The following is a 144179-nucleotide window of genomic DNA, read 5'->3' on the forward strand; positions in this document are numbered from 1 at the left end:
TACACAGAGATCTGAAAGAGGCAATTCTAACTGGATCATTCATTTGGAAGAGCCTTTTAGAAGTCCCTCTGATATAGGAGACACTATATTATTAGTATAAGACTAATTTATAACCCCTGCTAATTTATTGGAGACTTTATGCAGGCCACTATCCCTCTCTGGTCCTCAGTTTGCCCATTTGTACATCAAGTATTTGGACTAGATGGTGTCTGAGGACACTGCTGGTTCTTAAAGATTCTGATTTAAGCACAGAGAGAAGAGGGGAAAATATTCTATGTGCCGACTGTTAGACTCATACATTTGTTCAACAAACTAACTCAGAATCAAATGTGTGCTGGGCTTGTGGTTGACACTAAAGCTAACAAGGTTAGGGAGCTTATTCTACCTTCAAGGTGCTCACAGTGGAATAAGGGAGATGGACAAGGATTTTCTTTGTGACTTGGAGTCTTTGCTTGCACTTTTTTGCTTCTGGCTGGGAAGTGAGTGCTCCCTGCCCTCCACACTTCACAGCCATACTGCACCGTCGTCCTGGAGAGGCACAGAGCCCAAAGCTATCAATCACGAGAGGCTGTCCGAAGAGGGCTGGGCATCACGGCATCCCCACGGCCCAGGCTCTCCCTTCAGGAGAAATGTGCCCTAGATGGGGGAGCTGTCTCCATGGAGGGGGATGATGATGGATGGCCCAAGGAAAGCATTTTTCATCTCTAAGCGGACCATGTGTGCATTCTCGCTCTGGGGCCAGGTTCTGACTGGGATGCCTGCTGTTCTCTATTTTCTTAGCTGTTGTCACCTTTTCCCCTTTACTGACAAATGGACCCATTTCACAGCCTGGGTGACTCATGACTGCTTTAGGAAGCCTAGATTAAGTCAATTATTTTTAACTCGACATCTTAAGCCTCCATCTTCATCTTAGCATGCCCTTGCTGAAAAACCTATAATGGTTCTGTCTTGTCTGTGGGATACTATCCAACATCCATTTCCATCTGGCTCAAACATCAGTTTCAACCTTCTCTCCCACTACTAAACAATGCATGCAGAACTCTCCCTCAAACATGTCATAGATTTTCCTACACCCACACCATATTAACATTCATATCCCTCCCAACCCCTTGTTCAACTGTGTGGAACTCTGTGAAGCTGTCCCTGATTGACCTAGACCACTGCAATGTCTTGTCCTTTGAATAGTCATTCAGCACCAGCTGCACAAAGCCAGGGGTGGTGAGTGCTTTTGTTTACAGACGATAAGCCTAAAATTCCCTGTGACTTCTGGGTCAGGGGCACCTTGCCCTAGCCACTCCCACCTCTCTAAAAGCACCAGGCCGAGTGTCCAGCACATGGAAGTTGTTGTAAAAAATCTATTTAGCAGATTGATTCTTTTCAGTGACTAGGGTGCTCTAATTCCATCAACAAGTGGGCAGGGGACCAAGATGCACAGCTTAAGACTTGATCAGCCTAAACTGAGGCTAGGTTTTACCAGCCCAGGAATACAGACACATGAACAGCTGTGTCTGGACTCCTAGGCCAATGTTGACCAATGACTACAAGAATTAGGCATTTCTGATTCAGAGAGAGCAAGTTTCTGAACAAAAAGCATTCAAATTACCGGCTTAGTCAGCAATTCAATTTTGCTTGTATAGATCTGCCGTAAATAATGGATGGGTTTCTCTCATCTCTGGAACCCTTCAAGCTTTGTAAAATAATTGTACTTATAATGTAACTACACCGTTAAAAGGTTTTTAAGTAAAAGAACCTTCAATGTCTCCCTTCACCAAGGGTTCCTGAACTCTCAGGTAAATCAGAATCACTTGGATGGCCTGTTAAAGCACAGGTGTCGGGCTTCACCCCTAGAGTTTCTACTCAGTAGGCCTGAGATGGGGCCCGAGAATTTGTGTTTCTAATGATTCCCCAGGTGATACATATGCTACTGGTCATACTTTGTGGTTATGGCCTATTCTAACACTCCCTAATTTTTGCTTATTCTTCCCAAACCTTTGTCTACATAATGCCATCTTTTTATATGGCTATTTCCTAGTTTATATGAAATTTATGCATTTTCTTCTTTTTCTGAGTTATAAAGGGTCTATTCCCTGCCCATGATATGAACTTACAGGTTAGCATAACTCTAAGATAAAATTTCACCAAATAAAAGGACCTGTTGGGGTCTGGGATGAGAAGCTACCCTAAGAATCGTGGTAAGAATTATTTAAGTCTTGTATCAGAATGAAGGGTTATTAAGGAGACATTCAGCCCAAAGAGACCCAATCAGGAAATTGAATTGATTTGACATTCAACTTTTTGTCTGTTTTGTTCATTTCTGTTTCTTCATCTCCTGAAACAGTCGTTGGCACTAGAAGTCATTAATTAAATATTTGTGGAATGAATTTAACAAATAAATATTTCCTTCACGTACTTTGGGTACTTTAGAGGTCTCTAGATCAGGTGTAAGTGTAGGCAATTGGGGAAAGTTCCTGCACTTGAATATTTTGCCTCAAAATGAGCCACTTATCAAAGAAGAATCATTAACAAGCTGCAGTTGGTTTTCAGGCACGGGAAGGGATTTCTACCTGTATGTGCAGGCGTTGATGTGGAGGAGACATACATGCCCAACTACCTCCTTTGGATAGCTGTGCAAAGAACCCTGCATACACAGATATACATGGGTCCCCCCTAACACTGTTATACAAGGTTTTCTCTTTTAGATTAGAAACCCTTCTGTGCAGAGATTAGTTCAGAATCAGAAATTAAATGCAGCACGGGAAGCCTCGTGAGGGACCCCGCTTCCCACTGTGGGTTACATGAAAATACTAAAGCCTTTTTTAAAATGTCATTCCAATTAAAGCAAATAAGCTAAGCAACATGGTTGGCTATGCCAGTGCCCTTTTACAAAACAAAATCGAGCTCTCTATGCACGTGGTTTTTAACATTTAATCAATAAACCAAAATGATTTGAGGGTCTGGCTGTCTTACTAAGGGGATTGTGAAACCACAGGGCAGTAAATTAGATTTAAGAAATTTTCGAAAATGAGGGAAAATTACATTATAAAGGTGACATTAACATTCCACAGCACTAAAACCTCAGGACTGTGGAGCCCCTAAGCCAAGAGGGGCTCACTGCAGAGCAAATATTCAGATGGCTCTTGTGACGTGGAAGGTAAAATCTGTCAAGAATAGCAGCTTCATCCCAAAGCTGCAGGAGACCTTTCTCTTCTTGACCACTGGGCAGCGGCTTTGACTAACAGCTTTGACAGATTCTGAAAGCATTCCACCCCCGCCATCCCTTGGCAAAGAGCAGATGAATGCTAATGGAGTGTTTTCTCAAACATTCTTGTTAATGACCCAACTGTGAAACTGCTTGCTGGGCCACTTCTCTAGCTTGGTCTTTACACTATTTCATTTTTCTTGCTTAATTTCAGGCAGTGCTTCCTCCGTACATAAATATATCAAGCTCTATAAAAACCAGAACTTTTATCTGCATAGAGGGGCTTAGAGAGTTCGTTTCTCTTGCTCTGTTGGACAAGAAAAATCATTGTTTCCCCCTCTGATTTATGCAGGTTTACCTTACAAGCTTCTGTTTCAGTTGTGCTAATTCTCAGGTTTGTGTCATTTGCTTGGATTTACTGACCTGAGTTTAATTCTTGATTTATAATCGGTAGGCTTCAGATGAAGAATGAATTTTGATTTACGGTAACATATTCTATACGGCTTATATTTTCTCTTCAGCGTCAACTATTAGTTGGTTTTAGCACAACTGAATTATGGCTCTTCCTAGAAGGCCCTTTTTGATGAAATTAAGATGGATTGAAAACCAAATATTTCCCATATAACTACATGAAATACAGTTTCCTTTCTACCAGTCTGACTGTCGTGATGTGGGTCTTCCAGAAAGGAGTATTAGGGCTTCTCCCCAGTTCAGCCGATGGGCAGTTGGGTCCTGGAGACTTCTGGTCCTTCCATCATGATCATGGATTTGTTTCCTCATTCATCCATTTTGAAAGATATTTCCAAAGATATTTCACAGTGTGTCACATCACAAGATAAGCATACTCTTATTCCAGAGTTTCTATGCCTTTCACTACCTAGACGAAAACCCAATGTTCTGAATCATCCAAAACAAACAAGTCAAAAAAAGGCATCACATGCTAGTCTTAATGTCATATAATTTAATGAGTTCTTCTATTTTGGTCTTTGGGATCCTCATTTTAAAAGCAGGGCAGCTCTCAGTATCCAATTAATGAAAGTGATCCCATTGCACTGGAGTAACAGACAATGGTTTTCAAAATGTTAGAACAAATGCACTGCGTGGGTAAAGGGCACATAAGACCTCTCTGCACTATCTCTTATAACTGCACTTGAACCTACAATTACTGAAAAATAAAAAAGTTTAAATTAAAAAATGTACTTCTTTCAACTTGACTGTCCATTAAGCAAAAATGGACATAAAGCAAACTAGCATCCTGGTGGAAAGTATCTTACTAGTTTGCAGTAATGGGATAAATGGAACAATTACAGGCTTCCCTCCTTCACTTTGAAAAAGATTCAATGATGGAACCTCAGAATGACTCATCCACTTTGAATATTCTGCAGGTTGATTAGAAATTTTTGAAAGTATGATGCTTGGGAAAACATGGAAGACATTTTACAAATCTTGTCTTGTCTTCATAAAAGCTATGAGACAGTAAATATCCTACTGAATTAATAGTGGCAATAAGATTTGCTAAGGATGAGCGCCTGCCCATCCATTGGGGGAGAGGGTACAGAGCGGGACACGGCCCCCAGGTGAGGGGCACAGGTGGCAGCGGAGGAAGGTGATGGTTACAGCAGAGAGGGTGGGAGGTTGAGGGAAGAAAAAAGAAAAGATTTTCTAATATTTGTCAGGGATTACCACCCCTTAGGGATCATATTTGCTTTACCAAAATAAGTAAAAAAAAAAATAAAAAAAAGGAAATATTATTTCTAACCAAATTTCCTTCTTTTCTTCACCTCTCACCACCACTCCCGCTCTTAATTCTGCCTGGTCCTCACCAGAATCCTCCCACTGGCAATAGACTTTAAGAAAGAATACTTAAAACGGAATATTTGTTTATTAGCATTCACGCACTCTTTCATTTATTGACAGTCTCTCATTCTATAGAGACACAGATTTTAGAGCATCTTCAGTTACCAGGCTCCAAGAGGCACTGCAGATAGAGAATTGAGATCAAACATTGAAAGCAACAAGACTGCTTCTGTCTTCTCATGGCTTGAAAGATTGTTCATTATACTTCCTTCTGCATTCTGGTAGAGCAGACTTGAGTTCTCAACTTTGGCAACACCAACACATTATCTTCACTGTGAGCTGTCCTGTGCATTGTAGGATGTTTAGCAGCATCCCTGGCCCCTACCCCTTAGATGAATAGCAACTTTCCAGTCATGATAATCAAAATGTCTCTAGACATTGCAAATGTGCTCTGGGAGGCAAGATCAACCCCTGGTAAAAACTACTGTGATAGAGGAAACACTTCAGGCCCAAGTGTGCCGTGCAGCTCTGGCTCCTGGACTCATGACTTCTGGCACAGTTTGCATGGTGAAGCTTACTAAGAGCATTGCAGATCAGGAGGGAGACTTTCCTTCGGGCAGAGTTGAGAGCTTGGTGTAGGCTGGGGGAGGACTGGCTTGTTGCACTGGTAATGGAGAGCAGAAACATCAAATCATTCATAAGCATGGAGACTGGTGCTTCCTGAGTCCTATGATATACACATACATTGAAAATGTGGTGGAATATTATATTCACAAATGTACCTAGTCTTGAAACATCCTCTGTGCTACTGCTCAATGTTGTTTAAAACAGTCAGAGAGGGGGGCCAGCCCCAAGCATTTTTTTTTATGTATCTTAGTTTGCTTTTCTTTTTTGCATTTTCTTGAATTGATCTTTCCTCACTCTGCCAAGGGTATCCGTTCACCTCAGAGAGATATATACAGTATATATATTAGAGAAAAAATGGGAAGTGAAAGGAAGAGTTAACTTTTGACTTTATATCAAAACTAGGATTTAATAGTAAGAAATCTCTTTATCTCCATCTTCAAGTTATCAAGCACTAATGCTGGATGGAGTGATAAGCAGACATTTTTAGCTAGTGGTTAGTGGGGAGAAAAGAGAGAAAGAGGGAGAGCAAAGTGGCTATGCACTGAGTGTCCTGGAGAAGGAATGAGGACATTTGGAGAAGGTCAGTGCAACACAAGGGCCCGGAGTCAGAGCTTGGACCATAGAGTCGGGCAGTTGAGAGTTCAGGCAGACACTCTGGCCTCTAGACTTCAGCAGAGGGTCAGTATCATACTTCATGGATGTCATGCCCACACAGGCATCAACACAAGATCACAAAAGCTATAGCCCTCACCATAACCCAGCTGCCAGCTTGGAGGGAAACAGAGGAAGACAGGAGACATCCGAAAGCTGAGAATTTAATTGGATAATTTAGCCGAGACAGAGCTTCTGAAGAGACATTTTAACTTATGGGAATGGACTGAATTACCAGGTAGAAGCATGTAAAAGAGATCAAATTGGTTATTAAGAATAATGAAGATATATTTTCTTTGCACATTCAATTAGAACTGTATTTGTGCTCGTTATGATAACTGAAGTCACTAAACTCCTGGTATATACAATAGTCCCCTCTTATTCGTGGCTTCACTTTCTGCAGTTTCAGTTATCAATGGTCAACCCTGGTGCAAAAATATTAAATGAAAAATTCAGGAAATAAACAGTTCATAAGTTTTAAACTGTGCACCATTCTGAGTAGCTTGGTGACATCTCCTGCTATCCCACTCCATCCCACCCGAAATGCTACATCGCATTGCCTACGTCATTCACTTCACTTCATCTCATCACGTAGGCATTGCATCATTTCATGATGAAGAAGACTGAGTATAGCACAACAAGATATTTTGAGAGAGACCACATTCTCTCTCAGAAGAATTACAATATATTGTTCTAATTGTTCTATTTTATTATTAGTTATTGTTAATCTTTTACTGTGCCTAATTTGTAAATTAGACTTTATCATAGCTATATGCGTATAGGAAAAAACGTAGTATAAATGGGGTTTAGTGCTATCCATGATTTCAGGCATCCACTGGGGGTACTGGAGCGTATACCCTATGGATGAGGGGTAACTACTATACAGATTGAAATGACTTACCAAACTTACCTAGGACTAGTAAGCTTACTGCAGACCCTCAGAAATACTTTGATATAGTGGTCTGTCTATTACTTGTAGTTACACTATTTAATTACTTGGTTTATTTTAATGTTCATTTTTATAATGACTGTATATTTATTGCAAGTGGTGCTAGTTTTCCATTTACAGAAGAGAGATAATTTTCCTCTTAAGATAAATTTAAGTTTAAAAAAGATGAACTGATTTAAAAAATATTAAACAAATAAGGGAACAAGCAGATAGCAAACAGAGCAGAAACTACAAAGTTGGAATCAGAATGTCTGCAGTTTGAGAAGCAATGTTCTATTGCAAATTACAGAGTTCTTCTCCACACAGCTGGCTCGAGCTTTGAACAAACATCTCAGATTACTTTCTTAGAATACTTTCTATCACCAGAAACATCAGCACAAGGCTGGACACGTTAAAAGAAGGCTGCTTGGGGCCGGCCGGGTGGCACAGCAGTTAAGTGTGCACCTTCCACTTCAGCGGCCCAGGTTCGCTGGTTCGGATCGTGGGTGTGGACATGACACTACTTAGCAAGCCATGCTGTGGTAGGCGTCCCACAGATGAAGTAGAGGAAGATGGGCACGGATGTTAGCTCAGGGCCAGCCTTCCTCAGCAAAAAGAGTAGGATTGGCGGCAGTTAGCTCAGGGCTAATCTTCCTCAAAATAAAATAAAAGAAGGCTGGTTGGTTAAGAAAATAGCTAACAGAATGAAGGAACTCACTTCTTGGGCCTTTACTAAGTGCTGGGTGCTTTGCATTCATTGTTCTGATTTAATCTTCACAGCAGCTTCCTGTGTTAGATGAGTAAACCAAAAAGTCTGAGAGTTAAGAAATTTACCCAGGTTCATGTAGCTAGTAAATAGAAGAGCTGAGATTTGAACCCAAGTCTGCCTTACTCCCTAAGAGGTGAGATAGGACTAAATCAGAGTCTGAAGTTTGTCACGGAGATTCATTAAAAACTGTCTGCCCTATGTCCATCACCTTTGAGATTTCTCAAACAGCAACTGGACGGTGCTGCCCTTTGAGATGAGAAGGAAGAAGAGATTCCCTGGGATGGTGAATGGAGGAGATGTCTCAGAGACACAGCAGCCCTCTGAGCCCATGCCAGGGATCCAGGGTCAGGTCACCAGGAAATGTCATAGCTTGTGGGTAAACAGCAGGTAAGGGTCGAATGTTCTGGTCATCCTGTGGCTGAACTGGAACACTGGCAAGAAGAGATTCAGCAAGAATGTCTTTCAGTTTATACTTCATTGGACTATTTCAGTTCCCATTTCCTGGGATAATCCAGGGGTATAGCCTGGATCTGAGTCTGTTACTGATTGCTCAGGTCGTTGGTTTCATGAGCAAATACTTCCTCCTAGTGGCACTTTCTAGTCATTGCATGTACCTCCTCTTAGGACTCACCCCTGGAAAATTCTAAGGAGACTGCAGTTTGGGATCTGCACAATTCTCCCCCATCCTCCCGCTCCCATTAATTAGGGAACCCAGGCACTGAAGTCAGAGAAATACTCTGTACAATTTTCATCCTTTAAAATTTATTTATATTTGCTTATGTTTCATATACTCTTAAAAAATGGATATTTCACTATTGTCGGTGTATTGTCCTATGAATATCAATAAAGACGAGATACTTGATGGTGTTCTTCAGGGCTTATAGAACCTTACTGATTTTCTGTCTACTTGCTCCACCAAGAGGTGGAACCTCGAACCTCTCCCAGCTGTGTCAGGTGTCTGTTCAGCTTACACAACCTGGCATCCCTCCTTTGTCCAGCCTCATGAAGTTTGACCCTATGTGTTCATGGCTTGGTATTTAGCAAAAGACCCAAGGGAACTCTGATGTATATTTCTGGATCTCTTCCTCTGCTTCCTCCTTTCCTGTACTCTGCCCTGCAAACTCCCACCACCTCCGCCTCCCAGATCTCAACAATCTGTCTCTTCATCTCAGTGACACTCCTGTGCTGGCTTGGACTCTCCTTCCATGAGCTGCTGCCCAGAAAGTACCTCCATGCAGAAAGGCAGGGTTCAGCAGGGCTTACCTTGTTTATATCCCAGTCCTGTTCTGCCAGTTGTCTAATGTGTGAAAGTAGTCGTTTCATATATTTACTCCAGTTGTCTGATTGGTTGCAGTGGGAGAGCAAGTCTGGAGCCACTTACTCCGTCATAACCAAAAGTTGAAGTTCCCAAATGCGTAATATTTGTATAGCCATACCAGATTTACTTAGGCTATTAGGTATCTGGAATATCTTTTCCTAACGGTTTGATGTAAACTCTCTGCTTATGTTTTAAGGTGTTTTTTTAAAACATAGACGCAATTTAAAAATAGAGGATGAAAGTCATTTTCTTTTAATTAAAATGAGTAAAGTCCATTTATATTTGTGGTAATTAATATTATAATTAGATTTATCTACTGTCTTGTTTTGTGCTATTTTGAGTTTTTTAGTTTTGTTTGGAAGAAGATTTTCCTCCTTGTTTTTGCCTTCTTTTGCATTGATTGAATTTCTCTTTTATTTTTTCCTTTTTCTCATTACATTCCCCCTTACTAATTTGGTAGTTACATTTTTGTAGCTATTTTTAGATCATTTAACATGAGTACTTAACAACATCTTAGGTTAATTGGTTTACCCACCTCCTGAGCAAAACTACTTTACTAATTCTTTCTTTAGGCGAGTCTAATATTCTGGCTTAATGCATCCATTGTGTTTTAAATTTCAATCATGTAATTTTTATTTCTAGAAGTTCTATTTGGCTGTTTTTTTCAAATGTGCTTTCATTCTCTCTTATTTCTGGCTTATGTTTTTTAAGTGTCTCTTTTATTTTCCAAAAAATATTCAATATACTTATTTTACATGGCATATCTGATATCCCAATTCAGTTTCAAAATCCCCTATCTGAAATTCTGACGTCAAAAAGCTCTGAAAACACGATTTTCTTTTGAGAAGAGGGTGAACAGCACTCATTCACAGCAACATCCAAACTGCATTGCCCTGAGACTATTCAGAGGTTCTGTTTCTACCACTTCCTGTATTTTCCTCTGGAAATTTTGATTATATAATGTTACTGCAGACTCCACTCAGGCTGTTACAGAATTGACCATAAATGGATTTTACTATACTTTTAAATAGCCAAAAAGTTCTGTATTCTGAACCGTATTTAGTTCCAAAGGTTTTCCTTGAACAATTGTGGACTGATTGAATTTTTGTGGAACCAATTCTATTATCTGTTGCTGCTGTTGATTCTTAGTCACAGTACATGATTTTCTCACATTCTTTCGCCTGTGAGTTCACATTCTTTACAACTTCATCTTTGGGAATTCTCAAGGCTTCTGTTGAAGTTGTGTTCCTCCGGAGAAAGTTTGTTTCTTTCACTTCCTTGAGAGCCCTATCAATGAAGGATTACTTTAATTTAAATTCTCTGCTTTTGAGAGCTTGTTTGTGATTATACATTCTCAAATAAAACATTTTTTTCCTTCAATGCCTGAACAGATTCCGCTGAAGTAAAAGCTATTTTACTCAGCTTCGCTTACCCAGCATTCACTTACCTCACTCTGTTTTGGGTTTCTAAGGAAGCCTTACCAACTCTTGCAAAATCAACAAGGGACTTAAAGAAAGTCTTTATTTTTAAATGTTTAATGGAGTTTTAAGCTTATTTTTCTAAGGAAGGCATTTTTGTGTATCTAGTACACGATATTGCAGGAAACAAAGCCTGTCTCTGTCCCTCTTTTTCTACTTCTGATACCAATCATCTAGTTGATTATCCGGAAACCACTGTGAGTCAAAAAGCTGCACACCAGAGGTTTATTGCTGATCACTTTCAGGGGATATACCTATGAAGTGAGGTAGGCAGACACGGGCAGAGAAAGAAGGTGCCCCATAATGCAGTTACAACTGAGGCCTTAGCTAGTCTTACAGGGAGCTCTGGAGCTGAGGTGACCTTTCAGAATTCTTCCCTTTTATCAGAAAATATCAGCTTCACTGGAAGACTTCTACTGACAATTCATTAGCCAGAATTGTGCAAGATGACCACCTTTGTTGCAAGAAAACTGAGAGGGCCAGCCCTGTGGCTGAGTGGTTAAGCTCTTGTGCTCTGCTTCAGTGGCCCAGGGTTTGCCAGTTCAGATCCTGGGCATGGACCTACACACTACTCATCAAGCCATGCTGTGACAGCATCCCACATAGAGGAACTAAAATGACTTACGACTAGAATATACAACTATGTAGTGGGCATTTGGGAAGAAAAAAAAAAAAGAGGAAGATTGTCTCAGGGCCAATCTTCCTCACCAAAAAAGCATACCTTAACAAAAAAAAAAGAAAACTGAGAAATGAACTGGACACATTGCCTTATGAATAGTGGGCTCTGTTACTAATGAAGAATGGTGAATGGATATGTAGGAGCCTGGAAACATATTCCAAACCCTGGAATCATCAGAATAATAGCAATTATAGACACATATTTTTTGTTACTCTGGGCCACACACAGTGACAAAATAGATATGATATAAAAGTATAGATAGATCAGAGTTTCTTGACCTTAGCACTGTTGAAATGTGGGGCCAGATAATTTTTTCTTGTGGTGAACAGTCCTGTGCATTGTAGGATTTTCAGCAGCATCGCTGGTCTCTAGAGCCACTAGGTGCAACTAGATAGCAGTAGCACCCTCTCTCCCAGGGACTATGACAACCAAATATGTCTCCAGACATTGACAAATATCCTCCTGGGAAGAAAATTACCTCTAATTGAGACCCACTAAGATATATGTAGATACAGATGTAGACAGATATATAGATATTCATATGCAAACATGAATGCATATTTATATATGCATGCACACGGGCACACACACAGATATATATGTGTGTGTGTGTATGTATAGTGAGATTTATTTATTGCTCATTCCTAACACTGAGGTTGTAGTCTTTTGGGGTTCCAGTTTTATGTGGGTCTCTAATTTTCGTTGAAACTATGTGAGGAAGATACTATTATTATTCTCGATTTACATAGATGAGTAAACTGAAGCTTGCAGAGATTAAGAAACTGGTCTAATGGCACACAGCTAGTCAGCCACAGAACTGGGACGTGGACAATCTCCAAGACTAATTTTACATTTCTTTGAGTTAGCTTAATATTACCAAACTTGCAGCTTGCTGTTCCCCTTCAGAATAGTTATCTGCATATCCAGAATCTTGCTGTTGCAAAGACTTGTTCTGGAATGTTCTGCCTCTATCCCTTTATGTTGCTACATCTTCCACTCAGCTTCTCTTCCTCTCCAGCAATCCTTTGTGCAGAGACCTCCATTTCTCAAGACTCAGTTCAAATAATCCCAAATATGTAAAGAATACTCAAAGCTCACGTTGGAAGGTGGGCCTCCTCCAACTAGAGACTTTTCAATTCAAAATTCTATAATCCCCTAACCAGGCAATCCTCAGTGAGTGGATATTGTATTATGCTGCCCAGATCCCTTCTTCAGGGCCAAGGTACTATGGTCTCAGCATCTGGAAATATCAGCTTCAGATAATTTATAATTGTGACCTTGACAGGGAATGACCTTTGGCCTTAGGGAGCTGCCTTGTCCAAGGTTATGCCCTCACAGGAGGTGGCCCATGGACAACGATTGGCCAGGGCAGGGATGCAAGTCCCACTCCTCCTTGTCTCAACTTGGAACAATTCTAAAAGGCCATTTGAGCTCCAGAGCTCCCTGTAGAATTGGCTGAGGCCTCCGTTGTAACCACATTATCGGTCACCTTTTCTCTCTGCCCAATTCTGCCTACCTCACCTCTTTATAGGTATATCTCCTGAAAGTAATCTACCATAAATCTTCTGTATGCAGCTTTTTGTCTCAGTGTGGTTTCCAGGTAATCAGTCAAGATAGCTGGTGTCAGCAGTGGATCTTAGAAGTAGGCCAAGGAAAGATGGGTGGGACATTGACAGTTTTTGCTATAAAAACCATTAATGAGCACATCAGTATAACATTTAAAACATTGTGTGGCGTTCTTTGTAATAGGAAAGATACCCTCATGTAAAGTAAAACTTTTTATCTAACATCCATGAAGTCCCTGGAAGGTTGAAGAAATTCCTCCTCGTGCCGTAGTGGGAATACGCAAGGCTATGTCACTTATGCCAGCGTCCAGAACAAGAGCCATTCTGCTCCTGACTCTTCTTTCCACACTTTTTCCTGACATCACAGGGCCTGGCTGCTCTTTCTTCCTCCTCCTAGGTAAAGTATCGCCCCCATCCAACAGCAGAGGGCAGCAAAGCCCATATTCTGATTCCAGAGATGCAGGGATTTCCCACAGTCTCAGGGCACTGAATTTCAGAGAACTTTGATGCTAAAGACTAAAATCAATCAAGTTATGCCTAGAGTGAAGATTATGAATAAGTGTCAAAAGCAAAATCCAAAAATATTGAGGAAAAAAGTCATGGAGTAAACCCAAAGCACAAGGTGAGATCAAACCCAAGATACCTTTTACCTCTCCCCACTCAGTGCCTCATTTTCTGACACCTCTGAGCCCAGGAGTGAAATGCTTTCACTTGAGATGAGGCTGTAGCCTCCATGAGCTCCTCCAGGCACCCTCCTGTTCCGTTCATTTTTGCTCCTCTTCCACCCATTGGCCAAAGTCACTCAGAAGCAAATATGACAGATCATAGTCATGATCCTTTAGGGAAGAAAGAAAAAACAATCGGCTTTTCCTTCCAACAACACCTGGTGTCCACAGTCTAAAGTTCGCTCACTTTGGCCCCATAGAATGTGTAATAATCTTACAAGAGAAATTAAAAGCATGTATCTTGCCCTATTGCGCACTGGTGACCAAGCATATCTACATCCATTTTGCAAGTAGCCTAGCAGATTAATCACGTGAAACTAAAGTGTGTTCTAAGAATACACGCTAGGAGAGTGGACACAATCGAGGAGCAATAGCATATGAAACTCTACTCTTCTCGGGAGAGAAAAGCAAATAAAGGGAATCATAAACTTCAAAGCTAGAAGGCTCCCTGAGCATCTCATTCAAACTCTCTAATCTTGCAAGTGAGGAAACAAAGTTTCAAAGAATCAAAAAATGAATCATTGACAAAGATAGACGAGAAAGCAGCAGTTGCAGGATATATTCCTATGTATGTAACTATGGTTAATTTATTTTCCTTGCTATAGTGTATTCTCTGGTTCATATAGATCATAATACATTAATGCATTTGGTTTGTATTCAGTGTTTTACTGTTGCAAACCATGTCTTCTGTGAATCCTCATGCATATTTTCTGACACTCATGTGGAAAGCTTTCTCTAGGGAATTACCTAGAAGAGGACAGCTGGATTGTAGAGTGCTCAAATTTACAAGTTTTCTAGATAATGTCATACTGTAAGGTGGGGGTGCAGAACAATTTGCATTCCAACAAGCAGTAGGTTAGTATTTCCATTGTTCTACAGCCTTGCCAACACTTGGAATCATGTAACGTCATAATTTTTGTCAGTCTGGTTGGTGTTTCATCATGGTTTTAATTTGCATTTCTCTGATTATTAAAGCGACTGAACATATAGTTGATGTACTAAAAGTGTTACTTCCTTTGCAAAGCATCTATCTAATCTTTTCCTCGTTTTTCGGTTTTCAGTCTTATTGATTTGTAGCAGTTTATTATACATTACAGATATTTCTCCCATGACTGTTACATGGATGACAAATTTTTTTTTGCCATATTTTGGTCTGTGTTTTCCATTTGATTACGATGGCTTTTGAAAGATGGGAAAATCTTAATTTTACTATAATAAAATTCTCAATATTTTCCTATATTGTTTGTGCTTTTTATGACTCGCTTAAGAAATTCTTTATCGTCCTGATGTCATATTCTTTATATTGACTTCAAAATTTTGATCTTTTGCTTTTCACACTTAAGCCTTTAGTCTATCTAGAATTGATTTTTTTGTAGGGTGTGAGATAGAATTCCATTTTAACTTTTCCTATACTGATACCCAGCTATTTCAAAACTAATAATATATCCCCAGAATCTTCCAGCTACCTCTGTTATGTATAAAGTTTCTGTAAATGCCATTTTCTGAGTTTTCATTCAGTTCCATTAGTCGATTTCTCTATCCTTTGAACCAATACCATTGATCTATCTAATTATCCCTAACTCCATCATAATCACTATAGCCTCATAAGGGTATTATTGATATCTGATAGGGTCAGTTCTTCTACTTTTTACTTCTTCAAAATCTTTTTCCTACCGTTGCCGTTTTACTCTTTCATATGAATTTTAGAATCACCTTGTCAAGACCCTGCTGAGATTTTGATTAGAATTGTATTGGATCTATAGATCGATTTTAGTTTATATTTTTGTATCATATTGAATCTTCCTATTCATGAACAAGATATGTCCCTAAACTTATTTAAAATTTTAAAAACTGTCTTGCAAATATGTTTTAAAATTTTTCCATACATTCCTTGCACATATTTGATTAGGTTTATTCCTAAGTACCTTATATTTTCTTATGCTTTGATGAAATCACATTTTTTTAAATCTGTGGGCTGGTGTTCAAAATACAATTGGCTTTTGTTTATTAATATTATATTAGGTAGCATTACTAATCTCAGTTATTAATTTTAACAATTTTCTCATAGTTGTGTTTGGGTTCTCTGTGGAAACAATGATGTTACCTGGAAATAACGATAGTTTAATTCCTCCTTTCCAAATCCCATACCCCTGCTTTATTTTTCTTATATTAGTTTTTTGGCTACGATGACCAGTTAAGAAGAGTTGATAATTAGCATCCTTGTTGTTCTCTGTATCTTTGGGGGAATGTTTTTAACATTTTATTATTGAGTATATTTTCTGTAGGATTCTTTGGCAAGATACCTTTTCTCAGGTTTAAAAGATCTTTTCGATTTCTAATTTATTAAGATATATTAATAATGATAAACTGTTTAATGTCACTGAATATTCTTTTAACATTATTGAAATGATTCCATAGCTTTTCTCCATCAGTCTCTTGATATCATGTGGTAGGCGGAAAGCTGTTCACATCCTAACCCCTGGAACCGGTGACTATGTTAGTTTACACGCTAGAGCGATTAAACATAAACCTCTAGATGGAGAGATTATCCTGGATTATACAAGTGGGTCCAGTCCTATCACACGATCTTTAAAAAATGGAAGAGAAGAGCACAAGAGAGGGTCAGAAAGATGTGGTGTTAGAAGGACTCGGCCCAGCATTACTGGCTTTGAAGTTGGAGAAAAGGAACCATGAGCCAATGCAATGGCCTCTAGACACTGGGAACAGCACTCAGTTTACAGCCAGCAAGAAAACGGAGAGCTCAGTACTACAACCACAGGGTGCTGGCTTCCGCCAACAACCTGAATGAGCAAGAAAGCAAATTCTCCTCTGGAGCCTCCAAAAAGGAATGCAGCCTTGCTGGCACCTTCATCTCAGCCCAGTGAGATCTGCATCAGACTTTTGACCTTCAGAACTGCAAAGTGATAAACTTGTATTATTTTAATCCACTAAGTTCGTGGAAATTTATTACATGAGCAATAGAAAATTAATACATTTGGCAAATCACATTAGTAGATTTTCTATTTTGAACCAACCTCATATATCCCACTTGGAGTTTCAGTTTACATGAGCGCTGGTTAATATTCAGCTGAAGATTCCAGAAGACAGTTTATAGCTTTCTGGGACTCTTTATCTACATACCTTCCTCATCTCCAGCATTCTTTCCCAAACTCTTTTTCTTTTGTCTCATTCACTGAGTGAGAACACATATCCTGTTGTGATCCCCTCCCTACACCATCGTCCAGAAAATGTAATGTTCTTAAGGATTATATTCCTGTACTACCTGTTTCTCCGTATGTAAAAGTGGTATTTTCAAATTTCTTGTTGTTTATCGCAGGAAGGTAAATCTGTTCCCAGATATGGCATTATTGCCCTGTGTTATGGTGCCTCCACCCCCTCCTCAAGGAAGATTAGCCCTGAGCTAACATCTGTGCCAACCCTCCTCTAGTTTTTTAGATGTGGAACACCTCCACAGTGTGGCTGGTGAGTGGAGTAGGTCTGTGCCCAAGATCCGAACCCACAAACCCAGACCACTACAGCAGAGCATGCAGGACTTTAACCACTTGGTGACGAAGCCAGGCCGAATTTTTTGTTTTTTTTTTTTTACTTTACGACTATGCATAGACCACAGGCTGATAAATTTCTCCTTCATTCTCTTTGAATGGGGCAATTCCCACTCAGCTGGCTATTTTCCCCAGAATAGTATAGGAGGAATATTTTTGACTGTCTTCCTTATTAACTCAAAAAGTCCCTTCAGCCTCCTCCCTTAGGAATTGAGTGAAAAGTTGGATGTTGGATGAAGAATTTATCTGAGAGGAAATTTCTGGGGCTTGGGGAATATTCGACTGTGGAATTCTGTTTCTGAGTTTCTCCGTGAACGCAGGAACATCTTCATTGTTTTTTAGTGTATGCTTTATGCTTTCAAGTTTGGGGAATGTCCACGTCTTGGATTTCAGCACATAGTCACTTGTCAGTTGCCCACTTTGGTGAGAAGATGAGTAGCAATGAATCATCTCCTTCTTCTTTTTGGTGGATAGCTGTATAATTTCTCCTGAATTGGGCCTATTGCTGAAAAGTCAGCTCACGTCCGTATATCATCTCTCCTGTTTGGAAGCTGGACCAGAGAAGACAATGGTAAAGTATGTTCGTGCTGTTTCTCTCCTTGCCCCACCATCTCTGCTAATCTGTAAAATTGAAAAGAACTAAATTTTTTCCCTGACCTTTATGTGGCCTATTTATGTTCCAGTCTCATTACCTCCAATCACAGAGATATTACTGGGGGCCTTCAGAAATCATTATCCTTTTCCCCACACTAGTTTCAACTTTGATCTTAAGGAGAGTTGTTCTTTGTCAACTTCAGGCCAGATTCAATTTGATAAAAATAAAATTGCATCTTACAGATATTTTTCAGAGATTGTAGTGTGAGATTAGGGACCTTTCTTAGTTGTAGCACAGCTGAGATTTTCTATTTCGTTTCAATGTGATGGTTGGCAGAGCTTTCTGTAAATGTACAGTTACTTTACCACACTTTCTGAACAAAAAGCAAAGCCTTCCAAAATCTTCAGAAAAAAAGCATAAATTCTTCTATTTGCCTTCACATCAATGCTGCCTTCCCATCACTGCAGCCAGTTGAGACAGGGTCACTTCTTTTCCCTCTCAAGTCTTTGGTTCTGGGTTCCTCTGGGGTAACTTGTCTTTTTCTGTAATTAAGTCAACATGATTATCCACCAGCAGTTCTTTCAAGGTTATTCACTATTGTAACATTGGTATTTCCAAAGAGACTGAAACGTGGGAGAAAATGGTCTTTAAACAGACTAGAGACATTTAATTGAGATTCACTGTGCACATTAAAATGCAAATATTTGTGGTCTTCATTGTAAGAAAGCACACTACTGTGTAATATAATATTTAACAGGGCCCTCAGAAATGCCCTCAGCACAGTGCAATTAAGAGCACATTCAAGAAGAATGTGCTTTTCACCAGGATAGAAAATATTTCTGATTAGATATGGAGAGTGAAATGAAATCAGAGCACCCTGGTTTAGTGTGATCAGTTACAAAGACATTCTTATAATTGATTCATTATGGGAAATCCAAACTAAGAGAGAAATCTCTGAGCGATCTGAGAATTCATCCCCTTTCTGTTAGACAGCATGACTAGGATGTTAAAATACTCTCCTTCTACCTGTAATTACAAAAAGTAACCAGAACATGCTGTGAGTTCTTCCATCGATATTTTAAATCTATTCCTTTAAAAAAAAAAAAGATAATTTAGAAATAGGTGTGCTTCACCTTAGTCCAAAGTCAAGCAAATCTTTAATAAAGACAGCACTGTCTAGTGTCACTGATCATCTACTCTGGATCCTTTTAGCTCCTTCTCTTCAGCCAGCCTGCTCTCTGGAAATGCATCCTGAGAAAGCAAGCTGGGGAAAAGAAGATGCTAAATCATACTTGTTTCTGAAGCTACAGGTTTAGGTGTATTTGAGGGTTCTTGTTGGCTTTGATGATTCCAGAGGAACTGGTCACCTGAGAAAAGTGTTTATATATATAGTTTGCGTCTTCTAATTTTGTGGTTCTAATTCAAGCTTGGTTTTTTTTAGGATCATATATTTTAAGAATCATTTTTACATATCTTGCCTAGGGACTCCTGTAGGTCAGGAAATATATTTTTTATGGCTTCATATCTTCAGTGCCCAGGACCAGATCTGGGGCATTGTGGAGACTTCTTTTTTTCACTTATGTAATTAATCAAGTGATTTCTGGCTATCCTGTCCTCCTTAAATCTCATTGTATAGATAAAAAGTTACCACTAAGAAGCACAAGCCCCATTATATGTGAAAAAGTCAAAGTTGGGGGCATGTGCTGCTTTAGGATTAGATTTTCTAAATCAATATATACCAAACATAACAAAAATAGTCTACCATAGAGGCAGAATGAGAAGACAGATAATATCCTCTATAATGGAATTAATTCAATTCTCAAATAAAATCAATAAATCACAGATCCTTACTGCTGAAAGGGGTCTTGGAAGCCATTTAGTCCATGAGGATTATTAATTTATCAGTGAGAAGCTAATTTGTGCCAGGCATCTTGCAAGAATCAAAGATACAATGGTGAATCAGAAATTGTCCCCACCCTCACTGAGCAGCTGAGTGCTATGCAAGTATCAATGCATTGATTTAACCTATATAATGGGAAATACTGATGGTCAATGAAGTGGCCAAAGAATCTGGACCAGACTCCATCAGCAACTAGCTATGAATATTTGGATTTTGTTCATAATTACTTTGAAACTGATTTACTCATTTGAAGAAGCAAAATTAAAAAGGGGTTACGGAGGTGTTTTAAGCTTAAGGCAAAGGACTAGGTGTGTGAGATTGCCTCTCTCTTCCTGAGATCCCACTAAGATAAGGCATAAAAGAAAAAAGGAATAAACTAATAGTGACAAAGAGAAAGAAGTGGGAGATAGAAATGCTATTGATAAATAGTTGTAAAAATTCTGAAAGAAAATTGTGGATAGGAGTAGGTTGACAGACAAAATTGGTGGAGAAGGTGACAGCATAGAATGTGCCATGAGAGAGCCACCAAGGAAGTAGCAGCCAGTTTACCCAAAGGACCTCAAAGAGCTACTGAGCTCAGACTAGCACATATGTTGGCAAGCAGGAATAACGAGTTGAGTAGGAGAAGGAACAGTTAAACAATATATGGGACAACTGCCCAAAATGTTGTGTGGTGTTCCCCTCCCCTCCCCAGCAGGCAGAAAGCAGGAAGTAAATATTTACTATAGGAAATACATCATGTGGAAATTTCTAAAGAAATTAAATTAAATGGCTTGGATAATTTAAGTTTTCTACCGTTAAGTGTGGAGACTCTAGACTACAACTTTATTCTCTCTGACGTTAGGGTAGAATGGAGTCTGGCAACCAGATTCCAGCCCTCTCATCCGAGAGTTAACCTTAGTCATTAACACGTTCTACCTTGAGATGCTAGTTGTCACTCCCATCCTGGCGAAAGCCCTAGCCAGCAAAGAGACTGATTTCAGAGATGCTTGAAGACAAACATCCCAGAGAAATAAAATAAACATGGCTGCAGATTTCTTTTCAGAAACAATGCAAGCTATAAGACAGTTGAGCAACATCACTGAAGTTCTGAAAAGCAAAATCTAGAATTATTTATCGCGTAAAAATCTTTCAAAAATGGAGGCAAAATAAAGATCTCCCATACATATAAAAGCTGAAAGAATTAGTCACCAGCATATCTATACTACAAGAGATGTTGAAGTATGTCTTTCAAGAAGAAAGAAAATGATATCAAATAGAATCTGGCTCAGTGCAGAGGAGTAAAAAAGCACCGGAAATGGTAACTACACCTGTAGATGTAAATACGATTTCCCTTATTATTTAAATATATGTAAAAGACAATAGGCCACTTAAAGCAAAAGTAATAACTATATTTTTGAATTTGTGATCTACGTATAAGTGAAACATAGGACAGCTATAGCAAAAGACCAGGAGGGGAGAAATGGAAGTATGCTATAGTAAGGTTCTTATACTGTAAGGAAAGTTGTATAATATCACTTGAAGGGAGTTACAAATTAAACACATATATTATAAACTCTAAACCCTAAAACAAACACCAAAATAATACAACAAAGACATAGATAATATCCAACAAACATGATAAAATAAAATCGTAAAACATACTCAATCTAAAGAAGGCAGAAAAAGAGGGAAAATAGAAGAACAGATGGGACAAAAGAAAAATTCCAATGACTACATTCTTAAAGAAGGATGAAAATGACTTGAGGTAGATATGAGTGATGAGGCTGATGTAGCTGATGGGCAACAAACTCAAAAAGCAGGGGGCTAAGACAAGATGGAGGAATGATATCTTGGAAGTAGTAATGAGGGTCTAAGAAAAATGTCTATCTTATTTCTGGGACGCTTGGACCAAAATATGATCTAAGTGTTGAGTTGGCAGACATTAGGAGACCTCCTAATACATCTCACTTTGGATATAGGATTGGACCTACATTCTGGTAATAGGAAGCTCCTAATATCTCTAAACTGAAAAAGAAATTCAAAAATCCTTTTTTATAAAGTTCCAGAAACAATTCTCCAATTGTGGAGCCCTCAGGCCTTAAGCAGGGCCACAGTGGTGGGACCAGAAGGACCAAGATCATTAGAAAGACACTATTGGGGCTGACTGGCTAAGACCTGGTATCCCCACTGGAATACTGGAAATCCCAGCCCGGGAGGATTTCCATGTCCAAAATATCTGCTCATGAATGTTTCACATGTCCTCTTCCTGCTCTGGCCTTTACTCTGGGAACATGAGTTATCGACTCCCCAGAACCATGGACAGGACAGCTGCAATCTATCAGCCTGTGCTGGCAGCTTGCCCCAAAGCCAATGGCTTCTCCCACAGTCTGGGAAACAGACGTTAGATGTGGCTTCATATGATCCTTCTATTGGAGGACTTGGGCCATGGGGAAACAGTCTTTCATCCAGATATTTTAGCGCATAGCACTGTGTGTGATGAGGTGGATGCAGAACTTGCAGCTAAATCAAGCCCCTGATATCAGCGTAAATCTGTACTCTCAGCTTCCCCACATTCACCATAATTAGGCCTAATACTCCACAGAGAACTGCTTTCTTCTTGATCATGTCTGCAGGTCCTGTGGAATCAAAAGTAGGATGTCAGATGTGGATAGGGATTTAGAAATCTAGTATAATACCCTCATTTTATAAATGGAATTGGAGGCACAGAAGAGTAAGAGTCTTGCTGAACACACCTAAAGGGGAATATCAGACTAGAACCAATAACCCCGGAGCTCTAGGCTGAAGCTATGCCTAGTCTCCTTGACATTTATAAGACCACGTGACCGTGAACCCAGGACTATGAGCCTCATCCAGGGAGCTTCCCTAGAAGGCTCCTACCCCATACAGCTAGCCCCCTCTCATCAGGTCTGCTAGCTTTTTGAGATTACTTAGGATCTCTGTGGGTTGCATGTGGCACATCCCAAAATTTTAACTGCACCAGACACAGTTCTCACTATGACTGAAGCCATTTCCCATTATTGGTCTCTGTGACCTTTTCGGAATCGAAACTGATAAATGTCACTGGCTGTGGGAGGTGACTGACAGGCAGGAGTCTGCCAGAGAGTTGTCATAGGATGAGTGACAGCTGAGGGCCTGTAACCTTTTCCCATCAAAACAGGGAGACAGAAAAGAAAAAAGCAACCAAGTTGCCTGGAGCATATTGAAGTATCTGTGATTCAGAGCAGGGAGGTCAGACTTGGAGTCTATGGACTTGGAGAAGGAGATGAAACAAGGCAGGTGGATTCATGGGGAACCGATGTCAGAGCCTCGCTAAGCCAGCACTGCAAAGAGAATGATATGGGAAGGCACACACCTTTCCTTGAAGAGTTCACTGTCTAAGCAAAGTGACAACAGCATTGGTACAGACCTCGGCCATGGCACTTGTCTTGTGATTTCCTTTAGGATAGGGACTATCTTTCATGAAAATGTGCCTTAGAACTCTAAGGAATGTGGCTGATGTCATCTATCATAGGTCACTTCAAAATATTAGTTCCAGGTTTGTGCTAAGTGTTAGGGGGCAAGAATGAATGAGACAAATATGCAAATATCGTCTCTATCCTCACAGAGTTTACTTTGCGGGAGGTGTGTATGCACATTTATATTTACACACGTAATGTATGCTCAGTACACATACAAATGTGAGCTGAATTAGTGCATAGCCTTCATTCAACTGCTGCGTTGGGAGACGATTCTAAAGATTTCGCTAAAGCAATGTAATACAGTGTAATAGAAAGAGCAAAGGCTTTGAAATTTGAGCCCTGGCCCTGCCACTCACCGTTCACATCACTTACGAAATTATTTAATTTTTCAGGTTTCCCCTGTGCCATCCAACTTCCCCACTCACCATCTTGTTTCGGGGACCATCCTGTGAAGGCACAGCATAAACCTCGAAGAGGGATGTTTCAAGCATTAGTCAGGGAGCAAGGATGACTCTGTGGCCCTTCAAGGTGTCTGTGAAACCAAGGCAATGAGAAAGTATGTGCGGGAGACATCTGCATGGGCACACCCCAATAACCTGGAAATAAGGGAAATATGATTGCCTTCTGGCACTTATACTGTGAAGTCAACACAAAATGGGTCATAGCAGAGTCCTGCAGAGCCGCCTTAAGGAAGTGAAATGCCTTCCAGGTAAATGCCTACCTGGCTAACTGAGGGCACCTGCATTTCCTCAGAAGGGAATATGGTATGCCTCCAAACCATAACAAAAGTGAAGTCGCTAAGGAACTGCCTTTGGGAGAGGGGACATTGGGTGGCTGATGGGGCTGTGGGTCTCTAAATTCAATTCTGCCCTCTAAATAACTCAAATGTGACCCCTTCCACCATCACCTTTGCCACCACCACAGTTCAAGTCACCCATATTTCTCACTGCAGCAGCTTCCTAACATCTCCCTGCCTCCAAGCCATTCCACCCCCGTCTCCATTCCAATTGTGTTTTACACTGCAGCCAGAAAGATCTTTCTAAATCGTGAATTTTAGGTTACTTTCTGCTTAAAATCCTTCAATGGTTTTCTGTTATGTTCAGTATAAAATCCAAATGTTTTGACATGGTTTAAAAAGGCTTCATAAGCTGGCTCCTGCCAAGCTCTGCACTATCATTTCACACCTGCTCTCCCCTCCCAAGGAAATCTCCTGCCATATAGTGCAAACAGGCCCGCTTCCCTGTGGTGCCCTCCCCTCCCTCTCTTTCCTGGCAATCTGTCCTGTGCTCCTCCATTCTCCATATGATGTCGCTTTCCCTGAACCCTAAGGCCTGGGCTGGACGCTCCTTCACAAGTTCTCAGAGCACCAGCACCTGCCCTCACCTTGCATTTACTACATCAGATTGAATGGCTGCTTACTCTACCCATTATCAACTAGACTGTAACACTTTTAAGTGAAGAAACTATGGCTTCACCCCCTGTGCTCCAGGTTCTTAATCTGAAAACTAGAGATGATTCTAGCAGTGACCTCATAGGGCTATAGTGAGAAGCAAAAGAACTAATATATATAAAGTGCTTAGAAGAGTTTCTGACACAGAGTAAGTAAGAAAGTATATATAAGCAACCACACATATAAAATACAGAAGAATACTTCCATATTGTGATTGCTATTATTATTACTAGTGCATTGTATTATTATTATACCTCTTTCCTGCTATAATTTTAGAAAATAATATAGTGCACATCAAACAGGAGTCTCTCAATAAATATTTGCTGAATATGAGAATTTGTTTCATATATAACAAGAAACCATCTGATTTTTAATTGACTTCCCTTGTCACTGATTATTGGGAAATTTTAACCTAGCCAGGACAGCAAAAAAAAATCTTGTACAATTGACAACCATATTTTTCACAAAAGATGTCAGTAAATGGTCATTTTGGCTTTAAATATCAGTATCTTATAAGCTTTATTAGTATAAATCAGCCTCCCCAAGCCTGATTGACTCTGGGGTACTGAATTTGAGATGCTTATGAAACCACTAATGATAACACCACTGTTTAAGGTTTTGTCTGGGTGGCCAAAGGAACCAAGAGGATTATCTGTACTCTGAAGTCACACTTTTCCCAAATATCCCATGGTAAGGACTTATTCTGCAGTTACCTCCACTGTCTGCCGGCTTGCCTGTAAAAAGGAGGAGAAATTGCAGAAAAGCATGAACAGGTAAGAGCTCCACTCTCTAAACTACTCGTTAACTGAGAAGGATTGGAAGGTATGGGCTTGGTGCTTGGGCAATGGGAGGTGCAGGTCACATAACAGGACTGGAGGCAATGTGGCATAAAGGTGGGAGCATGGCCAGAATAAGTGTGAGCATCAAATCTAAAACTAAAGAGCTGTGAGAGGCAGGGCCTGTGGCCTAGTGGTTAAGTTTGGCAGGCTCCACTTCGGCAGCCCAGGTTCTGTTCCCAGGCGCAGACCTACACCACTTGTCATGGGCCGTGCTGTGGCAGTGACCCGCATACAAAATAGAGGAAGATTAGCAACAGATGTTAGCTCAGGGTGACTCCTCCTCACCAAAAAAATAAATAAATAAAATTTTAAAAATAAATAAAACTAACTAGCTGTGGACACTGGAAATGATAATGACTAACCTTTATTGAACACTTCTCATCATATTGTGAAGTATTTAGACACCTAGGGGGATGCTTACTGTTAGTAAACATACAATGCAAGTGACACACTAGGAGCTTAATATCCCAGAAATCAAGTAGCCAGTAAGTAGCAGAGCAAGGACGCAATCCCAGGAAGATTGACCCCAGGGCTCATGCTCTTCATCCATGATCGCTTGGTTTTTCTTTCTCTAAAATGAGCCTATTACCCGTGTGCTGCGGGATTATTGTGATCATTACAGAAAAGGGATGTGGCAGGCACATGATAAATGGTGGCTATATATACTTAGACAACTCTGGGATCTCCAGAAAGATCATTTACCCCTGTGGTTTCAGGTTTCCCATGTACAAAATGAAAAGGATAGAGTAGTCAACTCAAAGTCTAAGGTTACAGCTTACATCTGACCAAGAGCAATATGCTTCCCTCTTACTGAAGCACCAGTCTAGCACCATTGTCCTCAGAGGCATCAGAGCCTGCAAGGGTCAAGCCTCCTCCACGGCCACCTGCGACTCCACTAACAGCTGTGCCAGCTGAAAGAGAATCACTACATGCTGCCTCATATTGGCTGTCCCTTCATTTGCTAAGCTATCTTTAAAGGAATGAAGAACTCAGAGTATAGAAAGAGGAATGAAGCAAGCATTACAAGACAGAGAACTGGACAACAGTCCCCATCCATATACTGATTAGTGATCCTCACTGTAAGCTTGGAAATAGGCAGCTCCCTGCCCTGGCAAGAAAACTCACCTCTGAAGTGTCTTCTGGCAAATCTAATTAAGTAAGCTAGCCAAGAAGCTAAATTGCACAGATTTCACCTGACCCTGACACTTTCTAGGGTTGTCCTAACTTCTGGATGCCAACGGCACACAAGTTCTTCTCTGAGTTCTGTGGATAGTTTTGAATCTGGAAAAATAAACGTCCCAGAGCAGAACATTGTCCCAACAACCCAGTAACCCAGGTGGGTCCTGGCTCAGAGAGGAAAAGGGAGGCAGAGTTTGGAGCAAGAAGGCATCTGTCTGCAGTGTTCTCACCTCCACCCACTTACCCACCTACGCAAGACTGCCCTTGAGCAGTCAACTCAGGCGAGACTGATTCCGCCTCCTTCCCAGGGTGAGGGCAGCTGCAGCTTCCACGGGAGCACATTCTCACGCTGCAGTCATGCATGTCTTTACAGGAAAGAAGAACTTTCCTTAATTTTTGTGAGAATTTTGTGATGTTTTACGCTTCAGAGTTAAGGATAATTTCATTGTTACATTCAGCAATGCGATTTAATGATTTGGGGAATGATTGTTGCAGCGCTTGGCAAACAAAATAAGCCCCTTTTGCCTTGTTGATGGATAATAAAGTTCTCCCCAGTGCATTTTCTTCCTTTTGGATACTTTGAATAAAACTCTAAAAACAGAACCCAGATTTATAGTAGTCATCCCTCAGGTTTTCACAAAACGTCACCATCTTCTTCCATGTCATTTTCCTCACTGAAGCAATGTTGAATACAGGGTTTGCTTAATGAATGTAGCACACACAGATCTTAAAGTAAGAAGGAGAATTAATATTGGTTGCATATCTATCATGTGTTGCCCCTAATGAGAGGTTACACTTAACCCTTATAACAATCTTGTGTGTGTGGGGGGAACTGTTACCTTCTTTGTGTAGATGAGACAACTGAGGCTCAAAGAAGTGAGTAGACTTGTCCAGGATCATGCAGTTGGTCAGGGCAAATTCAGGCTTGGGACTCAGGTCTATCACCACAGACCATGCTCCTATCCTACCCTAGTGAATGAATGCAGAGCTTAGCACAGCATCACCAAAGGCAGCAAAGTCCACCTTGGGGGCAGGAGGGAAGATAAGATACTCATTGCCTTACAATGGGCATCTTATCTTTCCTCTTGCCTCAAGATGTAGCTATAGATATATAGATACATATCTTTTCCACCGAGGTGTGATTGGATATTCAACAATATAATAATATGTATAACATAGTATATATAATAATATAGGTATTATTGTATACATGTGTATATTTGTACAATGCATAAGGATATTATAATATGTAATTGTATATGCATATACAATTATGCCTCAGTGGAGAAGAAGGCCTGAGTATGATGGGTTGGCCGTGGGTGAGGGAAATGGAGGTGGATGGCCCACCAGGATAAGTGTTACAAGGAGGGTTGTTGAAAGTTATATTACAAATAATTATGGATATGTCCATTAAGAATTTGACAACTGTGACCCTAGGGAGGAGCCTGGTGATTAATGTCAGATTCCTACAGGGGTTCTTTCCATCAGGGGTTCTGTAAGCATTAGAGAAGGTAGCTTTGCTTCCCTTTTCCACATATTTCCCTGAAGTTCTTTAATTTTGGCTTGGTTTGGTGGCCACTGCAAGGAAAACACTTAGGAAGGGTGTTGGGAGGGGAATTAAAAGCTGGAACTCGGTGAATTTAATCTGATGTGATGTCTCCTATGATTCCATGTGGAAAGACTTCCCTCTCCACAGAGGCAGAAATAATTTATGACATCCATTTTGCTATCTGGAAGGCTCCACATAGCTTTATATAATGGCTCCTGTTGTCTTTATAGATTTTTTTTCCTAGGGAACATTTTAATCTAGCTAGAGTAAATAATATCAGTCACATTGCTCATATAATCATTATTGGCCTGGGTCTTTCTTCGATTGATTTTTAAATATTGTTTTCTAGGCTGGAGGCAGCAGAGAGGAGTAGAAATAACAGGGGCCTGAACAACGGAAGTTTTGGGTTCTCAGTCTGATGATATGCTCACTGTCACCCCAAACTACCACATCTTCGAGTCGTTGCTCCATGTAGAGTGCTCCTCTCCCTGAAAGCGTAGACGAGAGACATGGAGTAAAGTGTGGGCTCTGGAGCCACTGCCAGGACTGGAAGCCTCGTTCTACCCCTTTCTAGCTGTGTGATCATGGGAACATTAGAAAACCGCTCCTTGCTCCTATTCCCTAACCTGTAAAAGATAACCATAATTAAACATACCTTCCTGGTACGTTGTGAGGACTTAATGCACAAATTCATATAAAGTTCTTTGAAGAGTACCTGCATTATGACAATGCTCAAAAATGTTAGCATTTATTATAATTAGACCCCTCCTCCATTCCAAAATGCCCCTCATTGCACGCTTAGCGAGCTCCTACTAATCCTTCAAGTTTCTGCTTAAATGTTTCCTCCTCTAAGAAGCCTTCCACAGCCATCCCTTCCTCTCCCTAAACAGGGTTGATACTTCCCCTTCTCTGAGGCTGTGCTAGGCACTGTTAATACAGAGTTGCCTAAGAGTTAGCCACTGTCCCCACATTGCACACAGTCTAGGAAGACATGACAAGCTCTGTAATAAGGTAGCACTCAGCACCAAGGAGGTTTCCTGCTCAGAGGTCGGTCATTTCTCAAACTGTATAAAACCCAAGGGCAACCTCTGAGACTGTATTAGCTGTGTCTAGTTTTTCCTCTCTTTTCTTTTTCTCCACTTTGGTTCATTCCCCAAACTTTCATTTTACTTTCCAGTCTCCCTTCCTTTTTTCTCTTACCCTTCTTTCCTGTCTCTTGGGTTTTATTCTCTCCTTTTCTCTCACTGGATCTGCACTGCTTGTGGAAGAAGGAGAGCGCCTGGGGCAGTCTTCCTAGAAGAGATAGTACACAAACTGATCCTCAAGGCAGAGGGAGATTTAGATAAGGAACCGAGGAGTAAGGGGCACAGATGGAGCAGGAAGGAACAGGCAGAAGGAACATCAAATGTGAGGTGTCTGAGAAGAAGGCATGAAGGAAAGCACGTGCAACGATGGTATTTACTGAAAAATGCATGAATTTCAGGCAACTCTGGGATGTCCCAAGGTGAAGTGGGATTGATGAGAGAGGGGGTAATTCGGGCATTCCACAATACGATTGGATTGTATTCTCTATGGGATGGGTTCTAAATTGAGATTCTAAGGAAGAAGTTGACATGATTCTCTTTTCACGTTAGAAAGATCACTGTGTGTAGGATGGATTGAAGGAGACTAGCTTGATTCAGGCCATGAAGTTATGCTACTGAAACCATCTGAGCAAGAGGTGCTGATACGTCGAGGATGTTGGCAAGATGGTGCAGTGGTTAAGCATGTAAGCTCTGCTTGTTCCCTGGGTTCTGCCATTCATAGATGCCAAGCAAAGAGGTGACTGTCAATGTCTCACACTCCCCACCAAACTTCTTAACACTTGAAAAATGGGCTTTTGTTTCAGGTGGTCAACTCCTTACCATAAAGAAACAAAGAATCAGAGATCTGCACAATAGTTTACCATCTGAGTTCATAGGTAAGAAACACGAGGCCTACATATTTATTTATTCATTTATTGATTCAATATACTTGTACTGAAAGCCTGCTATGTGTCAGGCACTGGATGAGAGTGGCATATCAGAGACCAAGACAGACAAAGTTCTTGTTCTCTTAGAGTCCACATTAGTGATGGTAAAGCACACAAGAAACACATGAATGTAAATTATTATATCAAGTAGTGATACATGCTATGAAACAATAAAGGTAAGGGGATAGAGTTTGATTAGAGAGGCAAATTTGTATAAGATAGACAGGCAAGGCACCTATGAGAAGGAGAAATTTGATCTTGAATGAAGTAAGAGAGACAGCCATGCAAATGTTGGGAAGGAGTGTTCCAGACTGAAGGAATGGCAGGTGCAAAGGGCCTGAGGCAGGAGCATACCTGGTTCCATGAGGATCAGCAAAGAGGCCAGTGTGGCTGGAGCAGAAGGGTCAGGGTAGAGGGTAGCAGGAGAATAGTCAATGAGATAGATGCCGGATCATGAGACACCTTCTAGACCAGTGGCTTGCATTTATTTTTTAAGTGTCACGGGAGGCCATTGGAATAACAACAACAAAATCATATGATTTGACATGACATATGTTAATGGATTACTTTCGTTGCTTATGGAAAATAGACTTGCAGAGCATAACGGATAGAGGAAACTCTATTTGGAGTTTATTATAGTAGTCAAGGGAGAAATTGTGGCAGATTGGACTAGGGCTATGTGTGGAAATAGTGAGAAGAGGTAGGATTCCAGATGTATTGTTGAAGATGGTCCTGACAGAATTTGTTATTAGCATTGATATGGAGTGGGAGAAACAGAGAGAAGAATTAAGGATAATTCCAGGGTTTGTTCTGAGCTACTAGATAAAAGTGGTGGTGCTTTAAGTTTGAGGGGGAAATTTAAAAGGAGTTCAGTTTTAGACGTGACAAATTTGAGATGCCTAGTAGATACCCCCGTGACGATGATAAGTAGGCAGGTGGGCATACAAATTTGGGGCTCAGTAAAGAGGTTAGGAATGCAGATGCAAATGCAAATTTGGGAGTCACTACCAAATATTGAGTCGGGGCACTGGATATGAGCACAGATGGAGAAAAGAAGTTCTAAGGACTGAATCCAGTACTATTCTGACAGTTTGAAGTTGAAAAAAGGAAGAAAATCTAGCAAAAGTAACTAAGAAGCAACCAGTAACAGAGGGGGAAATGGAGGAGAGTGAAGAAAGTTTCAAGAAGGGAGTAGATTATAAAAATGTTAGTGTGAAATGAGGCTTTTCCCTCCCCTGTCATAAATCATGTAATACCAACAAGGAGGATGAAAAAAAAGCTGTAAACCGCATGTTTAAGGGAACTAGCGGACAGCTGCAACCACAAAACAGGTCAAAGGGTGCCAAATGCATTGCCATATTGGTCAGGACTGTGGGAGAAAGCAGAAAGGTGAAACCCATGGCTGAGTATCTCAGAAAAAGCAATCAGAGTGCACTTGTCAGGGAGGGGACAAGCACGTCCCAAGGAAGGGACACGCTGAGGCGCATACCCAGGTCCCTGGACACACATCCAGCAATGGGAGCTCCCTCAGAGGCTGTTTGATCAAGAAACCCTAGGGGCAGAACTGAAAGAGAAATCGCTCAAGGAGCACAGGGAAGCAGAGGAGCTTTACATTTTGAACAGTCCTGCATATGCCTGTCTCTCTTCTGCAGAAAGAAATAAAGGCTAAAAGAACTCACAAACACAACACTGGACCATAAGGAAACTCCTGCTAACCTTGAGAATTTCTCTGTTCCTTCACCACAACCAGGTCCTGCAAACGGCTGGTGCAGGAAAAAGTCAACTGCTTAAGATAAATCATCAAAAAGGTACCTTATAGCATAAGCACTATATGGAAACTAGAAGAAAGGAACAAACAACAACAACAAAAGAATGGAACAGAGAAAACACATGGCATATAAGGAACACTCATCAGAAAAACATAGCTACAGAGAAAATGAAAATCGTGATCAAACATTGCATTGTAATGTGGTGGTACTGTAGATTGGCTAATTCAATGTCCACTCCACTCTCTTCCAGCCTTTCTAGCTGGCTGAGAAACACAAAGTATCATTTCTCAGACTCCTCTGTAGCTAGAGTTCTGCCTATGACAAAGATCCACTAAGCAAAATCACCCACCTGTGATTTCTAGAAGGAAGGAAATAATGGGATCCACATACGGAGAAGCTGATCTTGTGTCAAGCACAGGGAGTGAGGCTGTGGTTCTGTGACGCTGGGGCAGTTTCTAGTGTATGGTCCCCAGTGTCTTAGGCACTGAGCAAGGGAGATAGCAGCAATCGGTTCCTGCTAGAACATTGCCAGAGTGTGGTTGGGCACTCTCCTGGTTGTGCAGTACCCAAGCCTGGTTCCCTAGCTCTCCAGGAGATTTCATGAGCTACCAGATATCCCTTAATAAACTCCTTTGGCTTTAACCATCTAGTGTAAGTTCTGTTTCCTGCAAGTAAACACACTGAGCCATAGTCATAGATTTAAAAAAGAGAAAGCCTAACGAAACAATTGCCGCTGTTTAACAAATGCACAAAGCAAAATACACAAAAGTGAGGAATAGATAATGATAAAACAGAAAGACATAAAACATGAGCTGCAAAGATCAAGAAAGGGAAAACATAAATGAAGGTCAAATTTGATATAAATGCTATCAAGTCATATATACATAGCGCATTTTAGTTTTCCATTCATCTGTCAGTGGACACTTAGGTTGTCTCCAGGTCTTGGCTATTATGAATAATGCTGCAATGAAAATGGGGGCGCAGATAATCTCTTTGAGATAGTTATTTCTTTCAGATATATACCCAGAAGTGGGATTGCTGGATCATATGGTACTTCTACTTTTAATTTTTTGAGGAACCTCTGTACTCCATAATGGCTGCACCAATTTACATTCCCATCAACAATGCACAAGTGTTGCCTTCTCCCCACAGCCTCGCGTACACTTGTTGCCTCTTTGTGATAATTGTTATTCTAACAGGTGTGGGGTGATAGCTCATTGTGGTTTGGATTTGCATTTCCACTAATGATAACATTAGTGATCTTGAGAATCTTTTCACGAACCTGTTGGCTATTTGTACATCTTCTTTGGAAAATGTCTATTCAAATCCTTTCCCCATTTTTAAATTAGATTGTTTGGTTTTGTTGCTATGGAGTTGTATGAAATCCTTATATATTTTAAATACTAACCCTTTATCAGATAGATGGTTTGCAAATATTTTTTCCCATTCCACAGATTGCCTTTTCATTTTTTTATTGTGTCTTTTGCTGTTCAGAGGGATTTTGTTTTGTTTTTTGGGGGGGGAAGATTAGCCCTGAGCTAACATCTGCTGCCAATCCTCCTCTTTTTGCTGAGGAAGACTGGCCTTGAGCTAACATCCGTGACCATCTTTCTCTACTTTATATGTGGGACGCCTACCACAGGATGGCTGGCCAAGAGGTGCCATGTCTGCACCCAGGATCCTAACCAGCAAACCCTGGGCCAACAAAGCAGAGCATGAGCACTCAACAGCTGCACCACCAGGCTGGCCCCTGTTCAGAAGGTTTTTAATTTGATGTAGTCCCGTTTATTTATTTTTGCTCTTGTTGCTTGTACTTTTGGTACCATATCCAAAAAAATCATTGCCGAGATGAATGTCAAGGAGCTTTTTTCCTATGTTTTTTTCTAGGATGTTTACAGTTTCCGGTCTTATGTTTAGTCTTTAATACATTTCGAGTTACTTTTTGTGAGTGGTATAAGATAGGGGCCCAATTTCGTTCTTTTGCATGCGATTATCCAGTTTTCCCAATACCATTTATTGAAGATACTATCCTTTCCCCATTGAGTCCCTTGACTCCTTTGTCAAATATTAGCTGACTGTATATGCAAGGGTTACTTTCTGTGTTCTCTATTCCATTCCATTGGTGCACGTATCTGGTTTTATGCCTGTACCATACTGCTTTGATTACCATAGCTTTGTAATACAGTTCGAGAACAGGAAGCGTGACTCCTCCACCTTTGTTCTTTCTCAAGATTCCTCCTTGCTCAAGATTGCTTTGGCTTTTCACGTTTTTTTGTGGTTCCATACAAATCTTAGGATTGTGTTTTCTATTTCTGGGAAAATGTCATTGTAATTTTGATAGGGATGGAATTGAATTTATAGATGGTTTTGGGTAGTTGGACATTTTAACAATATTAATTTTTCTGATCCATTAACATGGATCATCTTTCCGTTTATTTGTGTCTTGTTCAATTTCTTTATCAAAGTCTTGTAATTTTCAGTATACAGACTTTCATACCCCTGGTTAAATTTATTCCTAAATATTTTATTTTTTATGCTATTGTAAATAGGACTGTTTTCTTTATTTCTTTTTCAGATATTTTGTTGGTAATGTATAGAAATGCAACTGATTTTTTTTATGTTGATTTTGTATCCTGAAACTTTGGTACATTTGTTGATTAGTTCTAACAGGTTTGTTTTGGAGTCTTTAGGATTTCCTATATAAGATAATATCATCTTCAAACAGAGAAAATTTGAATTCTTCCTTTCTGATTTGGATGGCTTTTATTTCTTTTTCTTGCTGATTTCTCTGGGTAGGGCTTCCAACACTATGTTGGAGAAGAGTAATAAGAGTGTTGTTATTTTGTCAAATGTCTATTTTGAATTAGCTTAGGCAATAAAAGAGAATTTATCTGTTCATGTAATCAAGTGTCAAGTCAAGGCTAGAACCTTCTTTCAGGATAACAGGATCCAGGGACTTAAATGCTCTCCCCGTATATAGCAAATTTAGGACTTGTTTCTGGAGTAGAGAGGAAAGTTACGGTTCAGTGTTCAGGGAGAATCTGGTAGTAGTGGAAAATTTACAACTTTTTACAGTTATGTCTGCTCTTCTTGACTTATAACTCAGTAGAGCAGTAATTTAATGTCCAACCTTTGATTTACAGACCAATAACATCCTTGGTTTAAGGACAACAATCATTGCAGTTGCAAAAATATACACCACCACTTAGACTATGTGGCAGGGTCTATGTTGTAAAACAAGCCCCAGTTTTGTTTATATTGAGTTTGGATTGATGGAGAATGTGGCGTCCATCTACCAGGGGTCACTCCAGGCCACCACAGCAGGAGGCCATATAATTCCTCAAAAAATCCTGTACTTGTTGGCTGGTTTCTGCTTGATACTCAGAAGTTGAATACTAGAGAGCAAGTAGTGCTTTTAATAGAACCTTAAGATTTTGTAGAAACAAGGACAGAGGGAAAGACATGAGCTATGGAATCATCAGACCTGGGACAAAACTTCAAGTCACTCACTTATCACTATTTATCCTTGAACAAGTAATCCAAGTCTGAATCTCAATTTGCTCATCCGTAAAATTGATATAAAATTGATATCTACCTCGTAAGGTTGTTGTGAAGTTGAAATAAGGTAATGTGTAGAGTGTCTAGTACACAGAGGAAGCCAGAAAAAAACGGTAGATGTTATTCAGACTCAATCATTCAATATTTGCATAGTCTATGTTAATATATCTTATTAGACTCTACATTTCAACATAGCAGTGCCTGAGAAATGGTATTCATATTGATGACTCTGAGATTAGCCTCTTAAGACCCTAAAGGGATTCTTAATCCACAAGTAATAAGTGGTGATCAAAAAGGTTTTACTGCTAACATATTTAATTAGTCTCTATTAGTATAATGCTGATCAATTCAATGGAAATTTTTTTCATCTCACTTTACTTGCGTTTTCTGTGGCTTTTGTCTCTGTTCAAAACTCTTTCTAGAAGATTAGCTTTTCTTTGTTTCAGTAATAACACTGTTTCCCGCAATCTCCCTGACTGGACTTTCTAAATCTTTTTGTGGGCACCACCTCCTTTTCCCACCTCTCAAATATTGGTTGTCCTAAGTCATTTTTCAGAAGACACTCTTCTCATTCTAACTACTCGTTTTAGGCAATCTCTTTCACTCCCAAGATTCACTTGTTATTTAATTCAGGACCACTCAGTAAGGTTGTGCAGGTTGTGCACTGCCCTAACATGCTAAGTTGAAAAAGAGAGTGGAGTCAGAAATCCAGTCTGTGCTCTGCTTGCCAGGCTGAATACCCCAAGGCCAGTGTTTGCTTAGAGAGGGTGCCTTTTTCTAATTTATACAAAAGCATTCTATATGTCAGCAGTTGCCCCGATCTAAATTATACTCACAAATACACGTATGCACACATACACGTACACACTGCAAATCTATGCAAATATCAAACAAAATATTCAGTTGCCAATGGAAATCTCCATCTGTATGAATCAAACTCTGCGTGACCTAAACTGAGCTATCCTCTTCTCACCTAACTAAACTATTTAATCCATACTCCCTATCTCTCTGGATAGAACCAACATCCACTAAAATGCCTCCACCAGAAACTCTAGTGCCACATTTCACTCCTCCCTCTCCCTTACTCCCAATGTCAAATTGTAGTAGACATTCTGCTGTACTGTTCAGATTGCCCATATACACGCATATATTTCCCCAGCTGCTGGAAATGCTGATGGCTGAGAGCTTTCAGCCATCACCCCTCTCTGGGTTTTCCCTCATCCCAAGAGAGCCACCAGATCCAAGTGCCTGTTCCAAATGATAAGTCCACAGAGGAGTTTAAAAGCCCAACTCAAGGCAACTCTAAAGGGCCACCCAGTTTCAGAGCTCTCCAACAAATGCTTTCTTATGTCTTCATTGCAGCCCGATTTCCCCCTCTCCCCAGTCCTGCTTCCTTCCCTTTCCCCACAGATATTTATTCCAAGAGCACTTCTGAATAATCTCCCTGAACACTAACCTTCACCTCACACTCTACAACGCCAACCATTCTCCATATACCATTGATTATATCTCTTAAATATAGGCAGAATATATTCACCTCTCTGCATTCCCACTGCCACCTCCTTATTCACTACTCCTTAATCTCTCACCTGAATGAAACAAGATGCTATCAGCTCATTAAATAAGATAGAAGCATTCCTTCTATCCTATTCTCTGCAGCAATTGTACAAGACAAGCTAAGTATTTTGTGTTCTCTGAATGTTTGGTATAATTCTCTCATCTGGATTTAGAGACTTTTGTATGGATATTATTTTTAATAATGGATTCAACTTGCTTAATGTGTACACAGGCTTATCCAGGTTTTCGACTTTTCCTTGGATTAGTTTTAAGTTATAGTTTTCTAGAAAATTTCTGCGTCGCTATGATTTGAAATGTAAGGGCATGAAGTTGTTAACAGTAATCTCCAATTCTTTCAGAAATAAATCTCTGCTCTATCTAAGGTTATATTCTCCTTTTCACTCCTAATCTTCTGCATTTGCACTTTGATATACATGACCAATCTTGCCAGTTTTGCCTGCTTATTATTATTTGTCTTTTAGAGACTGTTTTTTATTTTTGTTGTTTGTTCTATTACATTTTGTTTCTATAATTTCTGTACTTAATACATCCTATCTTCTTTTTAACTACTCTCAAATCTTTTTGGTGTTGTGTTATTTTTATCTAATATTTTAGTTCCTTCTAATTAGGAGGAAACCTACAAATAAAGCATCACTTTGAAAAAATAGTGGACAGGAAATTATGTCCACTGACACATTCATTCCCTGGCATCGTCTACAAGTACATCAATAAGGGAGAGATATTTTCAGGGAAATGGTAGAAAATTTTAAAATATATTTGTTTAGTCAGATAATCTAGGTTGTACTGTGGTAACAAATAAATTCTTAAATCTTGTGGGTTAGAGTTCACTCACAGAAGTCCACTATGTGTCAGTGAAGAGGCTCCTCCATCCTGTGATATATCATTTCAATACATGAATATGGACATTGTTATGTGTGAAGATCAAGTTGGAGGAAATGCATAACCTTTTAATTGCCTTGGCTTGGAAATGACACACATAGCTTCCATTCTCTGTGTATTGGCCAAAACTAGTCACGAAGCTCTTATCTAACTATGAGGGAAGCTGAGGATGCAGGGGAGCACATGGAATACTTACAAGCCCTAAGTTTCTCTGCCATAAATCCGGCATGAGTGGCTGCTACCAAGAGGGGATGTTTCGTCATTGTAACCTTCAAATATCTTCAGCTTTTGGCACCATGCCTGACACATAGAAGGCTCACAATAAATGTGGATGAATAAGTAAAAGATTGATAAAGAGAATAAATGAAGTGTTATATTAGTAGGAGTCAGACCTCAGAAAATGGAGCTCTGATCTTGATTTCCATCCCTATCATTAGCTAGATCCATGTGAGCAGGTCATTTAACTATAGTTTCCTCCCTTACTTATCCGACGAAAATAGTTATGATTCTTCTATTTGACTCACAAGACTATTAGGAAAATTAATTCACTCTTTCAACACTTATCCTTTAAGTTCCAGTTGTGGGCTGCCACTCAGAAGCAAGGAATAGCTTCTATGACAATGTACATTGAGAATAATAACATCTCATAGGTTTGTCATAGAGATTTAATGAGAAAATAAACATAAATCACTTAACATACAGCAAATTCTTAATAAGGACTAAATAAATGTTCACTGTTACACTCTTCTCCCTGCTTCCAGAGACCCTGCCATGTGGTAGTAGTAGGAGATGATGGGTAACCTGCAGAATCAATTTATGCTTTCTTCATATCTGAAACTTAGACTAATCTCAAGAAAAAAGAGAAATAATTGCAGCCAATAATCAATGTGATTTAGTTTTTAACACAATTAATATAAATTAATGAGTTAATCAAAAGGCAAACAATCATAATTTTCTAGAGTCATTGACTATGAACATTTTATTTGATCCCTGGAAGGGACCTCCATATGTTCCATACGAAATCTGAGATAGCTGCAGCCCTTCAGCATTGTGGTAAACTGAGAATCATGGGAGATGCTACAAAGACATCAAGTGCACTGAGTCAAATTTTCCTTCAAAACAAAGTTTTAGTTGATCAGCCAGACTCAAATTTAGAACAATTCTTCTTAATTGAAGAAAGTTGGTATTCCCAAACTCTGCTTCAGTAATTATATGCAGAATTAATTACCATATAAAACACAGGAAAAGCTTTTCTCTCATTTTGAATGAATCTTGTGTCTACACCAATACGTCAATAAAATTCTATCTGAGATTTAAACTTAAAAGTATCTCCAGAGTTTCTTAGAGAACTTTATCACTACTTTAAAGAAGCTAAATTAAACTGCTCCTGTAGAATATACTCTGACTTCCTATTATAACACCACTTTCAAAATCACAATAAAGATACTTTCCCACTACTGTTTCATTTCTCTCTGGGTTATGTAGAAGGCCTGCATTTGTATTTTATGCCTCAGATAATTCAATCTGAGTCATACAAAAAAATAGTCTTTTTCTTCATAATATGACTATAAGAGTTTAGCTGGTAAATATTTACATTGCTTCTGCCTCTAACAAAATCTGTAAACACTTGGGCAGAGTATTGAAGAGATCTCTCAGTTTCTTTCTGGACTTTGTCTTAGAATGTAGAAAATGGCAAAGGAACCTGCATAGTTTTTCCTTTAGAGGAAAATGAAGTTTTTAAAATTTTATTACAAAAACAATACATGCTTGTTATAAAAAAATCAAATAGTAGAGAATAGTATGCAACAAACATGGTCTATTTTCCCTGCTCCCACTCTCAGTCCCACTGGAGGTAGCCATTGTCCAGACATTTTGTATAAAATACCAAAATATAAACACCTTTGCATATATTTTATGATTTGCTTTTTTCACCTAATACATTTTTAACTTTTTATAGTCGACATTTATAGGTTTACAACATCTTTTAATGACCGTGGATTATTTTATTAAATAACAATACTATAACTTATTTAATCAATTCCTGTGAATGAACATCTGTATATTTTCCAGTTTTGTTCTAGTAATACAAACAATGTTTGTCCCATCTTTCAATTTCACAGATTATAGTTGACTTTGCTGAACATGTGGGCAAGAGAATGCAAAGTCTAATTTCTATGCTTGATTATTTGCTCATAACCAATTCTGACATCTTAAGTGATCACCAAAATGATCAAAAACTCTTTCATTAACTTTATATGAACATTTGTCACACAATTGTCTCTGTTGATTTTGTGAGGATTCATCACTTGTCGCATAGAGGTAACATCTGTACTTTTTTCCAAAAATAAAAATAAAATCAAGACATTTAAAGTAAATTGCTACTCTGGAAGTTCCAAGTTATTTATATTATTGGAATACAAGTGAAATGTATTCCCTCTTTTTGTCACATTGCTTTGTAGAGAGTGGAGGTTAAAGTTATTGTGTTTTGGAGTATGTAACACTGCATTAAGCCTTGTCTCTACCATTAACTGGTGTCTGCTGTCTCCCTCTCCAGTCTGTTTCTTTCCTTTTGTTTTTTCCAGCTTTATGGAGGTATAATTGACAAATAAAAATTGTATATATTTAAAGAGTACAACATAATGTTTTGATATATAAAAACATTGTGAAAGGATTACCATAATTAAGCTAATTAACTTATCTATCACATAGTCATCTTTCAAAAAAATTTTTTGTGAGAATACAACATTTACTCTCTTAGCTAATTTTAGGTATACAACACGGTATTATTAGCTATAGTCACCATATTATACAATATATCCCTAGAATTTTATTCTTCCTGCATAACTGAAACTTGGTATCCTTTCACCGACATCTTCCCATTTCCCCCACCATCCCTGGCCCATGGCAACCACCTTTCTACTGTTTGCTTCTACGTATTCCACTTTTTAAGATCCCACATATAAGTGAGATCATGCAGTAATTGTCTTTTTGTGTTTGACATTTCACTTAGCATGTGTCCCTCAGGTCCATCTATGTTGCCACAAATGGCAAGATTCCTTTCTTTTTTAAGGCTGAATAATATTCCATTGTCTATATATACCACATTTTTCAAACCTATTCTTTCACCGACACTTAGGTTGAATATATATCATAGTTATTATGAATAATGCTGCAATGAACATTGGAATAAAGATATCTCTTTGAGATTTTGATTTTATTCTTTTGGATATATACTCAGAAGTGAGATACTGGATGATACGGTAGTTCTATTTTTAATTTTTTGAGAAATCTCCATACTAATTTCGATAACGGTTATACCAATTTACATCCCTAACAACAGCGTACCAGGGTTCTCTTTTCTTCATATCCTTGCCAACAACTGTTATCTCTTATCTTTTTTTATTTTTTAGAGATTGGCACCTATCTAACAATCATTGCCAATCTTCTTTTTTTTTCTTATTTTTCTTCCCAAAGCCCCCCAATACATAGTTGTATACTCTAGTTGTGGCATGTGGGACACCACCTCAGCATGGCTTGATGAGCGGTGCCATGTCCGTGCCCAGGATTCAAACTGGCAAAACCCTGGGCTGCCAAAGCAGAGCGTACGAAATTAACCACTCGCCACAGGGCCAGCCCCCTCTTGTCCTTTTCATAATAGCCATCCTAAGAGATGTGCGGTGATGTCCCATTGTGGTTTTAATTCGAATCTTTTTAAAAGTCAACTCATTTTGTGCATCTTTCCTATTATTTTCCTAGTCTCTAATTCATTTATTTCTGTTCTACTCTTTATTATTTTCTTTCTTCTCTTAGTTTTGGGTTTAATTTATTCTTTTTCTAGTTCCTTGAGGTGTAAGGTTAGGCTGTTTATTTGAGATCTTTCTACATTCTGTAGGCATTTATCATTCTAAACTTTGCTTTGAACGCTGCCTTTGCTGCTTTCCATAAGTTTTTGTTTTTTTGAGGAAGATTAGCACTGAGCTAACATCTGCTGCCAATCCTCCTCTTTTTGCTGAGGAAGACTGGCCCAGAGCTAACATCCGTGCCCATCTTCGTCTACTTTATATGTGGGATGCTTACCACAGCATGGCCTGACAAGCAGTGACATGTCCACACCCGGGATCTGAATCGACAAACCCTAGGCCGCCGAAGCAGAACGTGTGAACTTAACTGCTGTGCCACCGTGCCAGCCCTTCCCATAAGTTTTTATATGTTGTGCTTCCATTTGTGTTTGTCTCAAGTTAGTTTTTGCTGCTTCTTTTGATTTTTTCTTTGACCCATTGGTTGTTCAGGAGTATGTTGTTTAATCTCCACATATTTGTGAATTTTCCAGTTTTCCCTCTGTTATTGATTTCCAGTTTCATACAATTGTGGTTGGAAAAAGTATATGCTATTATTTCTGTCTTCTTAAATTTAAGACTTGTTATGTGACCTAACATATAACCTTTTCTGGAAAGTATTCCATGTGCTCTTGAGAAGAATGTATATTCTGCTACTATCGGATAGAATGTTCCCTATATGTCTATTAGGTCCTTTTGGTCTGCCGTGTTGTTCAAGTCTGCTGTTTTCTTATTGATTTTCTGTCTAGATGATACATTGTTGAAAGTAGGGTATTGAAGTCCCCAATATTATTGTAATGCTGTCTATTTTTTTCAGTTCTATTAATATTTGCTTTATATGTTAGGTGCTCCAATGTTGGATGCATATATATTTATGATTGTTGTATCTTCTTGATTTATGTACGGGGAATCCTGTACCTACCACTTAAAAAACCTGTAACATAGTGTCATAGTTTTTTATTTGCATATTTGTCTTACCCCTAGATCAATAGTTCTTAATCCTCGGGAGATGGAGGGTGGGTTAAGTCTTCTTTTAGATGTAAAAAAAGATGTTAAGTTTCTCCTGTTTTCGCTGCCTCTTAGAACCCACCCCCTAAAAGCTTTAGGAAGTTCACAGAAAACTCTAAAACCACCCTTGATTCCAAGTTAACCACATCCAAATTAGACTGTGAGATTTAAAAGGCAAAGGTGGAGCTTTTTTTCACTTTGTTAACTCTCAACATCTAATACCATGTTTGACTCAGAGTAAGAGTTAAAGTACTATTCATCAAGCGAATATTAATTCACAAGCCAAGGAAAATGTCAAGTAATTTGCTAGTTTCCATTATCCAGCACAATTTAATTACATGAGTGTTTTTTGAACTTCAGGTATTTACCCAATGGTGTTTAAGACCACCCTATTCTCCACTTCATTTCCTCTGAAATAAATTATAAAAGATAAAATTCAATCAGAGGTAAGATCTCCTACCATAATCCCACTTTAAAAAGAAGAGGAAGCATTGGGTTTAGAATGCGCTCTCTAGGGTCTTAAACATCAGCCATATGACAAATTAATACAAAGTAGAGCTCTGTAAAAGTGAATTGGATAAATATTTCAAAGTGCTTAAACTTTGCAAAATTTAAAAGAGCAAAAATCTTACTCTTTAAATGCTATTGTGACAAATTATAAATCAGAGTTTAAGAATCAGAGTTAATGTCTTCAATCCCAATAACAAAAATAAAAGATTGACACAGAATATGTTCTCCAGGATCTTAAACATGAAAACAAACTAATTCAATTCAACAAATAGGTCAATGTGATTGAAACTTTATGAATTTTAAAAAGCTAAAAACTCTTATTATATTTCCAACACTGGAGTTAATAAATTAGAAAAAGAAAACTAACAAAAAAAGAAAATTAAAAAGAATACTCAGACATTTAAGAGCCATTTGTTTATTACCAGTAATACAAACTTCCATGAAGGCTAAATTTGTGATGGATTTTTATGCAGTAAAACAATAATATTTTTCCATTAATTACAAAAGAAGAAATAAAATGCTCTGTAGCTATAAAAATCTGCCTTGAGAGTAATCACCAAAGCCTCAGTTAACTAAATTCCGATTACTCTGGGCTTTGAACTAAGCTGAATTTTCAATTCACTGCACATCACTTTCAGAGAAAGCTGCTATAGATACAAAACCCAGCTGAGACAGGGGATTTATTTAAGTTTTCACTTTTTAAGCAAATTCCAACTATTCCACAAATATTTATTTTTGGCATTTACCGTATAGAAGATAATTTGCTACATGTGGGAGAGAACTACGTAATAAAAGACCTGTTCTCTACCCTCAGCAAGTTTATGACTGAGAACTTCTGCTTCTGACCAAGATGGAGTAGCATAGGGTGGATTCACCTTCTTGCCTGAAACAACCAAAAGACCAAACTAATATATAAAGCAACAAACTTTTGGACAGTGGCCATAAGGCTATAAAGGACAGTTTAAAAATTAAAAAATAGAGAATTCTGCTTTTTAAAAAAAACACCCTTAATAAGCTTAATAAGCAAGCCACTGACTGGGAAAAAATATTTGCAAAGCATGTATCTGATAAATTATTTGTACCCAGAATATACAAAGAACTTTCAAAATTTAATAATAATAAATCAAACAGCCCAACTTAAAAAATGAGCAAAAGCTTTGAATAGACATTTTACTAAAGAAGATATATGTATGGAAAATAAGCACATTAAAAGCTGTTTAACTTCATTAGTTATTGGAGAATTGCAAATTAAAATCACAATGAGATTCTACTACACATCCATTAGAACGGCTGAGATTAAAAGCTGACCATATTAAGTGCTGACAAGGATATGGAGGAAATGGAGTTCTCATACACTGATGGTAGGAATGTAAAAAGGTAACAATAAGTTTAAAAAACAGTCTCACAGTTTCTTAAACATTAAACCGATACATGCCATATGATCCAGACATTCCACTCCTAGGAATACACTCAAAAGAAATGAATGCATGCATCCATACAAAGACTTGCACATGAAAATTCATAGCAGCTTTATTTGTAGTAGCCTAAAACTAGAAACAACTCAAATATCCATTCAACAGCTAAATGCATAAGCAAACAGTGGCATATCCAGACAATGGAATACTACTGAGCAATAAAAGGAATAAGCTATTGGTACTCAAAGCAATATGGATGAATCTCAAAATAATCACGCTAAGGAGGAAAGCCAGAGAAATACTGAGTACATACTGTATTATTGCATTTTTATAAAATTATGTAAAATTCAGACTAATCTATGGTGACAAAAAACTAACTCATTGATTGCCTGTGGAAGGAAGGATAGGGAGAGTGGAGGATACCATTACAAAGGGGCACAGGGAAACTTCTGGAGGTGATGGAGATGTTCATTATCTTTATTATGGTGTTGATTTTACATATGCATACATATGTCAAAACTTAAGTTGTGCACTTTAAATGTATATATCTCAATTATATTTCAATAAAACAGTTAAAAAAATTTTTTAAAGGGCACACACACAAAATAAGGTTATGATCTAACAGGCATGATCAACATGTAAACACTGAACTTTGGTCCACAGCAGAGTTACTGAGGAACAAAATATACCGAAGAGATAAAGAATAACTCTGGCTAGGCAATCAGGTAATGAGGGAACATTTGAGTTGGGCGTTGAAGAACGGGGAGACGTGGGGAGAGGGACAAGCATTCTAAGTAGGATAAAATAAATTTAAAAAAATCATTCTACCAAAGTGCAGAGGCAGGAATGTGCAGATGGAATTCAAGAAATTGAAAGGTTTGCATGTGTTTGAAACACACTGCACTGGTAGATGGAGAGAAGCTCACTGTGGAAAACCTAGCTTAATAGTTCGAGATAAAGTTGCAAGAGTCGTAAATCTCTCTAGCTATTTATCCAGGTTCATCACTTACAAGTTCTCCTTATACATAAATAAAAGAGACAGTCTTGCTATGCTTTCTGCCACTATGTAACAAGTATTCTTCTTTCTCCAGTTTCCAAGTACATGTTCCTCACTTTCTTCTGAATCATCACCAGCAGTGTCCTCCAGTCTAGATTTCTACTAAGAGTCTATTTGAAGCACTTTTGTCTTTTTCTATCATACTCAACATTCTTCCAGCCTCTGCCCAGTATCCACTTTCAAAGCCCTCCCGCATTTTTACATATTTGTTAAAGCAGCACTCCACTTCCAGGAACCAAAATCTGTGTCAGTTTTCTATTGCTACATAATAAAGTACCATGAACTTAGTGGCTTAAAACTATACTCATTTATTATCTCAAGTTTCCATGGGTCTAGAGTCTGGACATGACTTAGCTGGGTCCTCTGCAGGGTCCCATAAAGCTGTAATCAAGGTGTCCACTAGGCTGCATTCTCATATGGAGGCTTGACTGAGGAAGAACCTGATTCCAAGGCCACTGAGGTTTTTGGCAGAATTCATTTCTTCGTGGCTATGTGACTAAGGGTCCCTGCTTTTTGCTGACTTGAAGAAAGAGGTCACCCTTAGGTCCTAGAGGCTGGCTAAAGTTCTTTGTCATGTGTGCTTCTCCAACGTGACCAATTACTTCATCAAACCAGCAAGGACAGTCTTCAGCTCCAGTCTCCTAAGCAGAGACCTAACACAATATAAGATAGTCATGGAAGAGACATCTCACCACCTCTCGCCATATTCTGTTGATTAAAAGCAAGTCGCAGTTCCAGTTAATACAAATGGAGACAGGATTACACAAAGGCATGAACAGCAGGAGGTGGGGATCACTGGGGTTCACCTTAGAATCTGTCTGCCATTGGCAGGGTTCCTATCTTGGTCCCAACACTTTCCTGCTGTGTCACCTTAGACAAGTTCTTAATATGTGAAGACTCAGTTTTCTCATTAATGGAACGGGAAGAAGAATATACATCTTATATATTTGTTGTGAGAATTACTTGTGTAGGGGTATAGAAAAAATGCCTGGCACATATCTAGAATTTAATATATTGCATTTATTATTATATATTATTATTACTATAATAAACATAAAAGTAAAAGAGGATCATCAAAGGAGTAGAAGATGATACGGCCAAAGATGGGCTTTAGGAGCATAGATGGTCAACGTGATCAGTATGCATTTCAGGTAAAGTATGACAAGGCTTCCGGTTAGGAGCATAGTCCCTGTGTTTACAACTCCAGGGAAGACTAGTCATACAGAATAGAAAGTGACCATTGCTTTCTGTAGTTGAGCAATGCAGCAGCCCAGCAGGAGACTCTAGCTATAGTCAGGGTTAGGGTAAAGAAATGAGAATCTTCCAAAGGTCCATCAACTGACGAATGGATAAACAAAATGTGGGGCAGCCATACAATTCAGCCATAAGAAGGAATGAAGTACTGATACATGCTACAACATGGATGAGCCTTGAAAACATTATGCTATGTGAAAGAAGCCAGACACAAAAGTCTGGCTTCTTTCACATACATGTCGTATGAGTCCATTTATATGAAATGTCTAGAATAAGCAAACCCATAGAGACAGAAGGCAGATTAGTACTTTCCTGAGGCTAGGGGGAAGAAGGAATGGGAAATGGCTGCTTAATGAGTATGGAGTTTCCTTTTGGGGGTGATGAAAATTATTTATTAATTAAAGTATATAAGGATGACAGTTGTAAAACATTGTGAATGTACTAAATACCACTGAATTGTACATCTGAAAATGGTTAATTTAATTTTATGTGAATTTTACCTCAATTTAAAAAAAAAATTAGGACCTTCACTTGGGTGTTATCTGTGGGAAGAAGTAGAAGGAATGCATAAAATATAGAGGGCAGGGATAGAAACAGGAAAATCCAGAAAGCTGTTTAACAGAAGGACAGGTATAATTGGGAAAGGAGAAGCTGGAGATGAGTTTGAGATTTAGGGCTATATAACTCAGAAGATGGATCAATGTGTCAGCCATTAACAATAAGACCTTAAGTCATAGAGATCTAGGATTGAAAAAGAACACTTCAACCTACTGTTATCTGATATTTGAAATCAATGCCAAGTAGTCATCTAATTTATGTCTGGAAAAACAGAATTTTTTAAAAAGTGGGATTGGGGCCAAATACCACATAAGAATGGAAGATGCAATGGGGAAAAGAGTGAGGGGGATAACTATTAATTGCTTACTACTTGTTAGCCAGCTCCTTTACTCAATAATTTGCATCTATCATCTCATCTTAGCCTTATAACCAACAACCACCAACTTGTAAGTCGTGTGTAGTAAACATCTGCTTCTTTGCTGTTCATATTTGTCTCTTGCTATTGAGGATCTAACTCACATCCATTTTAACTCCGTGAGATTTAGGTGGGAATAATCCTCCCCCCAACCCACTTTCAGACCTGGAGAGGGACCCACATCAGGTCAGAGTCCCCGTCCCCATCCCACTCCTGGCCACAGTGACTGATTCATGGCTGGATCCAGCACCCAAACAAACAGTTTTCCATGGCATTTTGCTGGCTTCGTGGGTAAAAGGCATGCCCGGTTCCTCTAGGATTGCTAGCTAAAAGGACAAAATAAAACTAGATATGCCAACAGTCATCTGTCACACCTTATCATGAAGATCTGCCTGAGAATAAATCAAACCACGAGAAAGTAAAACCAAGAGAGGAAAGGTCTCTGTGGAGTTCTAACAGCATTATTTCATCCTCAAGATCCGACCAGCCTGAAGTCAGACCATGCCCTTCAGTTACGTAAACAAATAAACCAATCCTCTCCTCTTAATTTTGCTAAGTTTTATTTTTGTTTCTTGCAGACCTGGCCTCAAGAATTGGACTTAGAGGCAGGTCTTTGAGGCAGGGACTCAGCAAAGGCTAAAGAAGACACAGCTTCTACTCCTGACCAGAACTCTGCCACTAAATCAATACTGTTCACCATTCCTACTATTTCCTATTACTAATACTACAACTATCACTAGTAAAACACTACTGTTATCAGTACAACTATTACTACTAAAATTATACAGTTATTGCTACTAATTATATGACTGTTGTAACTAATCATGGCATCCATGATTAAAAATGGAAAACATTTTGCTGCTCACTTATATCTGTAATCCTTACAGGAGCCTTGAGATACTGTCACTACCCTACTCACGGATGAGGAAAATAACACTCAAGAGGCCAGATTCACAACAATGAGTATTTCAAGTCTGTGTTGAATGATTCACTGTGCTTCACATTGTTGACAATGTATTAGTCCTTCTAAGGGAACCAGCCACCCACATCACTGCCCAATGAGAGAGAGGGACTGAACTGCTGTGAGTAATACAGCAGACCTTTGCTCTACCGTCCAACCAAGATTGATTGAATCAAGGATGGGCACCTAACTCAAGGACAGAAATTCATCAACTACTTAGAAACCTGGGGCCTGAAGCAAAAAACAGAAGTGGGGTTTTTATCAAAAATTTACACAATGAAATTGTTGAAAAGTGCTTAGTTAGTGGTGGGGTCAGAAGCAGAAAGGATGCCAAGAGCCAAGTTAAGATGAAGACAAGCTATTTGCAAGGAGAAGTTATAAGGACACAAAAAATGCAAGTAGAGGACACTAGTCAATAGAATTAATGGGTTCACAGAGAGAAGCAGAAATGCCATTATAAAGAGAAAGCAGGTGGCCCCTGAGAGTTATAAGGAGGGTAACTGGCCCCTGAAGTTGCTATGATTTCCAATGACTGCTATTTTGGGATAATTCACTCTTATTTTTATAACTTGGGGTGTTTGAAGGAGATCACTATTCCTTGCAACTAAACAAGGTTGATTAGGACTCTGTACTATAAGATGGAACATTGGACACGGGAAAACCAAATCACAGTGACATTAATAAAGATTTTTTGCATTAATGGTGGCTGGAAGCTCCTCCCCCAATTACCTCTCACAAGGAATAGAATTGACAGCAGAGGCTGCCGTGAGCTAAGTATACAGGTGTGATGAGGGGAAGCAGCCAGGAAAGACAGCCATGTACATAACTTGTGAGTTGCAACAACCTTTCAAACACTGCATCCAGTGGTCCTATGTGATGAGAATTAATGTTCAAGAACAAGATTCTACCATATCTTTACCTGGGAAATGTACACCAGACTCTCTATAAAGCAGAAAATAAACATAAAAATGATTTAAGCAAACAAGCCTTGGAGGGTATCATCCCATCAGTAATTCAGAAACACCAAACATCCTAAATGTCCACAGAACCCCCAAATTCTGCTTTTCAATGGAGTTTTACTGAATGCACGTTAAGCTTGAAGCTGTGCCAAAAGAACAAACTGAGATCACTCAGAGGGTGACATTGTGGAAGGACAGAAGCAGACATTCCAAAGGGACTCCAATTCCCAAAGGCATCGATGCATTAGGTTATTAACCTCAGCTGAATCATTCATATGCCACAATCCCTATTCTAAGTTCTGTAAGGGGAAACCTTTCCGTTAAAACTCAATATGTCTTTTACTTTTTTCTCCTTTCCATTTACAGATACTCACCCCAGGGAAGAGTTAGTTGAAAATGTCCTTGCTCCCCAGGCATTTGCTAGGGAAAGAGGTGGGGGAGCATTCGACAGCTGAGTGTTCGGCTATAACTCAGAGACTGTCTGCGTGAAACGTGGATTGGTTACCTTGAGACTGGACCAGTCTCTAAACAGAATTTCACTACATTAAAAGAGCAATGCATTTGCCTGTGAAAGTCTAGACTAGAAAATGACTCTCTGTGGCCATGGCATCAAAAATACTAGAGAAAGAAAGGAATAAATGCTTTCTGATGGATTCAACACCTACATGGCAAATTTGCCAAAACCCTTTGTGTAACTTGATCAAGTTACAATAAAATCAGGAAAAGTAATGAAAGAGAAAGCATTCTTTTCCCATAGTTTTTCCTTTATTTTTCCATATATATTTTTTCAACAATATGTCTTTGCAGGTTCTGTTTTTATACCTCTCTTTTTTATGTACATTTCCTTTAAGTAGTTCTAAGTACTTAAATATGTAGATCCTAAAATAAAACAAGGTCCGCAAAATTGCATTGCCACATTCTCCACTAGAGTTGAGTTAAAGTTTAATTAAAGTGAATTACAAGCTTCCCGGTACTAGTTATGTTGCTTTTCATGGCAAAGCTCTTTTGGTACACACCTAAGTTTCAAATATACAGAGGTAAAAGCATTCAGTAACCTTAGATTCCAGGGAACATCTCATCAGGAAGAGATCCACACAGAATCATTTTGTCCACATGAGCAGGGGGGGTAAGATGGGGAAGTGGCAATTATCCTGCTTTAAGGGAAGTTTCATTCACTAGAAAACATTCTCCTCATCAAGGAATAATGGAGGAAGGCCCAAATATTTCAGTGATTCAACTTAGGAGGAGAAAACTCCCTTTGGGTGGAGAAAAACTAAGGGCTTTTAATCCCCAAATTTATTTAAAGCTGAGATAGCACCAGGGCTTAAAGTACACAGGAGTAGGGAAAATATGAGAACATCATTAGTGGAGATAATACTTTATGATTACCCTCATTTTATGCCTTTCTGACTTCTTCTATTCTATTAAGCTCTTTAAGAAGCATGACAATGAGGGGAGCAAACCCTCAATATCTAGTGGGGGCACACCCTCAATATCTAGTTAGCACACAAACAATTGCAGTAATGGTAATAATAATAACAGTAAGCTTATTGATTGAACTGACAGGCACTGAGCTAACTGTTCTACATTTCAACCTTATTCAAACCTCAGAAAAGTTCTACAAGATAAGAAAGATTACACCCCTTTTAAAGTTTTCAGTCTCATTCTGACTTTACATGAGTGTGAAGAGTATATGAAATTGCTCACATCATCCCTAATCTCAAAGAACATATAGTATAATAAGAAAAAGATGTATACATATAGGACAATTAAAAAGTACAATCAAGAATAAAATTCTGACACATAAGACTTAATTGGAGGACAAGAAATATGAAGATGCTATAGCTCTCCATTAATTCTTGAGTCTCCAAAACTCCAGCTCAGACTTCTTGGCAAGCGTGGGTCTGCACCCTGATCAGCAGCACCGACCAACTAACTTATCTTTTCCACATCTCATTAGAGGTAGTTAATGAATCGGAAGATGCCTCTTCAGCATCTTGTATCATTGCTTTCAGCAGCATACACTATCTGCATTTCATTATACATTTATCAGATGGTCGGTTTTGTTATATATTAACGTATTTGAAGACCTCAAATTCACCCTTTAAAAGTGATCATATTTTTCCTTGCCATGAGATAGATTAATCAAAAGAAGAATTGGTTTTACCTGATGCTCTGAACGTCTCTTATTTGGCTTTAATGTTACTTAATTGATGCTCAAACAAAAATACTTTACACATTTCATTTCAGAGACTTTCAAACATACACTCTTGGAATACTAAGAGAATTACAGATTTTCTAGCCCCCAATTTTTATTTTATACATTTGAAATTGATGACAGACTAATAAAGGTCTAGATCATGAACCTAGGTCTCTTAAATTACTGCTTTGTCCTCAATTCAATTCAATCAATATTTTCTCAGAATCTGTTATATGCTGGGCACTGTGCTAAGGGCTGATAATATAGTGGTAAACAAGACACAGTCTAGTGGGAAATAAAGACATTTTTGTTAGTGTTTGTATATCATTTATCTATACACATTATACATATTTAAGCTACTGTGTTGATAATAAGATGGCAATATAGTCGTAATAATAAGGTCTCTCATTTAATGCATGTCTCAGTGTGCCAGATTCTGTGACACTGAGTTTCTTATTTTGCTTAATTCTTGTAATAACCATGCAAAATATTTGTGACTGTCCCCATTTTATATGTGAAGAAGTCAGGACTTGGCTCAAGCAACCTGCTCATCATCAGACAGCTAATGGTTGGAAAGCATGCATATCTAATTCCAGAGTCTTAATGCTGTCCACTGCAGTATACTTCTGAGATCTCTTTCTTAATGCTATATTTCCAAACTTCTCATGGATATTGATAAATGAAAAAATATACACCAGATATACGGTCAAAATCAAAGACTTTCTTCAGCAAATTAAAAATTATAACAATAAATAAAGATTGCCTTTTGAGATGTTCTGATCACTTAGTCAATTTTTGAAAGTGTAAGTGATTTTAAAGTTGAGCTGGAGGAGTGAACATGAAGTGAATCTCATGTTTTGCTTAAAGCAAATACCATCATGCTATGCAAAGAACGAGGACTTTGAAGTCACACAAACTTGGTTTTAAATCTCAACTTTGTCTTTCTCTCATTGTATAGTCTAGGTGATGCTTCTCAAAATCTTGTACTGAACATTTCCTCATGTATAAAAATGTAGGTTATGCCTCTTATTCAAGAGGATTGTGGTGTGAATTGAATGAGATCAGGTATGTAACTAATGCAATGGCAGATGTAGTGGGTATTTAATAAATGCTCATTCCCTGAATGGGATCAATGCACAAAATAAGGGACTATTGAAGATACTTTGCACTGGAAGGAATGCTGTCAAAGGTGGTAGGAGAAATATCTTCTCAATAACAATCTTGTTCCCCAGAAGAACTATGGGCATAACAGGAACAAGGTGTGGTAGAGCTAAATTCCCTTTTGGATGAAACCATTTGCATCCTTCTAACTAGGAAAGGAAAGGCCTGTTCTCCCTTTTAAAAGTAGCAGAAGAGGAGATGGAGTAGTTTTAAACGTGACAGAGGATCTTTCCCAGCACCCTTGAAATTATCTGCCTATATGTCTCATCTCCACCTCATCCTCCAACATAAGGCTGGCCTGATACAGGTGTGGAAACAGCACAGGCTATATCCAGGCTAGTTGGGGGCTGGAAAGAAGCCACAGCAATATCCATGGTGCAGGATGTCTTTTTGCAGAGGATCTTCTCTCTTGGAAGCAAAGGTAAGTCCACATTAGTAGAACAGAGGGTAGTTATCTCACTCACTGCTCATAGGCAAATCAGCATCCTCTGCTTCCAGAATCCCAGCATATCTGTGCTTCAAACACTTAGGCGGCTACAGAGCTGTTCTTTTACAAGATGGGCATTTACACTTAAAAACAAGGAAAGGAGATATATGAAGGATAAATTGAGATTCCCCTGGGTGTTCACACAGCATCTCCTTACTTCAGGGTTTTCATTCTCATGGAAAATTGGCAACATTTTTAAGAGTGACCATTTACCAAGGACGTTTTATGAGTCAGACGTGTATTATTCCTGATGCGTACATCAATCTGCAGAATAGACATTATTTTAGATGAGAAAATTGAATCTCAAAGAAGATAAATAAACTGCTCGAGTGACAAAACTAATAAATGAGAGAGCTGAATTTGGTACTCAAGTCTATATGAAGCCTATGCCTAGTCAACCTAGATTCCTCATCAGGCTAGAAGCGAAGATACTTGATAGATTCCACCTCCAGAGCCCAATACACTTGAAGTGAATTCTTGCAGATTAATTTCATCACCTGTGAGAACAGTGAATGCCAGACAATGGAGATGAGTTCAGCAGAAGCAAGAAGCTGAACCATGAGTCCCACTCATATTACTGAATGCTAAATATCAAGGCATTTTTGAATCACTATCTATTCCAGTAATAACAGAGATCCTCACAGGTATATTAAAACAGAATTCACAGACACCTCTGATGGAATACAAAAGTAAAACTAGAGGTTAGAAGATGCATTTTCCAGGTTAAAAAATGCATTTGTTTTGAAACACCCTGTTAATAAAAATGTCCATTGTCGCAAGAGTCCCTCCGTAGTCATACCCAATATGACTGAAAGAAGTTTGGAGACAAAAGGCAACATCTTTAAATATTTAAAGATTAAAATGAAAATTAAAAATAGATTTCCTTTCAATGAAAGGTTTTAAATTGAGCCCGTAAACTATGTTTGATTTTTAAAGCTAGCAGGAATTCATGTTAAGTATTAAAGATGTTTAACGTGAAAATGTGTATTCAATAAAAAATAAATGATTCATTTTTATATGTGGTTTCCAATTTATTTTGTTGGACCCAACCTCCCATTGGAAATGCAGGAAAACATCCTTAAGTTTGCAAGATCAATGAGTAATAGTAAGTTCTATCAATTTTAGAAGAGAAAGGAACCTGTTTCAATATACTATTTGTCTGGCACAATAAGTTTTAAGAACTAGCCAATACCTAATTCCTAGCAGTTATGCTGAATTTGGTTCCAAGTCAGATGTCATAAGTATTGCAGAAGAAGATGGATGAGATGCTCTGTTTCCTTCAGGAGCCTGTGCTTTAGGGGACTAGAGAGGACACAAGTTGAGACCTGAGCCCTGTGCTATAATAAGCATGACTTAGGAGCCAAGAGAAGGGCTGTCCTATGAACTTATGCCAATATGGCAATATAAATACCACCAAGGAAAATTATCTAAAAAATACATACATGAAGATACCTGGTCCAGGAGTTGTAGAGTGGTGATTTGGAATTCGCACTTTTTATTGAAGGTCCTGAGGTGGTTTGGAAGCAGCAAAGTGTAGGATTCACTGCTCTCCCTCTTCTTTGGTAGATAGTCATCCCTCTTCTGTAAACAGTTCTATCAATGGAGAGTTCACTGCCTTCCAAGGTAGTTTTGTTGGACTGCTCTGAATACATCAAGGAGTGTGAAATAAGAAGGATGAATATCGCATGATTCCACTTATATGAGGTATCTATAAGGGCAAACTCATAGAAGTAGAGAAGACAATAGTGGCTGCCAGGGCTGGGAGGCAGAGGAAACGGGGAGTTGTTGTTCACTAGGTATAAAGTTCCAGTTATGCGAGATGAATAAGTTCTAGAGATCTGCTGTACAACATAGCTCCTATAGTTACAACATTAGGGTATTATGCACTTCAGAATTTAAGAGGATAGATCTCATGTTAAATATCCTTACCACAAAAACAAAAACAAAGAGACACAAGGGAACTTTGGGAGGTGTTGTATATGTCTATTACTTTGATCTTGGTGATGATATCACAGGTGTTTGCATATGTTTGAACTCACCGAAGTGTACCTGTTTAATAGGTGTAGTTCCTTGTATATCAATTATACCTCAATAAAGCTTTTTATAAAAAAGTGTCTCCATATACAGGACCAAATTTTGCAACTTTTCCCAAGAAGCCTAATTTTAGGTCCATGAAGAAAACTTTCACTTATTCTGTGAAAGCATTCAGATATTTTTTTTTATTTTGCTGAGAAAGATTTGCCCTGAGCTAACCTCTGTGCCCATTCTCCTTTATTTTTTCGTATGTGGGTCACTGGCACAGCTTGGTTGGTGAGTGGAGTAGGTCTGCACCCAGAATCTGAACCCATAAACCCAGGCCACTGAAGCATAGAGCACAGAACTTTAACCACTCGGCTACAGGGCTGGGCCCTATTCAGAAATTTTTATACTCATCCAGATTCTTCTCTTCTTAAATGAAACAGCCCCTGTCGGTGTCACAATCCAATGTACACATCAGGATAGATGAGGAGAGGGCTGATGGCCACTCTGAGTTTATTATAACCAACATTTCAATATATACATAGCTTACAGCTGTTAAACATACACAGGTGTTCTGGATGAAGTAATTAGCAAATGCCAAGAATTCTTAGTGATTTCTCAAGGAGCCCTCCCTTGGCCTCTGTTTTGATATTATCATGTTATTGTTGTGCTCGTATACTTTCCCTCAGAGCATGCAAGCCCTCCTAGGCAATGGCCCCTCCTGCTCCCAATATCGCGTCTCCATCTGTGCCCCCAGGTGACCGATGCCTGTCTTAGGTTGCCTCCCCCTGGAGGTCTTACCCATCATTGGCTAACCAGCCTTCTCACCTCTGGGTCACAGTTTGTTGGCAAGCTTTTTCCAGTGATTATTAACCCTTCCTGCGTCAGGGGCGGCTACAGCCCCAGTTATTTCAAAGTTTCCTTGTCTTGATTTCTTTCATCAACATTAAGGGGCTTCATCATCCTAGACACCCTACTGTAGATAGCAGAGGCTTATCAGTCTCTTTCTTCCCATTCCCTCTACATGATCCCTCAGAGTGACTTCATGCTTACTCATCACTTCTATGTCAATGATTCTCAAATAGTTATCTCCAGCCTGGGTCTCTCATATCCCAAATGCCTACTAGATATCATCTCGGACACATCAAATTCATATCTAAAACTGAACTCACTGTTTTTCCCAAAACTCACTCTGCCTCCTCCTTCTCTACCTCCACTTCCTCCTCCTTTATGACCTACCCCTTTTCCTCCTCCATCTCATCCTCATCCTCCTCATCCTCCTTCTGCTCCCTTTTGTCAGTGTCACAATCCAATGTACACATCAGGATAGATGTGGAGAGGGCTGATGGCCACTCTGAGCTTATTATAACCATCATTTCAATATATACATAGCTTACATCTGTTAAACATACACAGGTGTTCTGGATGAAGTAATTAGCAAATGCCAAGAATTCTTAGTGATTTCTCAAGGAGCCCTCCCTTGGCCTCTGTTTTGATATTATCATGTTTTTGCTATGTTCGTATATTTTTATCTCGGAGCAGGCAAGGCCTCCTAGGCAAAGGCCCCTCCTGCTCCCGATATCGATATTGTGTCTCCATCTGTGCCCCCAGGTGACAGCACCTGGCTTAGGTTGCCTCCCCGTGGAGGTCTTACCCGTCATTGGCTGACAGGCCTTCTCACCTCTGGGTCACAGTTTCTTGGCAAGCCTTTTCCAGTGATTATTAACCCTTCCTGAGTCAGGGGCGGCTACACATTTTAACGTTTACCATTCAGAAACTAGAATCACCATCTGCCTTGTTGCTTATCTAGAAGCCTCAATGTCTTTCCCAGCCTCCCTCTCTCTATGCAACAGGTAAACAAATTCCAATGATTCTATCAAGTAATATCTCTGAATCATTATACTCACCATTGGGATGTTAATGTTAATGTTCCACTTAAGTTCAGGCCCCAAAGACAAGGATATCCTAAATATTCTTCCTACAACCACACTGGTCACTCTGTAATCAATTCCCCACACTAATACAGGGATCTTTCTAAAATGCAAATATGGTCATGACACTCCTCTGCCCACAGTTGATTGAAGGATCTCAATCACCTTCTAGATAAAGCCCAAGCTCCCTAATGTGGCAAACAAGCTCCTCAGGCTCTAGGCTCATCTTTCCCCCCACTGCATATACTCTGGGCTTCAGAAATACTGAGATGCTTTCCCAATTTTCCTGTTTTCTTTCTAGGCTTTCTCTCTCTTTTATCACACTGTTTCCTCCGCCTCCTCATCTTTGGTTTGCCAATGAAACTTCTACTCACACTTCAGAACCCACCTCAGGCACCGACTCCCCTAGGAATCTTCTCCTTTGCTTCCCATCCACTCTGAGTTAGATATTCTGCCTCAGGCTCCCACACGACCATGGACTCCATCGCTGCTTTTGTCTTTACCATTGTTTATGTGCTTGTTGCTCTCACTCAGTGGTGAACTTCCTGAGGTCAAGGACTGTTTTACATTCATTTCTGTATCTCCATTTACAGAGATGAACAAGTTGCCTGGTACCTAGCAGGTGTTCAATAAATGTTTATTGAATTGTTTCATTGATCAAAGATGGAAATTAAGGCTCATATCTTGAATTCCAGTGCTTTTTTCTCTACTGTGTGATATGCCTAGTTCTTCCACCTCCACTGGGTTGGGAAGATTTCTAAGATAAATATCTATGTCCACTTGAAAGGTTAACAGCTTGACAGTTACAAGACAGAAACTACAGAAGTTTCCAAAAGCTTAAACAATGTAAACGCCAGGAAGTTTTTATGTAGAGAGGAATATAAAATAGAAATAGAAATTTTCAAAAGCCAAAATTTGCTTACTCCAAGCCAGAGCTGCCACATGCTGATGTCTGCTCTGCAAGAAGGCCAGTCCTCAGCACAGATGCTATTCAGACCCAAAAGTGTGTGCAAGCTATTGGTACTGACAGATTGTTCACAAAGGAATCGTTAGCTGGAGTCAATCACCAGGCACCACTGTTGCCCATAGCCCACGTACAGCACAGGTTATATTTCACCCCACAAGGGGGTCTCCTCCTGCAGGAACGCAGGTCCATGTGCAGAACGGGATCATTTTTCGAGTTGGCAGATGGTTCAACAGAAGCAGCACAAAAAGCTGGCTCCAGGGCCTCAAATATAACAAAATTAATCAAAATACACTTTTAATGACTTCCAAAACAATAAGTTTAAGACAATTCATTTCATTTTTTTAACTCACTTATATGGAATAACAGACGATAATTTAAAAAGTCAATTAAATTCATTTTTTAAAAACTTTCACAAAATCTAAAGATCAAAGACACTTGTATTAACTTTCAGCTTTACTATGTTCCTTTTCTGAATAAGTGGAAGGAAAATCTCGCAAAGTAAAAATAGTTCTATAATGAGAATCAGCCAGCAGGCTTCCCACTGACCATCCATTTATTATGTTACATTAAACTAGTTGCTTCCTCCTTTCTATGCCTCGATTTCCTCATCTATGAAATGGGAGACCTCAGCTACAGTAACTCTCACACCCACGCAATTTAAGATTGTGTTTATATACTTAAATTGAACTTTATGGTAATAGCTAACATTTATTGAGTGTGGACTATGTTCCAGAAACTATTCAAAGTGTTTAAATGTATTATCTCAATCCATATAACAGTCATTATCATCATCATTTCACAAATGAGTAAATCAAGGCAGAGAGAAAACACTTTACTTATCTATGTTTTCCCAGCTAGTAAGTGGCTGGGCTGGGCTTTGATCTCAGGCTGTTTAACTGGAGAACCTGTACTCTTAGCCAACACCCTGTCCAAACTCTCCACTTCTTTCTGATAACTCTAAAAACCAAAGTAAGCTGGGCAGGTGGGCAGCTATTATTGGCCACTTTACTAACAGACCTGTCCATTGGCAAGTTGGCTGGTAGGAGAGCCAAGATGTGCCAACCACAACAGTTTGAGCTGCATTGGGATGAGTTTATTCATATTCTTCCACAACTTATATTCACACTGTGCAACTGACAGGGCAAGTAGCTCACCTACTTCACTGGGCTGTAGCCCAGATGTCAGTAGGAAAATAATTTTTTAATGTAACATTTTAAATCTAGTTTCTATTTCCTTTGGGAGGTTATTGGTTTCTTAGGTGCATTACTAATTTATAAATTCTGACCAAACTAGCCAGAATTGAGAAAAAATTAAATTATTTGAATGTTTCTGGGATATTTTTATGAAATAGTTCAAGATATTGGAAAGCAAATTCAAATTTAATCACTTTAGTCCTGAGTAGCTCATACCTTTAAGAGAAACATTATGAATGTGAGAAAATTAACGTTTTCTGATGAATCAAAACAAATATGTTTCCTTCATCTTTGTTGTCAAAAGGCAGTTTCCGTGTTTTAAACAAATCAACAAAGGAAGTTCTGAATATCAACTGTGATTGACAACAAGAGAGACATAAATGTCTACCCTCCATTGGAATGACAGTTCAGATGGCCTCCTGTGATAGTTTGTAGATTAAAGCAGAAGCATATTATGGTGAAAAGGATACCAGATTAGGAGTCCTAAAACTGGAGGTCTAGACTGTTTTTCTGTAGAGACCTAAACAGCAGACATTGTGGATGTGATTGACATTAACTTCTTATCTCTTGGGGTATGTTTCCAACGTAGCTCACTGACCTTCTTGGGTTTTATTAAACACTTATGTCATGTCAGCCTCAGCCCTCATCCAACTATCAAAGCCATTATGCCAAAAATGGCTTTATGGAAGGCCAAGCAGAAAACTTCTTGGCTAGTGAGAAGAGAAACATTTAAAGACATCCTTAAGGACAATAGCATGTCTCCCTTTCTAAGACGCTATCATCATTTGACCACCAAAGAGTTTTATTCTGCTACTTTGGGCTGTGAGATTTTGGAACTTGTACACACACATAATATATGTTCGTTTGAGATGTTCTGTGAAACAGTAAAACATGATCACATGCATATAGCATGTTAAGGAGAATTATTCAAGAATCAGGGTCTTCCTGTCTGTATTTATCAATGCCCACACAATTGTGTAAACCCGTGTGATTCCACAACAGTCATGTGTCACTTAGCAATGGGAATATGTTCTGACAAATGTCATTGGGCTATTTTGTCATTGTGTGAACATCATAGAGCATACTTATGCAAACCTAGGTGGTATAGCATCTTACACACCTGGGCTATATGGTACTTATCTTATGGGTCCACCATCATATATGCAGTCCATCATTGACCAAAGTGCTGGTATGCGGTGCATGTGCATGACTGTATATGTGGGTATAAAATCTCTTTGGGGGATTTGCGAACTAGTGGAATAGTAATAAGGAGAAAGAGACTAACCCTGGCTCAGTCCCTGATAGGGCGCCATGAGAACATGAGCAGTCACTTAAGTTTCTCTTTCTCATTTGTGAAAGGGAGATAGACTCTGGTCTGACTATTCCATGAGCTGCAGGCAACTCCCTTGGAGAGCCTCTGCATGGTCTCTCTTTCTGTGAACTCCTCTCCTTCTGGCCAGGTCACACCTGCTGCCAGAGAGGGCATTCCTAAAAGCATGTTTGAGCATGCCTTGCCCTGGGACTTTTTGGTGCTCCTTTTGTCTAGTTAATTTCTACTCAAATGTTGGGTCTAACTGAAATATTACTCCTTTCCAAAAGCTTCCTCTGGTCCTCCAAGTCTAAGCTAGAAGCCTCTTCTGTGTGCTTCCATAACATGGCACTCTCATCATGGCACACATCCTACGGATTGGCGATGTTTGTTCTCACAGCATCGTTTCCCTTTCCCACAGATTCGAGGCTCATGGAGAGCAAGGATGATGCCTTTCTCTGTGCTTTCTCCAGACCCTGTCAGACACATGATTATAGCTAACAATGAATGCTTACCATGAGTCTGGAACTGCTCTAAATGTTTTACCTGTCATTTTAAATTAATCTTTATAAAAATCCTGTCAAATGAGTGCTATTATTACCACCAGTTTATAAATGAGGAAACTAGGGCAACGAGACATTAGAAAACTAGTCCATGGCCAGAGAACATGCGAGTAGCTGAAACGGCATTTGAACCCAAGTAATTTGAATCCAGAGTCCTTGATATTAACTTCCACTCTATGTCTAATCTACATGGTAGATGCTCAACAAACATTGCTAAATGATGGAATGAAGGAACGAATAAATAAATGAACTAAAATTCTTCAATAGCATCCTATCATATTCAGAATAAAATCCAAACTCCTCATCATGGCATACAAGATTCTGTGAAATCTAGCTCTGCTTGCCTCCAGCATCAGTGATTGTCACTCATCAACATGGACCTTGAGCCCTAGACAGCTCCATACATCTTGCCTACATGAGTTTTTCAGTGTTATTCTTCTTCCAATGCCTTTGTGACAGCCTGGCCAATTCCCACTTAACTTGGCATAGATTTCTCCTTTTTGAGGGAAGACTGCATTAGAATGCCATATTCTGCAGATTCATTGACATACTATGCATAACTCTATCCTAACACTTACTACAGCATATTGTAAATGTCCTTTTACTTATCTACCTCCTGCAAAAGACTATGAGCTTCTCAGGGGCAGGACTGCAGCCGACTTATTGCTCTATCCTAGTTCTTAGCTTAGTACCTGGCACTGAAAGGCTCTCAAGAAATGTTTATTGTATGAATGAGGTGAGTGTTTTTTGGTATAATTGTCTTCAACTCATTCAATACTCCAGAAGTCATACCATCTTTAATTATCAAGTGGTTGTGATGAAGTCCTTAAAAGGGCCTTCTCTAGGCCTCCTCACCATCTGTCCTATGCCCACTAGAGGCGGCCCATCAGAAGCTAACCAGGCAGAAAACAATGCTCTTGCTACCAACGGGTGGTAGAGGCAGAGTGGAAGAAACAGCTTAGAGGCCAGCCCTCTTTTTAGGTTTCTAAGGAGACGAGTTCTAAGTACTGCACTAGAGGAGTTCTTGGTATGGGAATAACCAAGCACTTCCTTGACTATCTGTGTATTTCAGGAGCAAAAGGAAGGGACAGCTGGCCCAAAACAATTATTCCTGACCTTTCCATGATGATGAAAATAGCCCTAACTGAGAACAAAACATTCCTTACAAAGATAAAAAGTAAAGCTGAATATATAACATGAGATGCAATTCAATTGCTTACTAATCTATAGTAAATAGCAATGCTTGCTGCGAGAATTGCCATCTATATACCAAACTATAATTTCACAGGACTACGCCAGGTGATTTAGGAACCTAATCTTATTAAATCACACCATATTCCTCAAGTTGGTTGTGAGGAAATGAAGCTCAGGGAGATTCGGCTCCCTACCTAAGCCACACTGCAAGTCCAGGCCTGCCCACCTCCAAAACCTAAGCTCTTTCCACTGAACTGTGCTGCAGGGTGCTCTGCAGAGGCTTCTATGAGGAGTGCTGAGATGGGGAGGGAAAAAAGAACACAAAGCCACCTACCCATGGGAAGCAGTGGAAAGAGAAGACTCAGACACAGGAATTGGGATTTTGAATCAAAATTATACTGAGTTCACAGTTTAGCTACAGAAATCCTCTGCATTCAGGCTCTCCCTGTTCCTAGAAATTGCTTTATGAGCCTGTGCCATCTCAGGCCAAGGCACAGAGAATGATGTCCTCCTCAATCACAAGGTGCTGAGACGGATAAGAATGGTCAGCAAATCTGGGAAACTGCTCCTGATTGTCTTCTTTGGCCTGGTGACCCCTCCAGGTGGAATTTTCTTGGATTCCAGTCTTTAAGGAGTCCAGGTCACCCAGTGAAACCGTCTTGACAAACACACACTGCCCAGTTAGGACCCATTGCGTGGAGTGGCATTTCTGTGACAATGGCAGACTGGTCTACCAGTGTGAACATGAAAGGGTTCAGGAGTAACCAAGGGATAAACAGATGTCTGAGCAGCTCCTCAGCCATATTGGGACCCTGAACCCACACCTGCTACATGAGCCAGGTATAGCAGGCTTCTCAGACCACATCTCCAAGCCATGCAGTAAAGAAGGAAAATACTTGGGCTTTGGAGTAAGACATATGAGTCATATCAATGCTTTTCTACTTACCATTATGGTATGAGCAAAGGCACCTAACCTCTCTCTGTCTTAGCCACTCAATTATAAAAGGATTATTTGCAGAATTGTTTCAAAGAAAACACATTGTAGGTGCAAAAAATGTTATTGATGCTTTATATTATTCCCCAGCCCAAGAAAATCCCCACAGAATACAAGTGCTCAGTCATTCTTGTGTGATAATGGCTATAAGATGAGAGCTGAAGAAATGAAGCGCACCACTGTGTCTCCAATATCAGACCTACCAAATGACATTGTAATTAGTTACATATAAGTATATCTCACTCACTAAATTGGGAATTCTTTAAAGTTATAAGCTCTGCGTATCTCTGCCCTAGGACCTAGCAGTGAGTCTGGCACAATACAGATGTTCAATAAATGTTTGATATGTGAATGTACAAATGAATGAAAGTTCCAGTGATATAATCTGGACCACAGTATGTCTATGTCAGACTTGAGTTCAGAAGTGAGGACGCCCATCTTTACCCCTCTGAAGGATAAATTGGGCTAGTACCGATTGGCTCACTAAACAAATATTTCTCCAGTGAAGCACATGCTTGTTCTCTCCTATTTCACTCTGTGTTTACTTATTCATAGCTCATAAACAGCTGTTAGCTGGAAATGTTCAAGTTTTCTCATTACATTCCCCAAAGTGGGAGGTTGTTTTCCCTTCGTGTAGCATTTTTTTTTCAGTGCATGAACATCTTTGGTCTCAGAAAACACTTGTGGGAGCTTATAACTTAGTTTGAAATCATCCAACAGCAGCAGAAAGTTCTTGTACCTCTTGAGTGCCTCAGAGAATAATGAGAGCTCACAGAACCTTTCTGGAAAACATAGAATCTGAATGCTAAAGCCAGAAATGTCATGAGAGATGATCTGGACCAGCATCTTCCTCCCAAAGATGGAGAGTGAGGAAAGAACAACACCCTTCCCAACCCTCTGATAAGTGGCAAAAATTCAAACACTTGGCTTGCAACTGATTTTTGTTTTTTCATCTTCTCCAAACCTGAAATGTTTCCTTTCTTCCACTCACACTTTCCACCCAAACTCACACTCCGATTGCACCAGTCAGAGAGTAGGAAGTCTTAGAATCTCTCTTCCCCTCCCTCACATCCACTTCATCATCAGCCCTGACCATCTTTCCCCTTCATTGTCTCTCGCATCTCTCGTAACTCCACTGTCACTCTACTGCATCCAGGAAGTAATGGGAACGTCAGTTGACTTCACTTCACGAATGTGTCATTCGTTTTACCTTTTCTTCCTTATCTTCGGCCTTGCCTCCTCTAACCTAGCCTCATATTTCTCCAGGATCATCTTCCTAAAACATAAATGTGATCAGGCCTTGCCCTACTCAGAAACGTCTGATGAGCTCCCATGCCCTATAGTTAAAACTCAAACTTCTTAACATGGAATCTAGCATTCTTTTAAACCTGGAGATAACCTAATTTTTGATTTACATCCTACCACTTCTATCTACAGGTATTTACTGGCATTTTCATGCTTCACACCTTTGCACATTCTTATTCTTCTCCAGCTGACTCCCCAACTTATGCTGCCGGGTCAGGATAGACAGTATCTTATATTTTGTTTCATTTTTAATCTTCATGCAGTTTTCAAGTTGAGAACCCACTACTCAAACCAGGTTATTTAATTTCAAATTTCGTATTCTTTGTACTATTCTACAATGATCTCTGAGCAGTGACTTTGACAGTAAAAAGTAGATCTCAGTAAAGAAATTCAGGAGACGGTGTCAAAATGGCAGTGTAGGCAGACTCTGAACTCACCTCCTCCCACGGATGCAAAAATTTACAACTACTCTTAGAACAATTACCCTTGAGAGAGAACTGAAAACTGGATAAAAAGAACCCTCACAAAAAGGGACAGTGTTGGCGGAGGTAAAAGAGGCAGAAATTCCTTTCTGGAGAGAAAAAAGCCACCTTGAGCCATGGTGCCTCACAGCTGGCTGGGAGCAATATTAACATACGAAGCCTTCCCTGGAGGAGTAGGGAATCTGAGCAGGGGAGCATTACCACAACAAGCAGCTTTTGGACTCAGCACAACTTAGACAAGCGTCATATCTGGCTTTACTGGCTATTAACTACAATGGAGAATACCCCCAGAAAAACTATCAGACATACGGAAAAAAAAGTGCCTGCTCTTAAAGGGCCCATGCACAAATTCACCCCTTTTGGAAAGCAACCTTAAATCACCAGAGAGAAAAGTGCACCGTCCTTTGGTGAAAAGAGATTCACTTGATAGGCTCTGGGTGTATCTTGGTGAGAGGTGAGACCACCCCAGAGACTGAGACATTGGTGTCAACCATTATTGTGACCTAGTACAGGTATGCTGACACAGATGCTGTCAGATGACATTGGAGTTCTTCCCTTGGCATGTTAGCCCAGGGTCAACTCTGCTCACTACAGCATGCATTTAATCCAGCTCAGCCACAGCAGGCAGCTGCCCTAGGGACTGGCCCTACCCAACAGCAAGCCCTTGGACAAGTTGTAGGTCCACATAGGCCAGGTGCATGGAACCTTTGCAGCCAGGCATGTGTGTCAACTCTGTGGGGCAGGGTGTGTGAAAGGGGTAGGCCTGTATTCATGGAGTGTGTGAGGCCTCTGCCGTGGGGTGACTGGGTCTACTTTAGTGGGTCAGGGTGCACGCATGAGGCAGGAAGGTGTTGACAGGGTGTGTGGCCCTGTGGGCAGTGGGGCTTGTTAGCTGCAGCAGTCTTGTGCTTCTCAAACAGTCATGAATGGGATTAATTACACCTTCCAAAGCCTAAAACAATTGGGTGCTCCTATGGCTGGGGCTGGACCCACTCAGCTGTAATTCTGAGAGAGATGACAACAGCCATGCAGGCTGGAGGCCTTAAGCTATTATAAGCCCCCGAGCCTAGCAACCAGCCATGCTGTGGGCCTACTCACTCAAACAGAAAAACTGCAACAGGAATCTGCTATTAGACCTTAAACCTTGCAGCCAACGTGCTGGGGCTCCCCACACCTGATAAAGTGACTGAAGAGTCCATAGCAGCCACACACAGCTAAGCATTACAACCAGATGGCCGGGGGACAGCCTAGCTTTCCTGGACATTCTGCAGCAAGAGCAACCCTGCCACAACAGAAGGATACACATAGCCCACACAAGGGACCTCCTGGCATATATGGGACTGGTGACGAGAGGGAAGCACACCACTGGGCTTCATAAGGCATCTCTTTCATAAGGCCACCTCTCCAAGATCAGGAGACATAGCTGACCTACCTAATATGTAGATATAAGCAGAGAGAAAGAGGAAAAATGAGGAGACAAAGGAATATCTTCCAAGTAAGGGAACAGGACAAAACCTCAGAAAAGGAATTAAATGAAACAGAGATAAACAATCTACCTGACAAAGAGTACAAACTAAAAGTCATAAAGATGCTCACTGATCTTGGGAGAAGAATGAATGAACTCAGTGATAAAATCAACAAATAGCTGGAAAAACATAACAAAGAACCAATCAGAAATAAAGAATACAATACTGGAAATGAAAAATTCACTAGAGAAACTCAATGGCAGAGTAGATGATACAGAAGAATGGATCAGTGAGCTGGACAAAAGACTGGAGGAAATTACCCAAGCTGAACAGATAAAAAAGAATTAAAAAGAACAAGGACAGTCTAAGGGACCTCTGGGAAAACAAGAAGCACACTAAAATCCATATTATGGATGTCCCAGGAGGAGAAGAAAGTGACAAAGGGGCAGGGAATCTATTTGAAGAAATAATAGCCGATAACTTTCCTAACCTAAGGAAGGAAACAAACATCCACGTACAGGGAGCACAGAGAACACCAAACAAGATGAACCCAAAGAGGCCCATACCAAGACACATTATAATTAAAATGTCAAAAATTAAAGATAAAGAGAGAATCCTAAAAGGTGCAGGAGAATGGCAAGAAGTTACATACAGGGAAACCCCCTAGGCTATCCTCTGACTTCTCAGCAGAAACCTTACAGACTAGGAGGGAGTGGCATAATATATTTAAGTTATTAAAGGAAAAAAATTATAGCCAAGAATACTCCACCTGGCAAGGTTATCATTCCAAATGGAAGGAGAGATGAAGAGTTTTCCCAACAGGCAAAAACTAAAGAAACCAGCCACACAAGAAATGTGAAAGGGACTTATTTAAGCGGAAAGGATAAGATCACAAATAGGAATAAGAAGACTATCAAAAAAAGAAAAAGCAATAAAATCACTGGTAAAAGCAATTATAGAGTAAATGTAGCAGATCAACCACCTATGAAGCTAATATGAAGATCAAAAGACAAAAGTACAAAATTATCTATTTCCATGATAAGAGGGTAACAGATACACACACACACACACACACACACACACACACACACAAAGAGATTAGATATGATATCAAAAACATAAAATGTGGGAGGAGGGGAACAAAGAGTGGAGCTTTTAGCAAGAGGTCAAACTAAAGATACCATCACCTTAAAATAGATTGCTATATATGTAGGTTATTATATATGAACCTCATGGTAATTACAAACCAGGAACCTGTAATAAATACACAAAAAATTAAGAGAAAGGAACCCAAACATAATACTAAAGAAAGCCATCAAACCACAAAGTAAGAGGGCAAGAGAAGAAAGGAACAGAGTAGAACTACTGGAACATCCAGAGAAAAAGTAAGAAAATGGCAACAAGTACATTCTTATCAATAGCTACTTTAAACGTCAATGGACTGAATGTTCCAATCAAAAGGCATAGGGTGGCTGACTGGATAAAAAAAGAAGATTCATATATATGCTACATAGAAAAGACACACTTCAGACCTAAAGACACTCACAAACTGAAAGCAAAAAGATACTCCATGCAAATGGCAATGAAAAGAAAGCTGGGGTAGCAATACTTATATCAGACAAAATAGACTTTAAACCAAAACTGTAAAAGAGACAAAGAAGGGCACTATATAATGATAAAAGGAACAATCCAACAATAGGATATAACACTTATAAATATCTATGCACATAACAGAGGAACACCTAAATATATAAATCAATTATTAACAGACATAAAAGGAGAAATAGACAGTAACACAGTAAGAGTAGGGGACTTTAACACTCCACTTACATCAATGGATAGGTCATCCAAACATCCAAACAGAACATCAACAAGGAAACGTTGGCCTGAAATGACACATTAGATCAGATGGACTTAGTAGATATATGTAGAACATTCTATCCGAAAACTGCAGAATATACATTCTTTTCAAATGCACATGGAACACTCTCCAAAATCGATTACATGTTAGGCCACAAAACAAGTCTCAATAAATTTAAGAAGATTGAATTAATGCTAAGTATCTTTTCTGATCACAATGGTATGAAACTAGAAATTAACTACAAGAAGAAAATTGGAAAAGCCACAAATAGGTAGAGATTAAATAAGATGTTACTGAACAACAATCGGGTAAATGAAGAAATAAAAAAATACCTGGAGATAAACAAACATGAAAATACAACCTGCCAAAATTTATGGGATAGAGCAAAAGCGGTTCTAAGAGAGAAGTTTATAGCAATAGAGGCTTGCCTCAATAAAGAAGAAGAATCTCAAATAAACAATCTAAGAGTGCAAGTAAAGGAACTATATAAAGAACAACAAACAAAGCCTCAAGTCAGTAGAAGGAAGGAAATAATAAAAATAAGAGCAGAAATAATAGAGACTAGAAAAAAAAATGGAAAAAAATCACTGAAACTAAGAGCTGGTTCTGTGAAAAGATAAACAAAATTGACAAGCCTTTAGCTAGATTGATCAAGAAAAAAGAGAAGTCTCAAATAAATAAAATCAGAAATGTAAGAGGAGAAATTACAACAGACACCTCAAAAATACAAAAGATTATAAAGTAATACTACAAAAAGCTATATGCCAACAAATTGGATAATCTAGATGAAACGGATAAAATATTAGAATCATACAACCTTCCAAAACTGAATAAAGAAGAAATAGAGAATTTGAATAGACCAATTACCAGTAAGGAAATGGAAAGTGTAATCAAAAACCTCCCAAAAAATAAGAGTCCAGGACCAGATGGCTTCCCTGGTGAATTTTATGCAACATTCAAAGACTTAATACCTATCCTTCTCAAACTCTTCCAAAAAATTGAAGAGGAGAGAAACCTTCCTAACTGATTCTATGAAGCCAACATTACTCTGATACCAAAACCAGAGACGGACAACACAAAAAAAGAACATATCAATGATGAACATTGATGCAAAAATCCTCAACAAAATACTAGCAAATCAAATACGACAATACATTAAAAAGATCATACACCATGATCAAGTGGTATTTATTCAAGGGATGCAGAGATGGTTCAACACCCACAAAATATTGTTGAAAGAATTAGAAGAAAGAAATATCCAAAGAAATGGAAAGATATTCCCTGCTCTTGGATTGGAAGAATTAACATAATTAAAATATCCATACTCCCTAAAGCAATCTATAGATTCAATGCAATCCATATCAAATTCGCAACATTTTTCACAGAAGTAGAACAATGAATACTAAAATTTATGTGGAACAACAGGACTCCAAATAGTCAAAGTAATCCTGAGAGAAAAAAACAAAGCTGGAGGTATCACACTCCCTGATTTCAAAATAAACAACAAAGCTGTAGTAATCAAAACAGAATGGTACTGGCACAAAAACAGACACACAGATCAATGGAACAGAATCGAGACCCAGAAATAAACCCACACATCTAGGGACAGCTAATTTTGGACAAGGGAGCTTCAAAAAATCATGGTGAGTGAGGTTTAATTTTCCTCCTTTGATGGGGGAAGGACTTAGTGACTTGTGCCTAATGAACAGAGTATAGAAAGGGAAAAATATCAACTTTACTGTTACTGTAGCTACAGTGACTATGAAACCTGGCATGTGCCATGTTAACCAGGTAATCAGAGTTACCATGATGAGTAATAAGTCATGTTAATATTATGCACTTCTTGATACTATATGATATAATGAAGACACCTCACGACTGTGGTATTCTTCCCCCAAATCACAACCCCAGTAAAATCAGGATAAATATATGAAAACCATAATTGAGAGACATTCTAAAAAAATACCTGACCAGTACTATTCAAAAGAGCCAAGTTCATGAAAACTAAGGTTAAGAAACTTGTGAATTCGTGGGGACTGTGGAGACATGACAAATATATGCAACATCGAATCCTTGGATCCTGGAAGAGAAAAAGGATATTAGTGGGAATACTACTGACATCAGATAAAGTTTATAGTTTAGTTAATGTTGTCGTGTCAATGTTAATTTCTTAGTGTTTCTGAATGCACCTTGGTTATATCAGATGGTAACATTAAGTGAAGCTGGGTAAAAGACACACAGGAACTCTGTGCACTACTCTCTGTACTAAGTTTTCTTTAAATCTAAAATTATTTCAAAATGAAAGTTGAAATATGATGTGGTAGGTCACTATGAATATTTTAGCCATTTTATCAGACATAGAAAAACTGCTTGCTCAAGACAATTGAAATATATGTTACAGACTGGAAGAAAATATTTGAAAAGGACATATATGATAAAGGACTGTTATGCAAAATATAAAAAGAACTCATGAAACACAACAATTAAAAAATGAACAAGTCAAGTAAAAATTGGATAAAAGATCTGAACATAAATCTCACCAAAAACGATATACAGATGGCAAATAAGCATATGAAAATGTGCTCAACATCATACGTCATCAGAGAATTGCCAATTAAAATAGCAATGAGATACCACTATACAAATGTTAGAATGGCCAAAGTCCAGAACTCTGATAACAACAAATGCTGGCAATGACATGGAGCAACAAGAACCCTCATTCATTGCTGCTGGGAATGCAGAATGGTACAACCACTTTGAAAGACAGTTTGGCCGTTTCTTACAAAACTTAGAAAAACATACTCTTACCACATGATCCAGCAATCATGCTTCTTGATATTTATCCAAATGAGTTGAAAAGTTATGTTCACACAAAAACCTGCACACAGGTGTTTATAGCAGCTTTATTCATGCTACTAAAACTTGGAAGCAAGCACAATATCCTTCAGTAGGTAGATAGATTGGTAAACTGATACATCTAGACAATCGAATATTATTCTGTGCTTAAAACGAAATGAGCTATCAAACTGTGAAAAGACATGGAGGCATTTGAAATGCATACAACTAAGCGAAAAAAGCCAATCTGAAAAGGTTACATACTATATGATTCTAACTTCTGGCAAAGGCAAAACTATAGGGGCATTAAAAAGAGGCAGTGGTTTCCAGGGGTTAGGGGGAAGGAAGGGTAACCAGGTAGAGCCCAGAGGATTTTTAGAATGGTGAATCTTCTCTGTGTGATGCTATAATGGTGGACACACGTCATTATAGATTTTTCAAAATCCATAGAATGTACAACACCAAGTATGAACCCTAACCTGAGCTATGGACTTTGGGTGATAAGGTGTCAATGTAAGTTCATCGATTGTAACAAATGTACCACTCTGGTGGGGGATGTTGATATTGGGAAGGCTGTGCATGTGTGGGGGTAGGAGGTATATGGGAACTCTGTGCACCTTCAGCTCAATATCTCTGCCTGAAAGTCATAAGCAATTCAAGTGCAACATGCTGCAAACTGAAGGTATCATCTAAAATACCACCACTCGCCAGAGTGCTCTTTTTTTCATTTCTGATTTTCATTAATAACCTAATAATCTATCTAAGGTCCAAAATTAATTTTCCACTCCTTCCTTCTTTATGTCACAAATCTATCAGTCACAATATTCTATTGAATTCAATCTTGCATGTCTCTTTCAAATCAACCTTCCTATTTCCATTTTCCTGGCACTCTACTAAAAGGATTCTTCACACTAGTCCTTTATCCTGCAATCTGCCCTCCACTTTGCCTCCAGAGAGGCCCTCCAAAAAGCAGTCTCAGTATGCTCCCCTCTGTATCATAGCCTCAGGCACACTCCGCTGCTCACAGAATAGATCCCAAGACAGGACCATGACTCCCCCCAACACTTTGTTCCAGTCCCATGGAGCTTAAAACTGATTCCTGCAAATGCCAGGCCCATTCCAACCTCACGCCTCTGTACCTGCTGGTCTCCCAGTCCTAACTGAGTGTCCTTCCCTCTTCCTACAGACACAGCCCTCTCTACCCCTCAAGCCAAAGCTCAGATCTCCCTTCCTCTGCGACTCTTCTACTAACCCCCCGTACCTCGCAGAGTGAGGTGATGGTTTCCTTAGCTGAATAAAGCATTTTACTGGCACTTGCAAGAACATTGCATTGAAATCACTATGCTTAGTTATGTGACTATCCCATATGATCATGACCTCCTTAACAGCAAGACCCTGTCTTATTCTACTTTGCATAGCCCAATGCTTATCATTTGTTTAGAGCTAATGCCTCAAGATTTCCACTAAAGTTTTTGTCATTGAGAAACTGAATGACTTGATACAGAGCAGTGTCCTTGTCTGTAGACAGCAGACCATCATCGAGTGCTGGTATATATCATTCTTCCCTTACTCATTCTGATTCATTCTTTCATTCATATTTGGGTTAGACAAAGGATGATGGTCCTTGAATAAGTAGTACATTTTTTCAAAAACTATAGGTAAAGTAAATTTGACTCTATCTTTAGGTCCATCCTTGGATCACAAACTCTTTACTGGTGAAAGCATTGAGAGTAACAAAGGTTTGGACTGCAGTTGGCTCTTGGTCAGTGTCCTAAAGTTCTTTTCTATAAAGAATGGATCAGTGTTTATGGCAGATAACCATCCTAGCCTAGAGGACTTTGTATAATGCAAGTATTGCATAATCATGTTATTTGTATTCCTTGACAGCTGAATTTACAATTCCTCATTTAATGAGAAATTGAGTGGAAGATGTGTTTGAAAAAATTATCCATTTTAGTAATATATGGCACTGACATTGGCCATCTCTGGCAGGGCTTATACCTATAAACTAAGAGACTGTGAATACCAATTACAGTAAAAAATAATGAGATATGTATTATTTCCCTAAGAAAATTACTTTTAAAAATGCACACTCTGACATGCTCAAGATTAATTACACGATTATGCAGTTCCAAAATGTAATCAGTAAAATTCTAAGCAGCAGTGAGAAAGTGAGCATTCATATTTACTAAAAACTCAAAAACCTCATTTCTGATGAAACTTGTTTTACAAAGTCATTGAAGTTTAGAGAATATAGCTTTTCAATAAACATATTTATCAGTCTTCTCTGTAGCAAAGTCTTGGGGTTGGGGGTAATTTAACAGTAGCAAAGAAATAATGATTACAACATCGCAAAATACATTGAGTCAAAACAAAGGCTGAATATTAAAAAGCCAAAAGAAACAAGTTTGTTCACCAAAGGGAGGCTGAACAAATAGATTTAAGAGGAAAACTCATTTCCAGAAATGCTTTTACATTGCTTAATGAAAGTGTTGCTTTCAAAAAGCAGGCATTAAGATGAATAAACCAGGATAGAAATCATAGGTGAGAAATTAGCTTTGAGGTTCAGTAGTTTCCTAGTTAGACCTTGTAGTTATGAAAATCCAAGCCAAAAAGCTGTAGAACACACAGCCCAAGTAAATTAAGTGTCTCAAGGCTCCTCTGACACCCACATGACCCCTATATTGTCCCAATGAATGAATAATCATGCATCTTCCAGAAATGAAGCTCACCACAGCACACTGATTATCAGGCAGCTCTGGTTATCAGAAAGTTTTTCATTATATTAAGCAGAAACAAAACTCACCTGCCATTTTTAATCACTGGTCCTAGTTCTAGCCCTTGGCGTCACTGAGAATAACCATGTGGTCCATGACTGCTCTGCTATCTTTTGAAGCCAGTCACCATGTTCTCCTTCCCTCCCCAACTTCCAGGCTTCTATTCTGAGGCTAAATCACTCCAATTGCTTACTTCAATGCATATTTTTTTCACACATTCCCCACAATGCTAAAATTCCTAGAGAGCTAAGGCTTTGTCCTATTCATCCAGTTGTCACCAAACCAGTTTCTGACATATAGCAACCTTTCAAATGTTGTCCAGACAAATTGCTCCATATACTCTCAGTAACTGGGTTCCTCTACTCTGATTTTGCCCTTCATAAAACAAGTCAAGTGACATTGTTCCATCTATAATTTAACTTCAGGCTTGGATAAAGGGTCAATAAGGCATAAAGTGCCTACATAGGCTTCCCAAAGGTAGGATGGAAGAGGCACAGGGTCTGGAGAAGGCAATAGTGAATCTCACCCTCGAGAGAACAAAAGCGGATGTAGATCTCTGAGAAGGATCCAGACTGGAGAAAGGGACCAATGGAATTTGCTAAGCCCTTGACAAGAACCTGGTAACACACTTCCTTGTGTTTGTAATTCTTTACCATATGTTTTCCATAACAGTAAACCCTTTGAATAAAGTTCCCAAAGGTTTATAAGTTTGAGCAGCAAGAAAAAGCCAAGGTAGAGGTTTACATTTCACTCTGCCTGCTCACTTCAAAGAGGTGAAAACCCTCTCATCAGGAATAGAGGAGATTGGGAAGTCAATGAAAATGAGGGAAGGGGCTGTCCCATACCTGAGATGAACAAAGAAAAGAAGACTGTGGAGAGCCCAGATCAGACCTAGAAAGTACTGTGGTGCTTAGCAAAGGAAACACCAGTGTGAGAATTCCTGACAAGGAATCATATGACATAGATGCTATATGTCATATGACATTACTAGTTACATATTTCATGAACTAGTAATTGGATCATAGGGCTTGCTTTAGATCAGTTTATTATAGTCAATCATGATGGCCTTCCAGAAGGGTTGATGGAGGCTGGTAGTCAAAAGATCTAGGACCAATTCTTGGCCTTCCTCTTAGCTGACCCATCTCAGGAGTGAGGCAGCTCCCTCTCCCTCAACCTTCATTCTATGTTGGCTGATGATAAAGAGGCTTCCTGTGCCAGGAGCAAAATCTTGGAGGCCTGAAAGATGAAATCCCCTTTGCATAAAGTTCCTCCCAGTATAAGGCCTGAAACTCCAAAAGGTATTGATCTGTTCTTTGCCTAATTACCCCATATAAACTATAAGTACCTCAAAAGTAGGCACCGAATCTTATCCTCTCTTGTACCGTTCCTAGAACATAGAATGCCAATCAGCACTCAGCTTCTAACATGTACTTCTTTAAGATTTTGTAATTAAAGTAAAATGGCAGTAACCAAAGCACACGACTCATTATAAATGTTGGGCATAATTACATCTGCATATTGAATTATTTATAAAATTAAATAAATTCTATACTATTGATACCTGCTTATGAGGAACTTAGAATACTGATTTGCATATATTTAGTATTATATATTTATTTATTAAGAATATCATGAAACATCAAATCCATTTTGTGCATATGACATCACTAAGAAATAGGTAGGAGTAAAAAATTCACCACCATGCTTCAAGAGGTTTGTCATATTGCTTCTCACAAAAGTGATGTAATCTTAACTGCTACAAAGAAGATGGTTTCATTTTACACATACTGCGAGTTGTATAAGTATTTTTATGAGTAGGTCTATAACAAATATTTATTTTTAAAATACTGGTAAAACAGTGATATGCAAGATATTATGTGCTATATGTAGATCACGCATTAACCAATGCCTGCAAGAAATGCATGCAAATAAGCTATTTTGCATTACTCAGGATAGGCAACAATAACTCAGTTTTAGTTATTCATGCCATGGTCATATGCAAGAACTGGTTGTTAGAAGTTAATTAAAGGCTTGATAAATGCTACTCGCCATCCATTCTAGACCGTGGTTGTGAACATCTGGAGAAAGCTATACTTCGCCTGAAAATGAGTCACAGAGTGTAAAAGCATCCAAAATATTTACTTATTTACCATCTGTTATTTTGTGAGGAGGGACAAGGAAGGAATTTTATTGCTGATACTAGCATAATTATTTTAAGGCTTTATGAAAAGATGAGCTGTCAAATGGAAACTACAATGATCAGAGACTTTCCTAGGAAGATATTTTCAACATGGCTTTTTTGAATACCTCAACCTATCCCATATAAGATAAACCCACATTTCTTGATGATCCATAATATCAAACATTCCAATTAAGAATGGCCCTGAAAATAAGATCCTTGGAAGTCTGTGCAGTGGTAACATATGCCAATAACCCTGCAGAGAGAAGGTTTAACCTCGTGTTGAACAGCTGCTTTCAGTGTTGAAAAAGCATATTCTCATAATGGCTAATCATCTATCTTGTGTGCTCTTCTGGAAGTAAACCAAAACATCAAACTAAAACTCAGGAGACTGAAAATATGATTAAACAGCTTTAGCCACAGGTCAATGATGTAAATACAAACAAGAACACCAGAGACAGGCTGTGATTATTCTTGAGAATCTAGATGACATGAGCCAGGTCTTCCAGTATCCTTCAATGTCCAAGGCACTATGGTGGGAAGGAATCATGATGGGGGCTGAGAATCAAGCCACCTGAATTTTTATCTTGGCTCTGATACCAAGAACCTCTTTGATACCAGCAAGTCAGTTCATTTTACTGGTCTTCCAAAAGAGTAGAACATATTCTTGCTTGAATCACTGAGTTTTTGTGAAGCTCAAGCAAAAATATGGGTAAAAGTATTGAGCCCCTGCGATACATCATTGTATACCATAGAAAGATGATATAGTCTTGATTCTAAATAAGGGCATCAATTTTCCATATTTACAAATCAATTCTAGACACCTATAGATAAAGGTAGAGAAATAAGTGAGAAACTCATTCTCTAATATTGCTTCAGGGAAAAGGTTGCAGCATGTGCAGTTTCAATATTCAGATTCTGGAATTAGTATTCAAGGTTGCTGTTAGTCAGCTTACAAGGGATTTATTTTCCTTCAGTTTTCTTTGAGTCACATTTAGGCAATGTAAGTCAGATCTGCTTCTCTTGGGATGAAACTCTTGTCTAAATCTCTCTATTTGCAAAATGCTTTATGGGATGTTTCTCCTAAAATACCTTCACATGCAATGATTCACCACAGGATAAAGTGTACAGCATGCAGAGCTACGATTATTATTCATATTCCATGCATGATGAAAAATGAAATTCAATTCATTTAAATAAATTAAAATTAGATGTCTTTGTACCTTCTGGGTACACTGCTGGGTGTTTTGGATGTAAAATAAACACAATGATGGCTATGACCACAGTCTAGTTGGAAAGACAAGAAGCTAAATATGCTGCATAGTAACTAACTTACTAAGTTTATATCATGTGAATCAGAAAGGTAACATGCCTAACTAAAAGTTGCATGGAGAGTCAGTGGCGAATCAGAACAAGGACCTATACTCCTAACCACCAGGCTAATACTGTTTCCATTACTCCACATAGAGCTAATTTTCAGTATATCTTTAATAGATGGATTTGGAGCTATTTTTTCACACTGAATAGATCTGTTGTGGTTCATACAATTGGATAGTCCAAATGATAAATATTCATCAATAGTACCAGAAATGTGCAAAATACAAATATTTTATTTTTCTGTTTAAATCATTAATAGTCATCGATTGCCAAACACAAATAAGGTTATGTGTAAGACCTTAAAGGATGAGTAGGATTTTCTTTGGGCAAGTAAATTTTAGGGAAGAGCACATTGAAGAATTGTGGAGTGCATTTAGGGATCAGATTTGCACTGCTATTAAGTGAGAAAGTGAATGTTTTGCCTGTTGCTCATTCCTAAATGTGTGCACATGCTTAGATATGGTGAAATACAGGCTTCATGAAATATGCATAAACTTCCACCTAATTTCCTAACAGCTATTATGCAACTGTTTCAAAGATGCTGATTACACGTTCTAACAGCATTTGTTCTTACAAAGGCTATATTTGTTTCATAAGCATTTATATGTAAGTATTTTGAAGGACTCACCCTAGAGTCAGTTCCCTTTATATGATCTTACTATTGTATTCGTTTTTTATTCAACCCAAAACAACACTGTCCTCATTTATTCTGTGTGAATTCAGAGAGTTTAGTTTGGATCATTTTCCTTTTTTGGGGGAAAAGTTTGGTCTTGAGGACAAGAAACTCCTTGGGTAGCACCAAAGACATCACAACCCTACCATTCCAGAAATTACCCTCCAGTCTGACTAGAGGTTAACAGAAGCCAACAGACTTCCAGTGGTCTTGGGCCACAACTTCCTGGTCTCAGAAGTATCCTAAACTAGGTCACGGTCATTTGGGAAAATAAATCATCAATGTGTATACTGGTAAAACAGTGATATGCAAGATATTATAATATACCCGTTATAAAGCAAAGTGTTTTTAAATAGCTAAGTATAGACGGTAATAAGCTACTTTTCTCAGTAACGTCTCTCCTCCATTTCCTATAAAAATGCATTTCCCTTCTTTTTGAATTTGACAAATTGCATGCTTATTTTTGGCTATGCAGATGCAACCTTTCTCTTTTTTGCATATTTCCTCTTCTCTGGGTAGAAAGGCAATGAGATTTAAAATCATAACTGGGACTGAAGCTCTTACTAATAATGTGATCTTGAGAAAGTTACTTTAAGCCTTTACTTCCTCATTTATAAACATATATTGAAAGCTTGTAAAAATATTTTATATTTATATAGACATACATATACATATATACATCATATATATCTATGAATAACAATGTTTACCACACACATTTGTTGGGAGGATTAAATGAGATAGTATAGTGGGTTGCTCAAGAAGTGTTAGTCTTCCTCCTTCTCAGCTCTGAAACTTACATTGATTGATCAATTGGACATATTATATGATATCTTTGCAGGTAATCTTTTGTTGCTGTTGCTATTTAGTATCAAATCAACATCTATGTCATCGAATGGAAATCGCTGTCCTTGGTGCTGAATGTTCAACATTATCATCAATGACATGCTCTGTAGAATTGTATCCGAAAAGAGGACAAAAGGTTAAGACGATTAAATGTTTTCTTATAGACCCCACTCACAACTTTGCAACTTTAACTCAAAAGTCAATAAAATTTGATTCCACATCAATAGAAGTATACCATTACTTAGTTCTGAGGATGGGGAACTTACTACACACCACAGTAGCCCATTACATTGTTGAATATCTCTGATTATTAGAAAATATTTACTTTCACTGGGCCTTATAATCTTACCCAGAAGTCCTTTCTATGTCCTTTGGTGGCACATTAGCTCAATTTATGCTTCCTTAGGTCATCTGGATATGGTATTTTTAGTAAAATTCATTATTAGGGTTATTGATAAGGACACAAGCAAGGCAGATGCAGAGAGATGAGACATGAAATTAGGTCTATGAAGAATAAAAATAGTTACATAATTTTATCATGTATGTGTAAGAGAGAAAGAGAGAGACCAAGAGAATATGGAACTTAATAGAAAATTGTAATGAATCAAAACTAATTTGACATGTGATCTCTCCAGTGTCTATTGCTCTCTCTTCTGATTTTCTTCAGATTTTTAAATATTTTTCTACCATATGCTTGTTACCTGGTATTTTAATAACTACTTTATTTCCTTCTCTCTCACTAGACTGTGAGTCTCCAGGACAGATGTAGCATCTTATTTTTTTCCTTTGTGTATGTTCCAATGTATAAACATGCCTGGTGCATAGTAGGCACTCAGTGCTGGTTGAGTGAATAAGTTAGTTATCAAGAAAAAGAATTGTCAGCATATGCAGAAGAAGCTTCTCCATCATCGTATATATCCCACATGCTTGGAATCCCAGAAAGGGATTCACATCTGAATAATTAGGGTGCATAACTGGGTGCACAACTTCTTTGGCCTTTTTGATTCTGATGTGCTCAGAACTAGGAGAGTGATATAACTATCAAAGTTACTACCAAAATTCCTCAATAAATTTCTTGAGTCTAAGCCATGCTACTAATAGAAACTGCTACAACAAAAGAAATGCCACAGCAATTTCACTTTATGAAACACTTAAGCAAACAAATTCTATTGCAGAAAGATCAGGACTTATATAATATTTTTTTCTCTTCCTTGATTGGCTACATTTGCCCATACAACATGGCTCTGTTTCTTTGAGACAGTCCAAAGTGTTCTTCAGTTTTCCCACTCGTCTCTCTTATGCCTTCCTAGGTTTACAGTATCACCGTTGAATGGGTTTCTAGTTGTTAACTGATGCATGGGCTGAATATATTTTTTCTTCTTTTGATATTTGTCACAAAATGTCTCTGTGTTACTTTTTATTTTTAACACACTGAAGGGGATTTATCTACATATTTATATTTATATACATATAGAGAGAGAGAGAGATAAAGCTCCAAACCTCAAATACTGAATAGAAGGAAAAGAAAAATACTTAATATATTAATGCATTTCAAATATCTTACAATTTTATTCACCAAAAGAACTGATGAAAGATCATGAGTCACTCAAGAAAAGAGTAGCAATAATAGAAACAAAGGGCAAATTATAATAATTCCATTTTTTAAATGGAAAAGAGTACATTTTAGCAATAAATTCTGTTTTAGAAAGACCAGGACTCTCATATTAAAATTATTTCCTTCTTTCTTTTCCCATCATGACCCTCTGCTTACATTTATGGGTTGATTACTTCTAATTGCAAAATTTCCATGCTGTATGTCACATAGACATCTATCCTTATAATCACATTACAGGAAGAAATTTCCAATAAGATAGTTTTAAAAGATTGTGTGTACATAAGCAGAAAGTAATTCTGGCGAAGCAGAAGAGAAATCAAAACAAAATTACATGCATTCTTAATTTTTTATTTCACCTATGAATGATTAATTTCTTAAATTACACACAGAAATTCTGTCCCTATATATCATTCTTATTCTACACACAGTGGTTTGTAGAAACAGAATACTGAGGAAAATCAAAACTTAAGATTTTATATGGAAGACACAACATTTTGAGGCAAATATAGTGTTTTAACATGAGTGTCCTAAAATGTGTTGTATGAATCAAATTCTGTTTTCTATAGATTTACATCATCATCTCAAGGCTTCAAGAGTCTCACAGAAGCATACTTTTCAAAGGCAGCACCAGTTAGCCTTAAACCACAGTGAATGGGCATGAGAGAACAAAATCAGTTTAAAACTAGTAAATAACATCTTTTTCATAAGCACAAGAAGCCCATTGAGGAACCTTTTGTGGTCCTTAGGAGTTGACAACGCTTGTGTGTTGGTAGAGGTGTTAGTGTAGGGTGCCCAATTCATAAACAATGGTAGGTGGGGACTGGAGTCAACTTATTACTCACCCTGTGTAAGTAGAACAGCTGCCACTTTGCTGCAAGATTCAGTTAAAGCAAAGGAAACAAGAGCCTGAGAAAGTGGGAAAGATAAGTAGTTAAAAGATCTGGGTGCCTCTGGAACCTTTATAATGGACTGTGTGACTGTAGGCAGGTCACTTCCTCTCTTTGGGCCTCTTTCTCTCAACTTTCAGAACAAAACAAAAAAGCGAGCCAGCCCTGAAGGCCTAGTCGTTAAAGTTTGGCGTACTCCGCTTTTGGTGGCCCAGGTTCGATTTCCGGGTGTGGAACCACACCATTTGTCTCTCAGTTGCCATGCACGTCAGTTGTCAGTTGACGTGGCAGCGGCTCACATAGAAGAACTAGAAGGACTTACAACTAGAATATACAACTATGCACTGGGGCTTTGGGGAGGGAAAAAACAGAGAGGAAGTTTGGCAACAGATGTTAGCTCAGGGCTAATCTTTCCCAGAAAGACAAAAACAAAATAAAACCCAAAAAGCAATTTGCCCAAGTTGCCTTACAATTCTAACAAAATGCGAGTTAGAAATTGTACCCAATATACATTATGCTGAAAGTAAGTTTACCTTTATGTGTAGTCCCTTCTATCACTGCTTGTGGCAATGAATTTCTAAGAACTGAGCCTCAACAGACAACTTTGTGCACAATAACTAGTTATCATAGAATATGAGGTTCTCCTTTGAAAATATAATGGGATCAATTTCTTTAAGATTAAAAGGAAGTGGAGGCAGGGGCCTAAAGGGAACTGTCTGGATGATATTGGCTCTTAAGAAATAAAGTTCAAGGAAAAGTAAAGAAAACTACTATTTCTCACAGCTGCCAACAGCCAACCTCCCAGGATACACCTTTCTTCACCCTCAGGAGGTGGCTTATTGGTGTGTCTCTCCTAGGATCTACGTTTTTCTTGTATTTTACCAGCAGCATTCTGTTATTAGGACTGTCAAATGCTTGATACATCAACAGGAGTCCTGCCCTAGCCACGTATGAATTCTGACGCTGCTTGGAACCAACTCTACGGCCTGAGCAAGGCATTGTCTCTGAGGCTTCATTGACTTATCTACCTGTCTGTTAACTGCATAGTGGCCGTTGCTTGCAGAGATTTAGTAAAAAACAGAAATAATGTACATGAAGCCCTAGGCACAACACCTGGCACTTAAGAGGCAGTGACTGGGGGCTTATATTTTTATTTGCTACCAGTAACCAGCCTTAGAGTCAACAAAATATGCCCCTCAAATAATTTTTACCTGTTGTTGTTATTCTTGAAGGGACATGATGAATAAAAATACCCATAGATGATAGATTCCATTGATAAAGTTTCCATTGTTAAAGGGGTGTGTTGACACAAACAGTGATTTGATTGTTGGCTTACCTTTTGGCCAAAAATAATCTAGTTCAACTTTAAAATGGTTTCACCTCAGATCTGTGTAGCAGTTCATAGATTCCAAGAATATTAAAGCACATGTAAAACCAAGAAAATAGAGCATGTATTGACATTTCTAGTTTATAGACAAGAAACTAAGGGCTCAGAAAGGGTGATTTGCTCAAGGTCACACAGACCAAACAAAAGGCCAAGATGGGGCTAGAACCTAGGTCTCTGGACCACAATATAGCAAGTATCTATTTGCACTATGATGCCTAATTTTCTTGCCTAACATCCACCTTTCTTGTTCTTGCCTATATGTAGAAAAACAAAGATTAAGTGTAATAACTATCTTCCCCAAGATGAAAAAAAAAATGGCCCTGGACTCAGAGTTTAATTCACATCAATAAATCGCCACACACACACACAGAGGAATTTTACTCTAATATGTAAGATAAAAGAAATTAGTTATTTTAATCTAGGTTTTCATTTGATGGTTTTGTTGAAATATCAAGTTGATTTCTTATGTAGTATCTTATTCCAATGCCAAATGACAGGAAATTTATTAGTGACATTTTATAAGACATGCACTCATTTGCATTAGAAGCTACTTCAGCCCAAGCAAAATTGGAAACAGAATACATCTTCCATAAAAAGAAAGGTCACAATTGGCTATTCACCAGAGGGATTTAAATTTTTTAATACCATAGCACAGCCAACGGGACAGTGGAATGTTGCAGGTGTGAGAAAAAAATAATCCACTCTACCATGCAGAATTTAGAAAGAAAATGAAGAAATAGCTTTGCGGCAAATTGAGTGGCGCTTATCACTCCTCACCATGTAAAATAAAGTCATTATACATTCTGTTATATAGTTCTCAAAATCTAGCACGCAGTACTGTTGCTGATAACCAGACTAGAAAAAGAGACTAAAGATAATTGGATACTATGGTATAAATCATTTTGGAGCACAAATCAATTATCTATCCTGCTTCAATTTTTAAGTTACTGGTTAGGGTTCAAGGCATCGTGCTAAGTTTACAGAGTTTATTTCTTTCATGTTTCTTCTACGTAATATTTTAGTTAGAGAGTAAAACTTATTTATTTTCCTTAACAGAATGATTCTGGGAACATTTTTTTCAGTTGCTGCTCATTCGCTTCTGTTTTTGTGTTACACTATGTATTGCAAACACATGGGCAGAAGCATTATGCAGAGATTGATAGCAAAGATGTTCACATGCTAACAAGACAAGTCAGCAGGTGCAAGATCTCATTGGTAGGGTCACTAAGCAGATCTAGATGTACAGACTTGGCCTATATTCAAAGATGATTCTGTAATGACTAGTCTGATACCAAAAAGAGGAATGCAAAGTCGTATAAATGAACCCACTTTCATCCAACCCACAGGGAAGTTGCTTAAAATCGTGATGATTAAAGATTTTTGACTATCTTAGAAGTTCAAAATCACTGTCCTCTAAGTTTTGTGCTTGTAATTAATGTCTGCAAAGAAAATTACTTTGCTTCTTATATAGAGGAAACACACAGCAAGTAAAGATAATGTGAATTTATCAACACAAAATATACGCACACTCATGAATACATCCCATGAGACAAGAAGAGTAAAATTTTAGTAACTATGATTTATAGCTATATTTTGTCTATGAGCTTATGGTAACAGATGGCGAGAGGAAATAGAAAATTAGATGCACATTCATTTTTTTAAAGCAGAAATGACATTAAATCAAGAAAGTCAGAACGAGTGACCCATTTTAAATGTACTCATCTGGGTTTCTATGGGGGTATGTTAATTATAATAATATATCTTGCCTAAGAGAAAAAAAAATGGCGTGACTTAAATGAGATCCTCAGTGGTGAGATTATTTATACTCAGCTGGAAGAAATATGAACTCCAGGAGCCAACCTGAAAAATCTCCCTGCGTGTCTCCAACCTGTTCCTGACCACCTCTAGTTCCTTTTACGATCATGAACTCTAGTATAAGTGTTCACACATCAGTGGCTTGTCTGTAACCTGGTGATCTCTGGCCTTCCACAATTGGAAAGGCTGTCATAACTCCTACTAAGAGCAGGCTTCAGAGTGGTCAGATTCTATCTCTTTGATGAGAATCAGTCCCTATGAAAATACTGTATGTTCTGTAGAACTGCAAAGTAAAACGTATGCATTACAAAGTCCATCTGTTGTTTCTGCTTTGCTAGAAACTAATTACTTATTTTTATTTATTTGTTAATAAACAAAAACTTGTTCTTACAAATCTACCAGTTTCAAGTAAAAGAAATTCCAAAAAGATATGGAACCTGAGCTATTTCTTCTCTCCCATGACATGTAATTTCTGATAAGCCATACAAAGGATTTGAGAATCCATATAATGTAATCTATAAAAGGAGAAAATGTTGAATATACATTCAACAATAATTCACAGAAGTTATTCAGTATGTGTCTATCTGCAAAATTAAGTACACTGATAAGATCAGTTGGTTGAAAGGGAATCAGGTTGAGCAAGAGCTACATACTGACAAAAAATGCAGAGTGGCCACAGTGAGGAAGGACCCTAGAACCACAGTCTACCAAGGCAAAGGATCCAGATGGAAAAGTTCAAAAGATGCAGATGTGGATTCTTCTCTCTTGTTCAATTATGAAAATGCCTAAATAATGTATTTTCTTCCCCTAGATACAAGAGGAATCAAGATGAAGTAGAGATAAAGTCACTAAGCAAAAGAGTATGTAGTATGATGAAAGAAATGGGAAAGAGCAAGGAAAAAGACTTCCTACTGGCCCATAAAAACATTAAAACTCATTTCCACAAACTGCACAAAGGCTTCCTAGCTATCAGCAGCATCACTGTTGTAGAGAAGATTAAACTTTAATTTTGGGAGCCAGTGAGGAGAAACAGAGGACTCAACACATTTAACTTCATAAACCACAGGAACATTATAAACCACAAATGCTTTGGGTCTGGCTCCTCTGGTCATTCCCGGTGCACACCTACCTTCCCTGAGCTTAGGGAACACAAGAGGAGGGCACTGCGTGCAGACACTTGGTGAGCAGCCTTGACAGAGAGCCTCAACTTTAACTTGACATGTTGGGACAACACCAGCCCACAGAGAGGGCAGTTTATACCCTCACATCCAACACCACTGCCTGATAATCTGAAACACCCTTTTCCCCCTTTAACTCTCAGAATTGCTGATTGCAGTATTTTTGGTGAGTCACTGACAGAGTCTCTCCTGGACGAAGCTCAAGCTTCTCCTAATCCTCTTCCCAACTAATCTTGACTTTTGGACTTCCATGCCCTTCTTTGCATTACTCATTTTAGCAAGAATCATGTCAAATTGGTTTAGACAGAATCCCCCAACCTCAGGATCTGATCGCCCTGGCCTGTCTTCAACAAGAATCCTGTTAGGTCGGTTTAGCCAGAATCCCTCCCCTTATCCCTGATGTTTCCTCTAGCAATTTTCCACTCACGGACTCCCATCCTGCTCTTTGGTTATAAATTCCCATTTTTCCTTATTGTATTCAGAGTTGAGCCTAATCTCTCTCCTCTGCTGCAAAACCCCATCTCTATAGTCCCTATACTAATTAAACAGTCCCGAATAGAATCTACCTTACTATTTTAACAAGTGTTATGAATAATTTTTTTCTTTGACATCTTTACATTAAAGATTTGACCTTTCTCATCCTCCATGGGAGAAGGCAGCAAGGGCTTTGCTATACTAGGATCCTCTCTAGGGCTTTACAATCCAGGACCTCAAGAGTGTAGCACCTATCAATGAGCCCAGCAACAGAGGATCAAGACCCGGCAAGACAAGGCATTTGCATCTCCCCAAAGGTGGTTAGAATATATGGCATTGTCTGTATGTTAGACTAGAAAACCCAAGACACATCCTTTATCCCAGCACAGATTATACTTTTTAAAAGAGACTCAAAAAGAATACCAGAATATTGAAATATGAAATGTGACACAATTGTATGTAAATCTCTGTGCTCAATGGAATATGGTGAAAATTAATGTAGTGATCTTTCTAAGCACCTATCTTTTGCCAACAACATGATTCCAATAATCGTTAACTAAATCCAGGGACTATCAAGACTCAAATTAAAGAGACATTTTTTTCCTCCACAGATCTGTTATACTCTTGCAAAGAAATCTCTTGCTGAACAAAATTGTTTATCTATGAAAAAAGATCTTATTTTAGGCAAAGCTCCCTCAAAAACCATAAGTACTCTCTGCAGTAGTCATTTTAGAGAGACATTGAACAAAGGATTCACAGTGATGGAAGTTAATGAAATTATATAGCTTTGGCATAATAAACTTTTCAAAATGATTCTAATATATTGAATATTTAAACAACCTTCCTCAGGCAATTACAATTATTAGGTTTTGGAAAAGTATTATTCATGTTTATAGTTGTCAAAGATCCACTCCGGGAAATGAAAAAATAAAGAAGTGGTATAAACTTAAACTTGTATACAAACTATATACAAATATATAAATACATAATAAACTCAGGATTTGGGGGTCTTCTAACTGTATTTAATAATCCATTCCACATTAAATAATTACATGACAAGATTAGGCAGCACTGTTTAAAATAAAAAAATAAAAATCGTGGAAACTAGAGAATCCTTTCAGAATCATTCTAATCAGTTTCATTACTCTAAAAAGCAGATATTATTATCCCCATTTTACGTTAAAAAAGGTAGGTTAGCCCTTTACATAATGCAGGAGCTAGACCAGGCTGCAGAGGCTGGTGTGGGTTCAGAACCTGAGGCTAGTTATGCCCTGAAGTGCTCCACTCAGGTGATGAAACCTGAGTCCGTCTCACGCTTGAAACCAGGGGCTGCATCCGGGTTTCCCACCAAAAGAGGCGAGTCAGACACAGGGGAGGCTCTGCCTCTATGCAAGCTGCCTGGTGACCAGGAATGAACCAAGCCTCCCACTGAGTCTGTGATCTCCTCAATGCCACCAACATGGCACTGAAAGACCTAAGTCTGGACTGAGGCCCGGGACTGAGCAGAGGCAACATAGAGTGGCTAGAAAGTGAGTGGGGAGCACCGAGGGAAAGAGAAAGAGAAAAACAATTTTGTTCATCCTACTCAAAATTAGCTCTTAAATCAAAACGAAAAAATCTAACTATGGGAAAGATGGCCAAAAACATCAACAGTTGGAACATTAACTTACTCCAGAGGCAGTAAATTTTATGGATAACCTAATACTATGAAACAAATGTTTAGAATGTTCCGCTGAGTGGAATAAAAAGTATGAAAGAAGAACAGACAGAAATAAAACAAGAATATGTAGATAACCAATGAGAAAGCTTGAAAATGAAAAATATGTATGTAAATAAAACTCAGTGAATGAGTTAACCTATAGACTGAACACAACGAGAGCATGAGTGAACTGGAAGATAGTGCTAAGGAATCCTTCCAGAGGGGGCACGGAGACACAAAGAAAAAAAGATTCAAGTGCAGAAATTTCTCTAGTTCTACTTAGGACTGTTTATTTGCTTTGTCTTCCTCAACTTGTATGATGACTCTCACTTCACTTCTCTACCTTACCACCTCCACAGCCCTCACCTTTGTCCCTGCTAACCTCACATCTAATCCTTGAAGACTGAAGAGCTCAAAGGAGAGAAAAAAACATCCCCTTGCTTTTCACACAGGCTCCATCAACTAGAAGAGAGTGTGGATGTCCAAGCTGAGCAAGGGGACAGACAGCAGACCCTGCTGCCCCAGGGGGAGTGTCAGGGGACATTGTGTCCAGCATGCAGCACTTGCATCTTCTCACTGGGGTTTTAAAGTTAAAGTGGGCAAAGGGGCCAGGGGAGGTAAGAGGTGAGACTGTAGCTGAAGAGGAAAGTCTTTCCCTATTGTCCTAAAATGCTTTCACTTTCTGTTCCTTTCTTTAATGTTCTTTTACAAATATCCTATTTCTTATCCTGTAGCTAATCTAATCAAGTCTTGCTCTGGGAGATATCATCAGGCATCTCTGACAGCGAGGCCCGAAGAAAGCAAAGGGGTCTGAGTGGCAAGGCTTTCTAATCCAGAAAGGATATGAGCAGCTTCCCAAATCCTTTCTCCTCTTCTTGGTGCAGGTTACAGAGAGCCTCAGTAACAACTGACGGAACATCAACAGTTCCCGGATTTACAACCGGCCATGCCTCAGTAGGCCTGTTGTCCTTCCATTTCATGAGGCAACCTGGTTTCACAGAGGAAATTGTGGATTGACAGTCAGAAGTCCTGTGTTCTGTTCCCAGCACCAATACACACCCCGAGGAGACCGTGGTGGAGTCACCTTCTTCCTCTGAGACTCGTTCTCCTGCTCTGTAAAATGAACAATGAATTAAATCATCCTAATGATCGCTCTCTTTCTACCAGCTCCCTCAGGCTTCAACAATAAAAGAATAATGTTCATTGACCAAATGCCTTTACTGTTACATTGGTCAATTAATCTCAGTGTGCTCAACTGAAATGATAATAATAATATCTTTCTCATAAGACTCAGATGAGAACTAAATCAAGTAATTCATTAACTAAGGTGCCTGCCTGGAAGATAGCAGATGTTCAATAAAATGGTAGGTTTTAGTATTTACACTTATTTGTTAATGATAAAGAGAATTAAAATTTCATTTTAAAAAGGTGTGGCAGATGTCTTTCCAACCATTTCGAAAGAAGACTTACTTGAGATTCCCCAGGAACTCTGAAATTCAAGACAGAAAATCCTGATTATGAAAGAGGGACATGAAAACAGTACCAGCCCTGTTAGGGGGTGGGCATATGTGAGGCAAGTGTTCCCACATGGCACAGATTCAAGAAGCATGTCAAGGTCCCCTGGACTAAGATTCTTAGAGACACTCTAACTGGGAGGGGGAGGGGTAAGAGTAAGCCCTTACAGGGTGAAGCTTTTAGGCTTCCTAGAGAGAATGTTTTTGTATTGTCTGTCTATCCATTGCATCCATATTTCTCTCAGCAGATGTGTGTGTATATATGTACACATATACTATTTATATGTAAATATTGTATAAGATATTTATTAATATACACATATAATTTCCCCTTTCTCTGTCTTCAAGATTCCAGTATTTCTGCCTATCTCCAACGTTTCCAAGTCCGGTCTCTTCCAGCTCCGATCTGGCTGATTTCTTTGGCTGCAATCCACGGAAATGAGTGAAATAAATGAGCACAGCTATGGTTAGGAAGGAAATAATTTTACAACTAAAGAGCAATGTTTTCCCCTCAAAGCTCTCTCTACTACCCCATCTCCTGCCAAAGCAAAGACAGCACAAGCACATACAAAACCTCATGCCTCACTTTGGTAAAACTAGAAATAGGCTTCACAATGATTATATATAGCACATTTTCTTGGATTTGTGATTTATTCATTATGCTAGAAATATTCTTTTAATAGTCAAAGAAATACCACTTTTGCAGCACCTTCTTTATTGGCCCCACCAAAAAACCAGCAATGGATTATATAGCAGAAGCTGTGAGCCATCTTATTTTATTTGCAAGCCTAACATAAGAAATAAAGGCCACATGCGATGTCTACGCATCTCAGGCCTCAGGCTAGGATTCTTTGATTTTTGTACATTGGATTGTACATACTCATACTAGAAATAATGTGTCTTACAAGTAAATATCAAGCAATTTCAGTCTCCTTGAATGTTTGGTGAGCTGTTCTCTGCTGTCTGTTTTCTCTTTTCTTTCTTTTTTGTGAGGAAGATTGGCACTGAGCTAACATCTGTTGCCAATCTTCCTCTTTTTGCTTAAGGAAGATCATCACTGAGATAACATCCTTGCCCATCTTCCTCTACTTTATGTGGGATGCCACTACAGCATGGCTTGACAAGCAGTGCTATGTCTGCACCCAGGAGCCCAACCTGTGAACCCCGGGCCACCAAAGCAGAGCGTGCAAACTTAACCACTACGCCACCTGGCCGGTCCCTCTGCTGTCTGCTTTCTTAATGCACAAGGAGAAAGAAAGTGAATAATTCTTTAGCATCCGCTATGACATTTTCTCAAGCCCAGGGTACAAGGCTTTCTTTTCACATTTCCATGTTTCTAAAATCAGAAAGCATCTTTACAGTCAACCTATATATTAAAGTCCTTTTTCTGCTTCCCTCATCTCCTTGCAAATTAATAAATTGATTGTCTTATAATCTATGATATTTTAGAATATAGAAAATGTGTACAACAACAAAAATTATCACATATTTTATTTCACCCTGTGAAGCAAGTATATGTAGCCCATTTTACAGAAGAAGAAATCAAGATCCATTATGCTTCATTAACCTATCCAAGGTAACTTACCCAAGGTCACACAACTCATGTGAGGACATTCTTGATTGGAACCCACTTCTGTCTAATTCCTGTTGCAGAGCTGCTACATTATAATGTGGAGAAAGGCACAGAATATACATCTTTCCAGAAATATTGCAGCTGGGAAGTCTGCCCTCTGGAAATAAGAGATCTTGTTCTGTATGCTTTTTTCTTTGCCTTCCCCACGTATAAGCCAGGATTCTCCAGAGAAACAGAACCAATAGGGGAGAGAGAGAGAGAGAGATAGGTAGAAGAGGAGTTTTAGTATGAGAATTGACTCGCACAATTATGGAGGCTAAGAAGTCCCATGATCTGCCATCTGCAAGCTAGAGAACCAGGAAAGCTGGCAGAACAATTCATTTCAAGTTCAAAGGCCTGAGAAGGAGCACCAACGTGCAAGGGCAAGAGAAGATGAATACCCTACTTGAAGCAGAGAGAGCTAACTTGCCCTTCCTCCATATTTTTGTTCTATTCAGGCCCTCAGCATTGGTGAGAGCAATCTTTTTTACCCAATCTACCATTTCAAATGCTAATCTCTTCCAGAAACACTCTCGCAGACACACCCAGACGTCATGTTTACCAGCTATCTGGGTATCCCTTAGTTTGGTCAAGCTGACAGACAAAATTAACCATCATATCCCATTACCAAAACTAGCTGGAATAGTTATTAAATGTATTCAAAGGGATTTCAACTCATTCTCTAAGCTAATTTACTATTTCCAAGTCATGTCCAACTTGGTAATTTATAATACCAAGTCAATGTATTTTTTTTAACTGTTGGCCATTTTATTGTTTATTTTTTAACTGATTAGTGAGCTATCTGAGAGATCAATGACTATAAATCTTCTGGGGAGTAAACACTGCACTGCTGCCATGGGATGCTGTGGCAGGTCTCTGACAGTTTCCTCTGACTTTAGTTTAGACTTTCCTGGTAGGGAACTAAGTGATAACATCGCACCATATTCCGGGCACTAAGAGGATGGAACAACATCTGTTCAATCTTATGGTTCATTCCTATTTGGGTGCAAACTGTTTCCCACAAGCAGCTGCCCTTATCAGTCAACTCTTTTTCCTGGATCAGTGAAATCCATAAACATTCCCCCAAAAGGCTCGTTTATTTCCTGCTGATGATACTATAAAGCACAGTGTGCATTAATTGGCTTCATTAATTGAGTCATCGTGGGAATGGAATGTAAATAACCCACACATGGGTTTTGTGGAATAAAATTACTGTTTGGTGCTGGAGATCTCAGTTTTCCCTCCTCACCACGGAAGGATGTGAAGCACCTTTGCAGTCAGGGAATCCAGTTTTGCAAGCTGTCTTAGGAGAACTCGAGTTTGAAAAAAAAAATACCTTCTCCCTGCAAGTATCAGGCTTTATGAAAAAACAAAAAAGTTGATGGATCTGGGGCCAATTAGCCTGATAAATAATTATCTAATAGATGTAAATTTATTCACCCTATGTGTACACCAACAAAACGTCACTTAAGTACTTTGAAAGATCTTGTCTGATTTCAATATTTATAGGGTAATCTAAGGATGAGAAAAACACTAACTAAGCTCTCCAATTAAATGTTTGTGGGCCCTGGACACACATTATTAAAGACATGGGGGTGGAGGTAGGAGTAGAAATTGGGAGCATCTAGTATCCCAGGGCCCCAGGGAGCAGGTATGCTTGTTCGCAGAGAGAGCCAAGGTTCAAGGTTGAAAAATCCTCCTGGGAGAGATTATTGTATTCATTCACAACAAGAAAAAAGTCTCCTGGGGCTGTGATCTAGAGAAGGATGGAGCACTACACACTTGGGATAGTATTCCAGAGAAGAAGAAAGTCACAGAGAGGGGAAATGGCAAATGAGATCAGCTAAAGTGCCTGGGAGATATGAGTGTAGCCCTGTTACCCAATGTCCCTCAGGCAGAAACAGGGACGGTTACTTCCCTCTTTCCTCTCTACTGGGGCCAGGCTCTGGATCAGTCCCTTGGCAGGGGTAGAATTGAAGTCTGGAGAGTAGGCTGAGTGAAGCATCATTCTCTACCCAGAGAATAGGTCTGTCAATGCAGCCGGATCACTGGCCCTGATATGCTCTTCCATTGGACAATTCTGAGTAATATGCATAGTCAATATTCACCAGTCAATGAACACTCTAGATATTGAGCTGGAGCTGAGTGTTTCCTATTCAGTTTCCTAAAACCAGATGCTCAGGCATATGGAGATAAATCAACATTACTGTCATCAGACCTACTTGTCACAGTCACAGTTCATGGCTTTAGCATTATAGACCCATGTTACAAGAAGGATCGGGAATTTTTTTTTTCTATTAACAGTCTTTAATCCACAAGAAAAGTAAAATTAATTGACAGTTGGAGATGAATAAAAAGTTATATTATCTTCTTTATGCAAATAATTTAATTTTAGTATTTAATTTCAATATATTTAATATTGAAATATGTTGTATAGTATATTTTAAGTTGCAAATATTGATTTTAGTAGATTAAATGTAGAGTTAGTAGATAGATTTAGTAGATTAAAACTTCTTCCAGGTAGAAAAAGGAAAATAAATCTTTATTCCAAGAGATATCAAATAAACACTGAATAAAAACTAAACACAAAGAAGTTAGAGCCCCATTATGATCTGATATAGAATAGATATGATGACCTGGAAAGATAGATAAAAAGCAAAAAGAGATGTTAAGATGAGAAGGTAAGTAGGAATAAAGTACAGAACTGGAAATCCAAACAGATATAAACAAAAGAGACCACAAGAGAGAAAGATGAGAAACAAAGAAGCTTAGGGACTTAGGGAGAAAATACGAAGACAGTCTGGATGAAGACATGCAGAGTAAGATAGATGTAGCCAAAGGAAGAGGGAAACATGTAGAGTGAGCAATAAAGAGAGAGAAAAATTAGCCTGCGAATGCGACAAAGTCCTGTTTTACATCACAGAGCCAGTTGCTTACCTGCGCTACAAGCCTGGAAGTATTTTGTCACCTTCACGGCACTGAGAAAGAAATATTATTGGCATTTAAATCATTATCTATTTTTACATGCAACAAATAATAGTTAAAGTCATATGGATGAGGCATTGCTCCAGGCGCTGGAGTGAAGAAGATAACTAATGTTGCCTCATGCAGTTTATTTCCTAGGGTGAGCAGAACTCAATTCTTGTGGAATGTGGTAAGAATAGTGATGGTATTAAGGTTCCTAATGCCACCAAATACAGCAAGGAAAGAGCAGTTCTCCAAAGAACGCAAGGTGTACCTATCTATATAAGGCCAGGGAGGGGGTGTTTCCGATCAAAACAACAGAGGTCCAATATAGGCTGGAGTTATATCTCCTTTTACATAAATAAACAAACAAATAAATAAATAAATAAACAAATCTGAAAGAGATTTATTTTACCCAGATAATTTAGCTACTAAGTGGCTTAAACAGAATTTTAACCCAGATCTGTCTAACCCAGTCAGTAACAAACAATCCAATTTCACATTATCAGAGTCCCATTTTAAAGAAATAATGGCTGGAACTCTTCCAGTTTTGGAAAAAGACATAAATCTACAGACTTTAAAAAGCTAAGAGAAACCCACATAGGATAAACTCAAAGAAATCTGTGTCGACACATCATAATTCAACTTCTAAACACTGAAAACAAAGACAATATCTTGAAAGCAGCCAGAGAGAAATAAGGCATTATCCATAGAGAAATATTAATTTGAATTACAGTAGATTTCTTATTTGAAATAATGGAGGACAGAGAGAAGTGGCACAACATTTTCAAGCATTGAAAGAAAAGAATTGTTAACTGCAAATTCCATATCTTGCAAAGTTATTCTTCAGGAACGAATGGGGAATAAAAATACTCTCATATGAAGGAAAACTATGAGAATTTGTCACTTAACAGACTTACTCTTAAAGAATGGCTAAAGGGAATTCTTCAAACAGAAAGGAAATGATAAATGAAGAATCTTAGTGCATCAAGAAGGAAAACTATAACAATGCAAAGAACCAAAATATGGCTAATAGTCGTTAGCCAAGAACAGTCTCCAATAGAATATTCTCCTGCTGATTGAGTTTTCTAAATCTTATTTGAGGATTGAAACAAACCTTATAACACCATCTGTATTGATCAGTTTGGACGGCCATGATAAAATGTCATAGACTGACTAAAATAAACAGCAGAAACTTATTTTCTCACATGTCTGGAGGCTGAAAAGGCCAAGATCATGTTTCCAGCAGGATTTCTGGCAAGGACTCTCTTCCTGACTCGTAGATGGCCCCCTTCTTGTTATGTCCTCACGTGGCCTTTCCTTAGTGCGTGCCTGCAGGTGTGTGGAAGGAGAGAGAGAGAGCTCTCTCATGTCTCTTCGTATAAGGACACTAATCCTATCGGATCAGGGTCTGACACTTTTGACCTCTTTTAATCTTAATTACCTCCATATAGGCTCTATCTGCCAAAGCCACACTGAGGGTTGGGGCACCACATATGAACTTGGGGAGGACACAAATATTCAGTCCATATAACCATCTGAAAGTAAAGACAATGATATTTCAATAATGGGGATGCTAGAGACCTAAATGGAAGTGAAGTTTCAATACTACACTCATAGTGATATAATGTTGACACCAACAGGCTGTAATAAGTCACATACGTAATTGTAATACCAAGAGCAACCACTAAGAAAACTATATGAAGCAATGCACTCAAAAACTCTACAAACAAATCAAACTGGAATCCTAAAGAACGTTCAAGAAAAACCTACAGTAAGACAAGAAAAAAGAAACAGAGAAAACAAATGATAAAATGGATGACAAACCCTGTCATATTAATTTCAATGTAAATGGTATAAATATACCAATTAAAAAGCAGAGATTGGCAGGGGCCAGCCCCGTGGTGCAGCAGTTAAGTTCGCACGTTCCGCTTTGGCGGCCCAGGGTTCGCTGGTTCAGATACCGTGTGCGGACGTGGCACTGCTTGGCAAGCCATGCTGTGGTAGGCGTCCCACATATAAAGTAGAGGAAGATGGGCACGGATGTTAGCTCAGGGCCAGTCTTCCTCAGCAAAAAGAGGAGGATTGGTAGCAGATGTTAGCTCGGGGCTAATCTTCCTCAAAAAAAAAAGGAAAAAGAAAAAAACAGAGATTGCCAGAATGGATAAAAAAATAAATAAAAGCAGAAAATCTGAAATTATCCATAAAAAAAGGTGAGGGGGTGTCCATAACAGGAAGATAATAAAAAAGGTTTAAAAAAAAACTGAGATGGATCTAATCCAATCTATACTGTAAGCTCTACCCTGTATTACAGCTCTGAAATCAATCTGATTATGCCTCAACTGCCCTAGAATTACGATTTAGAGTCTGGCAATACAACTTTCAATATATGCATCCCTCTCTTTCCTCAAATAAGCTGGTAAATATCTAAGGATGTGCATCAGCACGCTAAGGGCAACAAACACCAGCCTCTGACACCTCACAACAGTGGGCAGCACGGCTACAAGGGAGCAATGTGAGAAAGTCACATGCAGATAATCTCAGTGGAATGCAGGCACCCGAGATATCTACCAATGTACAAGTGAATTTTTTGTATTTTGAAATTAAGAAAGCTATTCTTACTACCCAAGCAGGCCAAAAAAAAAAAAAAAAGGGAATTCCAATCATTATTGTGATTACTTCATACCTTTAGAGCATGTTGTGGCTTTCAAACGAAAATTTAGGGGCCGGCCTGCTGGTGCAGCAGTTAAGTTCACACTTTCCACTTTGGCAGCCTGGGGTTTGCCAGTTCAGACCCCAGGTGCAGACCTATGCACCGCTTGGCAAGCCGTGCCATGGTAGGCATCCTACATATAGAGTAGAGGGAGATGGGCATGGGTGTTAGCACAGTGCCAGTCTTCCTCAGCAAAAAGAGGAGGATTGGCAGCAGATGTTAGCTCAGGGCTAATCTTCCTCAAAAAAAAAAAAAAGAAAGAAAGAAAGAAAATTTAAAATACTCACACAAATGTAGAGTATTACAAGAGAAATACAAGAATTTTTCATGCCATGTTTGCTCACTTTTCCAGAAGAAAACTGTAACTTCTTACACACTTGCTGACCTAGAAGTTTAAAAAGGGCTTCTGGACCTAGAGGTTGTATAAAGAGGTAATGAAGAACGCTGAGGGGAAAAATTTTAAATGAAAGTAATTGTCAAAGAGACTCAGGATCCACTCCTTGCTCTTCCTTTAACTCACTGTGAAACACTGGGCAAGTCGCTTGTTTTCTCCAGACCATGAAGAAATAACAGTGAGAGCATTCTGAAAAATCAATGGATAGAAGTTACTTGATAGATCAGGAGAAAATGCCTATCAGAGCATTTATGTTTTTACAGGAAAAGCAAAACAAAAATAAGTGCCTTTTCTCAAAGATCCCCAGCAAATCCTTATTTTATAGCAGACAGGCAGGTTGGAAGGTGCAATGTCAGGTTTCCAGATGGGCAGCTTGGCAGTGAGCTGAGAAATGGCCCAGAAATAGAGCCCCAGACACTCCCCACAGGAAGACCCCAGCCACCGTGTGTGTCAGGGGAGGTATATTTCTAGAACTTTGTACTGTTTGACAAGAGAAAAGGTAGATCTCTCAATCTAAGATGAGTTAATGCAGTAAGATTAAAATATAGAAATCATGTACTTCTCCCTTATTTCCATCTAACATGAGGGTTTCTCTATGAGACTCGTATGGCTTTCTGAAGACTAAAGAGAAAATAAGTATCTAAAAATCAGATTGAAAAGGCAAGAGTATGTTTTCATTCCAGGCTTGGACCAGTTGCATCCTGTTCATAACTGAAACATTAAAATATAATAATGTTTTATGTCAATTATACCTTAATAAAAATAAATAAGGTTAATTTCAGCAAGGCTGAATTCTTCTTCATCTGTTAAGTGTGTGCTTTTCTTACGTGCTTCTCTAAAGTCAAAGGCTTGTCCTTTCTCCAAAAACATTCACAGATATTTATTTTGGTACTGACCAAATCTGTTAAAGCAATTATTTGTCATCTAGTAACTTATATGATCTTTCAGAGGCTATTTTTCACTTTGAGAGTTTTGATCAAGTGTCAGTCCTAAGATAGAAGGCAAATATTCAGCATAATCAGGAAAGGTGATACTGGTTGCGTCTCTACTATCAACCAGCTGAGTGACCTTGATCAATCTCTTAACTTTTCAGTGTAACACACGTTAGAGCTTTGATAAATATAAGTTGTTGGAGAAATCAATCTGGGAAGTCTGAGAGTCATTGTTTAAATTGCAACATGATAAATAAAAACAATCCCAGCAATGATGAAGTCTCCTTAGTATCTTGTTAACATGGGATGATCAAGATCTTTACTAGTTATGCCGAATAGTCCTCTAAAAAGGAAAAGACACTCAGGTGTCTAAAGGGAAAAATAACTGTCTGCAGGAATTTCTGGTTGTGGTGTAGAAGAAAGACGATCAACATATACTGAACAACATGTTTGGAAGGTAGCTATCATCCCCATTTTACATATGAGAAAAAGTGTGCTTCAAAGAATTTATATGACTCTTATAAGATTCCTCTGCTAGCAAAGGACAGAGCCAAGAGTAAAATACAGAGCAGAGTGACCACATTATTTCCTGAATATCACATTGCCTCCTTCTACTTAGTTCTAAGCATAATCACTAGTTATCCTTGAAAATATGGACGGAAATCCATTTTCTGGCCAAAGAAATGTACAGTTAAATAGATTTACTGGGAAAAATTGCACTTGTAAAGAAAGAGAAACTAATAATTGGACTGATAAGGATTATTATTTAATCTCTATTAATATGTAAGAAGGTGACTACACTTTTAAAAACAAACAAATTAAAGAAAATGAATGCAGATACCAAAGTTTTATAGTCTGAAAGAAAGATCTGGAATGTGGATCAACTTTCTTAATAAATAATTTTTTTAAAAAAGATGAGAAGAGCAGAGATTCCGATCTTGCATCTACTCCAGTGATTCAAGTTTCTGTTTAAACGTCACCTCGTCAGAAAGGGTGTCCCTGAGCACCATGGAAATAGCAGCTTAATCACAGTCTATCACCTTACTGCTACTTTTCTTCAGAGTGTGCATCTATACGAGGCATCTATTTGTTTCTTTCTCTCTCCAATAAAATGGAAGCTTCGTGAGGGCAGGAACTTTGTTTTGTCTTGTTCTCTGTTGTAGTCTCAGCCTTAGAAAAGTACCTGGTACTATAGTTAGCACTTCATGAGTATTTGTAAACTAAATGACTGAGTGAATGAAGGGACTTACTTTCTCCCAAGGGGCCCTACAAATCCTGGTTGCAACTCCACATTGGCCTAATGGGGTGCTACACCCACATGTAAACTTCTACCCCAGAGAAAATTCTGATCTTAGGTTAATTCTCTGCAGCACAGCTGAGACCACCGAGAACAACCAAATAAAACTGTACTAAATTCTTAAGAATAAAAGGGAATTAAACAGTCTGGCATGTGACTAGATAATAAATTTGGCTGCCTCTCCAAAACCCACAGGCCCAGGAGCATCATGCTAGGGGGCCTAGGAGAGATGAGACAGAACTCAAATTCTGCTTTCTCATTCCTGTGCTTTCCTTCTCTTGCTTCTGCTTCTCTCTGGCCTCTTATTGCACTTGACCCCAACACATACATGAACACAGATGCACTTGCAAGGAGAAGACCCACAATGTGAGCAACTACATACCTGTTCATGAAGGCACACTAGCTTGGATTGAGAAGAATGGAGCATGTGCAATTTTAGGGTATTAGGAAAGACTTACCTGTGTCCCTGTTCATAAAAATAGTCACAGTGAGGGACAATCTCTCAACCTCAAGTGAAAGCTGCATCTCGGAAGACAAGTTCTTTGTGAGGAGAGAACATGATGAGAACCTCCAAACAGACACAAGAGACTGGTCATAGAAGTTTCACACAAGTGTGATGGTGATGACTGTGGCAGATTGCCCTTTCCAAAGATGGCTGACACAGTAACTCCCATCCCACATACTTTTCTAGAATCTTTCCATCTCCTCTATCAAGAGGTGGAGTCTAATTCTCCTCTCTTTCAACCTGGGTGTGTTTGTGACTTGCTTATAACTAATCGAATGCACCAGAAATGATGCTGAGTGGTTTGTAAAGCTAGGTTATAAAAGGCAATGTGGTCTTCCCCTCACTACGTAGAATAATTACTCTTAAAGTCTTCAGCCTCCCTGGAAGAAATCCAACTGACCTGAGGTCACCATGCTGTGAGGAAGCCCAAGATAGTCCACATAGACACATATGGAGAGGCTCTGAGACGACATGAAAGAAGAGATGCCTGGCCAGCCCCCAGTGACTGCAGCCCACTGTTCCAACTCTAGCCACCATCAGACAGATTGTCTGGAGTCAGAACCACCCAGCCAAGTATTTCCTGAATTACTGGCCCACAGAAGCCACGAGAGATGATAAAATGGTTGTTCTTTAGACTCCAAGTTTTGGATTGTTCTATTGCAGAGAAACAGCCAACCAGAATTATGACCAAAAGCCCTGGACATCAGAACAGAGAGAAGGTAGAAGAAGCAAAAGTGATATCACCATCTGAGTCATCCATTATATTTCTATGTATATCAGCCTTCTCCCAGTTCCTTCCTCAGTCCTCAGAATGCTTCATCTCCACTGCTGGGCTTAGGAGAAAGCTTTGAGCTTGCCACACGCGTATTATTAGAATAACAACAGGATAAAATGCCAAGGAAACATTTGAACTACTTAGTCCAACTATGATCCAAACTGCAATGTATCTTTTTCTGCATGACCAACCTGTGAGGTGAGTGAGGCAGGCAGTTTTATTGCACGTCTTACACACAGTGGAGGAAACCAAAAGCCAAGAAATGAATCTCCATAATCAATCAAGCAACAGACTCAGAAAGGAAAGCATACCCAGTCTTCCAAATTCAAGTCATTTCATACTCTATCCAAATCACCCACAACTTGGAAACGGAACTTACAGATAATATTTCTGCTGTCTCAATTCACTTTCTATTGCATTTTTTTCCTCAGCATGGCAATCAAAACTTTATTAGAAAAATGATTTATTCAAAGTGGTTTCTAAAGACAATTTGAAAATTCAGCACATCCATCCTGCATCAAGTCTATAGAATGTATGCTCTTGCTGAAACCTCTCAATTGCTTTTATTCTTGGCATTCCTGGGAGTTGGAGATGGAATAGGCATAACTAGTTTTATATCTAATAAGCTTTTGTCTGAGATGGGAAGACTTTGGGCAGATAGAGTCAGTGTGCTTGAAGTCCAGGACTGACCCCACTTGCAGGAGGACACCCACTGCCTGCTTTGGTTCCAGCTTCTTGCAGAAAGCTAACCAACAGCAATGATCCCATCAGTCATGGTAATAAGACATACACTTATCATATTCTTCGCTGTAAACACAAGTCATCCCCTAATTTCCACAATCTCACACACTGTTAACTTTACCCCTGAGAAGATGTGCTGGTACCCTCATCTTATGGTATGTGGATAGCTCAGATTCTGCAGGCTGCATTCTTAATCTTCTGACTGACACACTTGGGAGCTTCCTTGGAATAGGCAAGTAGGCCCCCTTGAAAAATCTATAGCAATTCAATGAAAATATTTTTTAAAAAAGAAAAAGCCATTGGGGTTCAATGTGTTGAGATAATCTAGTTCAAATCCAGTTAGAAATTGAAAAGTGCATGAAATATTCCTTAGAACTCACAAGTCTTTTTCACAATAAAGTTGGGCATTTTTTGCCTTCCCCAGAGCCACCTAGCTCCATTTTCTTAGCTCCCTTTTCATAGCCTCTTCCATCTTAGAAGATCAGCTTTATCAGGCATAGTTCAGTTAGTGCATGAATGCATGAATATACAAATACCTCACATACACAAACGACTGACTTAATGATGCTTTTTGCTTTTGCTGTTTTTAAAAACAAACATAAAGCTGGCTAATGCTTAGAGACCTCCCTGCTCGATATAACTTGTCTATATGGTGTTTACTTCAATACGCCACCCCCTGATCACCCACGCTCACACTCATTTCAATCCCTCTCAAGGCCTGAATGGTTTTGCCTACTTTTGTCACTCTGTCTCGTTTACAAAAAAGAAATATATTGATGATAATAAGCCTTCTCTTTTAAAAATGATAAGCCCTCCAAAAGCATGTTTGGTTTTAATACATGAAAGCGAACTAGTTCAGGCAATTACTATCCTAACAAGAGTCGACCACACTGAAGAGATGAGCATTTTAATTTGGGAATGTAAGAAGTGAGGGAATTGGAAGCTGAAGTGAGTGGAGGTAAAGACTGAAGCTGAGATCTGGGATAGTACAGCACAGGGCACTAGCACAGGGCACTAGCACTCTGTGGGCACCAAGGGATGGATGAGAATTTAAATAGTGGTGGTGAGAAGAAGGTGAAAAATATGTATTTCCTACTGAAAAGTAGGCCGTGGCAAAGTAGGAGGACGCTTCCTTCCTTCCATCTCCACACTTGTACCTCCCCTGACCTGTGAGCTCACAGGTCACAGCTCCCATCTCCAGGATCCAAGTCTGAGGATAGCCCCACTTATGAGAAAACCTCAGTTACACTAGGGGCTGCAGAATTTTATATATGCTACCTTGGACACCTAACCATAATCTACATCATTTCTACAGGATGTACTTTATAAATTCCAAGTGATTCAGAAAAAACAGTGATTTAAAATGAATCCATTTTAAAACCATTTACACATTTCCCACATTCAATACTCAGAAGTTACTAAACCAAAGGCAAAAGTACAAAACACAAGTTCAGAAGTCAACTATGGCCTGTGACGACATACAATATGAAATATGTATGTGACGGCATATTTACATCAACGTGTCATTTAGCTCAGAAGAGCAAGGCAAGAGAAGAGATTTTATGTCCTCAGTCTATCTAGTCTTAGTTAGGATTTCTAGTACCAAATTTTCACTCAAATTTAGAAGACATTCAAAATTCTACTAAAAAGTTTACTTCCAAAAAGGCCACTGAAGCGAGAAAAAAGATTGGCCAAAACCAAATAAACAATAACTTTAAATTTGAACCAGCAGTCTTTGCTGTTTAAAAAATTCCACATGGGCTGGCCCCATGGCAAATTGGTTAAAGTTTTGTGTGCCCCACTTCCCCGGCCTGAGTTTGTGGGTTCAGATCCCAGATGTGGATCCACTCCACTCATCAGCCATGCTGTGGTGGTATCCCACATATAAAGTAGAGAAATACTGGTGCAGATGTTAGCTCAGGGCTAATCTTCCTCAAGAAAAAAAAGAGGAGGATTGGCAACAGATGTTAGCTCAGGGTGAATCTTCCTCATACACACACAAAAATTCCAGTTTGATGGCATATTTTTTAGCAGAACGGCTTTGAGGAACTGAATTGGCAACATAAGGAAAGCGCTTTGTTTTTTTCTCCTTTAGTTTTATTACTAAAACTAATTATCTTGTCAGAGCCTAAAGAAGAAAGAAATCTCTCTCCATGGTATTAATCCAAATTTAAGTTTCCATGAAAAGTATGTTGGAGGTTGGAACCAATTTGGTGTTATGTTTTTGTGTCTTTACAATATGGGATAAAACACAAAAGCTCTAAGATCAAGTTTATTAAAAAAAACAAACCAATACTGTTAATGTTTGAAATTCAATATATCATTAAAATGAGATCATTTTCAATCTCTATGACACAAAAAAGATGCAGTTTTTTGGACTTTTTCCCTTCTCTCCTCTTCAACTAAAGTACACAGTCCAGGTTGGTCTTCCCATTTTTTGACAAAATAATGAAATACTTGACTTCTGGATTGAAACAACCTATCACTTTACAAGCTCTGATACAGTGCCTTTCCCAATTTCCCATTATAATATTCACTGTAGGGCCAGCCCCGATGGCCTAGTGGTTAAAGTTCAGCATGCTCTGTTTTGGTGGCCTGGGTTTGTTTCCCAGGGTCGGAACCACATGACTTGTTTATAGTGGCCACACTGTGGCTGCAGCTCACATTTAAAAAGAAGAGGAAGATTGGCAACAGATGTAAGCTCAGGGTCAATCTTCCTCAGCAAAAAAAAAACAAAAAACAAAAAACAAAAACCTCATTGTAAACAAAGTTACAACTTTGAATATTGAGGATAGTAGGTAACTAATAAACCCATTTATTCAGGCGTTAACACCTATTTGTTAATGTCTGCTATATGCCAGGCACTATGGAGGTGATGAGAATACAGGGTCAGAGAGACACAGTTACTGCCTTCAGGAAATTCACAATCTAGATAAGGGAGGCAGACTCTAGCATCTTGGGAGAAAGTCTGTTAAATAGAGTCACAAGATAACAATTGAGGAAAACGAATGTTCTGAAACAGCCCAGTTTGACCAGCCAGGTGGTAGATATGAAGATAATTCAAACCTCCCCCAGCGGCCTGCTTATATAAAACTGAAAGTCAGGCAACAGATACTTTGTAGCATGGATCATTTTTTAAAAACCAGAGTTTATTCCTTCTCCACCCAATCATTAGCACCTACATTCACTTGCAGGTTGTGACTCTGCTGTGCAAGAAAGTTTACTGTAGAAGCTAGTATCTGATGTGGTCATGGCCAGTACAGTGCTGAAGGTCAACTCTTGATGTAAGACCATCTGGAGCTGTAGATTCGAGCAGAGCCATAAATTTTCACAGAGACATTTAGTTATTCTTATGTATGGACTGTTCACAAGCTGCATCCCAATGACTAGGGAGCCTTTAAGAAATACAGCTTCCAAGTCCTACTTCCAGAGATTAAAAACAGTAAAGATGAGATGGGATTTGGGAAGCTACATATTTATAAAGGTTTTCAAGGGATTCAGATGAGTAGTCTGATTTGGAAAGTACTGCCTTGGAGATAAACATTATTTTCCAGAAGAAGAAAATGAGGCCATGGAGGCAGCCCATCAGAGGTGCACAAGATGAGTAATGGTCATAAAATAAAATTTGGCTGGGGGTTTTGCACATTAATTAGAAACCAGGTCTTAGAGCTATTCTAGGATCTATATGGATCCAAGTGCACAGAGAAGGCCAAGGGACATCTATGCCTCTTTTGAATTGGCCAAGTGGGTCTTGAGAGATCTCTCCTCATTGATTGATGAGAAAACAAAGAAATATTGCCAACCTAGAGAAGATAAAAACATTCCATGACATAAGAAAAAGAGAGAGAGATCCTAAAAGTTGAGAGGAAAAGTCAAACTCAGAAAAAAATTTCCTGTAATAAACAGAACAGGTCATAAAACGTATCCTTTATCTCAATAAAATAAAAGTAAATATGGCTCCTATGAAACAAGGATAGGAAGTCATAAGGGGCTGAGTCGGATGAAAGCGGAGATTGAAAGAGAAGCTGAAAAAAATTAGGTTAACAAAGGCAAATACAGAAATCAAATTTGGATTGAAAATCCTCTAAAATCCGGGGCCGGCTCCGTGGCCGAGTGATTAAGTTCGCGCGCTCCGCTGCGGGGGCCCAGGGTTTGGATCCTGGGCGCGGACATGGCACTGCTCATCAGGCCACGTTGAGGCGGTGCCCCACATCCCACAACTATAGGGACCGGCAACTAAGATATACAACTGTGTATGGGGGGGGGGGGGAGCGGGGGCGGGGGTTTGGGGAGATAAAGCAGGAAAAAAAAAAAAAAAAAGATTGGCAACAGTTGTTAGCCCAGGTGCCAATCTTTAAAAACAAAAACAAACAAACAAACAAAATCCTGTAAAATCCATATTGCCTAAAATTGAAAATGTCGTAGAAAGAAAAGTTATATTGGCTTCCAAGAATGCAGATAAAAACCAAAGATGACAATGTTGGGAGAAGAGACAACAAATAACGAGTATAGTATGCAGAGATCAAAATTAGGAATAACAGGTGTATTGGAAACTGAAAAGATATAAAAGAAAAACAGAAAGTATAATAGAAGAAAGTGTTTCTTTATCTGAACAAAGACTATGTCTTGTTGAAAGGGTCTTCTTTTTAGACAGAAAAAGTGGGTAAAAGGCCCCGACTCTTAGACTTTTCATGGTAATAAGCGAAATAGAGATAAAAGTGTGAAAATATGATCTTAACAAAGTAAAAAACACAAGATTCATAAAATTATAGACTAAAACATGTCAACTACTTAAGAGATTCAGCAAAATAATAAAGCTGGTTCATGGGAGGGTTCAAGAAATTGAATATATGTAGCGTCTGAAAAAAATTTTGAACAATGATTGTTGTGTTAGAAACCTAACTGATTAATGTTCTACAGAGCAATGAAACTCTAATGCTTGGCTTTATCTTTCAAATGGACAGAAATATTTGCATCTCTACAGGACAAAATCTATGAGTTAATGAGTAACTTCATAAAACTGTGGCCCTAATCAATCATATATGAGAAGTAAAACAAAAAATTATACCCTCAGGGATTTAAACAGTTCTTGAGCAGGACTGTTAGACAATTCTCCAGTATTTTGAAAAAACATGTAGTCATCCTTTTGACTTATTTCAAGTCCTGAATAATTTTTGTTAACCCTAGTAATTGTAAATAATCTCTAAAGGTCATTCTTGATCACAAAAAGGCTGCCAAGATTCCTGGAAGGATTTTTGTGGGCATTGGGTCCACACATGAAATACAATCTTATTCCTTAATGGTGGGTTTGTCATACCTGGTTGAATGAGATTTATGCTCAAACAAAGCTCTCCAGGCATAGTCTTGACTGAAAAATAAGATTCATTGACTAGTTGAACATAACTATTTTGCCATTGAAAGTAAAGAGATGCAATAAAAGTATTTGTTCATGAATTCCTAGCAGACAGGAAGAACACAACTTCATGTAAAGGGTGTTTTTGTTTCTGTTATAAAAGCTTAGCCTACTAATTTAAGGGTTAGGGATAAATAAAAGAGAAATATAAGGGGTTTCCTTGCATTCCCATAAGAAGCAGAACATTAGCAATAATAATGACAATATGCCAGGACACACTGCCACGTTCCGTGTGCCTTCATCAATCTGTCTGGTTCTGTGCAATCAATTCTGGTTTTCCTGGATCTTTGGTTAGCAGTCTGCTTTCATTAAGTCATCTGCTCCTAAACTCTAAATAGTCCTGAAAATATGATTTGCTCCCTGGTGCTGTGTGACAATTGTCTAAGAATGTCAGTTTAAAACCTCTACTCAAGACTATTCCTTGAAGCATAAATAGTTGAGTACCTGGCATAGTTCTTTCTACAAGATTCTAAAACTGCTCATTTTCATTGAAGATTCAATTTCTATTCTGTAGCTTATAACAGCCTGGGGCAGGCATGAGAGGAAAGTAAAACCACTTGTTAATAAGAAGAACAAATGTCACAGTAACCAATAATATCATAACAAAAGAAAGCAAAATTTTCTATCAGAGTATATCGTACATAACTATTTCATAAGGATCCAACCAATGTTTATACTCTAGGAAAGAACATTATGATCAGTGGATGCACTGACAAGTCTCCAAGTCCTTTCAATCCATCCAGAAAATAATACAATATAAAATATATTTATATTAATAACCTTTCCTCTGAACAAAATTAACCTAGAGAAAGATGAGTTTCACTTTTTGTGAAGAGTTGAAAATTTTGAATTCTGTTGAACTGATGAAAAACATGAAGCAGACTTCCAGTTTCTGGTCCAGCATGTAATAAGCCTGGAAGTTTCCACTCCAAGTTAACAAGTAAAAAGCTGAACAAACTGAAAAATCAACAACACTTCTTAGATCTGTAGGAGAAATGAGGTCATAGGGCAAACTGCCGCTCCTAAAATTGGAGAGATAGGTAAGCAAATACAGAGAATCACAACTTATTGGCTCAGAAACCCAGGAGCAGAAACCTCCATGGGAACCAGTGACAGGACAGGAAAATCTGAAGTGTAATTGATGAATTGCTGGAGGCTTAGTGTGGGCAAGCCTGGGAGATAAAAACTCCATGGGGACCCAGCAATAGGGGGACCCCAACACTTTTGTGAGTCATGTCTCCTTGAGCTCTATCAGGTTCTCACATTGATTATCAGAGAAAAATCCCCTCATGCTTCCTGGAGGAGGAGGGGAAAAGGAACCATTTTTAAATATACTAGTGCATTCTGTTCTTCCTAACAAGGTCTTCCCTTAGGAGAAAGTATTTAACCAGAGCCTAACCTTCTCGAGTTTTACCAGAGCTTAATGGACCTGGGGAAAGGGAAATACCTAACTCTAGCTGATTCTAGCCTTCCATGTGGAGGAGGGAAATACCCAACTCCAGTCACTCTAGCCATCCTGTCCCACCCAAGCGTTGGGGTGAGGCATCGAGAAGCACATGTGAAGTTCACATTCCAGAGGCATGGACTCAGTAAAAGACTGAGACCTAATCAGAGGAATATAGAGCACCTCCCTACCTCAACACCTTATCAGCAGATCTAAAGGACTACTTACAGCGATTCCTTTTACCCATACATCATGTCTGGCTCTTGAGAAAAAATTACAGGGCACACCAAAAGGCAAAAAGCACAGCTCGAAGCAAGCATCAGAACCAGACACAGACTATGATTAATACGCTAAGGGCTCTAGTGGATAAAGTAGAGTACATGCTACCACAGAGTGGCAGTGTAAGCAGAGAGATGGAAATGCTAAGAAAGAACCAAAATACTCTAACAGAAATCAAGAATGCCTTTGATGGACTGTTAGTAGACTGGACATGGCCAAGGGAAGAATCTCTGAGCTTGAGGATATCTCAAAAGAAACCTCCAAAAGTTAAAACAGAGAGAAACAGGACTGAATAAAGAAAACAGAACTGAATATCCCAGAACTGTGAGACAATGACAAAATGTGTAACATTTGCTTGAAGAGAGAAAGAAACAGAAGAAATATTTGAAACAATAATCACTGAGAATTTCTCCAAATTAATATTAGATACCAAGCCACAGATTCAGGAAACTCAGAGAACAACAAGCAGAATAAATGCCAAAATAACTACGCCTATGTATACCATTTTCAAACTACAGAAAACCAAAGATAAAGGAGAAAGAAGTCTGAAAGCTTTTATTTCCCTGAAAGAAGCCAGAGGAAAATATACCTTACCTATAGAGGAGCAAAGATACGAATTTTATCTGACTTCTCCTCAGAAACCAAGCAAGAAAGAAGATAGTAGAGGGAAATATTTAAAGTATTGAGAGAAAAAACCGTCAACCTAGAATTCTGTACTCTGCAAAATCATCCTTCAAAACTGAAGGAGAGAGGCTAGCCCAGTTGCACAGTGGTTGAGTTTGTGCACTCCGCTTTGATGGCCCAGGGTTCTCAGGTTCAGATCACAGGCGCAGACCTAGCACCACTCACCAGCCACGCTGTGGCGGCATCCCACAGAAAATAGAGGAAGATGGGCACAGATGTTAGCTCAGCAACAGTCTTCCTCAAGCAAAAAGAGGGAGATTGGCAACAGATGTTAGCTCAGGGCCAATTTACCTCCCCCCACCCCCCCCCAAAAAAAGAAAAGAAAGTAAAGGAGAAATAAAGATTTTATAGGACAAATAAAAATTAAAGAGATCTGTTGTCAGTAGACCTGCCTTGCAAGAAACATTAAAAGAAGTTCTTTAGAGAGAAGAAAAATTATATAGATCAACTCAGATCTACATTAAAAAATGTAGAGCATCAGAGAAAGAATAAGTGAAAGTAAAATGTAAATGTTTATTTTCTTATTCTTAATTAATCTAACAGATAACAATTTGTTCAAAATACTATTGGCAACTGTATTCAATTATGTATAATCATATTTGTATATAAGTGAAATAATGACAGCAATGATACAAGAGACAGGAGGGAGAAATAAAGATTATTTTGTTATTATAAGGCACCACTACCAGGGGAGTCATATGATGTTATTTTAAAGTGGAATTGGATTAGCTGTAATTGTGCATTGCAAACTCTAGGGCAACCATTAGAAAAAGTAAAAGAAAAAAAAAGTATAACTGATATGCTAAGAAAGGAGGAAAAGTGGAATTGTATAAAGTGCTCAGTTAAAACCACAAAAGGCAAAAAATGAGTGGAAAACAAAAACAGGAACAAAGGCAACAAAAAGAAGACAATAACAAATATGGTAGATATTAATCCAACTATATAGTAATAATCATTTTGAACATCAATAGTCTAAATGCACCAATTAAAAAACAGTGATTGTCAGAGTGGATCAAAAAACAAGACTCAATGATATGTTTTCCGCAAGAAACCCACTTTAAACATGAAGACATATATAGATTAAAATTAAATGGTTGGAGAAAGATACACCATGCTAACAATAATCCCAAGATTGAAAAAGCAGCAAAACAATTTTAGACAGAGGAGATTTCATGCTAAGGAAAGTTATCAGGGATAAAAAGAGGTATTACATACCGATAAAGGGGTCAATTCTCTGAGAAGCCATAGCAACCTTTAATGAATATGCACCAGACAAGAGAGCACCAAAGTATGTGAGGCAAAAATTGGGAGAACTGCAGAAAGAAATAGACGAATCTACTATTATAGTTGGAGTCTTGAACATCCCTCTATCGGAAATGGACAGATTGTTGTTCTTAATAATAAGTGTTGGTGAGAATGTAAAGAAATTATTTATGTGTTAAATCAGAAACGTGTTAAATTTAAGAAGTCATAATCACCACCACCACCACCAATATAAGTAAATAAATAACTAAAGTCCTAAGGAAAACAGAAATTAAAAAATTTAAAATAAGATAAAATTAACAAATCAAAAATAATAGTTTATTCTTAAAACCCAATAACTTTTTCTTTGAAAAATAACAAATAAAAAAAATAGATATATAGCTCTGGAAAATCTAACTCAAGAAGAAAAAACACTCATTAAAATAAGATTTGATTAAAAGTCACAGAGTAAATGTGGAAGCAGAACTAGGACCCATGATATAAACTGTCATGCCCAAATAGACTATAGATTTCTTAAGGGGGGGTCATTATAATATCTCTCTTTATTTTCCACATAAGACTAAACAGCTTTAAAAATAAAACAAACACCAGCCTGTGTTGTAGAAGATCTCCTTTTTTAAGAACACAAAACAGAAATTTTTTTTAAAATTTATTTTTGCTAATAACACAGATAATTCCTGGCTTTTATTAATAGACTTAGCAATTGATAATTCTTCCAGTTTTCTATAGATTTACCAATACTGAAGCAGAGTTCTTAAAAGTACCCTCTGCTAAGTGCCTTATTTGGCCAGCTAAGGCTCTGCCTTGTTTTATTCCCAAGGAAGATAGATCATAATCAATAATGGATCATTTAGGCATAACATACCTTATAGAGTTATCAAAGAAGAGTTTTTCAGAAAAATATGATCAGAAGCAAGTTATTCCCCAGGTGTGGAAAAGAAGCATCTTCAGTCCCAGGGATGCATATTGCAATCTGGCTTGAAAAACTAACCTGGTGGAAAGTTAAAAGGTGGGTCCTTCTGCTCACACTTTTTTTCAGATGTTTTGGGTTAAAATTAAAATTCAATCTAACATTTACAGAGAAAGTGAGAAAGATTGCAAAATGGCAGCTTGTATCCTTAGAGGACACTGGGGAGAGGAGGATGGGTTTCCAAACCAGACCAGTCTTTATTATGGTTTGCTTATCAAATCGTAAGGAGTCTTGTAACAACCATGCCAAGCTGGCCCTTTAAATGGTCTCCCAAACACAGGTCCTGATTCAGCTTATGCCCCCCAAAACCAGACAATCCAATAAACGTGGAAAAATCAAGCGTGTTCCAATTTAAAACAAAACAGAACATTAGAAGTTAGTCACTCTTGTGAGAGGATTAAGATTCTTTAAATAGATATCTTCAATAATTATTTTAATGAGTAATCATTTCAATGACTAAATTATTGAATAGTCTGAAAACCCAACATAGAATAAGTCATTCAGTTGCCATCCTGAGACTTGAAAACAGAAATAAGTGCCCAAGTGATTACCTGTATCAACCAATAATATCCAAGCAATTCAATCACTCTTCCTAAAGTGTGTTTTGTTTGGTTGGTTGGTTTTGGTTTCTTTGTTTAGGACAGACCCTTATAGGCTTCAGGTGCAGAGGTTAGAAACTGGAAACATTCAGCCCAAAGGAGTTCTGAGCTTGGAAGCTTGTGTTTTCTTTAATTCCTAGTCAAAAGGGTAAGCGTGATCTATGAATATGACCTATTCCTGGATGCTGCTTTCAATGAGAGGAACACCACTAATATACCAAATTAGAAATTAGCCAAAAAATTCATAAGTCAACCAATCATTTCTGTATTGTCCAATATGTAGTCACTAGCCATATGTGCCTGTATAAACTTAAATTTGGAGTGACATCAGCATCATGGCAGAGTGAACTTGCCCAGGACTCTCTCTCCTCCAACATACAACAAAAAGGGGCATCCATTCTCCAACAGAGGACATCCTAACACAACACAAAAATGTCAGAGAGTCACACAGCCATACAACACAGGGCAGAGAGGCTGGAGCCCCCCTCAGAGGAGCTGGAACAGGGCAAGAGAGAACTTTGCTCCCTCCCCTAATGACTGTAATCTGCAATCTGCAACCATGGGAGGCACTGTGAGGGAAGGAATGGGGGAGGGGATGCTCATTCATGGGAACATCAAGGACTCCTCAGGGCCATTGCAGCCTAGGGGGAAGCCCTCTAATGGGGTGAAAGCTTTCACGGGGGTGACCTCATCAAGCCAACACCCTAGGAGACCAGATAGTGAGAGCAGAGTGAGAAAATCCTGAGAGCACACAGGAGATAGCACCGCTCACCCTATCCACCCGACGCTGGCTCCACTGCCCATGATCTTGGCTGAAGGCAGAGGGCTCAAAGCATGAGGCTCTCGACCCCCACCCAGTGGCAATAGGAAGTAACTGCAATCAAATAATAGAATGCTTAAGAAGCGACCCACCTCTAGCAATATCAGACACTACTTCAAATCTCCAGACCAGAGGGAAAACAACAAGCTCCCAGAATTCAGTCCTGAGGACACAGAAATATGTAATCTAAATGACAAGGAATTCAAAATAGCTATCATCAAAAAGCTCCAGAGGTAAAAGAGAATGTAGAGAAACAATTCAATGAGTTCAGGAGCTACTTTACAAAAGAGATTGAAAGTATAAAGAAGAATCAATCAGAAATATTAGAGATGAAAGACACAGTGGAAGAGATAAAACAAAATACAGATTCCCTGAACACTTGAGTGAACATCATAGAGGAGCATATCAGTATAACCAAAGATAGACATGTTGAAATGCTCCAGACAGAGGAGAAGAGAGAACTAAGACTAAGAAGAAATGAAGAAAGTCTCTGAGAAATATCCGACTCAATGAGGAAATGTAACATAATAATTACAGGTTTTCAAGAAGGAGAAGAGAAGGAGAATGGAGCAGAAAGCATGTTCAAAGAAATAATAGCAGAAAATTTCCAAAACCTAGGGAAAGAGAGGGAAATCTGGATGGAAGAGGCTTCCAGATCTCCTAGATTTGTCAATTCAAAAAGACCTACTGCAAGGCATATAGTAGTAAAACTGGCAAAAATTAATGACAAAAAAAAGAATATTAAGGGCACTAAGGCAGAAGAAAATATCCTACAATGGAACCCTTATCAGGCTTTCAGCATATCTCTCTGCAGAAATCTTACAAGCTAGGAGAGAATGGAATGACATATTCAAATCTTTAAAAGACAAAAATCTTTAGGCAAGAATACTCTATCCAGCAAAAATATCCTTTAAATATGAGGGAGAAATAAAAACTTCTCCAATAAACAAAAGCTAAGTCACTTCGTAGCCATGAGACTCCCCCCTCTACAAGAAATCCTCAACAAGGCCCTTATACCTGGAAAAAAAAGAGAGAAAGTGGTCAAAAAACACAGAATAAGGAGATAAATAGGTAGACCGAATCAGAATAGGATAGCAAATACTCAAGTATAGCATTAAGCTAGAGAGAAGGAAAACACCAAAAACAAAGATAATCCTGTCATTTTAACCACAAACTCACAACACAAGATGGAATAAGATACAAGCAAAACAACTTAGGAGGGGAGGAGGAAAGGGACTGAATCAGTCTAGACTAAGGAAATAAGAGGCCATCAGAAAATGGACTGTCTTATACACGAGATTCTGAATACAAACCTCAGGGTAACCACTAAACATAAAGCAGAACAGAGACAGATATAAAAAATAAGGGGAAAACAAAGAAACACATCATAAAAAACTACATAATGCAATGGGTAGACCAAAACACACAGGATGAGAAACAAAGGAAATGGAGGAAAACCAGAAAATGAGTGACAAAATGACAGCATTAAGCGCTCATACATCAATAATCACGCTAACATAAATGGATTGAATTCTCCAATTGAAAGACACAGAGTGGTGAGAAGGATTAAAGAACAAGACCCAACAATATGCTGCCTCCGGGAAACACATCCCAGCTCCAAAGACAAACACAGGCTCAGAGTGAAGGGATGGAAGATGATACTCCAAGCTAATGGCAAACAAAAGAAAGCAAGTGTTGCAATACTTATGTCAGATAAAGTAGACTTCAAGATAAGACAGGTAAAGAGAGACAAGGAAGGGCAGTATATAGTGATCGAAGGGACATTCCATCAAGAAGAAATAACACATAAATATCTAGGGACCCAACACAGGAGCACCAAAGTTCATAAAGTAACTATTAACAAACCTAAAAGAAGATATTAATAATAACACAATAATAGTAGGGGACCTGAACACTCCACTTACATCAATGGATAGATTATCCAGACAGAAAATCAACAAGGAAACCCAAGGAATTACGTGAAAAGCTAAACCAGTTGGACTTAATAGACACATGTAAAACATTCTATCCAAAAATTGCAGAACACACATTCTTCTCAAGTGCATGTGGAACATTCTCAAGGATAGACTGTATGTTGGGAAACAAGGCAAGCCTCTACAAATTTAAGAAAATTTAAATAATAGCAAGCGTCTTTTCTGATCACAGTACTATAAAGCTATAAATTAATTATAAGAAAAAAGCTGAGAAAGGGACAAAGATGTGGTGACCACATAACATGCTATTGAACAAGCAATGGATCATTGAAGAAATTAAAGGAGGAATCAAAAAATATCTGGAGACAAATGAAAATTATAACATACCATACCAACTCATATGGAATGCAGCAAAAGCTGTTTTAAGAGGGAAACTCATCACAATATAGGCACACCTTAACAAACAGGAAAAATCGCAAATAAGCAATCTCAAATTACACCTAACTGAATTAGAAAAGAAGAATGAACAAAGCCCAAAGTCAGCAGAAGGAGAGAAATAATAAAAATCAGAGTAGAAATAAATGCTATTGAAACAAAAAAGGCAGTAGAAAGGATCAGTGAAACAAGAGCTGATTCTTTGAGAAGATAAATAAAATTGACAAGCCCCTAGCCAGACTTACAAAGAAAAAAAGAGAGAAAGCTCAGATAAACAAAATTAGAAATGAAAGAGGAGAAATAACAACAGACACCAAAGAAATACAATGGATTATAAGAGAATACTATAAAAAACTATATTCCAACAAAATGGATAATCTAGAGGAAATGGATGAATTCTTAGACTCTTACAACCTCCCAAAATTGAATCAAGAAGAAACAGACAATCTGAATAGACCAATCACAAGGAAAGAGATTGAAACAGTAATCAAAAGCAGCTGAAAGAATAAAACCCCAGGACCAGGAGGCTTCCCTGGGGAACTCTATGAAACTTTTAGGAAGGATTTAATACCTATCTTTCTCTAGCTATTCCAAAGACTTAGGGTAGTTGGAACACTTCCTAAAACATTCTATGAGGCTAACATCACTCTGATACCAAAGCCTGACAAGGACAACACAAAAAAGGAAAACTACAGGCCAATACTGCTGAAGAACATAGATGCAAAATTCCTCAGCAATATTTTGGCAACCTGAATTCAGCAATATATCAAAAGGATAATACATCATGATCAAGTGGGATTTATACTATGGACACAGGGATGGTTCAACACCCGCAAATCAATCAACATGATACACCACATCAACAAATTGAGAAATAAAAACCACATGATCATCTCAATAGATGCAGAGAAAGCATTTGACAAGGTTGAACAGCCATTTATGATAAAAATTCTTAACAAAATGGAGATAGAATGAAATTGCCTCAACATAATAAAGACCATATATGACAAACCCACAGCCAACATCATACTCAATGTGCAAAAACTGAACACCATCCACTTGAGAAGAGGAACAAGACAAGGATGCCCACTATCACCACTCTTATTCAACATAGTACTGGAGGTTTTGGCCAGAGCAATTAGGCAAGAGAAAGGAATAAAAGGAATCCAAATAGGAGTGAAGAAGTGAAACTCTTGCTGTTTGCAGACGACATGACTTATGTATAGAAGACCCCAGAGACTTGATCAGAAAACTAATAGAAATAATTAACAAATACAGTAAAGTTGCAGGGTACAAAATCAACTTACAAAAATCAGTTGCTTTTCTATACTCCAATAACGAACTTACAGAAAGAGAACTCAAGAATACAATTCCATTTACAATCACAACTAAAAGAATAAAGTACCTAGGAATAAATTTAACCAAGGAGGTGAAGGACTTATACAATGAAAACTATAAGACGTTACTGAAAGAAATTGATACTGACATAAAGAGATGGAAAGAGATTCCATGCACAGGGATTGGAAGAATAAACATAGTTAAAATGTCCATACTACCAAAAGCAATCTCCAGATTTAATGCAATCCCTATCAGAATCCCAATGACATTCTTCATGGAAATAGAACAAAGAATCCTAAAATTCATATGGGGCAACCAAAGACCCCGAATTTCTAAGGAAATCCTGAGAAAAACGAGAAAAGCTGGAGGTATCACAATCCCTGACTTCAAAATGTACTACAAAGCCATAGTGATCAAAACAGCGTGATACTGGTACAAAAACAGGCACACAGATCAATGGAAAAGAACTGAAAGTCCAGAAATAAAACCTCACATGTAGGGAGAGCTAATCTTCGACAAAGTGCCAAGAACATACAAGGGAGAAAAGACAGTCTCTTTGACAAATGGTGTTGGGAAAACTGGACAGCCACAGGCAAAAGAATGAAAGTAGACCATTACCTCATGCCATACACAAAAATAAACTAAAAATGGATCAAAGACTTGAAGATAAGTCCTGAAACCATAAAACTCCTGGAAGATAATATAGGTAGTACACTCCTTGACATCAAACTGAAAAGGATCTTTTCAAATACCATGTCTTCTCAGACAAGGGAAACAAAAGAAAAAATAAACAAGTGGGAGTTCCTCAGACCAAAGAGCTTCTGCAAGGCAAAAGGAACTAGAATAAAAACAAAGAAACAACCCACCAATTGGGAGAAAATATTTGCAAATCATATATCTGACAAGGGGTTAATCTCCATAATGTATAAGGAACTCACACAACTTAACAATTAAAAAATAAACAGCCCAATCAAAAAATGGGCAAAGGATATGAACAGACATTTTTCCAAAGAAGATATACAGATGGCCAATAAACACAGGAAAAGATGTTCAACACCACTTCATCATCATCAGGGAAATACAAATCAAAACTACACTAAGATACCACCTTATGCCTATTAAAATGGCTATAATCACTAAGACTAAAAATAACAAATGTTGGAAAGAGTGTGGAGAGAAGGGAACACTCATACACTGCTGGTGGGAATGCAAACTGGTGCAGCCACTGTGGAAAACAGTATGGAGATTCCTCCAAAATCTCAAAATAGAACTACCATATGACCCAACTATCCCACTACTGGGTATTTACCCAAATAATTTGAAATCAACAATCCAAAATAACATATGCACCCCTATGTTCGTGTCAGCACTATTCGCAATAGCTGAGACATGGAAACTATCCAAGTGCCCACTGACTGATGATTGGATAAAGAAGATATGGTATATACATACAATGGAATGCTACTCAGCCATAAAAAAAGACAAATTCATCCCATTTGCAATAACATGGAAGGACCTGGAGGGAATTATGGTAAGCGAAATAAGCCAGACTGAGAAAGACAAACACCAGATGATTTCAGTCGTGTAGAATATGAACAAACCCATGGACAAAGAAAACAGTCAGTGGTCACCAGGGGACGGGGGTTAGGGAGTGGGCACAGGGGGTGAAGGGGAGACCTATGTGGTGACAGTCAAGAAATAATGTACAACTGAAATCTCACATTGATGTAAACTATTATGAACTCAATAAAAAAAAATTTTGAATTAATCAAAATTAAAATCAAAATTCAGTTCCTTAGCACACTGGCCATACTTCAAGGGCTCAAAATCTGTATATTGGACAGCACAGATATAAAATATTTCTATCACAGAAAATTCCATTGGAAATCTGATTTAGATGCATAAATAAAGATAGACCTGGGCTTTAAAAAAAGATTGGCCAAAACTTGAATTAAGATGTTGTTTACCCCCTTTTTCAAAGACAGATAATCATTGATTAGAGACATAACACTGTTACATGCCTGGTCTCATTCTGTTCTTCTTCATGCTCTCCCCCGGCTTAGAATGGCCTCCTCAATACACCCATCTTTTAAAGACCATTTTAGGGCCTGTCTCTTCCTAATCCTGCCCATCACTTTCTCTCTTCCAAAATGCTATTTCTTTTGGATGTAGTATAACATGTTTCTTCCAAGTGGTAGGACTCACAAAGAGAAACTTGAGTTTTCACTGAGGCTTTCTGTGGTGTGGGCCTCTTCTCCCTAGCCTTTGTATGAGACACCCATGGCAGAGACAATGGCTGTGACTCCACCTCTATTCCTCAATACTGAGTCCAGGGCAGAAGCTCTACAAATACCTTTTGCTTGATATAAAGCCATTTTTTGTCTCTCCTCTCTTTCCTTTAAAGAAAAGTATACATTTTGGTGGTCTCCTTCTCCCTGCAGAGGGTTTGTTCTCTCCAATGAACTTCCTCACCTATCATCAAACCACAAACGGCTGATTTCTCATTATGAATGCATACATAGTGCAAAGTAACATGAAAGCTATGTCCATTAACAAACATTCATGATTTTGTCTATCACAGCCCCCTCCACACACACGCTCTCACACATACACAACATCTGTCTTAGATTCAAACAAATAAATAAATAAAATGTCTCTGGAATATACACAATGGCATCTCTGGGTCCCTGTCCTCCATACACCTACTGTTACTACTGCCTCTACCACAACAGTGCCAAAGCATTATCAGGCAAAGACCACCAGGCACAAATCTGCTGCCTGCTGGATCAGATTTATTGACTCAATGCAGCAAGGGAGGGCAATCCAGAGGTAGCATGCAGTGCCATTTGAAAAGAGGAAGGAGGGAAGCATCTTTTATAACGTTTGGGTTTCGGATGAAAGACTTGGAGGAAAATCTAAAGGAAACGGATCAGTTCTGCCTTGGTTGCTTTTTCTGACACTATATTAGGAGAAGCAGAGATTAACTAGGAATTAAAGCCTGAGGCAAAGGTGATTTCCCAACTGGATATCCCCAGTAATATAGATGAGTAGCAAAGCAGATCTGGAGGAGTCATAGATTAGAAAGCAGTAACCACTAGTAGAGGGGGTCATATGAGGTTTTATAGCTGTTGTATGACTTGGGGAGAAATAGTTTTCTCTTAACTGTGGCTTTTTCTGGTTATGTCCTCCTTTCTTGGTTATAGCCCCGTTAACAGCATGAGCTAATTTTCAGTCTACATCTTGGATAGCTTTGTACTGAGAGGTAAAGTTAGGCTGCCCCAGGGAAGCCAAGGAGGGTCAGGTTTGATAGTGGTACTTTAGAGGTTCATGGAAAACAAAAGATGCGTTCTGTAGTTTTTCACTCTCACAATTCCAGAGTGAAGCCATTTTCTATTTCTATTTTGCTGCCCATGAGATTAAATGAATCTAAAGAGCTTTAGTACGTGATAACACTGCCTGGTTTTCCAGCCATGATCAAGATCACTTTGGACCTGATGGAGGGGAATCAGGGCCACTCAACTGTACCAGGTTTTGCAATGCCCCAACTCCTGTTAGTCTATTTTCATTGTGTTCATCTCTTTTCCAGCTAGTTGATGTGGTGGAGACTTCATCTAGGTCTTTATAGCCCACTGACTCTCATCCAAGACGACCCCAAACCCTGAGGCCCTCCTCCAAGCAGGTCCCTACCAGTCCACCATCAGAACCCTCCACACTCAGGTGGATGTGTTTGAACTCAGGTCTCCCAGACACTTGGTGACAAACCCAGATCCCATGTGATGTCCCACTTCTCTCTCTTTCCCTTCCAGAAGGCTTGGAGGCACCACTTTCATAGAATGCAGGTAGCAGTCTTGAGCAACTCTTCGGCTCCTAAATTCACATGCAAATTAAATTCCAATTTTGCAGTGCTATCCAAGGCTGCATGAATATTATGTTTTTCAATAAGAACAGATTTTCGAAAATAACTAGTTCACCTTATCCCCAATTTAAATGTGAAAAAAAAAAAGGCTCAAAAACATTGCAACTCTTGATTAAGGCCACACTGCATGTTAGAAACAAAGACTAGAATTATTTTTTCTAGACCTCTCATTAACAGAACCATTGAGAAATATATATTGTACTACATATTTTATATGTTTTTACCAACAACTAAAGTCTCCTGGTGTTTCTGTTCTGGTTTCCTGCACCATTTGCCTCTGCCAATTTGCCAATTTGTTCTAACTGCTTTTCATGCTGATAAAAAAGCTGACAGAGCAACTCCATAAAATAAATCACCTTCTTTCCTCTATGATGATGTTGCCTGCTCAGAAACCTCCTATTTAATGGTCTGAATTCCTTCTGCAATGTTCTGTCCTGGTGAAGTTTGCATACAACTGTTCACACACCAACATGGATTCACTGCTGGATCGGCCTTACGATTTTGGCTGCCTATATTGAGGGATAAATGCGATACGTCACCCCCTCGAGGAGGTGAAAGGATTTGGGGAGTGTGAGGGTGACCCTGGTTGCTTTATACACAGAAATAGGATGGAAGGAATAATGATCCTCCTCACCCAATAGATGGTTCCTGCCTCCAGGTGTGGCCTAAGCTATATTGTGAGATGAATCATTCCACCAGCTGGGAACTTTAAAAAAAAAAAATCAATGCCTGAGCTCAACCACAAACCAATTAAGTAAGAACACCTAGGTAGGACTAGGAATCGCTCATTTACCCGCATGATTGAAATAAGAAGCCAGCTCTGAGAACTGTTGCTCAGAGGGTCAGATTGGGGCTCAGAAGGCCCCAACATCCCAAATGAATGCCAAGGCTCATACATCCCCATCAGGACCCGGGGAACCAGAGGCTGCATTATTTCACCCAGACCCAAGGAGAGAACACTCTTTTCAAGAGGGACCTCTTTATACCCTTGTCTGGTCTCTTCAGGCATCGAATAGGGCTGACCTGTGTAACCAACACCATAATGCAGAAATTGTGCGTGGAATGATCGAATTCTCTGTTACTAAAATCCAATGCCTCAATGACCATTATTACTATACAAACATTTTTGCCAACTCGTACAAATAATTTGGCCAGATAAATTTCCTAAAAGTGGATTTCCTAAATCAAAGAGCATGGAAATTTTTAATTTTAATATGTACTGCCAAATTGCCCTCTAGAAAGATATAATCACTTATATTCACACTATCAGAGTAGACAATACTCATTTTTCCATATTCTGATTAAAACTTGGTATTACCAATCTTTTTAATCATTGCTAATTTGGTAGGGAAAAATTTACTTATCTTTTTAGTGTACATTGCTCATTATTGATATTTTTTGAGCTTTGTGTTTTTACTAATATAAAATTGGTGTTATACCTTTTGTCCATTTTCTGATTATTACTTTTCCTTAATTGATACGTAGGTAGATTTTACACATGACAGATGTTGTCCTTTCATCTGTTTTAGAAAAATTTCCTTGTTTTAAATTAGCCTTTCCCTTTATTATGGTATCCTCTGTCATATACAATATGCTTTTTATTTTTTTCAATTTTCATGTATTACAATTGGATGGATTTTTATTTTGTAGTTTTGGTTTTGTCATGTTTGTAAAGATGCTCTCTATGTCCAATATGATACACATATTCACTGGCATTTTCTTCCAGTTCTTTCATGTTTTTATTTTTTTATATTTTAATATTTGATCCATCATGAATTTCTTTTTGTATGTGATATGAGTAGGGAATCTGATTTTTTCTTCAGTAATAGTTAACCAAGAAGACATTAAATTGTTTAGCACTACAAATAATTAATATGCACAACTACTGCCATGCTTACATCATATAAACACTTATAGCATATGACTTACTGATGCATCATTTTTAGGATGATTTAAGATGATTTTAAGATTAATACTGTGAGGTTATAATAATAGCTAATATTTGCTTAGTGTTTCCTATGTGCCAGGCACTTTCTTACAACATCCCTTTAAGAAGGTTCTATTATTCTCATTTTACAGATGAAGAAAATGAGGAAAATGTGTATAGTGTCACAGGGCTGGTGTTACTATCACTATTTATTTAACAGATAAAAAAATTGAGGTTCAGAGTAATTGTGACCAGCTCAAGGACATATAGCTGGTCAGAGATGAAGTTAAGAGTCAGCCTGTCTCACACACACACACACACACATCCAGGGATTTTAACTTCTAAATCATCACTAGTTCCACTCATTTGATGTCTAGTGTTTAAAAAAATAAGACTTCTAAGATTTGAGGAAAGCATATATTTTCAGAAACTATTGAATTGGACATGATTGCTGGAACACTATGATGTCTGTCTATCTATCTATCTATCTATCTATCTATCTATCTATCTATCTATCATCTATCTACCTATCATTGTCTATCTATCATCTATCTATCTATCTATCTACCTACCATCTATCTACCTACCATCTAGCTATACAGAGAAGTTGAGGGCACCACATAGGAGAATTTAAGGGAAGAGAAATGACCTACTTTCTGAGGCAGTCTCTATTGAAAATTAAACCTTCAAGGTCACATGTTGCCATAAGGTGGTCTTTGACACCCTCAGAGTGACAGTCCACAGGATGACTTCATAGCCTCATCACACACATGCACATACACTTCCATAGACACACCATGCAAACATACATTTGCCATTTGCTGACTATCTGAGATGTAAGGGACACCATCTTCTTTGCACCGTAAAGAGAGTGTTTGTATACTTGTATGTAACAATAGTGATAAATTTCTTCATGAACCTTAGCTTCTTAGATGACACATGCAATTTCAACCTCTGGGTATCTTCCTTGTTCCATTCATCTATGATATCAAACAAGGTTCCAAAGGCAGCAGCCAATCTTGGAGTTTTCTTTCTGCCTGAAGACAGGGCAGCAACTTGCTTTGAATCTTCATCTTTGCTTACCAGCAACTAGAGGAGGGATGATAATGCAGACTACATTTTGATTGACAGGTTCTCGTTCTACAGAAAACATAATCCTGGCACATGCTGGTTGGAGACCTGGGAACCAGGACACTATGGGCCATACGTGATCCCATTAAGAGAGTGCCAGTCTTGTCTGTCCTTCCATAGCTGCTCTCTGAGGGTCAGATGCTTGACCCAGGTTAGCAACACAGCTGCGACCAAAGTGAAACCCAAGGGATGTCAGGAGATAGCAGCTAAAATCTTGCCTTCAAGTAACATACACAATAATCCTGTTTTAACAGGTATATTATTTATTTAAATAAAATAAGCCTTTTCTTATTCAAATGGGAATGGCTGGGGTTGTTACTCTGGCTTTAGGCAATCTATAAAGGGGAAATGTGTAGCCATGTTAGGAAAAGAGACCAATGCTTTTTGACAGAGAATCCCTGTAGAGATGGGACGTGCAGAAAAAGAAAGCACCAGCTCTGTATTCTAGTTTCTGATGGTCCCCAAGGAGAGAATTGAGCAGCAATAAAAGGGAGAGATTTTGGCTGAACTGACGCTTTGGCTGGCCTGTCTCTTCCTCCTTTCTCCCTCCCAGGGTGTGTATGGTCTTGTTGCTGTTATTCACCCCTCTTCTCATCCTCCTGGAAGGGTTTTTCTCATCCTCCAACTTTCAGAGGGACCCTGCTTAAGTGATGGAGCAGATGCAGGCCCAGCTGTTCCCACTGAAGATTTTCTGCTAGGAGCTGAGCCTGGAAGCTCTCAGGTAGCATGTTATGTTGAAATCATTCTAGGAAATGGTACCAAAGATGTTTACAGGGCAATATCAACAATCCAACCATTAGCTGTCAGCCACAGGCTGTTCTCATAGCCCCTCATAAAGGCCCCTGTGGGGCTCTAATAGAATAGACTCTGTATGATTTTTTGATACATGAGCACTGTTACTATTTCTGTAAGCATGGAATTTTCCATAAAGCAAGAACCCCAATAAATCCTAAATGCCTTAAAGAAAAATGGTATATGACCAGGTATTACATCCAGAGTGTTTAAACATTATTAATGGTAATAATCCATGAATAAGCCTGTAACTCTGAAAGTGAAGCTAATAAATGTGGAAATTGAAAAAGGCCTCGTTAAAGCTGGTTCTCTTAGCAACTGGCATAATTTCGTACAAATGAATTAGATAACTAATTTTTTTTAAAAAAAGGATCCAGTACCAATTCAAAAGGTAAAACTCAATGATTATCACAAAGAGGCTGCAAACCCAGTTATACGCCAGTACAAGATGAATGGCAAATAAGGCATGCACTGTGTAATCAACTTTAAAGAGACTTCTATAAGTTTTAAGCATATAAATAAACAACAATAACGTTACGAGTGTGACAATATTACCACAGACTTAGCAGTTAAGACAACACACATTTATTATCTCACAGTTTCTATGGGTCAGGGATCTGGGCTGCCTTAGATGAGATCTCTCCTTCAGGGCTTCTCATCATCAAGCTGTTGGTCAGGCTGGGGTCTCATCCAAAAGTTCAACTCAGAAAGGATCTGCTTCCAGTCTCGCTCAGACTGTTGGCAGAATTTGTTCCTTGACGATAGTTAGGCTGAGGGTCTCATTTCCTCACTGGCTATTAGTCATAGGTTGCCCTCAGTTCCTTGTCCTGTGGACTCCTCCAACATGGCAGCTTACTTCATGAAAGCAAAAGAAAGATTGCTAGCCAGACAGAGGTTACAATTTCTTTAAATCTAATCATGAAAGTGATTGCCATCACCTTTACCAATTTCCATTGATGAGAAGCAAGTTGCTAGGATGACCTACACTTAAGAGGAGATTATTACACAGAGTCTTGAATACCTTGACTATAAGGTCTTGAAGCAGATTATTAAGGAATCATAAGAGAAGCTGCCCACGACGCCCCCCTCTCCCAGTAATTCATGTCCTTCATCAACTTTATTTCTTCATGGCTTTTATCATTACCTAAAATTACATTATTTATTTATTTCTCCACTTATTTGTCTTCCACCACTAGGCTGTTAGTACCTTAAAGATATGTAATTTGTCCTTGAGATTTACTGTTACATCCTCTGTGCCCAGAATAATCTTGGGCACCTGGTAGTCATTCAACAAATATTTGTAGAATGCATGAATGAATGAGAGAATGAATACCACTACTTCTTTCAGTGATTGCTTATTCTACGACACTGAAATGAAAGCCTAGATTGTGTGGCAATGCCATGGAACTCAGTCCAGCAAAGTGCTAAGCTCCCATGCATCTTGTTACTTCTTTCACTTTGTTAGGGTGACCTATCTACAAAACTTTCTGATACTCTCTCCCCTTGTTTGGCTTCATGCATTTATTTGTCTGGAATGTTACGAGGTGAAAATGAAGTGAAACTTAGTTTTACTGGTTCATAGGAATTTTTCATGTGGAAATGAAGTAAAACTTCACTCTGATGGCTGCCTCCATCGCTAAAACTTAAAGGAGAACTTTAGATCCATCAGCAGTGTAGACAAGCCAACTCGGTATTGTAATAGCTCAGACTCAGAAATCAGAAAAAGAGAAAGCAGAAAAACACCAAGGAAAAACAGGAATTCAAAAAAAAATGAATTTTTTTAAGAGAGACAAAATTGGGTTTTAGGTTCAAATTCTTCCTCTACCACTGATGGGCTGATAAGTCATGGGGAAAACTAATCCATCTCTGAGTCTCCTTATCCTCATCTGTAACACGAGCATGGTCATACCTATCCTGGATAGTTTCAAGGGTTAGAGAAAAGAAACGAGAGACATAGTATGTATATTCCACTAATGATGTATATTCAATTCTTTTTGGAAACTTTGAATAATGCAGAGAAGAGAATGAACATCACTGCACACTAAGCTGAAAAAGGTTTCTTAGTAGCAAGCATCGTAGAAGAGCATGGTACCAGAGGAAGGAAGGAAAAATCATTTTTCCCATCGAAATGGTTCTGAGAACTAGGTCAGAGCTGAGTATCCGAAGGAGAGGTCAGTGAGCTTTACTGTGAGATTCTGGGAAGAAGAAATGAGGGTGAGTTTGAAGACTTCGATGCCTATCACCCATCTAAGAGCAGGGTCTATGACAGATTTATTTTCCTATTCTTTTCAATAACTCACACATAAAAGACCCTGGTAAATGTTATAAATAATTGTTTAATGAATTCATTCTTCTGAAAAGATCCTTCAGACCAAAAGACTACCATACAGCTCATCCTATTCCCATTATAACTAATCTATTTTTAAACATTCTCATTGAGTTAATATCTCTGAAGCCAATTTTGACTGCTGGAAAAATAGTCAATGTCAAAACAGCTCTAAGCAAAGAGCTCCTGTTTCAAGACATCAGGAGTTAAGGACAGATACTCTGGCTTTTCTTCTCTACTGTTCTCTTCTAAACTGTAAGTTCTATGAAGGCATGGACCATGTCTATCTTGGTCATTAGCATTTCCCCAGCATAAGGACCAGCACATAGTAGACACTCCATAAATATTTGGTAAATGAATGAGTGAATTAATGAACAAATGAACAGCCTGTGTTAAAAATGCATTTGGCACTTATCATTGTTTAAAACCTCCAGGCATTTAGCAAACTGACTTTATAAGTTGGTCTGTCGTAGGTTAAAGCAGCCATGGAAAGCATATTAGATAATTGGGACCATGATTCCTCTTGGAAAAGAACTCTCTCCATGCTACTTTCTTCCTCTGGGATGCACATCCCTTTGCCTGACTAACTCCTATTTGTTCTTTAAGCATCCATTCTAAAGAATAAAACAAAGAAGGGTAAGGATTTTTATTTCATGGATATCCACATGACCTTATTGTTTAAGATGTGTTTTAGAAATGAGAAAATTTAACCAGCTTTGTAGTTTTTCATTCCTTACGTTTTTAAGCGCAGAGCCTGTTTGCACTTCATGTCTCAAAATAATTTTGGGAATCTTGCTACTATTACTTTAAGTAATATTATATTAATTAAGGCTATATTAATTTCTTACATAAATCTCAGTTATTGTTGTTCTAAAGCCAATTTTTTAAACATTTTATTATTTCTTTAAAAAATTGTTATGAAATATTATCACACATACAAAGGACTATATAAAATGTATATAGATATTTTAAAGGATAATAATAAAAGGAATACCCGTGCAGCCACCACCATCCAGTCTAAGGAATAGAATGTTAGTATCTTTGACACTCTAGAGTGTCTCCTCCTGATCCCACCCCCCACCTCCCCTCTAGAGGTAATTTCTATTCTGAATTTTGTATTCATCATTCTCTTGTTTTTCTTTATAGTTTGACCACATGCGTATGTAACACAACCATGTTATTTAGTGCTGTCAGTTTTTAACTCTACAAAAACATAATCATAGAGCAAAAATATCCTTTTGTACTTGCTTTTTTCATTCAACATTTTGGTTTTGAAGTTCAATTATCCTGATGCACACAACTTTGGTTCCTTCATTTGTACTTCTGTTTCTCATCTCATTTTCGAATGTGCCACGATTGACTTCCATTCTACATGTGATGGACGTTTGCATCATTTCCAGGATTTTCCCTTCACAAGCAGTGCTCCTATGAATATTCTTCTGTGTGTTTTATGAGTTCATATCCAAGAGTTTCCTCAAGGTGTATTCCTAGGTATATGATATCTTGGTTGTAAGAAATGAAAATATTCTAATTACTAGAAAATGTCAAATGATTTTTCAAAGTACTTTTAATATGCACTCCCAGCAGCAGTGTACATGAATTCACACATGAATTTCTAGATCTTTACCAGTACTTGGTATTTTCTGACTATTTAATTTTTCACAAACTAGTACGTGCAACATTGTATCCTTTAGTATATCTTTATAACTCAGTTTTTAAAAAGGCAAGTTGCAAAAGAAGAAACTAACAAGATATCTGAATATAGTTGTGAGATTATTCAATGTGTAATTATGAAAATTCTTTAGAAGAATTAAGGAAAGTCTTTTGAATTTTTTTCAGACATAGCCACATCAGCTTTCACTGGTGTGACCATCAAGCATTTGCTTAAATGACCATAGCTTGAGGACTTTGACTCTACCATGAGAATGTTGTTTCCAAAACGTTGGCAATAAAGGACCCACAATTCCGCTAATGCCGCTTTCTCCATAAAAACAAGACAAAAAAACTGTTCAGGATGTCACCTCCAGCTCTGTTAGGCATCTGACTTCTGTGCTCTGCTTCTTTCTCCCTCCTCTCTCTTGAGGAACAGTGCACTCAAGCAGTTGAAAGCTCATCAGAGTCTGGGCCACACAGGCTGAATTTGAATCCTGGCTTGACCACTTACCAGCTGTGAGCTTGGGGCCAAATGCCTCCTTGTCTTTTTCCATAAAATGGGGGTGAGAATAAGGACTACATCATAATTTTGTTGTGAATATTAATCAGTTAATAAATGTAAAACATTTGTAGAAGAGCCAGCACATAATAAGCACTTGATAAGTTTTGGCGCTATACAAACTAATATTATTAGTGAGCATTTGTTATTTTATTTTTTTAAGATGTTTTTATTTTTCCTTTTTCTCTCAAAGGCCCCTGGTACATAGTTGTGTATTTTTTTAGCTGTGGGTCCTTCTAGTTGTGGCATGTGGGACGCCACCTCAGCATGGCCTGATGAGCGGTGCCGTGTCTGCGCCCAGGATCCAAACTGGCGAAACCCTGGGCTGCCAGGGCAGAGCACGTGAACTTAACCACTTGGCCATGGGGCCAGCCCCCGAGCATTTGTTATTTTATGGTGAGATTATCTTTTATTTTTGCCTCCTCCACTAGACTATGAGTTCAGACCACACTTTTTTCAGTTATCCACAGCACCTTACTCAGGTTCTGACAGAGAGGAGACATTTAGTCATTATTTGGCTACACAATTATCAGAAACACAGTTAAATAGCTATAATTCACCTGACTCCAAGTCCCCATATAGATGATATCAAATACATTTGTTTATATCTGGTAACTTCCCCAAATAACCACGATGGAATTTGGGAAAGTTTGTGGTCTTTACACCATCCTAGAGAATTGAAATTCAGCTCCCTGAAGGACAGCCAGTAGCATGACTGTTCTAAAAGTCAAACCAAAGTCAGAAGACTCTGGGTTCAAGAGAGAGTACAGAGTATACCGCTTTTCTTAGGATTACATTAACAGAACGTAAAGGAATGAAAAGACGTGGCTCAACACTACAGCTAAAAGAACGGGGGCCATCCACAAAGGAGGAATTTCAATACATTTCTGGAACACAGAAAGCACGTTAGGCATATTGGCTAACAAACCAGAGCAGCACAAGCCATGGCCTAGAGACCCTCACAGACGATGTCAGCAAAGAACAGGTGTCTTATGAGGAGAACCCTGGGGAAGACTTGAAAACAGAGAGCAGGGGAGGAAAAAGAGCTGAAAAGAGTGGTGAATTGAAGTTCTAAGGAGTTGACTCCCACTCCCACCCACCTTCCCAGACTCCCTAAGCAGAGATGAAAAACAGCCAGATGTTTACCCCAAAGCAAGAAAAAAAATTCTTCCTTGGGGGGTAAAAATAACAAACAAGCCATCTAGGGAGAAGTATGGTATGTATAAAAGTGCTCCAGAGTTTAAATAGAACACATACACACAAAGTAGAAAAATGACTCTGAAGGAAATAGATATAATTCAGAAAACAGATGAAATAAAAAAAAAAAACCTTCAAATTAGTATCGTCACGTAATATCTTGGGCCAGGCTTCATGGGAAACAAACTCTAAGAGAGAGATTTGCACGCTCCCAAATGGCGGGAGTAAGGGAGTGTGGGAAGCAGGATTGGGCAGAAGGAGGAGTTGACATGTGACTCAATTGCAACAGACATCTCAGGCTGTCCCAGGTGATGCTCTGGAGACGTGATGGCCTTTCGGATATTTATAGATTTGAAGCAAAAGGCCAGCTCTTTATACATCCGAATCCTACCCTACCCCCACCTCCACTGATAAGTTGTTGGATTCAGGCCACCCCACAGAGGGGGACTGTATAATTTCCAGGGAGGGACTCAGCAAGCAACACTGTGACTGCAGGGAGTGGAAGAATGACTGCTTCCACACTGGAGGGGGACCTACATGGCATCATAGAGCATGGCAACACATAAATTTCAAACATCACTATACCCATAAAACAAGAAAGTAATGACAAATTGCTGTAATAAAATATCAACGAAAGAAAAAGAAAATTTTTCTAATTTAAAAAATAAAGTGTTTGCCAAGTAAAAATTATTCCATAGAAGCACATAGGTATAAAGCCAAGAAATCTCAAACGAAGAACAAAGGGACCAAATTGTAAGTGAAAAACATCAAAGACGAAGAAGTTTAAATCAACAGCACAAATATTTGAGAAATAAAGAACAGAGAAAATGGATAAAAGGAAATTAATAAATATTAATAGAATAGAATTTGCAGAAATAAAGGAAACAAATTAAAGTGGCCCACCAAGTAATGAGCAAGATGTTAAAAATAAAATTTATACCCAGATATACTTGTAATATTTCAAAACACCAAGAATAAAGAGAAAATTCTAAAACTGCATGTGTGTTGGGGAGGGTATGGTGGTGCGTGGAAAGAAAAACAAATAACTTGCACAAGAAAAAGAATCATGTCACTGGCATCTGATTCATCATCAGCAATTCCTTTCACATCCTTAAAGGAAAATAACTTTCAATCTAGAATTTTATCCCAGACAATGTATGAATCCATGGTGAGCTCAAAATAAAGACACTTTTAGATATGAAAGGGTTCAGAAAATTTTCCTCTCACAACTTCTTCATTAGGAAGTTACTTAAATACACGCTCCAGTAAAAGGAGAGGATAAACCAAGAGAGAGAAAGAATGAGACTCAGGATCTGACCAAGGAGAGCAGGGAAAGAGGAGTCAGGCCTAAAAAGCAGTCAATACAGTCTTGAATGGAGTAATCAGACAGGAGAACTCCTGCCCAGGGGGAAGTTCCTAGACTAGAGAGTATCACTGAGATGTTTGGAAAATGCAATATTGTCATAAAGGCAGAAAATACTAGACTTTCTTTTCTAAGCCAATTGGAAACAACAGGGAGCAGGGGAAAAAAAAAAAACAAGCAGTTATATAAGAAATACATTAAGTCATAAGACTCAGGCTCTGCAGTGAACACTTTTACTTAGTCAATAAAATAAATGCACTTTATTGATTTTAAACTTTTAGAATGACCTCTGGACAAAGCACAGAAGACTTAATTAAGGTTACACTTAAGAGTGCAAAGGTTAAAAATTTAAAAGTAATGGAGAAGATAAAAGAAATGGGCAGAAGAGATGATACCTTCTTTTCACCAAGTGAGCATTCAAGAGATGTTACCAACAAGTGATGAAACAAGAAACAGAATTTTTAAAATATCAAAATACAAAATTAAACAGTAGAAAAACTAAAGACATTGATATAAATATATAGGAATGAGGGGTCTCATACTGCTGCGATGAATAAAATCCTTGTCGGAAAGTTAATATAGTTAATGTCCAAAGTTAATATATCAATTCATATGTACGTATACATATTGCTTTAAAATATTGCAGAAAGTCCAGAAGACAGAAATACTTTAAAGTTTTATTTCTGGAAAGTACACTTGGGAGTGGGTCAAAATGTGGCAGAGGACTGTTTCTCTTACGTCCTAATATATGTTTGACCCTGTAAATATACACTTTTATAAAGTTGCAGATAGGTGAATAAGATAATAAGATTAGATGATATATATAGAGAGAGAGCTGAATCAGGAAGAAAAAGCTAGGAGAAGAATCAATTCATAGATGTTCTCTACTCCTTTCCATCAGTTTATAATTACTTTCTTATGAGTCACTTATGATTGAGGAAAGGTAGAATCCAAAAGAATAAAAATAAAAACCTACTGCTTTTATTGTTATATCTTTAAGCAGAAAAAATTCAGTACAATGAATATTCTTTGACTACTTTCTATGAGCTGGGAACAGAATTAATTTCTGCAAGAGATAGAGATATAACTAAGTCATAGGACCTGACCTCAAACTAATTTATTAATTATCTGTAAAGAGAATGACAGGTTCATAGATAAATAAAGTAAAAAGTAGAATAAGAAGGAGCCATAGACAATGGCAAGATACTTAGGTGAATTCAAAAGGGGAAAATGAATACAGGGTTGAAAAGCAGTGAGGCCCTCAGAGAAGACTCAGTTTTAGAAACTAACAGGCAGGACATAGAGTTCATTTCTTTTGGAAATCAAAGTGTATGAATCATCCTAAGAAAAGGAAGAGTAGAACGAACGCATATTTAAGAAAGACTTGAATTCCAAAGAGTGCATACTTCCTCCTGCAGCCACTGAACGTCTTTCAGTAAATGGTGGGGAGTAGGGAAACATGACATTCAGAATAGGCTTGGTTATGCCACAGTAACAAAAAGGCCTCAAATCTTAGTAACTTATAACAACAAAGGCTCATTTCATGCTCATGCTACATGTCCATCAAGGTTCTAGTCTGGGAAGTAGGCACCATCTCAAACATTGCTGGACATCATGCTAAAAGACACAGAGGGCTCATGAGGGTCTTATACTGGCAAGTAAAATTTCAGCCCAGAAAGGTCACACATTATTCTTGCTCTCATCTCATTGGCCAGAAATAATTAAAGGGTCCCATCCAACCACAAGAGGCTAAGAAGAGCAATCCTGTCTGGAGTGGAGGAGAGCTGGAAATACTAGGGGAATGTCACTAATGACTCTCACAGCGGATGTGGGAATGGGGAGAAATTATAATCAAGGTAGTGTCTTAGGAAGACAATTGTGTTTGCCCTATTACATTCTAAAGCATAGTGGCTTATGTTCATCAGACCAAAAACTTTTATTCCATTAAATTAGCTGGCTATTTTTGCTAGCTAGCTGATCAAATATGAAATACCACCCTTTATACAGAGAAGAGTGTAATCAGCCTAGGGATTTAGAGTAAATACACAACAGGACTTGTTAAGAGAGGTAAACTCCAAAGCCGAGGAGGTTTTATTTTTTAAATTTATTTTTATTTGATTATTCCAGTTTTCAAAAATTTTGATGGCCAATGCTATTACAGATTTTTCTTTTTTGACAGCAGTAGTTAAAAATAGAAGATCTGAGATAAGGAAACTGTGTTTAGAGTCAGCTTTCAGTGGACAAAATCAAAATATTGAAAAGAAAGCATAATGTTCCAGGCAGAGCTGATTTGTCAATATCAGAGCCGTAAGGGCTTGGAGAACTCCAGCAGGTTCAGTTTGAGGATTTTGTCCACTTTGTTCCTCCTGTTTTGCCTTGTCAAGGAGACAGGAAAGTTTTCCCGGGTTTGTCCATAGATCACTGTTAAAGTTTTAGGTCATTATTTGAATTGAGAAGGTACCATAAGTCATTAGTGCTGATGGCCAGAGAAAGAGCTAGTAAAGGAAGACCCAATGGCCCATTATACTCAGTAAAAGGAAACCATTCGAAGAGCATTCTGTGAGAAAACTTTGGATTAAAAGGATAAATCCTTACCTCGTTCTATAAATAGGCTTTAAAGGGCAGATATTTCTTATTTATACTTCAATATCTGTGTCACAATTGTTTCATTTAATATTAAGAATGAAATGATGAGCAATGTGAAAAAACAAATTTTAATTTATATATTTGAAATAATGCTCCACTTCTTACATCATTTTTGACATGAATAACTCCCTGTACTTATGTCATGAAAGCAGATTTGGCTGGAATTGCTTGGTAAGACAGTTATAAATACCACCCATCCGTGAAAACCATAAATGCAAGGACACTCACACAGATTGATGAGGCCATCACTGTTAATCTATTAGGGATTCTAAAAATAAGTCTATTAACGCTTTCAGCATCTATTTTTTCACTCTCATTACAACAAAATCACAAAGGATAAAGAATTCTACAGTGAGACTACCATTTCAAGATTATACAATTTAATTACTTTATAAAATTATGCAATTACAATATAATGATAATCTCAAAGCACCATAGTGTATCATTTTTTAATTGCTATGGAAAGTGCTTTCCATATTTCTTCAGATAAGATCAAGTACCCTTGGAAAAGCGATTTTAATTCCTATATTCAGAAGAAAAACTGGGATATGAACTAAACAATATATTCAAATTAACCTATTATAAGATAAGCACTTTTTTTCCCAAAGTCCCCAAATAATTTATTAAGACAAATGACATTGAAGAGTGTAGATTTTAGAGTCAGCACAACCTCTTGCTAACGTTGAAGAGCTAATAAGTTACTTAATACTTCCAAGCTTTAGGTTCTTTATTTGTGAGATGGGGATAATAACACCTACTTAACAATTAACTGAGTTGAATGAAAGGTTTTTCTATGTAAAATATGCATTTCAGTGCCCAGATGTTGTAGCTAGACAATAATGTATTAATAATTTTTAACCAAAGTGTTCTTTTAAGGTAACATCATTTTGCCCACTGTAAAATCTGAGAAAATGTTGGTATAAGGTAATCACAGGTCACATAACCCACAGAGGAATTGAGGCTACTTTGTAATTAATGCAAAATACATGAAGTGTTTTAGATAGAAACAAAAATGGTGAGACACGGTTACTTCCTGTATCAAATACTGAATGGACAACTGGAGAAAACAGTAAATTTGAGGACAGAGTGACATGTGGTGATATTGCCCCACATGTGAGACTTATAAAGGAAGTGATAATGCTCAGAGAGAGAGAACATACACAGAAATACTGTCAGGATGGATGTATCTACACTGTGTGCATTGGGGCGGGGGGGGATTTCTTCTAAAGATGTACTATACCCAAAGTTATTTCTGCACTGTACCCAAAAATTAATGAAACTGATAGTTCCAAAAAAGCAAGTAAGTTTCACTTTTAGTGAACAATTTAATTTGCATAAGTAAAATGCATTTAAAATGGGGGAAAAGGTCAATTTTTATATTTTCATGTTATACCCACATAATTTTCTATCCCAAGAACAAAAATTAATTTGATATAAATTGGACTACATAAAAATCAAAAGCTTTTGAAATTCCAAATGTTACACTATTAAGAAGGTGAAAGTACAAACCACAGACTCAGAGAAAATATTTGCAAATGACATATCTGATAAGGGACTTCTAACCAGAATTTATATAATGAACTCTAACAACTCAATACTAAGAAGAAAAATGACATAAATTTAAAATAGGCAAAATATTTGAGTAGACATTTTATCAAAGAATATAAAAATGGCCAATAAGCATGTAAAAGATTCTCAATATCATTAGTTATTAGAGGAATGCAAATTAAGACGAGATGCCATTCTATTAAGCAACTAAAATAAAAATAACAAGTGTTGACAAGGATGTAGGAGAATGTGGAGAAATTAGAACATATATTGCTAGTGGAAATGTAAAGTGGAGCAGGTAATTTGGAAAACAGGTTATCAGTTTCTTAAAATGCTAATCGCATATTTACCATGTGACCCAGCAGTTCCACTCTTTGGTATATGCTCAAGAATTAAAAACATAAGTCCACACAAAAAGCTGTTATTCAAATAGTCATTATAACATTATTCATAATGGCCACAAAGGGGAAACAACCCAAATGTCCTCAAACAGGTGAAGGGATAGACAAAATCTGGTATATCCATATAGTAAATATTTGACAACAAAAAGGAATGAAGTACTAATACATGCTAGAAACATGGATGAAGCTCAAAAAAGTATGCTAATTTAAAGAAGCCATACACAAAAGACAACATATTGCACAACACCATTTTTATGAAATGTCCAGAAAATGCATCTACAGAAATAGAAAATAAGGTAGTGTTGGACTGGAACAAGGATATGAATAGAGAGTGACTACAAAAAGGCACAATAACTCTTTCCAGGTTGATAATAATGCTCTAAAATTAGATTGTGGTGAAGGTAGTACAACTCTGTAAATTTACCAAAAATTATTGAATTCTACACTCAAAATGGGAGGAATTTTATGACATATAAATTATACCTCAATTAATAAAATGACTTGATAAAATTAGTGGAGCCAAACAACCCGTGGGAGACTTTTCCTATCCAGGAGTGCCAGCTTAGATATCTGAACAGAGCAAATGACCTAACAGCATTCCAGACAGAGTTGGTCAAGAAAAGCAAATGCAAAGATTGAGATAGATGAAAGCAAGGACTGTTTGCTCAGGAAGTAAGATCTGGAAACTTGAAATTATCATAGACTAGACCAATACCGTCTAATAGAACTCTCTGTGAGATAGAAATGTTCATATGCTGGCCGCTCAGCACATGTGGCTACTGAGTCCTTCATAAGTGCAAGTAAGACTGAGGAAGCAATATTTAAAAATTTATTTAACCTTAATTTAAAATTAAATAGCAATGTATGGCTAGTGGGTACCATACTAGACAATGCCACTTTTGCCTAATCCATAGCAGATGGTCCTTTCAGACACTTACCCCTCTCTAATCTTAAAGTTACTCATGGTAATAAATTTCACCAAAATGCTTTCTCTTATATTCACTCAGCAAATATTTATGAAGTTCCTACTGTATGGAAAACAAAATTTGATAAGGCAAAGATAAGTTGGACATGATACTTGTCTTCAACAACCTTATAGTCTAATAGGGAAAATAATCATGCACAAACAGATACATCACAAGGAAGGAAACAGTAACTCAAAAAGGGCCCCAGGAGTGTTGTAGCAATTCAGTAAGGGAAAATCACTTCTAGCTTACAAACTAAAAATCATGGAAGCTTTGGAAGATTTAAAGTTGACCAGGGTCCTGAAAGATAGGTTGGATGTGGCCTCAGTGAGAAAAGAAGAGCATTCAAGGTAGAAAGAGAGACAGGCATAAATAGGGCTGGTTGAAGAATAGTCACCTTTGGTTGTTTAAAATAAAGGCTCACAAATTAAAATAGGAAGAAGCAAAGTGGGAGGAAGATTGGACTCAGACACAGGGTGGGGCTGGGGAAGGGTCTTAAATTCAAGGCAAAAGAGTTGGATGTTTTTTCTGGAAACTAAGGCATCAATACTTTTTTGGACCAGTGTGATGTGAGAGTCAGAGGTAAGCTTCAGGAAGATTATTCTGGTGGTATACCTAAGGATCTTGAGTAGGAAAAGAGGATAAGGAAGAGTCCAGGATAAGACTGTTATAGTTTTCCATTCAAGATATGATGCGGTCTTGATATTAGGACTAAAGTAGAAAGGACAGCTCCAAATTCATATGTAGCTTCTCCTATGGTTGAAGTTGTTATAAGGGGTATTCCTTATTCTCCAAGCTCCTCAAACCATGACATTGTAAATAGTCATCTCTTGATTACATGAGCTGGCAAACCTCTTGGTGGATCTTAGTTCCATTCATTGGAATGACCCGTTCATTAACTAGAGAAATTTGGGATTGGGCTAGAGAATGATGCATCAGGTTTGACATGTGTATTTTGAGGTGTCTAACAGACAACCAGGAAACTATTCCTTAGTTACTGGAATAATAGTCTCAAATCCCTGTTATTTCACTAGTTATTCTAGAAGGGTAGAAGCATATTATTAATAATAATCTAGCTCAATCTGAACTTGTCCCCAATACCACTGCCCCCACCCCACTACACATGTGCCAAACAGAAGTGTTACAATATCCGAAGCATTTGGAATGTGATGGATAAGTTTGTATTCTGAAATCATTACAGAGCATCTGGTCAATCCAGCACAAATGAGAACCAAGAAAATAACACTGTTTGTTTCCTAGCTCAAATCATTTTAAACCCTCTGATGCAAACTCAGTTCTCTCTCAAAAAGACAGCACTAAAATTAAGAAAGAGATTTGTCCATCCTTGGTCAGGAGTTCAGATCTAATTCTCTGGAACTTGAATTTATAAATGTTTGTGCCCTTCAGAGCTCCAGCCCTGGCAGTTGTCCCTTCTTCCCAAACTATACTCTCCTATAGCCATTCCATCTTGCCTAGTCCAAAGGGTAGACCATCCAACTCCCTCATAACCAATTCTGCCTTGACCCCCTACACACACACACACACACACACACACACACACACACTCCTCCCAATCCACAGAGACACAACATATTATCTCAAGTCAGCTTAAAATTTAAGGATTGAGCTCGTCCAGTAACACTTTCTCCTTACCCTCAATGACATCTATCATGGGTAAATTGTTGGGTGTAGGAGATCAGCATTAAGGTAAATTTTTCCTATTTTAAAAATATGCTTTTTCTTCTAGGTTTTACTCTTCCTTGGTGATATTGCTTCTTTAAATATAGGTACATAGCTGTAGGAAGCTAAGACGTAATGGTCTAAGCAAACAAGTTCTTGCTAGATTTTATCCATGTCATCACAATGAATAATAAAAATACATTTTTGTAGCTTGTTACCATGCTCTATAAGTTTTCATATGTACTTTTTAAATTTAGCCTCACAAAAGTTCTGTGTGGTGAATGGGGTAGAAAATCCTATCTCCATTACTTTAAGAGAAGACACTGAGCTCAGGAGAAGTGAACTGACCCATTAGAGGTGACACCATTAGTGAGCAACATACTCAAGCTCATGGGTGTGCCCTCATGCTGCTCCCCAAATTATGTATAAATTAATACTGGATTGTAGCTCTTCAGAGGAATGCCAAATTTCCCAAAACTTTATTTTGCAACTTTTTTCACTTATATATTTTCAAACATACAGGAAAGTTATAAGAATAAAACATATAGGAAAGTTGCAAGAATAATATCAAGAATTCCCATATGCCCTTCAGCAAATTAATTAATCAACTTTTAACATTTGTCCATATTTGTTTAATTATTTTTTCTATATTTGCATATACACAGACATACACACAAACATACAAACATACATTGGAGAGTAAGTTGCAAACAGCATGCAACATTATCTCTCAACACTTCAAAATATATTTCCTAAGAACAGGGATAGTTTCTAACAAAATCACAGTGCAGTTATCGAAATCAGGAAATGCAGTTCATATTTGATTGACACTGATTTCCCATAAGGCTCTTCATGGATAGTTTTCCCAGTCCATGATCCAGTCCAGGATCACATGTTGCATTTAGCCATGAACACTCTTAAATTTCCTTTGATCTGGAACAGTTCCTCACCCTTTCAGTCATAACCTTGACGTTTTTAAAAGAGAACTGGCCTTTTATTTTGTAAAATATCACTCAACTTATATTAGAGTGATATATCAGGATCTGCATTTTGACAGTTATACTACATAAGTGATGCTGTTTCCTTCTCAGTGCATGGTATCAGGAGGTATAGAATATAGGTCTGTCCCATTAGCAGTGACATTAACTTTGATCATTTAGTTAGGGTAGTGTCCACCAGATTCCTCTATGTTAAAGTTACTATTTTCTTCTTATAATCAATAGCAGTTTTTAAGAGATACATTGAGACTATGCAAATATGCTGTCCCTTGTCAAACAGTCACCTAGGGGCAGCCCCCATGGCCAAGTGGTTAAGTTCACATGCTCCAGTTCGGTGGCCCAAGGTTTCAGACAGTTCAGATCCTGAGTGCAGATATGGCACTGCTCATCAGGCCATGCTGAGGCAGCATCCCACATAGCAGAACTGGAGGCACCTACAACTAGAATATACAACTATGTGCTGGGGGACTTGGGGATAAGGTAAAAAGAAAAAAAGATTTTCAAGAGACATTAGCTCAGGGCCAATCTTTAAAAAAACAAGTCACCTAATAGTTTCAGCATCAATTAATCATTAATGAATCTTACCTGAATCAATTATTATGTTTCAGAATGATCATTTTTATGTCCATCATCTATCCACATTTGTTAGTATTTTACTAAGACTACACACTCCTACTAAGGAAGAGATTTTCTGTCTAGTCCATTAATTTATACACATATTTATTTATTTTCAAAATGGCCTCATGGATTCTTTTCAATGGTTTACAATCCATTGTTATCATTAATTTTGATGCTCAAATTGTGTAGGTTTGGCCAGAAGGAGCATCTCGGAGTTGGCTTTTGGGTTCTTCTGGAATATCTCCATTAGTTTCTGAACACGTCCTTACTTTCTGAAGTATGAAATGTTCTGTATTAATCTAGTACTCTCTCTACCTTGGAATCAGTCAATCCTCCAAGAACCTCCGATTACATTAAGTGAGAAAAGGCGTTTACGAAAGACAGGGACTTGTTGTTATAGTGCGCTGTGTTCTGCTTTTGAACAGAGGATCTGTGCTGACGGTACCCTCATCCGGTCTCTCCTGACAAAGGAAAGGGTACTACTCAAAAGTGTTGGGGGCACAACTCTCCCAGTGCTCTATCTAGAGGGGAGGAGAAAAGACACAGCCAAATAATGTAATGGATGTCTCCAAGTCACTTCTAGTCAGTTCTTGGTGATATAAGTGAGATGGTATAAACTGAGCCCTCAGATGCGCTCCTATTGTAACAGGTTCAGAGGAGTGCAGTGCTCCTTGGGACAATTAATTCCATGCGTGGTCAAAATCACATTAAGAAGAAATATATCATCTTCATTTGTAACAAGTTTATTGTCCACAGGAGAACATGAATGTTCCTCCAAATAAAATTTGTTCCTTTTAAGTAGAGCAAGAGGAAACCAGCCTCAGATTTCCCCAGTGGAGAGACTAAATATGATTTGAAATCCCTGTTACCTTCCCCAGGTGAGCCAACAGAATCAAATACTTCACACTTCAGAGCCTGCCGAACCTAGTCAAGAGGAAGCTCCCATTCACATTTCAGTTGATGTCTGAGGACTTAAATTCACAAGATGTCAAAGGAAACATAATGCCTTGATGTCTTTCTCTGATAAAAAGTGGAGACGTTTCTCAGCAAGGGAGTGAGGACAAAATATGAAGAAGGGCTGAGGAGATGCAAGAGGAAGAACAGGGAACTAAAAGTTAGAAGGAGATCTGGAATCCTACATGGGACACCCACTGAGGACCAGCAAAAGTGAGGGCTCTCCCCACTAGAAAAAAGTTAGTCTTAATTTCCAATTTGCATCTATTGCTCTAGAAAAGTCCAGTTAAACAAGCGCTTGCATCTCCGTTGCATTTTAGTATGTTTTTGGTCTGAATGAGACTATCCCATAGTGGTCTGTGTACTCAGAGGGGGCACTGGCCCTTTCCTGTATGGTGCTAGATGGAACCACTGTTGGTCAGTGGTTGGCACCTGTCAGAAGAACCACATACAGGCAGAAGCTTCTCCAAAGACAGGAGATTATTAAGACAATTTCTCCAATTCCCTTACCACAGTAAGAAGTACTGCAAGAGTCCAGCTTCACCTGAACTTCACACGCTTGTTTCTATCAAAATACCCTCTTCAATCTGGAATTATGTACACGCCTGCAGGTGATTGCTTAAGCTGTTCCCCTCATATTCCGTCCAGCCCATGTTCCCTTCTTCTTCAGCCCCGCAAATGGATCTATTAGAGTATAGCCCTTAGCACAGCTGGGGAGCTTAGTGCATGATTGATACAGAGAAAGATACTAAATACTGCAGTCACAGAGTATGCAACATTCTTTTCTCATCTATAAACTTAGCATTAAACTTTCCCCTGAGATCCAATTCCATATGTGTAACTCTTACCTAGACGGTTTCTTCCAGATAGCTGGCATCTCCGAAGCTGGAGGTATCACCCGGTTCCTAATTCTAGTCTTCCTTCTGTTTGTCCAAGTTGTTCAGGTCCAAAAAACCTAGGTATGTTAACTCCTCACTCTCATCTAATCAGCCATCGAGTGTCCTTAATATCACTGGAATTACTTCTCCATATCCTCCATGGTACTTCTAGTGGCTCACGACTTCATCGTCTCTCACCTGGCCCTCCTATTTGGACCTAGCCAATTTAAAGAAATACTCCAGAAATATATCCAGGCATAAAAAAAAGTAATAACAACAATCCTGCTGTCAGAGTCTCCCCTCTGGAATTTGTCCACACCTCTTCTCATTTCTGCCAGTTTAGGTGCTATTTCTTTTTCTTTTTTTAAATAAAGACTGGCACTTGAGTTAACACCTGTTGCCAATCTTCTCTCTTTCTTTTTTCCTCCTTTTCTCCTCCAAGGCCCCCCAGTACATAGTTGTAGATTCTAGTTGCAGGTCCTTCTAGTTGTGCTATGTGGGACACCGCCTCAGCATGGCCTGATCAGCAGCTCCAGGTCTGCACCCAGGATCTAAACTGGCGAAACTCTGGGCTGCCGAAGCAGAGCGGGCGAGCTTCACTGCTTGGCCATGGGGCCAGCACCTGGATGCTATTTCCTGAATTAATTTCTCTGAATTATTCACTGGCATGTGTTGGTCCTAAGTCTCAAGTCCTGGCTTACGTCTAGCGTGCTTCTGGTTCAGCCAGCCATCTACCACATGTTATACAAAGTCACCTCAGGAACAGCCCTTGGATATGACCTGATAATTTTCCTCTACCACCATGAGCTGCACTCTGGGCAGCAGGCCCTGTGTGGTCTCCGTTCCAGTCTTGTGGGGTCTACAAGTGAGCCCCAGTCCCTGCCAGGGAGAGGAATCAAAGAAGTTCCCTATTTCTGGTCTCTCTCACTCCCTAAAACATTGACAATAATATCTACAACCAGTATCTGTAAAGGGCTTTATAGTTTTAAGTCTTATTTAAATCCTTTGACAATCCTCCCAGCGGTCTGCCACACTGCTGTATGAGTCCTTCCGAAAGACAAATCTGATCATGTGACATGGCTGCCGG

The 144179-nt window shown here is 38.5% G+C and overlaps 1 long non-coding RNA gene across 14 annotated transcripts; it reads left to right on the forward strand.

Moving 5' to 3' along the window:
• The first annotated feature begins 17277 nt into the window (after positions 1 to 17277).
• On the forward strand, positions 17278 to 90251 carry LOC139045560 (uncharacterized). 14 transcript variants are annotated; one of them, XR_011504177.1, is made up of 7 exons: positions 17278 to 17870; positions 23648 to 23964; positions 25321 to 25478; positions 29907 to 30040; positions 30161 to 30232; positions 32034 to 32091; positions 49008 to 50399. It is a non-coding gene; the product is annotated as an uncharacterized lncRNA (long non-coding RNA). The 14 variants fall into 14 exon arrangements; XR_011504180.1 differs by lacking the exon at positions 32034 to 32091 and having other exon boundaries at positions 17279 to 17870; XR_011504176.1 differs by lacking the exon at positions 49008 to 50399 and having other exon boundaries at positions 17279 to 17870; positions 32034 to 48994.
• The last annotated feature ends 53928 nt before the right edge of the window (positions 90252 to 144179 follow it).

This window comes from Equus asinus, chromosome 6, assembly GCF_041296235.1.
Source record: "Equus asinus isolate D_3611 breed Donkey chromosome 6, EquAss-T2T_v2, whole genome shotgun sequence".
Taxonomy (NCBI): Eukaryota; Metazoa; Chordata; class Mammalia; order Perissodactyla; family Equidae; genus Equus; species Equus asinus.